This window comes from Diplotaxodon limnothrissa, linkage group LG11, assembly GCF_057381915.1.
Source record: "Diplotaxodon limnothrissa isolate DT_005_m linkage group LG11, D_limnothrissa_male_GT1.1, whole genome shotgun sequence".
Classification (NCBI taxonomy): domain Eukaryota; kingdom Metazoa; phylum Chordata; class Actinopteri; order Cichliformes; family Cichlidae; genus Diplotaxodon; species Diplotaxodon limnothrissa.
In genome coordinates, this window is record NC_140606.1 from 17,053,990 (window position 1) to 17,195,235 (window position 141,246).

General features: G+C 38.0%; 5 protein-coding genes across 5 annotated transcripts; 4 read left to right on the forward strand and 1 right to left on the reverse strand.

Annotated features, from left to right (window-relative positions):
- Window positions 1-7,080: 7,080 nt before the first annotated feature.
- On the forward strand, window positions 7,081-12,882 carry irx4a (iroquois homeobox 4a). Its single transcript, XM_085365222.1, has 5 exons — window positions 7,081-7,125; window positions 8,032-8,283; window positions 9,160-9,266; window positions 11,021-11,331; window positions 12,176-12,882. The coding sequence occupies exons 1-5, from the start codon at window positions 7,081-7,083 to the stop codon at window positions 12,880-12,882; spliced, it is 1,422 nt and encodes a 473-aa protein (XP_085221348.1).
- A 45,257-nt stretch (window positions 12,883-58,139) lies between these two features.
- Window positions 58,140-74,461, forward strand: LOC146622547 (lysophosphatidylcholine acyltransferase 1). Its single transcript, XM_085365223.1, has 14 exons — window positions 58,140-58,555; window positions 63,135-63,274; window positions 64,368-64,582; window positions 68,805-68,917; window positions 69,045-69,105; window positions 69,263-69,321; window positions 71,102-71,136; window positions 71,526-71,580; window positions 71,697-71,779; window positions 72,313-72,438; window positions 72,777-72,930; window positions 73,342-73,440; window positions 73,799-73,940; window positions 74,145-74,461. The coding sequence occupies exons 1-14, from the start codon at window positions 58,433-58,435 to the stop codon at window positions 74,369-74,371; spliced, it is 1,632 nt and encodes a 543-aa protein (XP_085221349.1). The 5' UTR covers window positions 58,140-58,432; the 3' UTR covers window positions 74,372-74,461.
- A 7,092-nt stretch (window positions 74,462-81,553) lies between these two features.
- On the forward strand, window positions 81,554-92,597 carry slc6a3 (solute carrier family 6 member 3). The gene is made up of 15 exons (XM_085365224.1): window positions 81,554-81,610; window positions 81,920-82,130; window positions 83,030-83,161; window positions 84,608-84,824; window positions 86,212-86,350; window positions 86,556-86,690; window positions 88,002-88,105; window positions 88,739-88,863; window positions 89,114-89,226; window positions 89,433-89,561; window positions 89,759-89,858; window positions 91,332-91,432; window positions 92,090-92,257; window positions 92,405-92,476; window positions 92,574-92,597. Exons 1-15 carry the CDS (start codon window positions 81,554-81,556, stop codon window positions 92,595-92,597), a joined length of 1,827 nt encoding a protein of 608 aa, XP_085221350.1.
- An 8,568-nt stretch (window positions 92,598-101,165) lies between these two features.
- Window positions 101,166-120,876, forward strand: LOC146622549 (doublecortin domain-containing protein 2-like). Its single transcript, XM_085365225.1, has 9 exons — window positions 101,166-101,452; window positions 102,317-102,371; window positions 106,134-106,210; window positions 106,451-106,585; window positions 107,216-107,365; window positions 108,358-108,412; window positions 108,835-109,012; window positions 118,752-118,822; window positions 120,172-120,876. The coding sequence occupies exons 1-9, from the start codon at window positions 101,166-101,168 to the stop codon at window positions 120,874-120,876; spliced, it is 1,713 nt and encodes a 570-aa protein (XP_085221351.1).
- A 5,691-nt stretch (window positions 120,877-126,567) lies between these two features.
- nrsn1 (neurensin 1) lies at window positions 126,568-127,877 on the reverse strand. Its single transcript, XM_085365226.1, has 5 exons — window positions 127,779-127,877; window positions 127,523-127,615; window positions 127,267-127,385; window positions 126,810-126,997; window positions 126,568-126,671 (listed from the first exon to the last, which is right to left on the reverse strand). Exons 1-5 carry the CDS (start codon window positions 127,875-127,877, stop codon window positions 126,568-126,570), a joined length of 603 nt encoding a protein of 200 aa, XP_085221352.1.
- Between the last annotated feature and the right edge of the window lie 13,369 nt (window positions 127,878-141,246).

The following is a 141,246-nucleotide window of genomic DNA, read 5'->3' on the forward strand; positions in this document are numbered from 1 at the left end:
TGCCACTTATCGCAAACACTGGATTGCAGTTTTCCTGCCAAGGGTGCCACAACCAGTATTAGGTTTAGGGGGGACATTTTTTTCACACAGGGCCAGGCAAGTTTGAATATCTTTTTTTCCTTAATAAATGAAGTCATCATTTAAAAACTACATTTCATATTTACTCGAGTTTTCACGGTCTAATATTAAAATTTGTTTGATGATTTAAAACACGTAAGCGTGAAAAAAATGCAAAAACCGAAGATATCAACAGGGGAGCAAATAGTTTTTCACTGAACAGTAAATGTAGATAGTGTATCTGGTACACATAGATTTGCCCTACCAAATAGATTAATTTTTAAAGGTAATATAGTTAAAGTCAAAACCATATGCTTATATAATAAGCATCCAAAGACTCCCCAAAATTAAAATGTTACAATAAACTACAAACTTTTGTTTTGGTGGATTTGGTCTCAGGGTAAAGTAAATTGTGTTTGTTGCTCCTATACTGCACAACGTAATGCATTTTTTTTTGCTACAGAAAATAAAATATGAGAGTAGATTTAACTTACGAAAAATGGGGAATTACATGTGTTCAATAAAGAGATTTATGCTACGTTCTTTTTTTCTTTTTTCTTTTTTTTATAGAATCAGAAGTAACCATATTTGAAAGTGTGGTTTCTGTGCTAAGTTAGAGCTAACACTAGCGAGCTTAGTGTTAGCGAGCTTAGTGTTAGCTCAGTTTATGGAGCTTAAGCAGCATCCATAAACTATATACTTGGGATGGGAATCGATTAGTCCAATTCCTTGGAATTGTTAGTCTGCTTCGGTATCAACCCTGCTTATTGCACTCCTACAGTTGTGTCCGAGCAGGAAAATAGTGGTGCAGTCTACAACATGAATATCAACATTACTTTAATCAATTGATTAATTAAGTATCGTACTGCATTACTTTTAAGAAAAGTGTTCCACGTAATATGTGTAATAATTGCTTTTGTTCAATGACCTCACCACTAATCACAAAAAAGAGGGAAATACCTCCACTATGCACAAACATTTGACCACACAGCATGTAATCCAATGGTTGTCACTCTTAAAGCAGAGCCGATGAAAACTCAATGAGAATCAATAAGAGAACTGATAGGGAATCAAATCGATAAGTGATATCAGTAATGGAATAAGAATAGCTAAATTTGTATAAGTACCGTATACGTTACATGGGCCCAAAAATCTGATAACTACCACTACAGCAAATGAAATAGAATTTCACTAAAAATTGACTCCTTGGTCATTTTGTGAGTAAATGAAACAAGAAGCCACATTGTTTTGTTTAAACATTTTCTTTTCAAATATTTGCATTAAAAATAATTCAAAAGACACCAGTGTGCTACACATCATCCATTGATAAAGTTAAGTAACTCAAAATTAGCTGTAGTCAGTTATTAGGGCACTGAAAGTGCCTAAAGTTTTCTTCTAATTTAAATTTACAAGCTTAATTAAAGAAAATTACTTACTGTATACTCTTGCTCCATTCACCCCAACCGGTCACAGCAGATGGCCACTCTTCCCTGAGCCTGGTTGTGCTGGAGGTTTCATACAGTTAAAAGGGAGTTCTTCCTTCCCACTTTTGCCAAAGCGCTTGCTCATATGATTGTTGGGTTTTTCTCTGTATGTATTATTGTAGGTTCTACCATCCAATATAAAGCGTCTTGAGGTGACTGTTCTTGTGAGTTGGCGCTATATAAATAAAATTGAATTGAATTGTATAGACACCGAGATGGTCTTGTGGAGACAGCCTCTACTGCAAGTTCAAGGTACATTAACTTTTTATCCCTGCAGTTTTCCACTAGATTGTAAAATGTTATATCAAGATTACTGTAGCAGTTGAGTAGCCACTTAAGCACAATAAATGTTTTCGAACTAGAAGCGGTCAAATAATTATGACAAGATCTTATCACTTAAGTGGTAGAGTAAATGACTAGTAATGAAATGTCTAAAGAATAATTAAATAAGTATAAACATAGAATGAGGTCAGATGTTGTACAAATGATCTCAAACATTTTTGTCTTTTTTTTGGGGGGGGGGGGGGGGGGGGGGGGGGGATTCCAGTACAGGGATAACAAAACAGCTGCCTGTTTTACAGGAGATTTGATTGTGTTCCCTCATATCCTTGTCTACGTAATGGGCATACATACAAAGTCTGTCCAAGAACACAACCTGTGAACATAGGACCAACACCAGGATTTACAAGACACATTGGGTTCTCATTTTGGGGACCTGGGAGTCTACATATAGTACTTCCGTGTTTCAGTGCCCGGCCAGTTGCTAAGGGAACACCTGCAGATAGCTAGTTAACTAAGTGCAGCGAAGATGCTGCCGTAGTGGTGATCAATTATGAATGACCTGAGAGAACTTTGACATGTTAAACCTCTTAGAGAGGCTGAAGAAGACTAACACCCGGAGAGATGGGAGCTAGAGGAAAACTGAGAAATAGAGGGTCGGGTACATTCATCTCAAGCATATTATCATGTTACTTTTATAAAGTGGAAGCTCCATTTCACTGGATTTTACCATCATTGCTTTGCACCCTACTTGGATACAAGGTGCTAATTCTGCATAATTTGCATAATTCATCACAGTCCATCTTCATAATATGCATAATGCAGTAAATATCAAATCTTTCCCACCACATCCTGAGTGACTAAAGTGTTGCTTCATGGAGTTGTGCAACATTAACAGAAATTACAATCTGTTCTTTCAGCTTTGTAATGCTTTTGATTACAGCCCATAAATTACATCTCACAAATATTGCCTTTTGTCTAACATTGTAGCCAGCTGTAAATACCCCCCAAAACGGGGACAAAGGATTGCTTTAATTAACAGCTTGTACAGTCCAGAAATTACACCGTTATAAGGCAGCATCGTCTCATATTTTTAATGAAATCTGGTCAAAACATTTTAATTAATAAAAAGCATGCTACACTTTTCTTTATACTATAATTCATTAAGTAAACATCTGTAGACTTTTTTTCACAGCAAACATTTTGACTTATCACAGTAGGGAAAACACAATGAATTCCACTTATGGGACACTTAATGGAACTGAGCCCTCATTACCTTTCCCCTCTGACAAGCAAAAATGCCTGCAGTAAAAGAAAATATTTAGTATTTTGTTTCTTATGAACAAAAATAATAAAGTAGGAAATCACAAAAGAAAGGAAGAAAGAAAAGAAATCTTTATAAAAATAGCTGTTTACCAGCTTATTCTCTATCTTGTCTCTTATAGACTTGCCCCATTACAGGTATCCATTACTAATTGACTGATATTTTTAGAATTAACTGGAAAAACAGTACTTTGAAGGAATCAACTTCAAAAACAACTCCAGTTTGAAAAGACTGCTGGTCACAGTGTACAAACCACCAAGACACTGCTAGCAACAACAAAGAATTCCTATTTTTTACACCAAGTTCTTGAAGAAGCCAAGCTTTCTGCTCCACTTATATAAAAAATAAATAAACTTAGGCTTTAGAACCCAATGATAACTGAGGAAAAACAGTTAATTTACTTTAAAAGAGAAATAAGCTATACTTTGAGAAGATCACTAGAGATCAATGTTCCAGTGGGACACCAAGACTAGACAGTATCTAGACTGATGTTGTGCTGGATAAGCATTCTGTTTGATTGCTAGTGTGTAAGAATGCTTAGACATATTTCCACGACTACAGAAGGAGAAACATGGACACTATTGGAAAGCCTGGGAGCTGCTCGGGGCTTCATGTCATAGAGAGAGTTTGTCTGTGCAGCTGTCTTCAACTATTGAGGTCACTGTTGGTTTTCTACACTGCTGACTGAAAAAACAGTTATTGAGACAGTCGACCAGAAGACATCAGAGCACTGGAGCATTGTCCACATAAGGTGAAACAGAATGTGACAAAATGCACTCTATACTGCAACAAAAAAGACCAATGCCTTTAAAAGAAATAACATGCCATTATGGATAACATTCCGTTTTCATTCATAGCTCCAGAAGAGAAGAGAAGAGACATAAAGACGATCCACTGAGTTTGTTCACCTGATCTTAACCCACGTCTGGGAGTTTGAACATGGCAGAGGTTAACATCAGAACTATCACTGAACCACACTTGATTCAGACAAGTTTCCTGTCTCAGTTCTAAGTCAGCTCTCATATTGTGAGCAGAACGCACACATTTTGCCTCTGCTGCTTCAGTCTGGGAGTATAAACTGCTCACACAAAGTTAAAAAAAATTCTTATCTGAAAAAAATCAACATGAAAAATGAATTACAAGTAAATTACATTTTTTTCCCAGCTCTTACAGATCCAGACCATGTAGATTTAAATATGGACAAACTACTTTCCTTTTTTTTAAAGATTTCCTCATATGACCTCAAACCAGAAGACTGACAGATGGCTTTAACAAACCCACAACATAGTTCGCTTAGTAAACTCAGCTCCCACTCCACTTTCCTGTGTGTATTTCTTTCGACGTAAACAGTCCCACACATATATCTCCCGCGCACTCTCCTCCTCCTCTTGGCTCATTAATCAACAGCAGATTATCAGGAAACTGACACTTTGTATTATGAGTTCCGTTGGAAAGTCAATGCAAGTTATCAGGCTCGATTCAAAGTGCAACTAAAGATTATTCAAATTGCAGTAATTTGGGCTGATCTGATGTGGATGAGCACAATTTCAAGCTCTCTGTGGGTATTCTTATGCAGAGTAATTTGCAATATAGTGATGTATAGTCTAATTTGAGTGAAGGGGTTGATTTATGTTGCTCTGTGAACATGATGGATGCTCCTACACCAGGTCTCTACTGAACACAGCTATCTATCCTAATCTGTACAGTAAAGCCACCTTCAAGTGGCTCATTAATCTAGATCATTAGTAACTGATATATTTTTCTGATTATCGTGTTTATCCTCAGTAAAAAAGGAAGGAACCACACAAGTGCAACCAGACCATAAGCATTACTCCTTTGCCCTAAAATGGAACAGCATCTCCCCCCTGCTTGCGCCACTTTAACCACAGAGCATCTCTGCTTCCTCACATCTGGAAGGAAGGGGAAAAAGAATCTCCTCTTTTAATCTTTAAACGCTAAACAAGCATGAACCTCCTTTATTTTCCGTCTAAAAGGCATACACTAATGCGCCTAAATATTTTATCAGGGGCGCATGATAAAACTGGGTAGCGCAGTGGATAATGAAAAGGTATACACCCAGGGGGAGGGGGAGGAGGTGTGAGCCGTAGCCTATAGTTCAGTGGATGTGTCTCTCCTTACCTCTGTACACCAACATGTGTAGAGGTGTATGCAAATAGAAACAGACAAAGCTGGACGCCCAGGTAAGTCTATAATGCGTGCGCGTGTGTATTTGTGTTTACCCCAATCCAAAATGAAGGTGTCATCACTTTCTCCTTCGTTTCGTCCCGTGTGTGATGTTGAAGATAAATTGGGTCCCGCCCTGCCTTTATGCACTACGTCGCACATAAACTCAATAAAGGAAAAAAGTCTAAATTTATAAGACAAAACGGAGCAGTAGGCCCTCCGTGTGTGTTCGTGTGTGTGTGAGAGCTGTGAGTGAGTGTATGCTTGAGCGGTTCAGACGGGTTGTTAATGTTGAGGTGGCATTAGAGTTAATGCAAATTAAAAAGGGCTGGCTGATCCCTTTTGACCCCCCCGTTCACTGTGTTAATGCGGCCATTTGCTTGGAGGTACTAACCCCCTATAATTCAATTTGTCAAAATGAATGAGAGAACAGACATCTTATAAAGCCCACCCTCCCACAGAAACCCAACTTCTTCACAAAAATTATTTAAAAAGAAAAAAAAGAGCGACACGAGGCAAAAGTTACTTAACCGAAGCACAAACGTCTTCGTCCTCAGAGCTCTTTATTACTTCTTTCATCTGTAAATGAAAGCAAGCAATTATTGCAAGGTGCCGGAATCATATTATTATGTTGGCCCGGGTCCCCTAGATAGTCATCAATCACTCTCAATCGACCTGTCACCGGCAGGCAGAGATCCAGCTGGAGAGGAGAGAGGAAGGAGGAGGGAGGGAGGAGAAGGAGGAGGAGTACATCATCATTAATTTGAGGAGTGACCCCTGGGGCTATCCACATGTCTCAACCCGGGATTCTCCAAGCAGGGCAACGCGCACCGGCAAGGTGGCGAGCCAGTTTTGGGGGTTTTTACAGCAGTTTGATGAGTCTTCCTAACAAATACACAAGTGATAGATAGATAGATAGATAGATAGATAGATAGATAGATAGATAGATAGATATTGCACCGAATGTTAGTATTATAAAATACATTCACTTTGTTAATTAATTAGTTTCATCTTTGGCTGCTATCTTTAGTATGAAAATATTCTTCACAAATTAATTTGAAACCAATTAGCTCCCAGTGTGATTAGAAGTTGTTCGGAGGAATGATAGGAATGTGCTTCATTAGGCCTAATTCATTTAAGCGGATACAGACGTGTGCATATTTAAGCCACTGATTGGCCTAATTGATTGATTGCTCGTGCAAATTAATCTCCAGGACATATTCGTGTTCATAAAGGTACTCCGTGCCTTTTACTCTATTAAACATTTCCTCTTTATATCGTGCTTTCAGTTTTTTTCTCGTCATCCTGAGAAAGAAAATGCATATTAAAGTTACAGTCTGGTCATTTTTAGAGTGGGAAACTTCTGACGTCACAGTCACCGGCGTTTAAAACAACCTGCCTCTGCTGCTGACGTCTTTTATACTACTTTTTATAGGCAAAAATATGTATCTGACAACAAAGTGATTATTCTTGGCAAAGAAGCTCGTGTTTCCCTAATGCGTTTATTTATTGTTAGTGGAGTTTTAAAAAAGGAAAAGGACAGGTTTGATTAGGTGGTTTAGTTAATGCAGTTTAAAGTCGTTTGAGTGGGGGCTTTTTACAAATTAAACATGCTACTCTGCTTCGCCCTATAAGCATCCTAGGAGCCTGTGCTTACCAATCAATTGGTACAGTCAAACAGAGCCGCAGCCTGCGTTAGAGTGGAGACCTTCAGTCTCGCTTTATTTCTGGATATTGGGGGACTTCTCTACCATGTCATATCCACAATTTGGATATCCCTATTCGTCTGCTCCACAAGTAAGTTCGTGTAACTACGTTTGTTTATAGGATGCTGTGGTATTCATGTCGCAACGGGTGATTGTCTCATCGATTTAAGCTTCATCCCTTTACGCACTTTAGCCAAGATTCCGGGAGACTTTTAATGTCTTTTCGGGCACCGGAAAGGTATTGCATTGCAGCCAGTGGTACCTGTGTAGCTAAAGCGAGAAAGAAAGGGGGTGAAAAGAAGGTATCCAGAAACCATCGAGACCCCCGACCTCCTGTTCACTGATTTCTGTAAGATAATAGCCGCTGTGTAATGTTAACCATATGTTTATCTGCTTTGGAACACACATGGCAACTTGTTCAGCACACGCCATGTGTGTTTTGCGCTATAACAGCAGCTGTTTTATTTTGGCTGTGAGCCATGAAAAATCGTTTGGCTCTTTACTTTAGGTATTACCGAGCAATCTCTGGGAAAAGCATGTATCTGTTTGCAAGGCATGGATTTTGATTTTGAATCAAGCCTGTTAGACGGCACATTTTGGACAGTTTTACGCGCATATTATCACGCGAACAGAGTTGTGGCGTTCGACTTTAGATCTGGTCTGCTCTGATCTATTTTAGTCGCCAATAGATCTGCCATTTTTAAATGGGCAATCCACAAAAAAAGGGCAGACAATGTAGATCATTTCAAAAGAAGTAAATTGTATAATTTTAAAAACGAACTTTTTTATAGCCAAGTTTAATTTCGCGATCTGTGAAAGTGAAACGTGTAGAACTTTTTTTAATCAAGACAATTTTTAAGACAAGTTTTAAACTAACTTCGTCACCTGTCATTCTGTTTCAGTGCAACATTAAATTAAGCAGCCTATGTTCTAATTTAAAAAAAAAAAAGAAAGAAAGAAAAAACAGCCGATGAATTTTCTCTTGATCTCCACCCAGTTCCTGATGACAACTAACTCTCTGACCACTTGCTGCGAGTCCACCGGCAGATCCATAGCCGACTCCGGAGTAGCGGCTTCCGGACAGACACCTGTCTACTGTCCCGTGTATGAGAGCCGGCTGCTGGCCACGGCGAGACACGAGCTGAGCTCAGCCGCTGCGCTGGGAGTGTACGGGAGCCCTTACACCAGTGGTCAAGGCTATGGGAATTACGTTACATATGGCACGGACGCATCCGCTTTCTACTCACTGGTAAGCCCTTCATCTGATCCCTCTTGGCATTGATTTATGGACCTGCAAGGTTCAGAAGCTGAAGCAGGCACACCTCTCTTCTCCCTCTCATTTTTAATGTTCTACGTAGCAAAACATTAGCCTTTAAATGCAGAAGATGCATTCTTATATTCAAGACAACCATTTCAAGGAAATTAAAAATTCACTCCAAAGAATAACACACTTCGTATCAGCTTGTGTTGATGCAGGTTAATTTTAAACGTATGTGATTTCCGTCGTTTTCAGTCTGTTTCATCTCTGCAAAAGTGAATTTGAAGACTCAGCCTGATAAAATTGTCAGAACATGAGTGCAAATAACTTCTTTATTTAATTAATTTTTTTATTTTAATTGAATGATTCTAAAAGGAAGACATGCTCATATAAAGTAAAGTATTGCTTGTTTCATTTTGGTTTCATATAAAATTCCATGTAGTGGAATCACTGTTGGCAGTAAAGGGGTGGTTGGAATCTTCTTAGACATTATTTTACCTACAACTGTGAATTCTAATTATTTATTTTGTCTGATTTGTTTTTAAAAATAATCAGAGTTCCAACTTTTCAGTCCTTAAAAAAAGTCTTGTCCCTGCAGTTGGTATACAATCATATTTATATGTACACAAAATATGAGATGGATTTTTTCTTCACTTTTAGCAGAACATTATTGTTGTATTGTATTATTGGGCTTTTGTTTTTGTGATAGTTTGGATTTCTTTGGGAATCATTATCCTTGTTGATGGCAACCTAAAAGTACAACCAATGCGCATCTCTTCTTGTCAAGTTGATTGTTTAAAATGCTGCAATACCTTCCCCTTTTTGTGTGTCACTCTTCTAAAAATGTGTCTTGCTGTATGATTGCAGGGTACATTTGATACTAAAGATGCCACAGCTTCTGCGCATGCGGGAATAACCCAGGCCACAGCTTACTACCCCTATGATCCTACCTTGGGGCAGTATCAGTATGACAGGTAGGTTTCTGTGACAGCTGATTTTTCTTTTTTGACATGTTAAAAAAGCTCATTATCAGTTCAAACAACAGACCACTTGATGTAGACCCAATATCCTGCTTGAGTAAAATGTGGTACAGGCAGAAAAACAGAGGGAAGTCAGTTACATCAGAAATAATTTTGAACTATGCGCTTTAAGTCTGCTATCCCAAAAAAGTGAAAACTTATCCCAGGTTTCTTAAGCAACAAACACAAGATGTAACTAAAATGAAAGCGAGAGGTAAATATTGAGCTGTAGTTTAGGGTCAGTTTCCTGGCATTAAATCAATCATTCCTGAGGGGTCAAGGCCATTCTCATCGCGTCAAGCAACACTGGGTGATCACCTTCATCTCATGACACATTTCTTTTCTGATGGGGTGAATTGCCTCAGAGGACCCATGCCCCTTTCATCAAAACATAAGGCCTGTACACTGTTGTGAAGAGCATGCCTGCCATATTGAAAGGTCTTCCCAATAATCAGCTGACATCCGCAATAAGTCTGTGATGTGGTGAAAAGGTAGCGTGTGAACGTGATTCATATGTGACTGTGCATTTACCTTAAAACAGAACCTAGCAGCGGTATCAGAACTGCATTGTGATACCACATGCTTGCTTTTATTATTATTGCACATTCGTTGATCACACTCGATATTGTATTGGCGGTACTCGATGTCTTATGCAGACTTCGAGCTTTTCAACATGTAGCCCAAAACCTAAGCGACAAGTGCTTTTGCCAATCACTTTTAATACCGCATAAAGGGCAAAAGATGCTCGAAAGTGCACACACTGCAAAAAGCTAAATAACCTGTGTCACCCAGATGAGCAAGCAGGCCAACAGCAGCACCATACTGTCTGCACTCATCTTTTACCTGAGGGCTCATCATTACACTCAATAAAGCAATTTTACAGTCTATTTTATCTGAGAACAACACAGGCTAAGGAAAGGTGCAGCACTTGTCTCCTTTTGATTCCCTTTTCAGTGCATGACCTGCTCTAAGCTATACGGAGCAATAAAGGCCTCATAAAAGCCTCCCAAGAGGACTTTTACAGCTCACTGCGGACTGAAAATCAACAGCATGCATTTTAAATGTAGGCTTATGGTTGATATTTGTGGGAGAGGTGAGGGTAGGGAAAGAGCTGTAGCCTGTGCTAAGAATGGTTTTAATAGGTGGCACAACAAAAATGACCAGAAAAAAAGAATGCTTACCATAACTTACACTCTTCATCTTTACTAAGCTTATATTTTTTTAAATGACAGTAATAGCATATTAACTTTGTGAGAGCTTTGCATTATCTGAGGGGGTTTTAGGGACGTTGTCAGAGTCTCTGTTGCTTTTGATGCCTTCAGTCTTATAAAGCATTTTCTGTGGACTTCACATGACTTTGCAGCTTTCTAAGAAATATTAGCGTGTACAGTATGTAACCTTTGACAGGGTAATGATCTTCTGCTTGCATGCCTTTCGCTACAGCTTCGGAATTATATCTCTTAAGTGAAACATGCTTCTGATATTCAGTTTTAAATTTTATTTGCGCTGACGAAGGCAGGAGTGTGACTCCAAGGCTTATAAAACATGATACGCATCAGCTCAGAAAAATTCCAAGATGCAGATGGCTCTGTCATGGCTGTAAGGAGAGAAACTGCCAGGACAGTGCTTTAAAAATTGTCAAGCAACAAGCGTTACATACTATATTTACTCTCTCATTAGTATTTTGCTTGCCTTCTTCTCATTAACAGATATGGCTCCATGGATGGGGGAACAAGACGAAAGAATGCTACACGAGAGACAACCAGCACGCTGAAGGCCTGGCTACAGGAGCACAGGAAGAACCCATATCCGACTAAAGGAGAGAAGATCATGCTGGCCATTATCACTAAAATGACCCTGACGCAGGTCTCCACCTGGTTCGCAAATGCTAGAAGGAGGCTCAAGAAGGAGAACAAGATGACATGGCCGCCGAGAAACAAGGGCTCAGAGGAGAAAAGATATGACGATGATGAGGATGGATCTCAAGAGGAGCAGATAAAAAGCGAGAACAATGACGATGGTTAGTGTCAGAGTGCTTTGCAAGGATAAAGTAAAGCTGTAAAACTCCAAAGCTGAACTCTTTCTAAGGGAAGTTTTTGACTTTTCATATAGTTCACAATAACAAAGATGAGATTTATGTTTTTTTTATTTAGTTTTTTTATAAAGACTAAATAAATAATTTGCTCCTTTACAGCTATAGACAGACACTTAATAAATAGACTTTTCCTTAAATTACAAATTGTAGCATTCTGCAGCATTTTGAATTCCATACCAGACTGTACAGATAGTCCTATAAAACCTGACCACACTCATATTTTAGTTTACTCTGACATCTCTTACAAAGAAATATATTTTTAATAGAAGGTTTTATACTGTAATTATAGATAGACACTACATCCTGATAATAAATAATTTGTTTGACTGAAAGGTTTACCAATGATCTGTGCCACATTATAGGCTTAATCACGTTTACTATATGACACGTGAAACCTGTCAGCAGCAACATTATTTTTGAACTATGCTGCACAGGCCTGCCATCAGACTGGGCCAACACTAAGAACTTACTAATGGAGGAACATGAGACAGGCCTCAGTCAGAGTTAAAAAAGAGTCAGATATATAAATAAGTTTAGACTCCTGGAGTTTTGATATCAGATTAAGCAGTTAATTGTGATAGAGTTTAATACATTGGAATTAAAACTCTGTTTGTTTTTTTTAGCTTAAGGGAACCTTTATTTTCCCCAAACATTATAATTTGCAGGTGTGAAACATTAATTTACACCTTTGTTTGGAAGCCTATTTTCTGTCCTGCTGTGTGACACTGACTGACACGCCCCTCGTTTCTTTTCTGTTCTTGTTCTCCAGAGACCAGAAGCCGGCCCGACAAGGACCTCCAGTTGAGCGACTTGGACGATTTCGACACGCTGGAGTCTGAAAGCTCTGAGTGTGAGCTGAAGCACCGATATCACATGAACACACATATGACCACAACGACAACCGACTGCCCAGGCGAACACCTCCTCAAGGACGCGTCTCTGAAACTCTCCATCCCCGTTTCTCTCGGTGAGGAGCAGGACTTGAGCAAGAGTTGTCTCAAAACGAATCATAACGACGGCTTCCAGTCGGACAGCAGACAGCAGGAAAAGGCGTGCTATAATCAGCAGCAAGGGCACCAGATATTAGACGGCAAACCTCGGATCTGGTCTTTGGCGCAGACCGCGACGTCTCTGAACCAAACAGAGTACCCATCCTGTATGCTGAGGTGCCAGCCCCCGCCCTCCTCCCTCACCCCGTCCCCCGCCGCTACCTCCCCCGTGACCGGCCTGGACAGGCAGGACTCGCCGGTCACAACCCTGAGAAACTGGGTGGACGGGGTTTTTCACGACCCCTTGTTCAGGCACAGCACTTTGAGCCAAGCCCTGACCAACACCACCGTCTCTTGGACCACGAACACCAAAGGCACAATTCTGGAGGCTGAGAGAAGCACGTCGGCCTTGCAGCAGCATCAAAACTCCTCCAAAGACAGTGCCATGAGTTTTCCAAAAACTATCAATAAACTTTTCTGCTCCTAACAAAACCAAATGATCCTTTCTTGCAAAGAGAGTGGAAGACTTTTTGTGACTAAAACTCGGATGGAAGAAAAAAGAAAAGAAAAGAGAGAGAGAACTATTGCGTGTCTATGATTCCCTTGTTATGTTTTATTCTTTATTAAAACAGTTGTAGCCATAAACTGTTACACTCGAGTTACAGAAGGGAAACATTTCGATTCAACGCACGCACAAAAATGTATAACAAAGTTTACATCTTGGGAAAAAAACAACAACAAAAAAATGTAGGCCTAAGCCTTTTCCTTTTAATTTTTTTTCTTTAATATATGCGCATGCTAATGTAATTGAATATTATTTAGGTCTCAGCAGCTGAGTATCACCAATAAAAGAAAAATAAGTCTCACTAATGCACTGCTCTCCTTGGGAGTGGATGAGAGCGTTTCAACTTTGTTCACTGAAAAATAAAAACAGTCGGTTTCTGAAGAGCGCTTGTGATGTCGGGTTAATGGTGAGAGTTGCTGTCTATGGTGCTGAACCAGGCCGTTCCCCCTTCTGCTCTACTTTTGCGTTTGCTTTTATCTAAAACAATGACTTAACCCTTCCCCCGCAATATGGGGCCTGCTGCAAGGCTGAGGGGAGAAAACCTTTTAAAAAGCATCCTGCAGTTTAAAACAGCACTCCCATCACTCCTAAACCATAAAATACTCTCACGATCTAACATCTCACACCCTCTTTTTCCCCCCCAGAAAACACTCACTCTTGTGCAATGACGGGAAGAAAATGAGGCAGCTCATCCCCACAAGACAGAACAATATCAGTATCTAAGATCTGCCTCATTAATTCCCTCTAAACAGGCTGTAATTGGGATGTTCACAGTCATATCTCATGTCGGGCTATTGATTTCCCCTCTCTGCTCTCTGATAATATTATCGAAATATTTCAACATCTTCCATGATGCGGCTGTCAGAAGGGTAAGTTATTCGCCATACGTCCTTTAATGGGTTCAAAACGGAGGCCCGTAAAATAATTTTGAAGTGAGGAGTTTTCGCTTTGACACTAACCCCTCGATTTTCCTGGAGACTGGGGTGGGGGATCCGGCAGAAAAACAGCGCGGATGCTGATTCCTCCGCTGAAAAGTGAAAGGGCTTTTACGAAAGAGGCACTCACGTCGTCTGGAAGTGAAAAGGGCAAAGGAACTCGAATTAGTTGTTGTAGATAAAAGGGCAAAAAGAAAGGAGTCAAGGGTACTTGACAGTAATGGCGAAAGAGGAGCTCTCCGGGGACTCTGTCCTGTGAGGAGGGAGTGGGGTGTGGTGGTGGTGTGGAGGGGCTTCGGTGATGAATTTTAATGGGAAAAGCACCAACGATCGAGATCACCCCGCCCTCCACGCGCCCCTTTAAAAGAAAGTGCAACGGCGGACAAAAGAAATTTTCTATATACCGCTTGTATTTTTTATTTATTTATTTTCTTTCTTGGGCCGAAAAAAAAAAACCTTGCCTGCAGCATTTCGAGTAGCAACGTTGACATAACCTCAGAATAAAAATCAAGGAAAGGCGTACATGTTGTGAGGGTGCTTATTTTTTACTTGGGAGGGAGGGGAGAAAAAAATGCTTTCCTATTTGACTTGACGTACACCTGTTTAACCTACATACAAAATGGTGCATTTAAATTTTCATGGCCTCTGATAGAAAATTAGCGCATAGTTAAAATCCCCGAAGATCAGATAGCCCCGACATTTAATTAATTTACCATGAAGACAGATTTTATTAGACCTCTGAACCAACTGGCTTTTTATTTGACAGAAAGAGACATGAAGTAAGACAGAAGAGAGGGAGAGAGAGAGAAGGGAGTGGGGGGGGTCCTGGGAGAGAGACCAGTGCGCACAGTGCACTCAAAGAGAGAGAGACAGAGAAAAAGAGAGTGAGAGAGAGGGGCCACCTATAACTAAATCATTCAGCCATGGCAAATACGAACGCACAGAGGGAGCGGGATGGTAAATTAACAGGAGCTTTTTACATAGAGACCAAATGAAACTGTAATCAGCGACGCGTTACTTTTCATTAAGCGGCTCTGACAGCAGCATATTCAGCCACTCCGACACAGGAGCAGGGCCCGGGCTGAAATAAACTGCTCTCAACCCGAGAGTCATAAGATAATTCCTTAAGCTCCATTAACAACTCTTAGCCGCAGGAAATGGGCTCCCCCTGAAAACATCTCCAAATCTAAAAAGCTTTATCGACCTGGCAAACCTCAGCTGATGGCTTCTCTTTTTTTTTTCCCAACTCCCCCCTCCCCCTCTCTCCTTTCCCTTTTTTTCAACTTAAGGGACAGAAACGTCCAACTGAGGTAATAGACTTTGACACAACACATTAAATGGGAAATGAGAAAAGAGGGAAGAAAGGGCACTCTTAAACGCCTTTTAAACGTTTCCAATTAGAGGTTTAAAACTTGAATAAGATGTAGGCCTTTGGCATATGCCTGGCTGATGGGACATTTTACTGAATGCCTTCTCCACTTGGTAAAAGCAGCACTTAACTGGGCACAGTATGTAGTCGTCCTGTGAGGCGGGCGAGTCAAGGGATAAGCTTTATCTCACTTTATGAGAAAAAAAAATGCCCACGAGTCTTAAACAAGTGGATAGTTGTAAGATATTGCCCCCCCTCCCCAAAGCTACGAATGAAAAACAGAACAAAATAAAAGTTGTGGAAGCATCTGTTGTTTATTTTATTTTCATTTTTTACTCATCTTTGTATGATCTTCCTTCCTGCATAGCTCAAAGGGGCTTCTTGCTCTGTCCACAGTGCTAGAAGGCCCACAAAAGCTGACAGAAACTCGGAACAATCAGCAGTTGTGGAGTTTCCCCAGAGAGAAAACCAGCCTGGGTCAGGTTAATACCACTGTGACCCTGAGCCATAAATATATTTACACATCATTACACATCAACATACACATTTAAACACACTCTCTCTCTTTCACTGTCGCTCTTTCTCTCTCTGTATCTCATACACACAAGCACACACACGCACATATACACACACAGTCAGTCTCAAAACCTCTGCCACACATGCCTGCATCAGGCTTAATTGAATATTTAATCTATTCATTGACTAACATTAATATGGTGAGAATAGCTTTAATGTGATCAAAGCTTAAATGAAAATGTGAAGCATGACCACACACAAAGGGTAGCGTGGAGAAATGGCACACGTGCACACACACACACACACACACACACACACACACACACACATACACACACACATACAAATATGAGCAGTATGGGACTTTGCCTTAGCAGCCCTTTTAAGAATCAATGCAATGGCCTTTAATTCCAATTATAATGAAGAATATTAAAGCGGTACTCTCAAAGCCACGATAAACAAAACAGCCTGTCGGTGTGTAATCATATGATTCCAAAAAACACATTTTTTATTAGGATTAAATTACATCTAAATGTCAGTTGGTGTGAACGCTTGGCATGGTTGATCTTAGCAAATTAATATATTGATAGAGAACAGAGCTATGCACTGAAGAAGTTTGTTGAGTCAGAGTAGTGCAGAAATTAGTTTGGATCCAGAAGCTCCATGTTTGGTGGTGAATGACAGGACTAAATCCAAGAGTTGTTTGTCTTGTCATCTCTCACTTGCCACAAGGGTGAGGTGCAGAATACCCCCCCCCCCCCCCCCCACACCCCAACACACACACGCTCCACTGTTTTAGGAGCTGAAGTGCCACCTACTATTCTTTCTTCACTGCTTGGAGATATGGTCTGTGTGTGATTGTTTGTGTATTTGTGGCAAGACCCCTACTGCCAAAACGACATGTCCAGGATGTGCCTTTAGGCCCCAGTGACTGCCCTTTATCAGCCCCTTGCTGCCATCACCTCCCTGCAGTCTTTCCACAGGTCAAGAGGTTCCAGCCTGAGGTGCATTGCTTTTCATCATCATCTCTGCTGTCTGTCTGTGACGACACGGGTGAACTGTCTTTCCCAAATTCATATTCACTACTTTTATGAATGAAAAAATACTAATCATGGTATATAATACTCTCTACTCTTCAATGTATTTTAGAATCACTATACAGTATATCTACATATAGAGATATATATTTATTTATAAGTATATAAATTGTACAGAGCTGATTTGGAGGTTTACCTGGTTGCATTACCATTCTTAGCAATGGTTGCAGCCGCCCACAGAAAAGTCCAGGGGTGTAATCTCACACTCGTTAAGGTCAGAGGAAAGGTTAAGAGGATCTAATCGTGGGTCACTGCAACACACTTTGACTCTGTCAGACAAGTGAGACTCAGTTAGGCTCACCACTAGATAACAGATATTTTACATGCAAGCACCTGAGTTCTTGAGGATGAATCACAATTTTTATTTATAACCCGGCATAAGCCTAACAGATCTCAGTTTCATGAGATGTCCAATATCTCTATAGTGGAAATCTTGTTCATAAAAGTCAAGCTACTAAGGCAGCTTTCTTAGTTTAATCGAGAAAGAGTCACCAGTCACCATGAACATGCATGTATATTTTATATTTTTACTAAGCACAAGTTAAAAAGTAATCAAACTTATATACACATAGGTTGGTTTTTTGTGTCACTGCATTGAAATAAGTCTTGCTCAAAGCCCCCAAGAATAGAAGTTACATTTTTACAAAATGTTCATGCAGCACTGTATTCTCTAAACTTCAAGCATTTTCTGTGCTTCATATTCACAACCACTTTGATATCACTTATAACTCGACATGCATGTCTCGAAACTGTGGGAGGAAGCTGAAGTGCATAGAGAACATAAAAACTTCACACATCGCTCCCCCAGCTGAGAACCAGGAATCCTGTTGCTGTGACAATGTTGTGGTGAGCAGTAAGTAGAGCTCTAATATTTAATCGACTTAAATGTAAATATCCTGCAACATCTCAATCATTTCTCATGTATAATGGAAGTAGCAGCTTCTGTGAAATTTACCACTCTGGTAAGGTGTAGGTGTAGTTGCACACAAAAACAAAAGAAAATGAGTTGGACATTGTTATTTTTTTCATCTACAGTACCACTAAAGCCATGTAGAAGTAATTGCTAAAGGTCAAAAGAGGCTGTGTTTTACCAAGACATTTGTGTTTATCATTCAGGACAGATCAATACAATATTGTTGTTTTAAAGAACAAAAGCCAGGGGAGACTTAACACTGACCTTTGGTTCCATTTTCCATCGTGTTCAGGAGGTCATACAAAACATATAAATGAGGCCCTCAGGTTTCTCTGGAAAGAAAAGTTTCTTTTTTTGTTGTTTTCTTTCTTTGTTTTTTAAGTAACGGGCCAGTGTTAGCTGTGGAAAGTGTGGGATATTTTTATATCTCATTATTTCTCCGCTCTGCTGGGCCGTTGTTGTTGTTACAGACTGACCAACATCTACTGCTTATTATCATCACCATGTTTACTATGCAGTTTGAGGTAACACACAGTAGTTAACTAAATACATTTAGCAAGTCACAATGATGTTCACTCTGAATATATGTTGTTAATTTTCTCTTTTTCATCTCAAACAATACAATCTTTCAGTATAATTTCACTAGTAATGTATAATGCATTATTATATCTACACCTGCAGGAGTCCAAAGCCATCTTAGTGTTTACACATTGTTTAAACAAATGGTGTGTAGACTGCAGCTGAAAATAAGTTAACCCAATGCATATCTGCTACAGTATTACTGGTGAACACACATATCTTAACTTGAATGTCTGGCTACAGTATGGGAATGTGCACACCTGACACCTGTATTTAAGTGCTACTATAAGTGCCCCATAAGTCAGACTGGCATGTTGGGAAATATACATTGTTATTACATATTATCCATTAAAGCATGGAGTTCATCAGCTGTCAGAGACCTCTGGATACTGCTTGCCTTATCAGCAATTCCAACTACAAACTTTCATTTGCCCAACCTTACCAATAATTTTTGTGCCTTAATCATGAGCTTTTCCCAAACAGAAGTAACTTAAGACCAGACTGTGAAGTACTGTTTTGCTGGTCTGTCTCTGTTTGAACATTTCAGAATTGTTTTCTCTTACGCTAACATTTGAAGAGTTTTCTGCAAGACCTACTGCACCCGGTATGTAACGTATACAGCTGTCTGCATGTATTGCAAAAAGAGAGTGTTGTCTGACACTCAGCAGAAGCTGTTGTTCTCAAGAAGAAGAAAGTTAAATGTTCTACAGAAGTTCAAGAAGAATCTTTCAAGGTCTGCCTCTACCTCAAGGCTAAGGTACAGGCAGGAAAGCATAAACAATTAATCGGCCCATTTACAGAGTAAGATTTCTTCAAATTCTCACTCCATTTCCATCACAAATCTCCAAACAATCCTTTAGTAGCTCCAGCTTTTTCTGTGTGTGAGCAATAAGTGTGTACATTAAGCAACAGCGTTTCACATGCAAACCACACGCATCTTATCATTGTAGATATCTGAGGGAGCCATTTCTGACGTACATGTTGAAGACAGCATAGGTCTGAGCTGTATGAACACCAATACAAAGTGTAACTTTGTGGCTATGAATGAAAACCAGTTGTTACTCTTGCACTTGCTGCTTTGAAAAAGCATTTAAATGTTTAACATTCAAATCCAATGTTTCTTTTTGCTTTTGACTGGAAACTAGGCTTGTATGAAGTACTGTGTGTGCTAAATCTCACAATGTGTTTCCAGCACTTAGAGTAAGGCAGGTGGATTCCAAAATAGCTCCTCTAACAAGTCCCACAGAGAGAGGAAAAGAGACACCTTTGCGGGCCCATTGCTCCTGGGCTACAACATGTAGTGTGACGACTCAGTAACTCCAACAGGTCGACTTTAGACTATTTGGAGAGTTTTGAGAGACAGCCCGGCCAACTGTGAGGATGTGCTCTGACGCGCTACGTGATTCTTTATCTGCCATGCGTCTCAATCAAGTGTAATGTCTGCTTCCTGGCTTCTCCATCTTTACCCTTTGCTCCTTCTTTCCTCTAAGCATTTCTTTTTTTTTATGATCTTTCCTCAAGTGCAAGAAGGGTAGATTCATTTTCTATCCAAATTGTGATGAGTCAGCCAAGCGATGTGTTTTCCACCTTCCTCTGAAATAACTGTTTGACTCAACTTACAAGATGTACTTTCTCCTGACAACCCAGAGGGAGAAGAGAGAGACAGTGTCTTTGTTCACAAGCTTGTAACTGCAGTGGACTGGTTGTGACTGTGTCCATAGGCTGCCCAGCTAACTGGGACTTCACAATGGACAAGAGTCCTAGTTTTCCTTTCAGTGGAATATTTTGCAAGTATTCCCAATTTCTGTTTTTGTACCCTGTTCTATAAATTTGACACTACTGACATCAAAATTTCCTCCGTACCAAAATGCATGGATAACCTTTGAAGATTAATATACATAAATATTTTTAAAGGAATACAGATGACATAAAATCTGTAAATAACATTTGTGACAGAAAGTAAGTGGAAGACTGGTTCAGTAAGAATTTTGTGTCTGTTATAGGACACAGAAGTACTGGGAATCTTTGGATCTTTGTGACTGTTTTAATGTGTACAACACATGGAGTGTACCTGATTGTACACATCAGCTGTAAACTTTTTGAACAACCAATCCAAACATTAGTTATTTAAATAGAGCAAAATTAGATAGAGCAATTAGCGCAAAACTAGAGATGGATCAGATTATCTAGGAGTGTTTTCTAAATCCCAAAATTGAATTTATTTGTTGAGCCACAGCTCCCATAAAGGTAGCAGCAAAGCAGCAGTTCTCTCAACTCCAACTCCCAAGCAGTGATGAGTACACTTCTTACAATATGGGCTATTGACTAATAAGAAGTATACTTATCAGTGAATGCTGGTATTTGTTTCCACAAAGTAGGCCTTTATCATCTCAAACTCGTCTCGAGTCAGAGAACTTTTTCTGGCCTCTAAGTGAGCAGTTTTAAAGAAACACACTGAAATGAGGAGGTTTTCAGATGGCAGAAGCTAAAGTCAGTTTTTCCTTGGGTCTGGTCAAGGGTGTTGAGGTCCGTCCCTGCATAAGCAGTGTGTTGGACTGGTACAGCGGCTGCGGCTGACTGATCTGTCTGCTCATTAAGGCACTGGCGAGCCCATTTGGCCTGGTCCTGTAATGGGAGCCTGTACTGTGTCAGAAACACTTATTTGCTCCACAGCCATCACAGAACATTAACATTCACGACAGCCCATCACATGAGGGCGGGTGAGGGGGGTCAGAAGGGTGTCTGAGAGGGTCTGCTCACTGCCCCAGCCCACTCACTCCCACACACACACACACATACGCACAAACGCACACACACATAAACGCATCAGGGTACACACATGCAAACAGACGGCTATACAAAGTAGCTGTACCTTTCAGACCTGCACAAACATGCAAACATGATGCACATTGCACATTACACTCACCTTAATACACCTGAAGTCATGCAATTGCAGCCTATGCTGGCTATTATGTATTAACATATGCATGCATATGCACACACATGCACTAGCACAATTTCATTCTCTTAACACATTTTTTCAAAGATCATACACACACACACTTCAAAAGCCTGCGTTCTCTTACACACTCAAGGAAACATGCAATCAGCCCTCTAAGTAAAGGTCACATTTGCAATGCAGGTGACTCAAGCAGAAGGCAGAAAGTAATTGGCTGACGGGACGGGGAGCGCTAATACCTTGTCTCTGAAAGATTATGTGATGGGTGGGAAATGCTTGGCATTGGCGTAATTAGATGTGTTTGGAAGAATCTAGACCAGGCCAAGGTCTCCACGTATGATAAGTGAAAGTAAAGACGGAGGAAGGGGGACAGTCAAAGAGGAGGGTGGTGTGACTGAGTAACAAGGATCACACAAGGCTGCTGCTAAATTTAGGAGCTCTGGCAAAAAAGAGAAGCAGAAATAGATCAAGGAAGAAAGTAATTTAATTTTAAATATTGTTTTACTTCTAAGGTACATAGGACTAATGAACTTGAGTGAAACACATACCAGCACGGTCAGGCACGTGCTTCGGTCAGGTCATTAACATCATTTATAACACTTTATAACATTAGAAAATTAATGTTACTGTAACAATGCTCTCAACTGTAAATATTATTACATGTATGACCCCCACAACATAGAATTAAAACAGATACTGTACAATGGAGAACTCATATAGAGAAAATCAATTATACTGTACAAACTGAAGAAAAACAAATATACTGGAATGAGCAAGGAACGCAGAGGAAAGGACACATAAGACAGGAGGAGGGGGAGATGAGTGCAAAGCATTCTAATTGAAGTGGGCCAGCTGTGGTGGGGTGAAACCCTTTAAGACACATGCATTATTTACATAGTGTGTGTGTGTGTGTGTGTGTGTGTGTGTGTGTGTGTGTGTGTGTGTGTGTGTGTGTGTGTGTGTGTGTGAGAGAGAGAGAGACAGAGAGACACCCTGTCTGTAATGCACCTCCTTTGGAGAAGGAATATATTCTATCACAAAGCATTCAAGTGGAAACAAAGACTCATCCATTCTCCATATAGAACGGTCGAAATGGAAATATTGTCATTGACACTATACTTAACTAGGACTGGAAAGAAAGGAATTACAAGTACTCTGGTACTTTAGCTGTGCATTGCTAAGCTACCAATAGCAGACAGAGTGCAGTTAAGTTCACTTTAATTCATAATATTGTTAAAAGTAATTAGCGTACCTTACAGAATTTAGGTAAAGAGGCAAGGACAAGTTTTTTTGTAAATAAAGAAGAGATACTCAATCATATTTTATGTCTGACATGGGCAGGAGAAATTTACTTTACTTACTTTTAACCAGTAACATGCAACTTAATTAGTGGACATCAACAGTGTTTTTGTACTGCGTGCATACTAATGCACACTTGCAGTCAAACAGAAATCAAGTCTTAGGAACAAGGGTCAAAACAGTTGATAGCATTTAAGATGAAAGTATAGAGAAAACTGTGCAGATATTTTATATTTACAGTGTTTCAGATTAAAGGGAGAGATGTATGGAGATATGAGATCAAAAAATATATATATAAATGTCCATCTTGAAGCCTGTCACCTAAGACCTGTTCCCCTTTCTCTTATGCTAGATTTGATGTTGTATGTAGCCCTCTAGTGTTTATAACTAAACTATGTTGAAATAGAAATAAAAACATAACATATTGACAAAGTGCTGCAGAATTTATGATCTTGTAAGATCCTCCGAAATGCCAAATTGCTGTTCAAAAGGTTAACAAGAAAAGATGGGAAATAATTAGAAAATATACATATACAGTTTAAATTCCAAAATTCATGGTTTAATCGTTACTGTTCCAATCCGACTATAATGACATAAACTCAGTAATCAATCATCGCCATTCCTCTCCTCTCCTCTCCCAGCAGGTTATTGCCGCTATGTGCAAATAAGATTAGCAGGTTGTATTTTCTCAGGTCTCTGCATTAAAACAGTAAGCCTGGCTGTGTATATAATTAGAGAGAGATTATGGCAACGCCACTGCCAACAACCATGGCCAACTGACATTTTGTGTGTGCATGTTAGTGGGTCAGTGTGAGCTGGCCATGGTTCTTGTGCAGTGGCCTCCCTATAATCTCTGCATGTATCCGTATGTGTGTACAGGTCCACAGGTGATGTTTGAAGTGTAACAGAGCCAGGATACCAAGTAATGAAAATATGGAGTCTCTGAAAAAAATGAATACAATTAGCCAATATAGTTTTGTTTGTCATAATTTAACACCTAATAAGAATACAATTACTGATGTAAACACACGCGTGAAAGAAAAATGGCAGATTTCCATGATTAGGAGTGCATTAATTTGCTTGCCAGTGGTAGCCCTTTGTTACTCCAGACTTTAAACTCAGTCATAGTGTAAACACGCAGCCCTGTGAACTTGGCAGATGTCTGTAGCTAGTATCTATCCTCCTGATGGCCCGAGTGTTTGACTGTGACTACATCGATATCCTGTTTATTCAGTCTGCATAGGAATAATCACTTCAGTAAATGTCTGATATTCTGCAGGATTTGTAGGTTTGTAGGTCGGAAGAGTTTTCCAACACTTTGTTGGTGTGTAATTCTATATAATTTTAACACGCTCACTTTCAAAAACACTACAAGAAGTTTGCGCATGCATACAAAGAATGTGCAAAGGATGCAATGGATGTAAAGGGTTCTTCTCCAATCTGTTTGTTTTACTAATGAACTAAACAAAAAGGCTTCTAATCTGATGATGCAAATCTCTTACTGCAGGATAACGATTTTTAAAATCACCTTTAGCTGACATTCCTATAATAGCAATGCCTCCTACTTTTTATTTTAAAAACAGAGTTCAAGTTTAAATAATTTCCTGTTCGACATCACTTCTTTTTCAGCACTAACTGCAGAAATTCAGATACAATGACTTTTGCTTCACATTATTTTTCCATCTGCTTCCCATCACTCCACGTCGCCTGAAAGTTACTAAATAATAGAAGAATTATGTGTATTTTATTCAGCCATTTTTTACGCACAGTTTCACCCCAATTTTTGCTCAGAGCGCTTTTCTAACCAACTGACGAATCACAGTGGTGTGCTGCTGCCTGTCCTAATAGACGCCTCATAGCTCGCCACTCTCTCCTCTTGCAATTAGTTTTCATTGAATACTATTGATTTTTAACCCCTTTCAATTACATACACAAAAGTCAACCACCTAGATGTTTGTAGTCATTAGGAGCTCCTCTTTGTGTCCTCTCCAATACTAATTATGTCTGGCTACTGGTGGTTGTTATCTTCCCTGCTTGGAAGAAAGAAAGAAAAACTCCAAAAGGAAAAAAATAGAATCACTACATGCACCAGTGGAGATCTGGGGTCTTGTTGTGTGCGTCTGTGTATGTGTGTGCATGTGAGTGAGTGTCTGAGTGCATGGCTATCCTTCCACCATGAAGCCTATGGAGAATACACCTAATAAAATAAATATGACTTGGATGAAGAAAAAAGTAGTAAGTGTTTGTCCCTTGGCACATCGCTTTCAGAGAACGTAATGTATTGTATTTCTGTGTGGCTTGGCATTTCTCCTGCATTGTTAAAGGGATGTTCCCAGAAAAGTCTTTGTTGTATTTAATTCTAAATAAATCCTGACATTAAATGGCTATTTCCTCTAAACAGAATTTGAGGATTTATCTGTTTGAGGATAAAACAGGAAAGGAAGGGAAAGGAAAGGAAACTGCACTGAAGGAATTCTCTTAAAATACATTTTATTTATATGGAGCCAATTCATAAAGGAAGCAATCTCTGTTTACATTATAAGGTAAAGGTAAAAATATTTGGCTGTACAAGTTCCAGTTATGGGCTCTTGTGGAGCAACATATTACAACCCAGGCTGATTTGTATTAACTGAACTGAATTGTCAACGCTCTCGCTCGCTCAGTGAAAATGTTGCAGATCAGAGCAAAAGGTTGCACAGGGTCTGTGTTTGCACTAACCTCTGTCCTATATTTACTCATCCTCTAAACAGGAATGCCATGCATATGTACAGAACAGATTTGGCTGGCATCTCTGAGTTGAATCATTATGCCCTTTCCTCTGCATGGCAGCAATTCAATGATAGCACCACAACAGGAAGTAAGGGGCATATAACAATGCAGAGATGCTGATTGAGTTGAAATATGTGTGCAGGGAACCAACAGTGTTGAAATATTGTTGCTTGTAAAAGAAGGGTGACTAAAGCATTGAAAACTAACATTGCTATATCAGTTCATTGCTAGTGATTTGCCTTGATCATGGTTATGCTTGAAAAGACACCAACTTCAAATTTGATGGAAATTTTTACTGAAGAGCATTTCATTTGACAGCACATAAGATATCACGTATTCTTGGAAACAATATTAATGTAATGCCAGAACAGCACCCTAGCTTCTATGCTAGTTTTTTGTGTTTTTAGTATTAATAGCATTACTTAAACTAGCTCATGAAACATGCTGTGCTTCAATAGAAGAGAGAAATTCGTGACAAGCAAAAATTAGTCCAAAACAGACCATCTGCCAAGCTGCTGTTATAGATGACAAAGAGCTCAAAAACACAAAACAACACTCTGAAAAAGGCTGTCAGCTGGAACTGTAACTTGGATTGAAGAGTCTAACAGGAATAAAGCAGACTTTCTGTATATGTCTGATTGACAATCAACTAAAGTGTGGGTTTTATAATATCAGTGCAATGCGCAGTCAGGGAGAATGTATCCCGTATTTTTGGTAGCTGCAATTTACAGATGGCTCAAAAGTGTGTTACATGCAGAAATGCAGTGATTCACTTGTAGTAGAAACAAGGGCTAAAGATTTAGAATTTCTTTGACTGTGAAAAAAACTTTCCCTGAAAGATTATTGTGAAATCTTGTCATGTGTTCAAACTGTTTTATTTTACTATGTTATCGTGATTTATCTGGAGCCAAAACTGTATTTAAGAGCTACACAAAAGTGAGTAGTTTCTTGGCACTTATGAGACAGATAATGTCTTTTCAAAAAGTTGGAACTTTATTCCTTAAACTGACTTAATTGACAGGCAAATCTATGTCACTGATCTTCTAGAACTACATTTATCAAAGAGACACAAATGAACTTTACTTTCGCTCTAAAGTTTTCAACCTTCTCAGTAAGAAATCATGGAATTTTAGAAATCATGAATTTTGAGTAAACACATGCTGAAAATATGATTTTTACATGTAGCACTTGTTGGAATTGCTCAACTTTACACTTTGGGTAAATAACTCATTGCGGCATAGTAAAGGATTACCGCTATTACAAGCTTTATTTGTGCCTTTTCCGTGCACACTGACATAAGCACGCCATCATTTGTCATCACCAAAGGTTAGCGTTCAGTTTTTCCTTTGACATCTCATTAGAATTGTTTATTTGACAGGTGCGCATATGTGTCCAAGTTACAGTTAGAATATATCATTTCGGAAAGGCTAAGAAAACCCTTTTCCTTTGGATCAAAGTCAGAGAAATCCTCTAATTGTGATGAGGTTCAGACTAGGTGTCTCAAGCTTACTTTTCCTCCTGCTCCCTTGATCTCTCTGTCGCAGACTCTGCCATCTATCACAAAGTGTTCCTTTGATAATTACATGCCAAAATGACTTAAAACTCCCCTGCTAGGTGTAAGGCATTGCAGCCTGAATGACATGCCAACTAACCCTAAGGATTTTTAACAAGGTAAGTCAGGAGTGTGCCATGCAGTCACTCACTCCTTTGCACAACTGCTCTGCAACTTCTAATTACAGACTTTTATAATCCTCCGACTCGTTATTTTGACTAAACAAGTTCACAATGAAAGCCACTGTGGCAGTCTGCCATCTCTTTTGCTTTCCTCCCTTTCTATGACACTGTTTCTGTGTGTGTCTGTGTGTGTTCTATGGGTCTGTGCATGAGCAAGGAAACGTGCAGACATAAAGTAAGGTAGAGACAGTCTGCCACTCAGTGAAACAGATAATTAATTGATGTACAGCAGACTGGAGATTTATTTATTTATATAAACAGATTCACTGGGCAGGGAGGATACTGCCTTTGTGTTTGTCAGGCGATGGAAATGAGACTTCAGGATAAAGGGGCAGAAAGGAAATAGAATGTTGATAGGCCGAATGCCAAGCCACAGAGTCTCTAGTGAGTTTCTCCATGAGACACTGTGTGTGTACACTTGTATGTGTGTGTGTGTGTGTGCGCGCCCATGTGGGCGCAAACCCCCAGAACAAGCCAGCAGAGCCTGAACATTTGGCACTAGCAGTTCATGTGTTAAATGTGGGCATGGTTGTCAGCGTGTATAGAGGTGTGTTGAACTTGCTTAGCATGTCCCATGGACACTTGCACACTTTGTATACTTTTAAACAGCATGTCTGAGTTATGGAGGCCTCGCACACAGACACACACACACACACTTGTGTGTCCCATTGCTTCAGTCTAAGCAAAGCATACTGGGAAGTGGTTTTGTGTTTATGTCTTTCAAAGGTTGTGTTTGATCTCACTGGATCAGCTCTTTTTTTCTTTTTGTTCAGCTAAGCAGTAGCAAAAAAAAAAAAAAACTTACAGTAAAAAACATATTTGTGAGCATGTTATATTTGTCAGCTAGATAGGAAAATATTTTATAATACCATGGTCCCTTTTATTTGATATCATTAAAGCAGCTTATGCATTTTTTGTACACATGATCTGATAATAGTTAATTGCAAGGGCTTCAGCAGTCTTTACTGAGTGTAAGCTACTCGCCATTTGCTAAAGTAGCTGCTACTGTAATATTTTTATTAAATCTATTTGCTTTGCCTGCTGTTTTGCAGTTTTTGTAATTTGGACTTCTTGCATTTAGCTGCAAAAGAAAATTAATGTTAAAACTTATATTTTTCTTTTTGATTGGTATTCCTGGAAAACAGCAGTATTCCTAGTAGTAGGTTGAACCACACAAAGTCAGTATAAAGTGGTTGGGTTTAGTTTAAAGTTAGGCTTTGTGTACTAATGCCACCTTGCAATTCAGTCTCTTTCCAGAGTGAATTTGAAACCTAAAATACCTCAGATACCTCTAATGGGATGGGAAGAGGTTTACATTGACCCTATCAAATCTAAGTAGTATATAAAGCAACAGTGACCTCTGTGGTTTGAAAATAGAATTACATAATTGGAAGTTGGACAATCTGAATTAAAACCTGGCATTAGGTGTCCAAGCTGGTCAAAGTGCCATAATTGTAGCGTAAACTTTTTAACATCTACTATTATTTTTTGGAATATCCAAACCATTTGACAAATGTATATGCAAACTGGTTTAATAGCACCCAGATTTTTATATTGAAGTCTGTGCCTTAAAGGATAAAAAGTAGGAGGAAGCTTAATTCTTGTGTTTCCCTGTTTGTGCATGTGCATGTGTGTGTCTCAAGGAAATCTGTGTCTTCGTGTCCATCTCCCATCCGACATTCAATCTATAGAATCTGCCTCTTTGTCTGTCAGTTTGACCATCTCTCTGTCAATCACCGTGCTTTATTTGTGCATGTTTCTGTGTGTGTATGAGGCACAGAGAGAGAAAGAAACTGCCTGTCAGACTGTCTATCTGTCACCAGTGATACTAGCAGTTTGCTGGAGGGGAAACATCTAGATATTTCTGCTTGACCGTACAGCTGCCCAGCCAGAGATGGCCTCTTTTCCGGCTTGGCCCCTGTGCGGACAGCTGTGTGTGTGTGTTTGTGTGAGTGTGTGTGTATAAGTTAGACAAAGCAAGACAATGTGTGTTGGGTTGGACAGTGATTTCAGAATCTGTTTCACCCTCAGGTGACTGTCAAGCTGTCAGAAAAGCAGGTTTGTTCCAGCTCAAGATGTACCTCAGCATGTTTATATTTGCAGTTATTTTCCCCTTTGAGTGCTAACATCTTGTTGACAACGCTGTACACAGAGAGGCTGAACAGGTAAATAAGTCACACAACTCTTCAGATCAGTTGGAGTGTTTCCAAAAAATGTAGGATTAACAAGACGAGAGGAAATATGTTTTATTGTTTGGGGGATTTTTCTGTGTGCCTGAAAGAATGTGTGCCCATTATTTGTGGTATTTTTTAAAAAATAGGCAAAGTTTTAATAAGTGAAACACCATTATAGGTGTTAAAATAAAACATTGTAGGCCCCATAGGGTAAAAGGAAGACAAAAATCAAGCACAAGTCATAGGGGTGGGATATTTTTTTACTTTTACCTTAAAAGGAATAAAAGACAAAAATGTTGTAAAGCTATATTAAAAGTCCTTTTTCTGCTTGTTATGTGCATACAATGAAAATTATTATAGTTATTTCAGAAGAAAAGTTCATGTTTAATCCACCGGAATATGTTCCGACTGAAGGATGAGACCAAACCGCACTGCAGATGTATAAGCATTATATCTGAACTATCCATGTGGTTTATCACTCTGCAGATAATAATGAGCCTCTTAGTTTATCGTTGTACACAAGACAATCTACTCTGTTCATTGTCTCCTCTCCCTGGGTGAGTGCGTCCTACAGATCATTTTACTGATCCCTCCAAGGACAAAGTGAGAAAAGGCCCCTTTCTCACAACACCTATTACCTACTGTGCAGTGATAACCATACAGCAAACAGCAAAGAATGAACACCAAATTTTCTGGCACGAGAAAAGCACGAGTTCAGTCGAATAACAATGCAAAAATGTCCATTTTTATGATCCAGGATTGTAATGAATGAGAGCATGTGAGATTAGCGTGGGGTTTTGTTCAAGCCTGTTATCAAAGAAGAACAACAATGGTGGCGAAAGATGGGACAGGCTTGCATGAAACACAAGTTTTTGTTTTTTGGGGATTTTTCAAAGCCTTCCCTGAGTTGTTTTTTTTTTTTTTGGGGGGGGGGGGGTGAACAATCGCCCCGACGCAGGTCCTTTGTTTCTGGATGGGTATAAATTCAAGTGGCCGAATGTGTCTGTTGTTTGAGATTTCTGGCTCTCAGCACTCATCATTTCCCACAAGATAGGTGATCAAAGATAGAGACAACAGGATGCCAAAGACATATCACAGAGAATGTGAGGATTTACATCTGCACTCCTCAAAAAACAGAAGCATTTACAATGGAGCTCCAATGGGCCCCTTGTGGACTGAGCAGAAATACGTGAGTGTGTATGTGTGCGCGATGGATTTCCAGCTCCAAATCACTCTCCTGTTATTATTTGCTATGTGAGAAAAACCTATGGGAACATCAACAGAAAAGGCAATATCAACAATTTCACACAAAGGACCAAATAAAAGAATTACGTGCTCAAAAACCTCTGTGTTGGATGAAAACAAATGCGTATGCACAGCACCACATCAGTAAAGCTACACAAACTTGCACAAACAGACAGCAGGCACATGCACATCACATGCAATCACAGAGCATGGAAGGGATTACAATATTTTTCCCCCTCAGCCAGATTAGACAAGATCAAATTATTTCCCTTCTGTGATGCCAGTTTTCTGCTGTCTAATGCCGGCTTTTCAAACAACACAAGGTTTATTGTGGGCAGTGCATAATACAGCAGATTTCAAATTCCTGTCAAATGCGGTGTGACAGAATACACTAGCTCTTCCTCGTATTCAGCAGGAGGAGGCCTGCGCAGGCCACTTACACTGGCTGCAGCTAAGCTGTTTATGTCCCCCATTCAGCAGTTACACAGGGCGGCGAGTGTAAACACAGCAGTATCTTTTTAATTGTGCTGTTTCAAGCCTTGCTTCTCTGTTGAATTAGAGAGCAGACCACTCTGTTTCTCCCCGAGTCTAGCAGATTAGAGCCCTCGCTGTAAGGAAATGCCGGGGTGGCTCAGTTTGGGTTGTCACCGAATCAGCTTAAACTTCCCTCAGCGAGCATGGCGAAGAGCGATAACAACCATACGCTTGTTTGCGGTGCAGATGCGGCAGTAAGGGTGACTGGGTGAAGGCACTGTGCGCATATGTTTGTATGTCCTGCAGACTTTTCTGCTTGTTGTATATTTGCTAGAAAGCCAGAGATAAGGAGTGAGAAAAGGAAAGTGAGATACATAGGTAAGTGAGTATACCTGTGTATGCACAAGTGTGTGATACAAAGGGACTGAAAGACTATGAGAATGACAATGCCTATAGAAAACAGAGCAACATGTAGTATTATGGCAAGCCCTAGAAAACCGAATCTGATGGCCTTGAGGAAATTTCTCTTTATTATTTCGTGGTCAACTACAACTAGCCAGAACTAGCCAGGCACATGCAGTTACATGTAAAATTAGTGAGCATACAGGATACTACACTACATGTTCAATAACTTCCACATGCAGACAAATGTATGGAATATGGCACACTGCCAGACATAAACAGTAATTGAATGCATTTCACGTTTAAGTTCAAGTTTAAACACATGCAACTATTTGACCATTTTACTATTGGATTTAGAAACATTTCTAATGCAAAGATGCGTTAAGCAGGAAAAGAAATAACATCAATTACACCACCTTTATATTTGATTCCATTTATAATAGTCAAAAAGTTAGACAGGTTTCCGTCGGTCTCAAAATAAGAGAATGAGTTTCTGCTTCCTCTCCTCCCACTCTCTTGGCTCTTCTGATTCTTTCATTCATTCTCTGGAAATTTAAAGAGATGATTGGCAGATTCTCACTGCGAATATCCAGTTTTCCTTTGTTAGGTTAATTGGTGATTCAGGGTGGATAAAACACTGCACAGCACATAGAATATAGTGCTGTATGATGACGTAAAAATAAATAAATACAGTTGGCAAAATTTAATGTGTACGTCCATATGATAGTCTAACTCTTCCCAAACTGTCACAAACTTGTCTGGAGGCAACCACGTGAAACTCACGAATCCCCTCTTTCTAACAATATGTTTTGATTATTTCTCATGAACAACTGTGGAATTAAAGCACTGTGAAACCAGATGGTTTTTTTAGATACACCCTATCCTTAATTTTATATGTGTATAACTTGAGTCTACAACTACAGCCAAAACACAGCAAATGTCCCATAAACGATTTGTACATTTAATTGGCAAAACCCTTGTTGTCAAAGCAAATTTGACAAGTGTTACCAGTGGTAATTATTCATTATGTTAATTTAGCACCCAATTCTTACCTAAAAACCTAACTGGATGTGTTTAAGGTGTTTAATGGAGCAATACTGTCAATACTGGCATCAGATAAAAGTCTCAAAGGCACTAACTCAACTGAAGGAGTGGAGACCCCACAAACAACTGATAGAGAATGCCTAGCTGAAAATGATCTGTCACAAAGAAAAGGCAATTTTGAGTGGAGGGTAAATGATTAGCACACTGCTTTGCAAGTTCACAAAGACAGCCTGGATATGTTACTTGACACAATTTTAACAAAATCTCAGAAGTTTTCTTAGACCCCAAATTTGTAAGTTCTCCTCATTACACATCTGCTCATCCAGCATCTGTTTCTCCCAACCATTAAAAACTTGGTTGCAATGCATTTTTCATTGCACCATGTGCTTTTGTAGAATGATCAGCTGGATTTAAATTGGTTAGGACGTGTAGGTTTTAAAAAATTTAAATGTTGTCTTTAACGATGGGGGCAGGGATATAACCCTGGCAGTTGAAATGAGGTCTATACACACTGAAGAAATTAACCTTTTCTCTATTTAAGACCTGTAAAGAAGTGAAACGTAAGTTGTTATCTGGCATTCAAGAAAGAAGAGGGGAAGAGAGAAGCTGAGGGGATCGAATAAAGGGCAGAAGAGCATTATGGAGCAAGTGCTTTTATGTTTTATTCACAATTTAGGTTTTAGGGGAGGTTTGTGTATATAACACTATGACACTGTGTGAGCCATTAACATTTTGATTACCATTTATGTTACTCTCACTTGGGATCCAAACTAGAGGGCCTGAATTTTAGTATTTATTTATTTATTGTCATTGTCAAGAACAATGAAATTGCGTTTGGGGCACACTATGGCTGGCATTACAAGGAGTTTGATCTTGACTGGTCTACAACACAGTCAAGATCAAACAGAGCAAATAGAGTTAGTAAAGTAGGTTGCCACCGTTTCTGTCTAGCTATTGGTAGAATTTTTACAGCTTTAATCTGGGGTTTTTGAGAAGCAAATAATTATGTTATCCTCTTCAACTGACCCTTTCTATGAACGTTCTAGAGAGGCGAGACTGATAACATTTGCTGCCCATCTCCAAATTTAACGTTATTGTTTTATAACACTGGTCTTCAAAACATAATTTTTGTGTGCTACTGAGAACATATGAGCTCTTTATCTACTGCTTTACTGATTTCAGATAATGGAATCCAGTTTAAGCTATATGTTTGAGTTATATATCACTGATGTCTTGACATTTTTGAAAATAAATATAATATATAAACACAATGTCTGAAATTGTAACTGTTTTCTACTAAAATGTTTATTCTGAAAACAAACCTAAGATGATGCCATAGATAGATTAAAGCACATTTCTGTCAATTTAGCTCAAAATAAAACAATTTTTTGAGGAATGTACTTTTACACTTGTGCTCCTCATCCATCTCTCTTTGTAAGAACCAACAAAATTAAGTTGGTTTTCTGTCACTTTTATATCGTGATGAAATATCTTTAAATGTTCATCGCTGACATCGCAAAGATTTGGTGGAAAAAAAGTCAAGATGAGAATGTAAAAAGTGCTTCCTCAGTGACATTACTGTAATTATTACCTGATAAAATGTTGCTTTTAGCATGTTATCCACACGTTCAGCATAATTCTCTGTTCTTTCATTGCTAATACAATTTTGGAGAACCCACAGTAATGGTTCCCATGCTGATGATTCAGCTGACTTCAGTTTTCCTTTTGAACTCACCGTCAAGCATGTATTGATGGATTCAGGGACAAACATGAACACCTTTTTTCTTAAATGATAAAACACATTGCCATTTCTGTCACATGATCCAATACTTAAAACTTCATAACTAAAAAATGAGACATGCTAGATGAAAAGGTTTTTTAGATTTGGAGTCAGCAAGTGAAATTTATTAGTACAGATGAAAGAATAGAAGAATGCCAGTAGCAAAATGGTTGTTGAATTGAATCAAATTAACTATAGCTAGTCACTACCCTAACGATAGCTAAACAGACAGCTAACATAGCTATCTGGTTACCGCTAATAGCTAAAAGGCTTATGTTGACTTGTCCACCAGTCAGGCTGAGATATATGATAAATGATTAATACTGACCTCTCAAATTGACACTGAACGCTCAGTGTTGAGTGAACTCTTGTTCATGTGTTCATTTGCTGGTGAGGCAACAGGCTGTGATTCTACCTGTGTGACAGCTGGAGGAGGCCAAGACGGCGCTGTTAATACTGATACTGCTGCAAATGAGTATCTATAGTAATTTTGGAATCTGCATTTTAAACTACATTATATAAGCAATTTTTATAGACACCCCCACCCTGTTTTCATATTCTGACTATCGCAGAACATGTATTCTACTGAAACATTAGCAGTATATGGAAATAGTTATGGATATTTAGATTTTCAGCTTGTCTGATTGCTGCTCTATTTTACATCAGTTGCGCCATAGTTGCGCTGGGGAGAAAAAAGTTGTTGTAGATGAAAAGCAAAAACATTTGTGTCAAGCTCACATGTGTAGTAAAAAGGAAAAAAAACCTTAGTTGCCTTGATTTTTAAATGTCATAGATAAGATATCCTGTCAGTTAGAAAATATGTTTTAAAATACATGTATTCCACAGAAAATTGAATTTTCTTTTAATAATTTCAAAGGCAAGGCAAAAATCCACTCTGAGGAGCACTGAGGTGATGCCTATTAATCCCCGTCTATTCGACAGCAGCGTTGGAAAAGGTAGAATTGTGAAATGACAAGCCTTAAAAAACGCGAATGAGCACACTTGAACGATTTCAACTACAGCTCCCCTCAACCATGCCTGTGGTTTTGAAAAGGAGGCGAGTATGGTGAATTCTGTCTGCAGAGTGATGCAAAGTCAAGTGGACAGGCAGGTAATAGGAGGGAGAGGTGGGGAAAAGGAGACAGGCATGGAGCAATCATGAAAATGAATGCAAATGGAGGCAAAGGCAGCCATGGGAGGTCCAGGAGCATGGAGAAGGATGTAGTTTAAAAAGATCTGTTCAAAGAGCAAAGAGGCCTAACCTTTACTTGAATCGAATGAATAATTGGAATAAGCATACCAACTTACTCTGTCATTTTCATGAACATCAAATTTCTAAATACAAGGCGTGGTCACATCTTAATATGTTCTCCTTTATTTAAGCAGATAATACACATCAAATTTCCAGCAGAAGCTGAGTGCTACAATTAATTTACCCTGGAATTTATCACACAGATCAGATGATGCAGTGGAATCACTTCTGCAGTGAGTGGGCACATACATTTTCAATGCTCTATTAACAGTAGAGGCCTTTGAGAGATGAATCCAAAGTAATATCATATTATTATCATTATTATTAGCCATTATGTTTTTACCAAGCATGCAGTCTTTTTAAAACTTTTTCTTCACTTCCGTGGAAAAACGTGCTCCACCCTTCACTCCATCTTTGCTCCCTTCACATTGCTTTCTGTAGCCCACTTCTCCTCCTGCTCTCAATCCATGCCCACAGTTTCTTCCAATTTCTTTCCTCTCTATCATCCCACTGACGTTTCCCCTTGGCTTTCTCACTTGTATGCCTGCCCATTCCCCTCCCTACACTCCCTCTTCCACACAGTGTGGATGTAGGGTAGCAGCTTTTCTGCTCAGTCGTCCCAGACTGACAAGTACCTTAAAAAACACTGTCAGTTTAAAAACATGACGTCCCGTGACCTTCCCGGCATCCCACACCCCTGCCCGATAAATTAATGGAAATATACATCAAAGCTGTGAGTGTGTCTATATACGTGCATGGATGGGTTGTTTTCATTCCTCAACGTGTGGGTGTGAAAAATGACGCTGATGAATATATATTACTCTTGGGCCATTCAATTGTGAAGAGTCTAAAACAGCACAAGGTGTGTCATTTGCATTAGATGTGCGTGTTATGCATGTACCTAAAGTATGTGTTACCTTTTATAGATCTTTCATTTACTACATTTTTAAATTAAAAAAATATGATTATTATTATATCTGATGCACAACTTTAAGTATTTTACTGTTTATGAACATTTCCAGTCCAGGTTGTATGTATTGTATACACTTCTTTAGAGTTTGATGACTTTCCTAATAACTTTGAAGACTACGATGGTAGGAGCCAATGTGCTGGCAAACATCATTTCTCTCCCTCTCTCTTATTTGCCCTCTTCCTCTGAACCACAGGTCCTGGATTTCCTGCAGCTTTGAACATCTCAGCTTGTGGTTTCAGATTAATAAAACAGGGAATTAATTAATTTTGGATGAAACCTTCACAGTTGGGGACAGGTTGTGCCTCATCAAGGCCTGTATTATTGACAAGACTAAAAAGCTGCAGTTCCCCAGGAACCAAACTGTTATAGCCAGACACCCTGAACATTTCTTCCATAAAGAATGATAACTGTACAAAGTCAAGAATTGATAGTTAACTGAACATACTTTCAGTGGCTTAACATGAAAGGAAATATCTTTAATATCAGTAGGGCCTGTCATACACTGTTAGCCTTGTACTGTGGACGAGGTCAAGAAAGTTGTGATGAAATACTTATAAGATATGAAGATTCACCTGGGAGGAAGTATACACTCACTAACTATTTTCAGAATATATTCTTTTAAAAATAAAATTAAGGTTTTTTTCATGAACTACTTGAATTCTTATCTACAGAATTTTCCACAATATGGCTTCCATAAGTAGCAGTCAGCAGTAATGGAAAAAAGATGACAGCAGCAGTTTTTCATAAAAGTTCCCAAGGAGAGAAATCTTAAATTTACTCTCCCCAAAGCTACTATATATTTCCTGTTTTAGTCCAATACAGAACATGAATGAATAGAAATTGTGCCAAAGCACTGAATTCTTTCACGTTACTACCAGTACAGTTGTCCTCCTCGATGTGTGACATCTGTATGTAGAAGCATCATGTGGTTCCATTTAGTTGTTTTCTCTTTGGTGACTATATTTTGTCCTTCCAAGCAGCTTGCCATGAAACATTAAATGGATGCTAAGTGACTAATGGACTTTTTCAGTTGTGTGTTGAGACAATAAAAAATTAACAACAGAAATAATTAATTTTGATTGGTGCCAACAGTACTGAGAAACTTATGTTGTGCCCTGATAAGTAATTTATACCTCATGCAAATTCTCCTCTTCACTTACATCCAAAGTAATGTCACTTCTATGTTATATAAATTCTGAAAGACTTTTAACTTATGTTCCACCATGTTGTGATTACAATATGCCCCTGTGCACCTCAGCGTGGCTTTGAAATTTTATTTGCTTTTATTTTAAAGTTCTACCCAGTCATCTAATATGCATTTAACCAGAGGTAAACATGCATCCTAAGCAGGATTTCATTTTGTTGCTATTAATTCTTACCTTTCTCCCCGGCATGGCTCATTGTCACACCACTGTAAACATCTCTCCTTTTGTTTTGCTGTCTGCTCCGTAGCATATCGCTACCAGCACTGCATGCCTGTCATTTATCCTAATGCGGCATCCAGTTCCTCTTGTTTACATGATGTTTGCCTACAACTACCACTGTTTGTCTGTTTCCTAAAGTGATTCAACAAATAGAGCCAATGTTACAACAGTACCTACAGTACTTCTGTGTCTTTACAAGAAGAACAACACTGTATCCCATCTAACTGTGGCTTTTGTTTTTAAAGGTTAATATGATCATGATTTCAGGCTATACACAAACTTTTTGCTGTGTTTCCCACAAGTTGCTTCACTTGTGTGCTGCAGTCTACAAAGCTTTCACATAAGATTACAATAAATAAATGACATGCTAAAGACACATCAAAATGATATCCAGTTTGGATTTTAGGTATTAACTTTCATACTTTCCAGCAGCATGGTGGCACGGTGGTTACCACTGCAAGAAGGTCCAAAGACATGCACTTAGGTTAATTGGAAACTCTAAATCGCCCATAGGTGTGAATTTAAGTTCAATTGGTTCTCTTTGTCTATGTGTAAGCCCTGCGACAGACTGGCAACCTGTCCAGGATGTACCCTGCCTCTCGCCCTAAGATAGCTGGGATAGGCTCCAGCGCCCCCCGCAATCTTGAAAAGGGTCCTGCAAATGGATGGACGTTCATGCTTTCCACTGCTTTTCACTACTGGGCAAAAAGATACAAAGTAAATACAAAGTAAATAGAATGAAAAAAAGAAGCAAACAATGTTATTGCAACACAGTAACTTATATTTCAGTTTAGTCTCCAACAAACACATTCACTCACACATTCAAATATAAAAACTAAGTCAACCCATTTGAATTACTGAGTGTACTCATGCACACACAAACAGCCACAGATTCTTCTCTGCCCCTCGTGATCCTCTTGTTATCCCCGTATGGCATCTCGCTCAGTGAGTGAATCCATCCTGACAACAAATGGGATATGAGACAAAGAATATGTTTCCCTTCACTACACCCATATTACTAATAGATAGACTGTTGGGTTGCATAACATAAATACTTTAACCACGTCGCCTCCATTTGTAACACTGTGGCCCAAACAGATTCAAACAGGAACATATTAAATATAAATTGGCATTTTATAATGGCCTTTTGTGTGTGAGTATGTGTGTGTGTGTGTGTGTGTGTGTGTGTGTGTGTGTGTGTGTGTGTGTGTGTGTGTGTGTGTGTGTGTGTGTGTTGTTTGGACTCTGGTTATGTTCTGCAGGGACACTCCAGTCCTTGCAGACTAACTAAATTGAGAAGGTAGACAGACAATGTTTTTCTGTGGGGGTTTAAGTTGTGATGACAATAAGCTGAATCGGGTCAGTACAAGAGAGATGTCTGTTATCCAGACACATTTCTCCCTAGTAAAACACTACTCATCCACATAAAGGCATCCATCCACCCACATATGCACAAATGTGGTAATTTTATGGGGAAGTAGACATCAAAAAGTGCCACATCAGTTTAAATTAAAGGTCAATTAAAAGGCTTCATAATGAGAAGATTTCAAATCTTTATGAGATTATATTAGCACTGCACCAAGTCAGCGAAGACAGATTGTGATAGAAGCAAAAACAAATAGTTGCATGTCTTTTAAAATAAAACAAATCAATGAAGAGTAAGCACCAAAGAAAAACTTAGGAAGCATGCTAGGGAAATAAACAAAACCTGCATAATGGTAGGAAGTAATGCTTACCACGAGAGAAGCACTAGTTAGCTTTGCAAATGCACAGAGCATGTAGACCAGAAGCAACGTGGTTTGTTGGAGCTTGTACTACACTCCTGTTGGACATCATGTCAACCCAGAGCTGATCCATCACGCTCAGACATGCACACACTCTAGCTGTGAAGCTCTGACCACAGATCTGTCATTGTAAAGGCTGTAGAACATCTTGTCTGTCTAACACACACACTACAGCTAAACTGCTGTACGACATCTTAAATCACAGGTCCATCATTGTACTGGGGGAAGAACATCTAGTCTGTCTTGTTACAAACCTAAGACAGCAAATTGAGGCAATTATGGCTTTGTGGATTACAACACGCAAGTATAGAGGCTTAGGAATTTTTTCTTTGGCTTGATTATATTGGCTTAATTTGTGTCACACACCGATGCTTAGTGACCTAATTACACAGATAAAAGTATGAAAGATGAAAGTATGTATATTGTAACACGGCTCCCCACTCTTATTTTCAGAAAACAGGTTTTTATACAGTACAGAAATACACATTCACTGATAGCACAATAATAGATGCATAAAAACTAACAAAGAAGCTGCTAGTGTTTTTTTTTTTTTTTAAATCGATGTGTACTCTTAGACATTTACTATTAATGCAGTTACTGTTCGATTGTTAAGATATAAAAAAAAAAAGAGGAAAAGAACACTGATTGATTTTCTAAAGACACAAACCTTTGCTTACAGTGTCAACATCAAACAAATTTTGCTCACACCTTCCTGTGTTGGCACTGAATCATATACTGTTGAAAACTTGTAAATCCTATTTTTAATCTTGATAAGTTCTGTTTAACCCTATTGTTTAACCTAGGTTGCCTTTTTTAGTTATTTTTGAGTAGATACATTTATCATCAGAAAAACATCATACCACACAGTCATAAAGTCCTAATCTCAACATTTCACTAAGTCCCACATTGAGCAAGCATTAACTTGATCCATTAAAACAAAGTTTCAGCTCATCATGAAGAATTCATATTTCTGAACATGATTATTATTTTAAAAACATCAAAACACTCGGAGGGAAAGAGACAAAAGTCAGGATGAGTGAAGAGACCAACAACAGACCTTAGGAGCATTAAAAATAAAAAGACTGACAGAAGGAAAAGCTGCCAGTCCATCTCACTTCACCAGTTCAGATACTGTCAGCCTTTGATTTTCAGATAATCTTCTTATCCTCTTCTTTGTGATAAGTGGACATTGACTTGCTGTTGCTCTCTATTTGTGAGGTGCCTTGTGTGACACACACACACACTCACTCACTCACTCACACTTGCACACACACTCATTTAGTGGGGTACACAAAGTTTGACCAAAAGCATATGTACATATGCGCATACATAGCTGTCAAGATCTCAAATTCATCTTTGGGTTTTCACCATCGATGGACAATGTTCTACTTTCTCTTGCTTACAGACACAAACATTCTAACATGCATGTACACACATATATTCTGGAGGATAGCTGAGCACCCAGGGGATGGATAGCATCACATGTGAACAATTTACACACCAACTGACTGTTGTAATGTATCTCAGATGCTTTCTCTCCATCCTAGAGCAGCTGTGAGAGATAGAAAGATATTCAAGACGGTTCTGCTAATGGATCAAGAGACAAATGGGGCTTTAAGGGGGATAGTGCACAGGAGTGTGCACAGAGGAGATAATTATATGACATATTCTTTGTCTAGCGATATTTATCCATTGCCTTTTTTATTAGCTCCTTTGAAAATTTATTCTGAAACTGTAGGAGTGCAATGTATCACAGTGTATAGCACATGTTTTATGACATTTTCTTTACCGAGTGATTTTGTCATAGTTGGCTGTCATCGTAAACAGCCATAAAAAGAGTGCATCCACTCTGTAACTTATGTTAGCAATGCACATTCATTATTATACTTTAGTGACTTGCTAAATTTGAAAACTCTTCTTTCTCTCGGTAGGAAAACCATAAACCTGAAACTACAGTGACTCTCTCCCACATCACAGTCACAGAGTCTGAAAACATTATTTTATAAACATTAAAGTTTGGAATTTTCAGAGTCCAAAAATCTTGGATTCTGAAAATTGGTTCAAATTCAGTCCATTACCATTTATATAGGTTGTGTGTCACACATCACATGAACAAAAAACAAAAAACAAATGAAAAAAACTCTTACATCTACATAATATACATGTCAGAAAAAGGCTATTTTGTCTATTTGTATAGCAATTGAATGTATATTCATTCAATATAATACAGACATTGTGAGCTTATTTGTCTTTAAGCTGTGTCTGTGAGAGAGTGAAAAAGAATGGGCGAGAGAATTAAACCATTAATCAAATGTTATTAATGACTCACCCATATGCATGTGCTGGACAATTAACCATTCACAGGTGAATGCAGCTGATAGGCGCTTTGCTTTCTGTGGGACAAATTGAAAGAACTTTGATAACATCAGTGGCATCCCTCTTTTTTCTATACTCATTCATTCTCATCGGTTTTTGTTTTTTTGTTTTTGTTTTTTTCCCTGTTGTCCACTGGGTGCTCTTGTTGCTTTGGTTATCAAACTATCACCAAAATTTGCTTCCCCATCTACCAAAGCAGAAAACGGGAAAGCGGGCAGACCAGAAAGAGAGAGGGAAGAGCCTAATTACTTTAGACTCTTCCAGTGTCAGGTCATTAATAAATCCTAGTTATCTTCCCATGATGTCCAGCCAGGAGCCTCCCCAAGCCATATCTTCTTCTTATCTAGCATAAAATATTTGGGAATTTTTCCTCTAAAAATAATTCAAGATTTTTGTCTTGGCTGGATAATAAGAAAAGGGAAAAAAATCCCAAATTCCATGTGCATGTCTACATGCACGTGTGTGTTCCAGGTGGATAAATGTGCTAGAATTACACTTGCCTTAGCTTCATAAACATTGATGGATCTGGGCAACCTGCAAATGCAGATAAGGACTGTGGAAAAATCACTGGGGCAGTATTTTTCGTTCTTGGCCAATGTATATTTAAAAAAGTGTATATATGTGTGGGTTACATATGCATTACTTACTCTTTTGCCAACATACATCAATGACAACCAAAGAAAAATGAATAGTCAATAATAGCATGGTGGGGTTGTCCCACGGAGTCCAGCCATGCATATTTTACACCTGCCTCTATTAAATAGAAATAGTAACGTGATATGCAGTTCATTTCCTGTAGTGTAACCTCTCTGGCCTGTTTGCTTGGGAGTCTGGTAGATGGAAAACAGAGCGGAGAATTTGTAAATCAGGTTGGGTACATGGAGCAACAATGTTTTTTACCAGCTATCATCTGTCTAGCTACAAGGCTGAAACTACGTTTACATTTTTATCCATGGCCAACTATATCAGTGCCGACAACTGCTCTCTGTTCTTGCAAGGGTAAGAGAGGGCAGTTGCTTCATAGTGGTTATTCATGGCTGTCATGCAGAGTTAACATGATTATTGTATTTTTTGGTTTGTCTTAATGAAGTAATATTATACCAGTTCAGCCATCTGGCTCGTTTCCAAGCCATGGTCTTCAAGTATCACGGTTAAGCACACAGAATGTGCATGTGTTGAGCGTGTATGATGTCCCTAAGCTTTCAGATACATCCCATAATACCCAGTTATTATCTTCATCTCTCCCTTCTGATGACAGATCATTTCCAGCTGCTTTGAAACAGTAGCACCCTCTGCTGTGTACAGACCTCTGATCACACAAGAGCTGTATTCAGTGGGAAATTGAGAAACTGAAATACTGGATCACGAAAGACACAGTTCACTCAAAATGTCTCATGTCTGATCAAATACATACCATTAATGCACTTAGCAGAGGAAGTATTTTTTCAGGTTTTTACAAGTAACCTGTTTTATTGTGAAGAGCTGATTGTAAGAGGAAGTGAATGTGGTTGTGTTCAATAGCAGGATTAAAAAGGTTGTGTAAGTCTGTATCTTCTGGGCTATCTACTCGGCAGTCTTTGTTGGTGCGCACATTTTGCAAGCTACCTGTGAGAAACTGGGGACATTTCTGCTCGAAATCCACCGTGCAGCTGCTCATTTTTGTTTTAGCGTCAAGAGCCTGCGCCATCTTGGAGATGTCCACTGATCACCCTGCATTCCTTCATGTTTTCTGTACATAAAACATGCCCTCCACCCTCTGGAGACATGGGACTACAGAGCCTATTGAAGCAGTATAAAAATGATGTCTAAAATTAGTCGTTTGTTTGACGTTGAAAAGCCACCCACAACGACCATTTGGATCTGCATTTGGACTATAAAGACCCTGTACACGGAGGTCCTACAGACGACAACATGTCAGCAGAAAAAAAGACCAAGACCTATTAATTTATCACTATTGATCATGTTTGACTAGGTCAGTAGTGTCTCTTTGACATCATAAAAGGGATTTGTTTGACAGTACTTGCTGGATTATACATTACTCCAAAGAATTTGGAGAGTCCAAGAAATTCAGTGAAGATCTAAGAAGGAGATTTAGATTTACACAATTTGGGTCTCTTGGATGTGTCATCAATTTCCCAAAGTCAGGAAGAAGACCCAAACTATCACCCTCAAATGAGAGGAAAATGATTAGAAAGTTTAGGAACAGTGTCACTGTCCTGCGAAGCAAGTTTTACATGGCCATGGACTGAGAGGGTGCCAGACAAGAAAGAAGCCCCTGCCCCAAAATCCAAAACATTAAAAACTCTACTGAAATTTGTAGTTCCCCATATGAACAAGCCAAATCCTATACATAGTTAGATGAGACACAGAATGAAGAATTTAGCCATAATTACAAGAGGTATGTTTGGAATAAAGGTTAGGATTTCAAACCTAACAACATTGTTTCAGCTGTCAATTATGGTGGCGGTAGCATCATGCTCTAGGACTGTTTTGCTGCCACTTGTATTGGTACATTGCACAAAGTTGATGGAATAACGTAAAAAGATGGCTAGCTCCGAATTCTTAAACTTTATCATAATAGCTGGAGACTTGAAACACAGTTGGGTGTTCCAACAGGACAGTGATCCCAAACACACATCAAAATTGGTTTTGGAATGGATAAAGCAGGATAACATTAAACTTCGGGAAAGCCCCAACTCCAACAATATCGAAAATTTGTGAACCACACTTAAAAGCTGGTTCAGAAACCAATCATTTTAAATGAACTCTACCAATTCTGCCAAGAAGAGTTTGCTTACCATGACAATCCACCCTCACCTCCTCCTCCTCCTTATGGGTACTTTGTGGCTCTGTAACTTCACTTTACTGCCTCATTTGTTCAAGGAAAGCTATAATCATTAGACAATAATGATAATGGTCTCGAATGACATTAAACATAATAAACTCAATAAACAAGTGGTAATAATTTAGTCTCCATCTTTTGCAGGTTGTTAAATAAAATTTGCAATTTGCTAAACAAAGGTTTACTGAATTTTACTGAATTTTAGCACAAATGTTTGAATTCTCACTGTGTAAAGAGCAATTTGCAGTTTATCCTAAACAAAGCCAGAGACAAAACTCCATCCTCACCCATCCCTACTCCATATGTGTTCGTACAAGAGGAAAGAAACATTTTTATTAATAACAATTGGGTATCCTTTTTGTTTCTTTTAAATGGCTATGTAGATGAAGTCAATATCGCATCTAAAATGCTACATCCAGATGAAGAGAATCAACTTTTGGCGAATATCACAGCTACTCACTAAGTTTGTTTCAACAAGACTGCTTTTATCTAATATCCCCTACTACACACAAGGAATTGTAACCCAACCCATGGCTTAGGGTCTGCCATGGCCATCTAATTTGCTCTGCATTTAGGACTCATGAATAAGTAATGACATCTCTCAGTACTGACAGTAAGGCCAAGAGCTTTCACCTGCTCCAGCCCATGTTCAGCGTTAATGTTTTCCTTCCTTCTTGATCATGTGACAGACAAGCAGCTGACCTGAAACCATCATAAACAGTGGCATCCTGTAAGTGCAAGACAGTGAGGAAATAGGAAGCTAGAATATTTGATTTGGATCCAAAATCATTATCTAGGTAGAGTCAGTGCACAAGTTATCAAACTTAAGTGTACTTAAGTGTACACTTACTTAAGTGTAATAGATCAATTTCTGAAATAGCCAGGCATTAATATGAAATGGTTGATATTTTATTGAATTATATTTGAACTTTGTTGTATACATCAGTTAGTTAATTTGTGGGACCACTACATAACACTGGCACAAATTTTAGAAAGTATACAAAAGTATTAATTAAAATACATCCCTATGTAAACGTTAAAAAATAGAGAGATACAAAACTGCCCAAAGGCTTATCATCACAGGACACAATACATTAAACATCCAGAAAAGCTAGGATTTCATTATATAGATTAGTTCTGAGCTCCAATTTTGACCACTTTCTGTATTTATTCTTTTTTTTCTCTCACTTTTTTCAGTATGCACCTACAGTACTGTTCACAAGTCACTTGTCTTTCTTATATTTTGCTAGGAAAATGGCAAATCAGTGCACCAAATTATTGAAACATGCAAACATAGAGTTTGTACAGTTCTCATGAGCTTGAAAATCACTATTTATTATGACCACTTTTATTCAGCACATCTTGAATTATCTTAGGCAAACTTTCTCATAATTTCTTTAAGTGGCCTTCATAAACAGTTCTACAGGTTTCCACCCTCTGTCAAGATGATCCCACACTTCAGTAATGTTGAGGTTTGTGGTCTGCGGAGGCCATGACTGAGACAATGTTAAGCACTGTGTGTTTTTCTATCCTGCTTTTACCCCATTGCTTTTACTACATTGGTAGTGTGTTTGAGATCATTTGGACCTTATTTACTAACAGTGCATACACACAAATCTGAGCATAAGGATTTGCCATCATGTCATTGTTGACGATCAGTTGTACCATGTTGTCCACTGCCATGTCGACAGTGGACAAAAACTCCAGATGGCGCTTTGTGAGTGCAAGACTTCAATCTGCTACTGAACCTGCAAAGCTTCTTATGATTAGTATATCTGCTGATAGCTTGTAAGGTAGCCAACTCCGCAATGCTATTGACATGCTTTCTAATTTGATAGAAATTGATAAATTCTTATCTGATAGATCTGATAGTTATATCCTAAGCGTCTTGCAAGAAAAAAGCTATGGTTGGCACTACAAAGTAATATAAAATCTAATAATATCATCATCAGTATAAAAAGTATGATAGGTTTTCCGACTTTTACCAGGAGAAAAGGACCCAACTACTTTGCAAGAAGAAGTGTGTTTCCTTTTTATTCATACAGTAGAGGTGAACACCGGCACCACAACCTGGCGATAATATGCCGCCCCCCTCCTCTTATAGTTTTAGTCACTTTTTAAATTATGTTCCAGTGGTCATTTTTATCAGTACGCTAGATTTATTGATATGTTTAACAATACATTGTGATTTTGGCTCTAGTACCTCTCCCTTGCTGATGGATTTGCTATGAAGATGAAAATATGGGTTCTAAAGGTGATAATAATACCAGAAAATTTCAATCCTTTATCCCCTTGCTCTCTTTCGCTCCCTTTCTCTCTGTCTCTCCTCTTCTTTTGTTATTGTTGAAAAGGTTGCCTAATGTCCCCACATCCTTACTTGGGCATATTCATTTCATGTTAAATTGATGAATTAAGTTATCCCTGGCTCAAAATCAATTGCAGCTTGCTTTTTTACACTGGCGAGAGAGAGAGAGAATGCATAGAGACACTGATAAGGCTCAGTCCCGTTATATGTCATTTTAAACAAAGAAGCAAAGCAGCCTGTGGAGACTCCCTATCAGCTATTAAACAGAGACGTAGCACGCAGCCTGAGATTGATGATTAGCATTTTCTACTGGTAGAATAAAGATGCTGGCCTGGACCAGCGATAACAAGAGTGACTACAAAGAAAGGCATCCCTTTTCTCGCCTTTTTTTTCCTCCTTTTTTTTTTAAGTATTTTTTTTTTATTGTATATTTGACTTTATTAACACCCATAATCATAAATAATCATTTCTTCCTGTTTGTGTTCCACTCTTTTCCATTTTCTGTCTCTTTTTCTCTCTCCGTCCCATCACTCTTTGAATTTCTGTCCTTCTTTCCGTCTCACTTTACAGAGGCAAATAAATGTGCAGGCCACTTTGCTGTCCTTTTGTCTTGCATCTTTGTGTAATCGGTTAGGACTGGACGACGCAGAATCCCTTATGTCACAGTCAGAGACTTGTAAGTCTAGGCCAGCTACAAGGCAGAATGACACAGAATGAAAGCGGGTTAAAAGAGGGGATTTAAGTAAGAATTTGATAGGACCATGTAGGGGCATTGTTTTCTTTGCTGCAAGGCCAATATCAACCACTGTGCTGAGACCGTTTCAACAGCATGTAAGAGCTACAAGACAGCTGAGCTTTAGATGTACAAAGAGACATATTTCTCTTGCAAAATACTAACTGAGAGATTTGGTAGTGATAATCTGTTTTTGTAATCTTAAATACACGCTGACTGTCAGATGTACCCTTTCCTTCATTTAAACACTAATACCATTTTTAAAATGTATTTCATGTAATACTTTATAAAACTTAGCTTTCATTACATTTATGCCTGGCACACTTTTTTTCACCCAAAAAATTAATTAAGTAAAACAAAATTAAAAATGTAAAAAAAAAATGCATAAAAGTAAGTGTCAGTTCAGTCATGGTTTTATTCAGTCTCCTGGATTAAATTGCCTCACAGGCTGTTGTATTCTACTGTATGTTGTTTGTTTTGGAGGTCAATTCTGATGTAAAAAAAATGTTAGTGGCAGGTCATTGAGGTTCCTGCAGCATTCAGTTTTTGGCATATGCTTTTGATTGTGCAGCATCTTCAATTTATAGCTTTGTATTTTGTGTACATTATTAGTTTTTAGAACATGTTATTTTTTGTTCTTGTTATCAAGAAAGACACTTTCTTTTCTTTTTCCGTTTCTGATTCTGTTTTTTTTTCTGTTTCAAAGATAATTTACATGAAATTTATGTTTAATGTGAATCACTTTTTTGTCTTTTTACTCTGGTTTAAGTTCTGTAACACAACTGATATTATCCAGGTTTAATATGTGTTTACTTCAAATTTGATATCTGAGAATTTTATAGGACCTTTTTTTTTAATTATCATATTTATTTACTTAGAATAGACTTGTTAGATGTCAGGTCAGGGTCACTGTGACCTCACATCATTTCTATTATCACATCTATCATTTCTAGAATACAATACATGACACACAAAGGAAATTGAATTCAATATGGCATAAAAGTTCACTTAACTGAAGTATGAGCTGATGAACCGATGCTCAAAGGTTACGATCATATGACCTCACAAAAAACAAACTTTTTCCATAACTTAAGAATTTTTTTTATCACATTTACAACAACATTTAATAAGTGTAGCTATGCAAATTGGTTAAAGTGGTTAAACTAGACGAGTTAAGAAAATAGTCAATAAAGCAAATGGAGTCAAAGTTCACTTATAATCAAAGCACAAATAAGTGTTGTTTATTTTCATTGCTGTACTTGAATTTACACACGTTTGTTACCCATATGACACACATGGCTCTGTGTATACAAAAAATATGTATAAGGCTGTGCACATTGAACACATGCACTAACATAACTTTAATCCACAAATGCATGCATCGTCAGCACAGCAGCAGAAGTAACAAACATACAAAAATAGGTACACAGTCAAGGTTTGCATGCACATGTATACAGATGCAGATTTGGTCCTTCCAGTGGTCTTTCCGAGTGATCAAAACAATATCACTAGAGCTCCTCCAATTGCTCACAGTTAGTACTGCAGCAAAAGAAAAAAAGTCCACATTGTACATACTGTAGTCCTATAAGTGCATAGACATATGGATATAAATAACCTTGAAACAAGTTGCTTATTTTATCCAAATAAATTAAGTATTTCAACCTCTAGCATAGTTTAGATTTGCAAGTCTTAGGATAAAATACTAAACTTTAAGCAGAAACTCTAACCTTTATATCTTTGCCACCTACATAAAGATCTTAACTGGATGGTTTGAAAAAGATGAGGAACTGACAAAATGAAAAAGCAGGCATGTCTCAAAAGGAAAAATCAAAATCACTTTGCTTTGATACCTTTGTCATCACCATAGTTGGTCAATTAGACTAAACACTATCCCTCTTGCAGAAGAGAACATAGAAAGTAATCAGAGAGAGGACGAGAGAGAGAAAATGGGGTACATTTGTTGAAGTGTTGGCAGATTTGGAGACAGGGAAGAACCAAGAAAAAAAAAGAAGGAAAAAAAAACCTAACAAGGACATTTGACACATGAAATGTGACATCTGCCTTTCATCAGCAAGCCACCCACACTTCCATTCCCACTTTGCCTGGACACTTGTACCAATCCAAGTAGAGTAATTTTGTTTCTGTCTAATCTTTCCAACCTGCTTGTCAAGAGAAGAATTAACCCTCTGTTTCTTCCACTCTCCTCTCCCAAGCATTATCTTTTTGAATCTGTCTCAACTGTTTTAATTTTGTTTGTGGTGCCCTCTAATGTAATACATTTTAAGAGTCTGGGTTTGTGTTGTTGCTTTTGAATGAGTGGTGATGAACTTTAAATTACTGAAGATTTAATGTTAAACTGTCAGCCACAGCATTAAAATGATCTGGCTAACATTTTCTTGTTCAACCTCATCAACCCTTTGGAAGAAAGTAATATTAGCATATTTAATTCAAACAAACATAATGCTCAAGCTTATTCTACCTGATAATGTAAGTGATTTACAGTAAACTGTCCTTGAAACCACAAACCTGTCTTCCACAGATAAAACGACATGTTAGGCTATAGAACAAAACCATCATCTGTCCCCACTCAACATGTAGACTGAATATTAATTTAATATTCAGGAATTTTTTGGAATTTAATTCCACGAGTTTCGACTTCCCTTTGTTATCAGTGGTCAGTGTGAAACAAAATCATATTTGGCACACACACACCAAATGCAGGGTAAATTGGGTTGATACAAAGCAAGGACTGTCTTATGGGCTTCATCTGAAAGTAACGTGTATGTATCAAGAAATGTGCACCACTGCACAGATAGACGTGTCTTTTAGCAAGTGTCACTTGAACCATATCATATACATAATCAATTATGCCATAATTTAGCAGGTATCCAAAACCATAAAGCTGTATAGTTCAGAAAGCAGAGATACACTTGTTGATCTTGTTCTTGAAAATAATTGTAACAATCTGAAGACCCTGCTTTGGCTAATAAAGTAAAGACTAATTTTAGAAGTACATTTCTTTCTCATTCCTATTCAGAGACACAAATGCACACACACACACACTCGTGGTTTTACCACTGAGGTTGATCCGTGTTTTCTGTCACCTGACACTTCCCCTCTGATGATAGCACCACAAGATATGTGTATTGTGTGTGTATGTGTCTGTGCGAAAGAGCAGCATTCAGGTTTTATCTGTTTCCCCTTCCTGCTTAGTATGATGCAGTCACATTCCAAATCACTGACACCCATTTGATTTCCATACTGGCTTGTGTCTCTATTTTTTCTTCTTTCTTTGATTATTCAAGTGTATGGGGGGGTTTTTTCTTATTTTAGTGGGGGTTTTTTTTATCTCTTTGTTCCTTTGACTTCATTCTACACGGCTTGAGAAAATTATTTAATATGAAGATTACAACAAAAAGATCAAAGCATAACCAAAGTCCAAAAAATGATCAGTGATTCAGTCACGCCATGGTCACACTCGTTGTGCCTTTCAAGGTCAAATACTGTCTCTGAAATATCCCAGCAACATTTTTTTGAGTGTTAAAAATGTACTCTCACTTCCTGAGAGATCCTTTTGAGACAAAGGGAGGTTGTTTCCCCATCAAACAGGAGTGGGCACTCAGCACCATTTAGTGATATATTACAAAGTAAACACATGCACAAGCACTGTCTGTATAATCTCCCCTTATAACTCCCCACTCTCCCTTTTGTTTTTGCATGTGTAATATTACAGTTGTACAGGTGTCCAGTCGGCAAAGCAACGCTGACAGACAGGCATGCCAGAGGACAGCCAAGCACTTGTGTTCACCACAAAGATCTTTCTTGTCCTACAACTGGCTGTCTTGCCCAACATGTGGCTTTGGTTACAAAACCCGCTCTTCTCTCAGGAACTCCCTTCATCTCAGCGAGGAACACAGAGGACGATGGAAGGTGCTTTCCAAGATGAGCGGCAAAGTGGCTTCCTTTTTCAAAGGGCCGTCGATGTACACGGCTCATGGATTCCTGTGTTAGCTCTGAGATAGCACAGCACCTGGAGAGGCCAGACAGGAAGAAAGGACACGAGATGAGAGGAAAGAGATGAGGAAAAAAAAAAAGAAAACAGCGAGAAGCCGCTTAGATGCAATGCCAGAGAAGGCACCGGCAGCTTTCTCAGATTTCAAACATTCGTTGTGTGAAATTGCGGTTTCAAACTGTAGCGATCAGACCGCCTTCCCCTCCCTACCCGCTTCATCCTGCACTCATCATCAGCATATCATGCAATGTGTAGATTAGTGGTTTCACAAAAGCCTGCTGCACAGAAATGGACGGTTGTGAATTCCTCTCTTACCTGTAGGTTCTGATAAAATCCTCTCTCTGGGATAAACCTACAGCATTACACTTTTGTTTGAGGTTCTTTTCTTTACCACTTTTTGTCTTAGAACCAAATGTAAAACAAACCAACAACAAACAAAGAAAAGTCATATGAATGCGTATTACTCATGCAAAGACGAATGAAAGTAAAAAGACAGGTCTTTGTCATAGAAGCAATAGAAGAGGGATAAAACAAAGGGCCTTTGGTGATTGACACTTGCAGAGTCCCCTGCCAATCTCGGGCACAATCCATTTCCTCAAGCCAAAGTGTTCTCTTTGTGTGTTGAGTATGTTTTGGAACATGCCGGCCATTGATTGACATGGGCGCAAGGGCTGGTAAAACATTTCTGTGGTGTGAAGCAAACAACGGTCCATCTGTCACTCTGCCTCAGATGTTTGGCCTGGGGGGTGGGGGGGATACTATATAACAGTGCTATAGAAATCTGGATTTTCTTCTTTTGTTCTTATTCTTATTCCCTCTATTTAATTTCCACCTCATTCATTCATCATAGCTGTTCATTTGTATTTTTGTTCTCTAAATTTTCTGCTAACTGGTATTCGAACTTATCCACCGTTGGACTTCATCAGCACAGACTCAACCTTCTTTCATTTCACATTTGACAGAGTTTGCCTTCAGAAACTGATAGTCAGCTTTACTGCACTTTAATTCACAAATGCATGAAGCTGCCTCCGTTTTGAATCTGGGTTGAAATGTGATGGTGGTGATGACAACTAAAGCCACTGAAACGCCTGTTTAGAAATGGAAGAATTTAAGATCCCATCAGAATCCTGTTGGAGACAAAAAAAAAAATAGTAAACTTAACTGGTTCCAAATTATGTTGATTGTTCACAAAACAGCAGAAACAGAGTGATAATTGTCCTGTTACAGGTTTCACTGTGCATACCTTACACGTGGCTTTTGAGTAAACACCATATGCAATTATAGTGACATATTTATACTTGTTTAAGATGTTGAAACTTCATTTTTTCTCTCCCCTTCAAACAGTTGCAAGGCAGAGTTCTGACACCCAGTGCAAGTCACCACCTTGCACCTTTCTGTTTCCAAATGAAAACAATAGAAAAAATGCTGTATATATAAAATGTCCTGATAGCTGTGTATTTTTAAAATGTCATATGGATTGATTCAACACCGGCATTACAATTTTAATCAGTGGTGTAGAACCAGTTGTTAAAACGCATGCGGCAGCCCTCCAGGCCATAAGAAATTGGACAAGGCACCGGGAAATTGTCTCTCTTCTAGAAACAAGTGTTTTGTGATTGTTTACCCCATGTCTTTAAATTGGATTTCTTCCTTTTTAATTTAAGCACCTCAGCTATGGGATTGAAGGATGGAAAGAGAGGGAATGAGCTGTCGCAGAAATGGGGGAAACCTTTTCCCCTATTTCTTTCCCCCTTCTTCTATCTCTCCATCCTATCCAGTATTAACCCTGTCTTATATGATTCCTGTCAAATGCAAATGTCACGACCTGATACGGTCAGCCCACAGGGCACTTTGGCTACATGCTAGTCCATACCCAAATTACAATATGAAGTTTAATGGTGTGTGCTAGTCTGTCTGTGCCTGCAAAATGAGCGTTGTGTGTATGTGTTTGTGTGTACGTGTTTGACTGGTTGTCCTTGACATATCTGCAATTGGAAAAGCCATAAGCAAAAAAAAAAGGAAAAAAAAGAAAACAGAGAAACATGACTGCTATGAGAATGAGGAGAAATCAAGTGTCACAATAAAAGTAAAGCCTCCAACATGCATCATCATTTTTCACACTATGCTTGAGTACCTATACAAGCATGTACTTGAATCAATAGGCTTGCAAAAGGGAAACTTTAAAAACTGCTGTGCACACACAATGCAATGCAGTTCAACACTCTGGCAAATATAAATGCGATTACTTTGAGTTTTCTGCACAGCGTAGTCTATTTGTGTCGCATCTTTTATTATGAAAAATAAATAACTAAATAAAAGGTATTTCTAAATAAAAGTTATTTCCAAATAAATGTGTCTTAAACGTGTCAACTGCCCTGTTCACACCTTTTATCTGAAATGAATGTGTTGAAATGAAATGAACATATTTTCATGTAGGTACTTAAGACGTACATATACACACCCTCTCACATTCTGCTCTCACTAGTGGCCTTTTACATCATTTGACATGGGATGGAAAGGAGTTAGTGAAGCAACTGGTGTTATAACTCAAACTTTTATTCATTTTTAACCAATAAAGCAAGCAATAAAAACTGAATTAAATAACATGTATTTATATTTTTTCTTCTTTTTTTCTGCTGACTGATTTCAGTTTAATGGTTTAATGTCATTTGTCAAATCTTTGTCTAAAATATCTTTGGCAATTAATCAGGAGAGCATGATGACTGTTGAGAATCAAAGGAAATATAATCTTCCACTAAAATTAGCTCTTTATGTTGAAAGTGACGTGTATTATGAACTACATGGGCATCAACAGCTGTGTGTATACGTAAGCATCTTTACACATATCATTGAGTGTAAGTCAGAATTACTGTACTTCTGATGGCACTGTGAGGTTTTCACCACTAGAGGGAAGCATATAATCGGTTATAAACTGGCATTAAGGCAAGCCATTAAATAGGGTAAACAGTGTAAATATATATCACCATAAAAGTACTCCAGATGATACAAACATTAGGACCAATAATTCCTATATTATAACGTTTCTCAAACTTGATATTTACATATGCACATGAAAGAATATGCATCTAAACATGTCTGATTTAGATACTTTCTGGAACAGAACTCTTTAAAGCCATAACAAAAAGCGGCTCAGTAGATAACGTTTTCTGCACATCTCTTTTTATTCTGACAAAAATGAGAAGGGAAATAATAAATAAATAGGAATTAATTCATTAATGACAATTCTGTGAAACTTCCCCTGTGGGATTCTTAAATTAGCCATTTAAACACAAAATACAAAAAGAAACATAAATAGCAAAACACCTCAATGCAGATTTTGGACAAGTTATGGAAACAAACAAATGAATCTCCAAATGAACTAAAGCCTAAAAAAATGGATGGAAAATACTTATTTTGTTTGTTTATTTGAGAATAGTCACAATGCAAACCATTAGTCCTAGATTTCGTTGTTTCATACTTGGTTAGTTGACTAACAAAGAGCCACTGTGTGATGAACTACGTTTGGGACAAATGAAATGTGTGTTTGTTTGGGGGTTTTTTTGTTGGGTTGTTTTTTTTTGTTTTTGTTTTTTGCCTGTTATTGATTACTGATTGCTTATTGAACTGATAGGATATGTTGTCTGTATGTTCAGGCCTATGTCACCTTATTCATTTAAATTCAAATCTGTTTAAGCTACATATTTACAGTTCTGCAATTGGTCTCTTTGCAAAGCAGAAAAGACTGCTATCTCATACTTTAGAGTTTATCGTTTAGTTAAGTTAAGTTAAGTTAAGCTCTGTTCAAATTCACTCTCTTATTCTTCTTCTGGCTCCTCCTTTTAGGGTTTGCCACAACGCACCATCTGCCACAATCTCACCCTATCCCTAGCATCTTCCTCTGTCACGCAAACCCTTTGCATGTCCTATTTTACTACTGTAATGTTGGCCCCAAGAAACATAAGCCGGAGCGAATATTACGACAGCAGAACTTTTATTTAATACTGTGGTTTTGTACTGGGACACAGACACTCCCGCTCTCTCTCACTGCTGTCACGTCCGCTCTCCTCCTCCGACTGTCACTGCCAACATATAAAGAGAGACAATCACTGACAGATCCCCAGCACACCTGTTCACCCCGCCCCTGCGCCGCCTCGGGAGCTCACTGAGTCACCCCTCCTCTGCAGCTGGCCAGAGACCACACCCACGCCACAACTACATCCATGAATCTTCATTGTATACTGTCCTCGCCATTGTCTGACTCTCTTTATACATACCCTGCACCACCCCTTACGTACTTTTGACTTCCTTATGCAGTACCACAGTTCTTCTCTTGGTACTTTGTCATATGCTTTCTCTAGATCCACAAAGACACAGTGCAACTCCTCCTGACCTTTACAACAATTCTTCTCGGTCCTCAGGCATTTTTAGACAGGTCCACACCGACACAGGTCTGTCATTCACCCTTCATATTCACCCTACATAATTTCCCCTAGGGATCAATAAAGTATTCTGATTCTGATATTCTTCATAGCTGGCCTCCCTCACTCTTAGTAATCTTCTGCATTTAATGATTCAATAGCTGTCCTTCATCCATCCTCCCTCTTCATTCATCAGCTCCTGAAAGTACTCCTTCCAAATTCTCAACACGCTCTTCAGTACTCTGTCCTTAATCACCCTGACCTGTTGCACATCCTTTCCAGATCGATCTTTCTGCCTAGCCAATTGATACAAGACCCTTTATCCTTCCTTAGAGTCAAGCCCTTTTCCCTTGCCACATCCCTCTTTGCTGTACACCTACATTCCCAGTATTCGTGTCTATTTCCTTCATCTCCCCACTTTTTCTTTGTTGACCTCTTGCTTTGAATACTTTCCTGTACTTCCTCGTTCCGCCACCAAGTGTCCCTTTTCCTCTGCCCAGAGGATACATCGAATTCCTTCTTGGTAGTTTCCCTTTCCACTTCTGCTGTACTTTTGCAGTCACGGGAAACTCTACATGCACGCTACTCTACCATTCTACAGAACACTGAGGACGTTTCGAAAACATTCACATCATGAACAGTGTTGGGATTATATATATATATATATATATATATATATATATATATATATATATATATATATATATATATACACACACACACACACATAGACGTCATTAGACTATAGAGAGGAAGTTCTGAAGCTGGCAGCCTGGTGTTCAGAAAACAACCTGGCACTGAACACTAAGAAAACCAAAGAGCTCATTGTTGACTTCAGGAGACACAGCACTGACTTGGCCCCCCTTTACATCAACGGGGAGTGTGTGGAGAGGGTCCACACCTTCCGGTTCCTTGGTGTCCTCATCTCTGCTGACATCTCCTGGACAGACAACATCTCAGCAGTCGTCAAGAAGGCCCAACAGCGGCTGCACTTCCTGAGAGTCCTCAAGAAGTATAAGCTGAACTCCAACCTGCTGCTGACCTTCTACCGCTCATCCATTGAGAGCCTGCTAACCTACTGCATCACGGTATGGTACGGCAGCTGCACCATGGCGGATAGAGTGAGGCTTCAGAGTGTGGTCAAGACAGCACAAAAGATCATCGGCTGCCCTCTCCCCTCCCTGATGGACATTTATTCCTCCCGCTGCCTCAGCAGAGCAGCAAACATTATCAAGGACAGCTCCCACCCTGGGGTTTCAACATGTTCAGCCTGCTACAGGTGCATCAACACAAAAACCCACAGACTCAAAAACAGTTTCTTCCCCAAAGCCATAACCACCCTGAACTCACACATGCACCGATAACACAGCCGCCCCCCACAGCCGCTGCAGAACTGTGCCCCCCCAGCATGTTTGCACTGAGTAGGAGATGCTCTGTATCTCATAGTACAACTGTATAGTGACAATAAAGGTATTCTATTCTATTCTATTCTATAAATTTTAACCCACAAGCACACCGTATTTATGTGTGCTTGTGTTATAAATATTCATTTTTTAAAAAGTGAAACTAAATTAATAAATATCCTCCCAAATACAAATATACAAACAAAACGTAGAGCAAATTGATCAAATTATTAAAATTACGACATTTTTGTTAAATGTGAACGCAGCATCACACCATGCTGGGCACAGGGGATCGACATGGGTAAGAAAGATTGTCTTGCGCATGCGTGATGCATGACGAGTGGAACAGCGGCTCCGTTAGCATCCAAAGCTAGCGGACTGGTTTGATTGGGGAGCACGGTGTGGAGGAAGGACTCCTGCGATATCGGCGACTTCAGACATCCCCAGCTAATCCTCGAGCCAGTCATCATCCCTCCATGCTGTCCAAGAAAGGGAGATAGCGTTAATAGCCCTGCACTGCCAGCTCAATTAGCCACTGTCCAAGACAGATAAGGGACGCTACGTTTTGCGTGAAGAGCCTTCCTTTCAAGCAGAATCAGTTTTCTGACTGAAGTATTAAGAAATACAGCTGCAGCCACGACTAATATTACCTCTATAAAAAATGAGGTTGCCGAGTAACAGACAATGTGTGATGGAAGGAGATGGAAAGAAAATGGATCAAGCTCCACCGGTCAGAAACCCTTTTGTGCACGTCTTGAAATTCACCCCACTGGAAAAAGCAAAGGTAATTTTGTGTATGTGTTTGCACGCATTTTTTAACCTATTCATGCAGTTTTAGCTGCCCGTGGAACACTATCACTTTAGTGCGACACAGAGTCATACTGGCAGTTATTTAACTGATTCCCTTGATTGCATGCATTCAGTTGAGCTAGTATTAGCTAGTCAGCTAACATTAGCTACATACATGTTGCTTTTTCTCCGCTATCTTGTCGGTTCTACTGCCTTACTTGAATCCCCATTGAAAGCGCGGGGGGTCTTTAAAACAATCGCCTTAACTGTAGAAAGAATGTCCCATTTTACACACGACTACCTGATGTAAAGCTTGTAAATCACCCTGTCTCTATAATAGGAGAACGAAAGTCAGTTATTTGAGCATGGCTGCGTGTCCAAGAGGGGCCTAGCTTGTTGCTGTTTAATTGTTACTCCGGCTATTAGAAAGGTTTTTTGGTGGGTTTCACTATATTGGATGACAACATTTGTGTACGTCGTTTATTTAAACATGCTTCTCTTCTTTTTTGCTCTGGCTTCGTTGGTTATCGCGGTTCAATTAACACGTGAGGATTTGGAGAAGGGGGGTTGTAAACCGGCAGACACGTTTTTTCCAACCCTCCTCCTGTCTACAAATAAAATGGATTTCCCCACAGCTCTTAATGTTCAAACAATTTGCCTTTCTCGTTGAAGATGGAGCAAAACTTTATAGCAGCTATTCGTCACTGCTGCTGCACGTAATCAGATTTTGGGGCTTTCGGGCTTCTCTGCAAAAGGAGTTAATTGGAGAGCAAGTCAGGTTTGCAGCCACTAGGCTTACACTGATCAGTTTCACTTTAAAGTCATGAAACTGTTTAAGTGAGAAGTACAGACATCGTTCAGCGGAAATTTGAACCCTGCACAGATTTACCTCCTTCAGTATTGTCTTGTCCACTTTTGCTACGTGTTGCATTAGGCACAGATAATGAGAACCTGCAGTCATCATCTGTAAGCTTGAGTATTAGACTGTCATGTTCTTGAAAACTGGGACTGCATGCGAATTAAAGGCACACATGGCCCATGTGTAGTTAACCTCATATGATCTCTCGAAATAGCTGACACAGAGATGTGTGTGCACCTGTGCGTTCATTCTAAACAATTACTTGCAATTGACTGCTTATTCTTAACATAGATAATGTAATATGTGCTGTGTTAGTAAACAATGTGGAATTGCAGCACAGCTATGTGTTAGGTATTTTCAGTAACACAGCACAGTAGAATGGGAAGGCCAGAGTTTATGAATGAGGCAGCTCTGCCATTCTGTAATAGAGTATGGTGTTACAGATACACATAGTGACTAGGTGAAGGTCAAGCACATCTCTTTATTTGTTGCTTTTTTCCCCATAGAGACTGGAGGGAGAATTGAGAATGTGTGGTAGATAGGTGGATCAAAGCCAAGAGAATAGGCTTACATTTATTAGCCGTTCCTCAAGACTAAAACAAAAGTGTGGTTTCTCCAGCAAGTTTAATATATAAACAAAAGGGGAAGAAATAAAAACTTGTTCATGAGACTTTGAGTCTAACAACTGGACAACTGATAAGTGACACTCAAAGAGGCTACAGAGAGCATCGTGCTCAGGTCTTGCTTTCACATCCAAATGATCAACCCACAGAGTCTGTTTTCACTTCAGAGAGAAAGGGAACTGCAGTATGTTCTGTTTATTGTAAAACCAGACATTGTCACAGTCTTTCTAGTGAAACGCACAAACTGAAGAAGTTTGTGTTGCATTGGTGTTTCACAAATGCGAAAGACTGCCTCAGTTGTGTGGTGATAATTTAATTAAGTAATGGACAATAATAGCAGGATCAGAGGAGTTGCTGTCAAACCATAAAGCTTTAACTTTATATAGTTTTGCAGGCTAACGGCTTGGGAACTGATAGGCTGTTAATGAATTGAGAATTATTCTGCTTTTGCATATTTTTAAAAGGAATAAATTCTTTTCACTGCTTTGCTGATGCTCAAAGTGGATTTCTATAAAAAGAGGCAATCGTAATAAGGTAGATAATTCTTACTAATGGGGCAAATGACTAATGTGGCTAAATCTTGGATCAACTTTAGAGGCTTTGTAATTCAATACTTACCCATTCAATCCACATAAAGTTGCTCATGCAATGTCTGTAAACTTTAGTCAAGTTAATTGACTGAGAGCTGATCAGTAGGGTGACTTTATGGCAATATTTTGTGATGTTCTTGATTAGATTGTGGTCAGCCAATATTCTATTTCAAAGAACTGTTCCTGAGAAGCTTCAAAAGCTGGTGAGGTGTCACAATGCATTCTGCTAATCTTAGGAGTCTGATTTTGACAAGCCTAACCTAAAGGCCCAAATCTGTCTTTGTGTAGTGAAAGTGGAAACATTTACAACTTCTCATAATTGCACAAAACCACACCATTAAATAATATTTCCTACATGAATGCCAGAACACAGGGTTCGCTAGCAAAATGCTGTCCTGTATATGATAATCGCTGTGATTCACTACTCGATGAGCGATGATATTGTGGTAACTTTTTAGTATAATTAGAAGTTTTATGTGGTCTGACATCAAGAGTGGGCACATCAGTTGTGTATAGTGCTTTGGAAAACAATACCTCCTGCCCCTTCATAACTAAATGGCCTTCAGCATTTGCTCTATAGTATCCAGCATCTACATCCACACTGAATAATAGTATGAGGGGTATGATCCTGCTCATGTAAAAGTTGTAGTTTATAAATGTTGAACATGAAATGACACAGAAAAGATTGCAGACTGCAGGTCTGATAGAGCATAGATTGATTGGCAGACCACTGCGTACTGTATTACTGTTGGCATTAGCATTGTGAAGAACCATCACTGTTCTCTAAACTAAATCTCAGCTTCATTTTTTTTTTTTTTTTCGTTTGAAAGTCCACTCCCAGAAGCACTGTCTTTTTCTTATACTTTTGCACGTTAATATTTCCAAATCAAGTGAACATTAAGGGTTTTCTTTCTTTTCTAACTCATCAGCGCTAAAACGAGAGGGAGTGGTTAAACAAAAACCCTCTGGGCATATGCAATTCGCTTGGATTTTTATTTGTCAATGCTGCTAATTCAGAGAAGTGTTTTACTATTAATTTGTTGGCATCTCCTTAAACACAGGCTAAAATCACTCTATTGTTTTTGTATTTTTGCTGATATTTAAAAATGGAAGGAAAAAAAAACCCCAAATGCACAAAAAATCATCTTTGAGGTTAGTGTGGAACTGCGTGTATAGCTGATGTTTAACACAGAGCTCACTTTCTAACTTAGCCTTCTGTTACATATGTATGATTATGTGGTTTAACAGTGCACATTGTTTTCAGCCTCTTGGGACTTTAATTAGGACAGAAAAAAGATTTATACAGTCTGTTAGATAACATTTTTATATTTGATTACATTATAAGCCCTAAAATAAAGTTTTTGTAGCATATTGCTATACCTCTTAAATTCCAAAGAGTCCCTTTACTAGCATTGCCTGTTAACATTCATGTATTCCTGTGCTTTGAATTGATCTTTCAACATTGCACAGGTTAAGACAGCGGTCCCCAACCCCTGGGCCTCGGACCGGTACCGGTCCGTGAGTCGTTTGGTACCGGGCCGCGAGAGTTGAGGCTCAGGTGTGAAATGTATAGTTTTCAGGGTTTTTATCGGTTTTCAGCGTTCTTTTGTTATTGTTTTTATCGTTAACTCTGTTTTCCTGGGTCTTTTCACGTGTGTTATGAATAAATCTTCTTTTTTTCGGTACCGGTACTAGTTTTATTTTGTTGTATTTATCCGCGACACCTTAAAGGCCGGTACGTGAAAATATTGTCGGGCATAAACCAGTCCGTGGCGCAAAACAGGTTGGGGACCGCTGGGTTAAGACATTCTTAACAACAGGAACCCCCAGCCCCCTTTTTTGAGAATGTGTTTGGCATTTTAAAATGCAGTTTAAACTGAATTTGCTGTTAGATAAGAACTCTCTCCTGATAAGGTAGGCCACTTAGACTTGATGTTTAACAGCAGTGCTTGCTATCAGGACAAATATTGACAAAAGATAAGGTGTGCTATCAGGGTCATGAATAGCTTTTAAATAAACAGTCATAACTGAATCTTTAGAGTGAGGTGCAAGGATTATCAGAGCCTCTAAGAATGCACAACTTGGTATATAACATGTCAGCTTTAAAGGATATTGCTTGTGAGTATAGGAAGTAAACCCATAAGACAAATTTGTATTGCGTAGTCTTAAATTATAGGAGCTATGTTTAGAGGCCATGCTGCAAACTCGCTGCCATTTATACTGTGTAGGACACACATATTAGGCACTTGTTTGTGTGTGTTGCTTATTTTACAAACACACAGTCATTTTACTTGTTTGAACTGCAGCCTGAGACCATTGTTGTTCGACCATTAAAGCTCCAGTTTGGCAACCTGAACAGCTATGAAGTTGCTGACATACCCATCCTGTAAGAGATCACTTCAGTCATGGATTCATTCTGTAGGCTGAAGTCATCCTTTTACAAATAAGAACTGTAGCAGTATAGAAAATAACTGATCTTTTTGCTTTTTCTCTATTTCACAGATTGCGTTAATGACAGTCACGCTATTCCCCATCCGTCTACTCATAGCTGCATTCATGATGTTGCTGGCCTGGCCTTTTGCCTTCATTGCCTCAGTGGGGCGCTCCGAGACCACCGTTGAACCCCAGTGCCTCTGGAGAAGGTGGGTGTTTTTTAATGTATAGCTTTCGATAATTAAAAAAAAAAAAACAACTGGTAGAACTGGCTCAAAGTTCAGTAATTAAGCTCGAGTGGCTCCATAGTGTAATGATTTGCACATCGGCCTAAGAAATGAAAGATCCCTGGTTTCCCTTTGGAGTTGTGGGCATTCAAACATGGAGCTATGGCGACCCCTCTTGAATGAGGGAGTTTAGAATGCAGAGTCTAGTACTGTTAAACTAATGTGCATTGTTATGGTAGATTTGTGATGTGCTTCCCTTGCATTACTCATTTTATGTTTTCGAAGGAACTGCACAATGAAATTTGTCAAAGTATGTGACTTCCTATGTTTGTTGAGTTTGTACGATAGCATCCATGTTCAAACATGTTTTTGCCAATCCAGCACAGTCTTTCTATAATTTAGTTGTGGAGGTGGTGCCTACTTCCTCCTGACAGTAGCCAGTATAAATTGAGGAATTTATTGATTTTTAAGACAAGAAACAGTTGCATAATCATGAGCATCGTTAATATCAAGTTTAGTTTGGCTGTTGACAGCAGGCCCTGTAGGGTTAAAGCACACAGTTCTCCAGCTAGTCTTTGCTGTCTTACTCACTTTATGATGATACCAACCAAGCACTTTTTGTTGAATTTAAAGCTCTGATGTACTTAAAGTGCTGTGTGTCAAATAGAAATTTTGTGATACTTCTGGTAAAAGGTGTTTTTTAGTGAAACTTAAATTATAGCTAGTTTCTTGATTGGCCTTGACTGGAAAGATGACGGATATAATTCTGTCTTAAGTTGTGAGATCTCACCGGTAATGTTAGTGAAGAAACAGCGTGAGAAGTAATACATTTGAAGAACTAGACCCCACACTGTGCATTACAGGTGGTTATGGTGTCAGTTCGCTTCTGGTCACCAATTATTGACGCAGTTTATTTTCCATAGCAACTTACAACACTAATCCTGTGTCCCTTATGACTCTATTGTGAATATTGGTACTGCTGTTTTAATAAATTATGCTATATCATTTAAAGTGTTTTCTTTTATTTGCAAGAAGTGAAAAGTGCTTCTCACACATGGATGATCTTGTTTTCCAGACTGGTGGACATCATTCTGAGAATAATCATGCGAGTCATGTGGTTTGCGGGAGGGTTCCATTGGATGACTGTGAAAGGGCGAAGGGCATTGCCTACAGAAGCACCTATCCTTACCCTGGCACCCCACTCTTCTTACTTTGATGCCATCCCAGTCACCATGACAATGTCCTCAATTGTCATGAAGGCTGAGAGCAAGGATATACCTCTCTGGGGAAGTAAGTAACCCCACCACCACACACACGAACACACAGGCACACACAAAAACAAAATCTCATTGCTCATGACAGTGAGTTACTAGATGCATTTCAGCAGCACGTGAGGGAAAGATGATATTTGTGGTATGTGGCTTGTACAAAGGGGAAGATTATCAGTACAGCATCAGTAAGACAGTTCCCATGACTTTGCTGCCGTTACAGTCAACAGGGGATTGCCCACTCTGATTTGCATTTAATTTTGATAAGTTAAAAGCAAGTGTAGCTTGGTTTTTGTTCAGCCTTGTGTAGCTTGGTATAGCAGTGCTATACCTCAAAAAAAAAGACAAAGAAAATACAGATGCTATGCTGTAATGAAAGCAGATATTATACTCCAGAACAACACGTTTGAGTTTTCAACTGTGACTAAACAAGGTAATTTTGTTAAAAAGAAAAAAAAGTCAAACTTGAATGCTCAGTGTTACACTGTACTCACAACATTCTTTAACCCACAAACATGTCAAAAGGAGCCAAGTCAAAATACAAAATATAAGTGTCTGGATAAAAGACACTCAGACTAATGATTTTTTTTTAATTTTATTCATAGCCAGACATAGATCCCACAAAGCCAAATGCTTATTTAGCTAGCTGTGTGGCCTTGTCTTTGCACAACTCAGAGTAACATCCAGAGGACAGGCAGGACTTGCTTAGACGCACTCAGTACAATAATATAAGTCAAATCCTATCAACTAGGCTGCAAGTTCAACAGTCTTCTCAATTGCCAGTTCAGTCACCGGTTCTTATGTCCCCGTAAGCAGAACATGCTGTGAAGGTGTTTATGTGTTATTTTTGCCTTCCTTTCTCCTCCTGCTCTGCCTGCTGAGTCAGTAATTAGCCACATTGTTAGTTCCAGGCTGAGTGAAGCTCGGCCAAGTTAAAGCAGCTTTACTTGTGTTGCAGGATTACGACCATATTTCAGCATATTTGTTTATTGGCAAATTGTCTGTTTAAACAATATGCAGTCAGCTATTATGATTTGGATTAGCTGGGCTAAAGTGTAAAAAATGCAAATGAATACATTTGAAATTGTAAAAATATATTGAATTTTATGCTGCTGTTCTATTGTTTCTACTATCTCAATATTGGCTTTCCCTAAAATGTTAAAGGGCCTCTAATGTTCTTTAGGGTGACAAGTCCTTTTGGACTTGCAGTAGGAACCAAGCACAAGGGCATGGCCACGTGGAATCCAGAATAAGCATTAAGACCTGATCAGCCAGAATGACGTGTGCAGAGCGACTTGTAGGGTTCTTGCGAGAGATGTAATCCCTTCCTGTCAGCAGACAGCTCACAGTTGAAATCATTTCTTCTTCTTCTTGTCATGGTCTCACCTTCTTCTTTCTTCATTTTGTTCCCTTACTACTCTCAAACTGCTCTCTTTCTGTTGACTTTCTGTATGAGCAAAGAGAGGCTTTTTTTTTTTTTTTGGTCTCGGTAAAACGAAAGATGCTTCTGCTCTACAAAGTCTTTAACCCTAGTCTTTGCCTACTCAGTTTCCTGTTTGTCATTGCACATGTCCCTTTGCACGTCTACTAGTGCACAGATTGCACATATATTGGACTGTTCAAAGTCAGAGAGAGTCAGTATGACTTAAGGGGAACAGATTTCTTTAAAAAAAAACAAGATGAGGACAAATATAAAGCAGAGATGTGTTTCTGTTAGAGGAGTTAACCTGTGGAATAGTTATGACAGTGATTTAAAAAGGTGTAGTTCATTTTCCTTGTTTAAAAATAGAGTATTAGAAAAATATATAAATCAAGAATGAAAAGAGCAAAAAAAAAAAAACCCCCCCAAAAAAACAAAACCTCTTGATTCTTTTGCTTTGATGTAGTTACTTATCTAAGGTGGAAAGTTTTTTTTTTTTTGTTTTTTTTCTTGTTTGTTTGGTTTTTGCTTTGTTTTATTATTTGCTTCGAGCTGCATGCAAAAAGATATTTTGTGAAAAGGGTTGGCGTAATAAGCAAATGCTTCAGCCAATACCTTTTGATTAGCCTTGTCTCATGCTTTCTTGCTTTGTGGTAGATCTTTGTTCTGTTTTCACTGAGATATTTGAATGCTAATCAATAAAAATCAAATCAAAATCAAAATATTTAAATTTGTTCTTTCAGTTATTATGCACCAACAATAATTTCACTGCATTACTCAAGAGTACTTTTTTGGCTGTGAAATGAGCAGTTTTGTTGTTACGGCACAAAGAGCGCTGTAGATGCAGTAGAGAAGGTCAGAAGGAGCTGCATTGTGTCTTTGTGGAACTGGAGAAAGCATATAAGGTGCCAAGAGAGGAACTGTAGTAGTATATGAGGATGGTGCAGAAAGTGTATGAGGACAGCAAAACAGTGGTGAAGTGTGTAGTAGACGTGGCAGACGGGTTCAAAGTGGGGGGGTGGGATTACATCGGGGATCGGCTCTGAGCCCCTTTTTGTTTGCAGTTATGATGGACAGGTTGACAGATGTCATCAGATAGGAGTCTCCATGGACTATGGTGTTCACAGGTGACATTGTGATCTATAGTGAGTTGAGGAGAGCAGGTGGTAAAGAGCCTGGAGAGAAGAGGAATGAAATTCAGTGAATGAGAGGGAGATGGGTGTAACAGTGAAGCTATGAGGGTAGATAAATTTACACTCCAGGGGTTAACCAGCCAAAGCAATAGACAGTGCTCTATAGATGTGAAGAAGAGAGTGCAGGCAAGGTGGAGTGGGTGGCAACAAGTGTTAATGTTCTCATTACACCTTACATTTTAGTGATAGGGCTTAGAAAAACAAACAAATAAATAAATGGTCTAGCATTACATTGGGCAGTTGCTCTGTACCTGATAATATGCACACAGTTAACTGGTTCAGCACTGTTGTTGTAGATTGTGTCAGTATGTAAAGGTTAAAGTTTGTTTCAAATGCAGGTGATTATCATCAACCAAGCCAGCAGCAGTGGACTGACAAAAGCTCCAGCGTGTAACTACTGCCAGCACAAAAACTGTATCACTGTCAACAAAATAAAAAGAATCATATCATATAGACGGACATAACAAATAGTCATACAGCCACCATTACCCCTGTTGTCCCTGGTTGTTTTTCACAGATCGATAGTTGCACTGACCATTACTGTTGTTTTGTTGTGCTCTGAATTGAAATCGCAGCCGGAGGTGTTTCAAATCAGTTATCCCATCATCTGACGATGGTCTCATGGTCATGAAAACAATGATGATTAGAGGGCTGTATGTTATGTCCTGTGTGTTTTAGTGCCACCTTCTGCCTGCTCAGAGTTCCTACAATGGAAACGTGGCTTATATTTAAACATTAGATGATATGACAATATACTACAAAATGGTTCTTATAAATACAAATAGCTCTAATATATAGATATCCCAATATATCAAACAAAATTGAATATGGATAAAGTTTTAATTGAGGTCCCTCTCTTATCATACTTATTTTGTTATTGTCTCTGTACAGTATGTGCAGATCTTAAAGGTGTGCAACTACTGCATTGTGTATGTGTGCTTTAGATGGAGGAACTGTACATAAAGATGACCACAGGCAGCAATGATTTCTTGTGTCATTCAGTGGTGGATTTGGGTAATCTCAGTCTGTCACCGACTGTGTTCCCGTGACTGGCCAGCATGTCACTGAGTGGGTGGGGGTTATTGTACAGAATTGGTTTCCTAATCTGTCATCAAAAGAGGAAGTTGACATCAAATGTGTGACAGTTTTTGTTCCTTAATAGCTGTGTTCCTTGTATTTGTGTATCTCCTTCTGTATATTTATGAGTTATACTCACTGAATAAAGTACACCATTAATTTTTTTTTTTTTTACAGCAAAAGGAAATGCAAGTACAATGTAAGATATATTTAACAATGATTTAATCCTGCAAACTTTTTGTGGATCTTACAGATTTTCATAAAATTATGCGTTTTTGCTTGAAATGTATCTAATCCCAGTCATTATTGGATACGGTTTTTCCTTTGTGTTAAAAACTTTAGACTTTTGATTGAGTTTTGTGCCTGCAAAAGATTATATCTCTGCCCAATTAAATTATTCTGTGTAGTGAAGCGTTTGTGCTTTTGATGTTTGACAGTTCTACATTTACGATTGGGATATTTATTGCAGAAATAGAAGTATTTGTTGTTTGCAGCAATGGCTTCTCAAGTAATTTCTATCTGAATTTCCTCCACTGTCTTCCTTCTGCTTCAAGCTTTGATTAAGTACATCAGGCCGGTGTTCGTTTCCCGGTCAGACCAGGACTCCAGGAAGAAGACTGTGGAGGAGATCAAACGCAGAGCCCGCTCTGGAGGAGAATGGCCTCAGGTAAGTTGGTGAAGTTATGCAAGAGTCACCATGTTGCACCAATTAAATGCATGAATGCCATGATCTGTTTTTACCAGACATTGCAGTAAACATCAACCACTAACTAGTTTCCCTCTCATACATACAGATCATGATTTTTCCAGAGGGAACGTGCACCAATAGATCCTGCCTAATCACCTTTAAGCCAGGTAAGTACCCATGTTTTTTTTTTTGTTTTGTTTTGTTTTTTTAACTGTGTAATTGCTATTCTAATTTTTTCTTAGACCAGCATGTTTCCTTTACAAATATAACAGATGAAAACTAGTCTCCTGTCTTGTTTTTGTTGTTGTTTTTAAATCCTCGTAGGGGCCTTCATCCCAGCTGTACCAGTGCAGCCTGTGGTCATTCGTTACCCTAATAAACTGGTAAGTAAATTGGCAAAAAGTTGTTTTTTTTTTTTCCCCCTTAGCCTTTTTGTCATTAGGTGATAGATTAGAAATAGGAGCTGTGAAATGTAGAAAAAAACAAAACAAATCTAGAATCGTGTCCTGTGGCATTAATTCATTTTATTTGGAAAAGCACTCATCGCCCTTTTTGTTCCTCAAACCAATTGACTGGTTAACCATGATGCTTTTTTTTTTTTTGTTGTTTTTTTTTTTTTTCTTAAATGACATCAGAAACAGCAGTATGCGACATTACGTGATGGCAGAGCTTCAGTTCATCCTTTGTCATTTTTTTTTTATTTTTTTTTTTTAAATAAATAGGACAGGGGGAATGAATGAGAGAAAGAGGGGGAGAGAAAGAAAGAAAACCAAAGGGGAGAAGAGACGGTGAGAAGGGGGGGGAAGAGAGAGGAAAAAAAAAAAAAAAAGAACTCCTGGGTCACCTGTATGGAGAAAAAAAAAAAACAAAAAAACAAAAAAAACAAACAGAGGAGACAGCAAACAACAAAGAGCAACATAATAATAGAGAAAACAAAGCACCATCACAATAAACTAGCTAGCCATAGATATCAATATTTACTAAATAATAAACGATATTGTGCAGCACGCAAGATAGACAGCGCACAGTGTACCATGATGCTTTTGTTATGGAATTTTCAAATACCCAAAATGTTTTGTTGATTGATGCCAATTTGTTTTGCCATTTTTTTTTTTATGATGCCGAAATTCATGCACAATGATAATAACTGTGCAATGATGCACAGCAAGGCTGTTATCTGCTGATATCACAGCAAATTATCTTACTATGACTGCAGAATTTAGTCATTCAAAAGCATAACAGCTTTCTGAGACATAATTTTACATATGAAAATTATGTCTGATGAAAATGAAGTCGGTGTCCACAGCTAGAGGAAAGAAAGGGGGTGGGTTCCACAGCTTTAAAGAGTTAAAAGCGATTCCAGAAGAACTTAGTTTTTCAGCCATATGAAATCACTCTAGCTGAGAAAAAACGCTAGTGATGCCCATTTTGCCCATCTGTATTCAGCCGCAAAGCATTAGAACGAAGTACAGAAACCAATTTTTAATAACTTCTAGCTAGTCTGTGTGAATATTAATTCCTGGGCTGCCTCATTTGCATTTAATAGGTGTCATTGCGTGAGAACAGTAGACTTTTTAATATAATGGTAATAAAAAAAAAAATTCAGTCTGCCATGAAGCATAATGGATTTTGAATTTTATTGACACACATTATCTTACTGTGTTTACATTTAAGGGATTAAACATAGCATTTCCATTTTTTTGGAGCAACCTTATTTTGGAAATGTCCATAAAAGGATAGAAGCCTTCCAAAATTTAAAAGAATAAATAATCATTAGCACAATGAATCTCTTAGCTTTGGAAACCTAAGCACGTATCCAGGTGAAGTCTAAAGCTAATACATGTTTTCGCTCTGAGTAAACGCATCAAAACTGTAACATATTGAAACCTGTATGAAATGCTTGTTGGGGGTGTCTGAAAAATGTTTGTCCAAACTGAATTTTAATGTGCTAGAGTTGAGTATTTAATTGCACACTTAACTTACCATAAACTAATTACACTGTAATCATTTTTAAACTGATTGAAAATAAGCTGCCTGTGAGAAAGAAAGCTGGAGCAAAGTTATCACTTGAACCAAGAAATAAAAAGTAAAAGTGTGTTTGAGAGACTAATAATTTGTCTCTTCTTCATGTGGTTTGTTTGTTTATTTATTTATTTTTAACAGGACTCAATCACATGGACATGGCAAGGCCCAGGAGCGTAAGTACAGAATTTCACACTTTCTTAATTTAACACTTTGTGCATTCTTTACATACTGTAACTAACATTGTTTTAAGTCAAAATCAGACATAAATAAAGAACTAAACTCAAAATGACAAATATGGAAATTGCATAGTATTTACACACAATCTCACATGACTTGATAATTTGACAGTGTTTTAATTAATTTATTCTCGCACATTACCTTAAGCTTTCCCAGCTGGAACTTAAATATTAAAGGGTTTGAAAATTTGTGCATTAAGAAAATTAAATAAACAACAAGAAAAATGTAAGAGGTTTTCAGTTGACGTGTTGTCTGTGCAGGGCTCTCCTTTTTTGTTTGTTTGTTTGTAATTTGTTGTTGTTGTTGATGTCCTGTTATTATCCAGATTCCAAATTTTATGGCTGACACTCTGCCAGTTACACAATGAGTTTGTGATAGAGGTAAGTGTGCATTACTGTCAATACAGATAATTGCATATCTACCCGTATGAAAAATATGACTCTGAGAGAGATGCTAATGATTTTAAAAAAGATATTTTTGGGGGGGCTTTCTACAGTTTCTTCCCATCTATACACCCTCAGAGGAGGAGAAGAAGAATCCTGCACTCTTTGCCATCAATGTGAGACGTATCATGGCTAAGTATGTTGAAATAATTGATCATATTATATACATTTCAACAATTTATGTACACAACACAAAGTTGACTGAGGTTATTATTCCAATTCCAATTTTGCCTCTTCATTTAAAAACGGTGAATGCAGTGAATGTCTCTAGCTGTAAAGTTGTATTAATCCACATCTTTTAGATTTCCATTGTCATCTAATTATTAAATAAAGTATACACTGTTTAGAAACTTTGCATTTTTCTTTAGAAGTATAATAATTATATATAAAATACAATCCTAAATGAATGTGAACCACCTAGTTATCATTGTCTTATGCTGTGTAAGGGCTATACTTGCCTATTAGATTACTACATTTTGTGCATTATTGCTTTGAGCTACACATGGGGAAACTTCAGCTCTGCAGATTCATGGAGAAAACTTGGAACATTGTTCCCAACTTCAAAGTAGATGTATCAGATACTTTCTCTGCGTTATTGGCCTTAAGCAAAGTTCATATTGATTTGCACAAACTGATGTCCCATCATTATCTCTCCTGTGTGGTGCACAGAGCCCTGGGGGTACCCATCACAGATTATTCATTTGAAGACTGCCAGCTGGCCATGGCAGAAGGCCAGCTGAGGCTGCCAGTCGACACCTGTCTGCTGGAGTTTGCCAAGCTTGTCAGGAGACTGGGGTGAGTCATTCAAACTTTCCAAGGCAATAAACCTATCAAAGATGACTAAGTAAGGGGCACAAGGGTGAGGAAGGCAAAATATTCTCCCAACACTGCAGGGATTTAGCGTTTTGCCTAGCAGAGAATGAAAGAGTCGAAACAATGAAAAACATGTAGCTTGTTGGGGGGGAAAATGCAAATGAGTAGAACGGAGCACATAAATATTATACAGTATAACTGTAAAGTCTATAGAGTTGTCATAGCTTGCTCATTCTCAGGAGCACAAGTCTTCTCATTTTTTTCCCCTCTCTCTTTGCTTACACTGTTATTCTTATGTTATTATGTCATCGCTGTCCCAGATTGAAACCACAGAACTCCGAGAAGGTTTTGCAGGAGTATGGGAACAGAGCCAGGAAGCTTGAGGGGCAGAAGCTGGGACTGGAAGGCTTTGCACACTTCCTTGATGTGTCAGTTTCAGATATGCTGCGAGACATGTTTGGTCTTTTTGACGAGGTAAAAACTGCAGCGACCTTTTACTGATAACCATGATTGCTCTGCAGTCTTTCACAGTGGTTACTGCTGCTACTTGAGTGCATTTTGTTTTATTATTTTCACGTTTAGTTTTTATTATGCAGATACAGAACAGCAGTTTTAGAAAAATGCACAACTGAAGCAATATTCGTTCTAGTTTGGGGCGTGATTGAAGTAGTCTGATGAGAAAGTGCTTCTAGAAAACTGGATTGTATGCGCTTTCTTTAAACTAAACTCAGTGTGCATATTTGCATAATGGAACCTAAACAAGAAAAGATTTGTTGCTGCAATGTGTTTTTGACCTAAATGGCTATCGGCCAGATGCTTCTGTGAAACATAGCAGTCTTGCTCACAGTCTGATTTTATTTTTATTGTGGTCTCTTGTCTTTTCAGCATGAAGATAACAGAATGGATATTAGAGAATATGTGATAGCCTTATCTGTTGTATGCAGGCCTGCCAAAACTCTGGAAACAATGAAATTGGCCTTTAAGGTAAGATTTATGCTTATCTGACCAACTGGCAGAATAGTTTTGTGCTTCATAAGCACCAGCATAACATTTGCTCCATTAACGCATCTTCTGGGTAGTACATTTATATTTGTCCCATATTTCAAAACCTTTCAAAATGCTTGATGAAGTGTGCATTTAGGGTTTCACTGAAGCCGATCAGTTACTCTGGGTATCTATAAATCAGCTTGATGAAGTAAGGTGAGAAGAGCATGATAATCTTCTCTTCTTACTTGCTTGATATTTGAGTTGAGCAAGGGCTGTCACCTTATATGCTGTTCAAGTGGCCCTAAAGCAAAGCCAAGGAGAATGTTTTAATCTTATCATATTTCCTCTTCCCCAGATGTTTGAGGCAGAGGAGGATGGTGCCATCACAGAAAGCGAGTTAGCAGTTATACTTAAGACAGCTTTAGGCGTGAGTCACATCAGCGTGTCACATCTGTTTACCGCCATTGACGTGGACAACACAGGGAAGATCACATTTGGTAAGAGATCGAATAAAACGGCCATAAAAATATTTCACTGAATTCTTTTGAGCTATAATTAGTTATCAAAGTGAGTTTTTTTCCCCTCATGCATTGGATTAGATTTGACAACCAGGACACTTTATTTTAAGATGCCCTCAGTCTCTTGGCAGTTTTTCCTAATGCTGCCTTTGTGTCTGGCACCCCCATGTGGTCTTTTCGCAGACAAGTTCAGAAACTTTGTGGAGCACCACCAAGACTTTGCTGACGACTACCTGTACACAGAAAACACAGACCTCCACAGTGCTCCCTACAATGATCACCAAACCCAACCCAGCCTGTCGACACTGAAAGTGAAAGGAGCCGCCGCCACCAGCAAAACGGCTAATGGTATCTGTCCCGAATTCAGCGACCACGATGGCACAATAGATGGACTCAAGAAACACAACTAAAAGAGTTTAGAGAAATTGGATGGGGAAAGCAAACCCCTCTCCTGGTGAGAGGAGTGTTGTGTAAGGAGAGCTGTAAATTGCTGAATAAGAAGGGACTATCTTTCATTAATCACAAATACAAAAATCAAGTTTACCATAACCTTTTATTACCATTGTATCCGTGAAATTTATGAGATTTTCAGCCTCTAAAAGGTTTATTTTGTTACTTTTTTTTTCCTCTTCCATAGTAAGATTTGTCAGAATGCCAAACAATGGCTGTTAGGGTTACAATACTTGAATACTTGAAGCGCAGGCACATATTAAAATTTCTAGGGCAAATTCTTTTCCCTCTAACAGAGTATGGACTGTCCTTTTGTTTGATATTTTTTTTTATTATTTTTTAAATATATAAATGAGGGGAAACTGAACAAAATGAGCCCCCAGTCATCTGTATTTGGTTATCATTGATTTGTAACTTTTATCCATTTCCTCTCTTTATGATAGCTGCCTTTTGAGTAGAAAGTGCAGAAAGGATGGGCTCAAGTTAATTTAAGCAGGATTGAGGATTAAGTGCTGAAAAAGGAAGGCCTGAGGGTACCAGTGACAACTGTTGGACTACTTGAAGCATTTAGCTTCAATAGCCACATTTGAGGTTAACTAGGGTTTCTGCAAGTTTGTGGTCGTACTTGCTATGAGCCTGGTGTGTGTGGATGTATTTGTACATAAATATAATATTTGATTTCGCTCAGGGTTCAGAGACAAAATTGAAAAACTTGTATGATGTCACAATTTTTGGCGTTCAATGGATCACATGCATGTACATTCCACAGTTTGGTCATTTCTCACCCGCATAAGTTTTTTTTTTTTTTTTTTATGTTTTAAAAGAAATTACACTTGGACCAAAAATGCATTTGATGATTTCACGTCACCTTCTAGGTTTGTTACTGTCCTTTTGAGCTAGTTGTGTAATGTTGAAAAGAGTGGAAAAACATCACTGTACGTGACCACTGAAAGCACATTCAGTTAAGTAGCTTAGTTGGATATTTTAAAGGCAAAAGTGTATTTTCTGCATTACACTGTTATCCTTGTAGGACCATATTATTGTCAATTAATCTTCCCTAATGACTTCCAGGATGGAGTTTGCTCCTTAGTCATCTGTAACATTGTGCTTCATACACCCCATTTGAGGGACCAGTCTGTTGTTTGAAATGTCCGCCTGTAATTTTACTTTTGGATTCCCCCCCCTTCCCTCCAGGGGGTCTGATTTAGTCACTCAGTAAGGGGGTGAGGTTGTGATTTCAATTTTAATGACAGTGAAGGGATTTAATAAAAAATTAAGGTTAAGTAGTTCCTCATTTAGTTCTTTGGTCAGATTTTTATTTTATTTTTATTTTATTTATTTTTTTTATTTTGGAAACAAATAAAATGAGGGATTTTGGGAGATTATTTTAAATCACATTTCCATCTCATCTGTGATCATTCATAGTGTATATGTGTATCCCATTATGGCTTTCAGTGAAGCAATATTTCACATCTCTTAAGCCTTCTCAAGATGTATGCTTTTGAAGAGTTCTTATATGCATTTTGAATATTCCAAATGCAGGACATTTTGTGAATTTTTGATATACGTATATGACTGATTTTTATTTTCACTGCCATGACAAAGATCTGTGATCTTCTCTGCAGATTTTATTGTTGATAAATGAGCCACATTTTATTTTTCTTTGTGTAATAATGCAGTTGTTTTTGTGCTGTATTCCTCTTACACTATGAAAGGTTTATTGCTATATTATTACTACTCGTGATGATAGCCTTGAATCTGTAGAATTTTTATGCGAAAATCAAGAATGTATAGACAATCTTGTCACAATTGGAAGCCACTCGGCACTGATCTCCAGTGGACATTTTCCTAAGGAATTAAGGTTTCAAAAGTTTTGTTTTCTGTCTTTTTCACACACACACACACACACACACACACACACCCCCCCCCCCCCCCCCCCCTTCCTCCTTGTTTTACTAATGTGTGATGTGTGCAGGTTGAACTAAGTAAAGTGTGAGTGTTTACATATGTCGAGCCCTGAGGTGAAGAACCGCCACATGACGGGCCACATCATACAGACACTCCAGACTGCACACATGTCATGACAATCTTTTGGTATTGTCTCCATACTTTGTCATTGAAGTTTTATCGATTTGTGCTTGCACTTTAGTAGCTTTTCCTTCTTAAATATTTCACATTGCTCTAAAGCATGTTGCATTTGTAGACAACAGTATTGTAGGTCATTTTAATGTGATTCTTTTTTTCTCATGTATTTGTTACAGTAAAGGGAGCACAGAGAAAAGTATAGATCACAAAGAAAGCTGCCCCCCCCCCCTTCCCTTTTTAGCCCTACTTTTCTGCAACATCTCAGGATTGTGGAAATTTTGTAGCCTGAAATTGAATTTGTGAACTTCTGGGACTTGGCATCAGTGTAAAGATTTGAATGACTTAAACCAGTTTGCACCGTGAAATGGATAAGTATTAAATGTACTTCTTAGTGATGTGATTTTTCTAATGCATAGTTAACAGTTCACTCTGTATGTTTGAAACCATACTGTTTTTGTATATAAATGGGGAATCTTATTTTGAATTACGGCTGAAACAGGAAGTCAATATTTCAGCACCTGACAGAATGCGATTTATTGAGCCACAGTAACCCCTCCTGCAGTTTTATTTTAAATGGAAAGCTCCACTGGACGGTCAGAGGATGATGATGTACTATGATATGTATTCAAGTCAAAGATCTGCTTTTTATATAGTCAGTATTTATATTCAGAACAATTCTGCATTGGGGCTATATGAAAATACTATTTAAATTTCCTTTCATGACTTTTTTGTCTCCCTCCACTCACATATTTTCATTTCAGGTACCTCAGTAGAGGCAGTGTTTTTCCTGACTTTGTATCAGTCTGAGAAAATGTAAACCTATGAGAGAACTTGTATGCTATTACTGCCTGCTTAAACAGTTTATCTAACAGTGAGCCTAAGACGAAAGACTTGTGTACTCTGAAAGAGCGATATTAACTTTCTGATGGCTCACTGTATATGGACCATGAAACTGAACTACTTTTCTCCTGTAGCTTTACTTCAAACTTTTTTCTGAATAAGTTTTTGTTTTTATTTTGTTAATGCATTTTGATGATTGAGAGTTTTGAATTTGTTCAGGACTGCTATGATATAACTTGTTAATGTGACTCGCCGATGGAATTAAAGAAGCATCAACACTCCTGTCTGTCACAGTGTTATTGGGTCATTCTGTAACAGAGGTTTTATTATGTGAGGTTGGGGTGCAATGACTTCTACATCAGTACAAGAAAGCCTTTGCAGTGAAAAAAATTCTATTTGTAATTATGAATTTAGCTTTACTGTATAACGCATGTTAAAGATATTGAGGAAAGTGTAATTGCAGTATCAATTCTTAAATTGTTTTAATCTTCCATATATGCCTTACATCTATAACCATGAATTATAAGGTTGATAGAAACGTAGTCAGGCCACATGTTCATACAGTCATCTATTTTCTTGACCTGTTATTGCAGAAATGCCTCCCTCTTGAGGAAACACAGAGAAAATGCAGTGTTTTTTTTTTTTGTTTTTTTTTTCTTTTAAGTCCAGTATGTTGAGCTGCAGTACGCTGCATGACGGAGACTGGGGTAGGAGAAATCCATAATGGTACAATTTAAGTTAAATATCTAGCAAATTATGTGACTCACAATACGTTGAGGTCATGTTTATGAAATGATTTGCACAAGTATATTCAGCCATTTAATTTCCTTCCAGCTCTGTTTTTTGTCAGATATACTTTGGTCACCTCTCTATAAATAGGTTAGTCTGTGGAGGGGAGGAATGTTCTTATTGTCTGAAATGAGTGCTTATGCTCATGACTCAATGGGTTAAGAATTTGTCCTCATTCCTTCTCCTGTGTTTCTTTTTCCCTCCTTTCATGATCAAGCAGACGGCGCTCACAAGGAGAAAACGGGCTTGTGCATCTACTAACCCTCTCAAATCATCATCTAGATGTAACTGCTTATTCAAAGGAGAAAACTCATTAGAACGAAAAGGAAAGTTTCAGGTTGTAGTAGTTACCAGCCAGTAATACTGTATTACTGGCTGGTACTGTACTGTACTTCTTCCCATTTTAACATTTTTCTCATTTTCTTTTCCTTTTGCATTGCCTTTCACTTCCTCCTCTGCCATTCTTTCCTCACCCTTGCCTATCTTCTGCTCCTGCTTGCTCCCCTCCTCCTCCTCGTGACCCTTCTCCTCTGGGTCTCAGCTGTTGCATTTATGAAAACAAGACACTCGATTATGTTCAACTCATCGTTGTCCAAGCTCTGTCGGAAACCTCATAATTCCAGCACGGCTTACATCGACCCAACAACTTCTGATACGAGGCTTGAAGGATGATTGCACTTTAAAGGTGTGTGCGTTGTGTATTGTGTCAGTTGAGCTGGGGTTGGTGGACAATTGATCACCACGATTGGCTTGCAAACAACAAGTTGCCATTCTAAACATGAGTTATACGTCCGTCCAAGGGGAGCAGGCTGATTGGGTTATTCAATGCCCTGGTCCTGCTGTGGTTAAATCTGAAATGGAAGGGGTCTAAGTGTCAGTGCTGATTCTGTTTTGCCTGCTGAACATTACAGGTAATGACATTTTTGCTTGGACACGGTGTGTCACTTGGTCACTGAGATCGTTTTAAAGGTAGAAGGGGGGGGTATCAACTAAGAAAGACCTTTGATGTTAACCTTGGGTTTTACACATAAGAGGCAAAATTATTAAAATCTCCCAGAACACCTTACTTCTACTTCTTACTATTAAACCCCAAAGCAAAGTTTCATTTAGTTCAATTAGTATTTTGTTTGTGTGTGTGTTGTTCTTTGTGCGACTGACACTGATTTCAAGTGGGATAGGGTTCGATGCATATTATTATTAGATACGGTTGTCTTTTCTTGCTGCTGCTCACAATGTTTCATTTCTTTTGAGGGTTTTCGCTAATGCTAGCTGCTCCAGGAGACAGGTATTGTTATAAGCTAGTTTGAATCTCAGGTGAAACCAAGTTAGAGATTTGATTTTGAGAGACTGAATCATTGCAGTTTGTTGCTTAATGGTATTCTGTGTTCATGCTGATTCGGCCAAGCCAACCCTTTTGCGTATTTATTTTGGTTTTTTAGACATTTTTTAAGACAAATTAAAATACATTTTTTCTAATTATATATTAAAATTGTTCTTGTTATGGCAGCTTATGCAAATCATATATTGGTGATAATGCCTCAGACCCACTGCAAATTAATTTACTGAATAGTTTTATTTTGGAGGTTGAAGGAGCTGTATGGTTTTCTCTTTTTTCTACCACCGTCTTTCTTCTATCACCTTATTACTTTGGGTATTGAGATTGCAATGAATTGCTGCCAACTGTATTGCTGTTAAAGGTGAGTTCCCTGAACATAAAACCAAGAAAGTCTATGAACAGCTTTAACCACAACCACTCTACCTTATATAAAGGGTGGCTGTAGCTCAGGAGATAGAGCAGGTCATCTACTGATTGGAAGGTTGGTGGTTTGATCCCTGTTTCCTTCAGTCTGCATGCCAAATATCCTTGGGCAAGATACTAACTATGCATCCATTGGAGTATGAAGGTGTGAATAGTGGATAGAAAGAATAAAAGAAAGTGTGAAATGGTGAATGTGGCATGTCGTATAAAGTGCTTTGAGTTCTCTGGGAGAGTAGGAAAGCGCTATATAAGAATCAGTCCATTTACCAATACAGCTGTAGGTTAGATGCAAAATTAAGGCTTTTCAATGTAATTAATAAAATTATTATTTAAATTTATTTATGTTTTTTAAAAATTTTATTGCACTTTATTTTAGAAATCTTTAAGCTTTAAGCTCTCACTGCTGTCTTATCCGTGGGCCAGAAAAGATTAGGTGCTTATGTTATACAGCTATAATGTATCTGAATCAAGAGGATGATAACGATGCTGAAACTGCATGCATCTGGGAATAAGTGTTGCAATATTGTATTTGCTTTTTATCCCCTCACACTTACATGGATATATGATGGGTGAGAGAGGAGGAGGAAGACATGAAGCTTGATCGAGGAGGGAGGGAGGAGAGTGACGGTGATGGGGGGGTGTTGTTGATTGTTTCTCATATTTCAAGAGTGGTCCCGCAGACAGATCTCCATACAAACCCACAGGGTGCTCGGGGCTCTGTGTGTCTGTCAGTGGAGCCAAGGAGGGTGGGAGGGCTTTCTATAACTCATAGATTGCCAGTTCCTCATCTTTTTCTCTCTTAATTATCATCTTTTTTCCCCCTTCTGTTTGTGCTTAACATCTCTTGCTTTGAGTCTAACTTATCAAGGAAGGTTTGCGTAAATATGATCAGCATCAGTTTACAGCACACTAGAGAACATCAGCACTGGAATTGAATCCAAACTGACATCGGAGTTCAGCTATTATTTCTAAAAGGTAAGAATATCATTTTGTAGTTTAAAATGTTTTGTGCTTTGTAACTCTGTATTTCCCTGTATTAATAGCATTATATATCCATTATATCCTGTGTTGTTAGTAAAAAAGAAAAATTAATTAATTGCAATTTAATTACAATAATTTGATGTGATCCTTTTGAAAAGATTTAGAGAAAAACAAAAACAAAAAAACACATACACTTTCACATAAAAAGTATTTTTGTGACATAATTTTAAACCAAAATTAAATCTGGAGTACAACATGTTGGTAGATAGTGTGCATCATCAACATACTAGGCCATTCTGCAAGTAAAATGGTTATCAGCACTTGTGAAATAAAACGAGCATGCTGTGATGACCTTGTAGACATGCTCCCCCATCCCTTCTTGTTACCCTCAGTCTGAATCAAATGACTCTGTTGTGTTTTCTCTTTCTCTCTCTTATGCCACATTTAATTTTTTTAAAAATATGTATATCTTTGCTACAGTTTCAGTGTTTAAAAGCATCTCATATTGTTCTTAATCCTTAATTTTCATCCCAGTGATCCTTTTGATGATTTTTATACTTGAATCAAAAACCTTATTCTTCACAAACGGAATAAAAAAAAACAAACTCATTTTTTTCTGTCTCATTTTGTGCTCAAGACTTGTCAGCTTTACCTACCGAGATTTCAACTATTACCATTTTGCACCGTGATGTCCTCAGTTGTAGCCCCAGAAAAACCCACCTCCAACACGATGGGTCCAAAAGAGGTCGGTACAGATCTAAGACACACAAGGCTGTTACTGTGCAAAGGTCTCAATTTATGAAATGACTGCATTTGCTCTCTCATCTGTGTGACTCATTATATTGTACTAAACTATAAAGTGCTAAAGATCAGCATTATACAAATATGATGCTTTTTTTAAAGAATGACAAAAATGGTAAAAATAGTACAAATAATAGTATTTTACAGTACATTTTTAATACATCACCATGAATAACATTTCTTAAGGTGAATGTGTTTGTAATATTCCATTCTGCATTATGCATGATTGATTTTAAACTTGGTGACCCTTCAGGTGGAGCTGATACTTGTAAAGGAACAGAATGGGGTTCAGTTCACATCGACCACCTTAGTGACTCCAACTCCGACTCAGACTAACCCCAGTGGGGAGGAAGAGAGGGAGACCTGGGGAAAGAAAATTGACTTCCTCCTGTCCGTGATTGGATTTGCTGTGGACCTGGCAAATGTCTGGAGGTTCCCTTATCTCTGCTACAAAAATGGAGGAGGTGAGATTGATGAAGAGACTGATGTGAGGAAACTGTGTTTTTCTTTCTTTCTTTCTTTCTTTCTTTCTTTCTTTCTTTCTTTTTTTTGCCCCAGTCCAGGGGATTAGTCTGCCACATTGAGAGGGGTAGGAGGGCATAAACATGGTGACTGTGCTGAGCAAAGGCAAATAAGAAAAATAATGAAACGGAGAGAGAAGAAGGCAGAGAAAAGGAGGAATTAGTTACAGGCTAGAGTACTTTATGCATGCATGTACTACATGCACATGTTTGTGTGTGCTTCAGATCTGTGTGTATGATGGCCGTTGTTTTCGTCTTATTTCAACCCTTTACAGAGATCAAAATAGGGGAAAAACCACCACAGCTGTTCTGAATAGATTAGCTCTAACAATCAGTGTCACTAATTATGGCTGTTTAACATAGAGCTCTCATTATGTTTAAGAGCTGTAAATGATGCTGCAGCTATGGTCAAGGCTAACACACAGCCTTTCACGTCGCTAAGTCTAATATGTATGTAAGGAAATATGACAAAAGTTCTGTCAGAGGCATAAACTTTATCTTCAAAGACAAACTACACTTTTATATATGAGCCCCCTCTTTTGAAAATTGTGTTTTCATTTTATTAGAATAGTCAATTATTGGAGTAAAGAGGGCTGTCTATCGTACAGTGGCAGTTTGACATAGAAAGAAAAATGTAAAAATACTAAATACTACATTTTCATAATCTGCGTTGACACTGCATATGATCCTGTAAACTGGCACTAAACTGATGCTGTTCTTTGAATTTACATGTGTGAACATGTCTGCAAGACATAAGTAAATAAATGTATTTATTTTTAAAATTGTGTGTGTGTGTGTGTGTGTGTGTGTGTGTGTGTGTGTGTGTGTGTGTGTGTGTGTAGGTGCATTTCTGGTGCCGTACCTGTTTTTCATGGTGATAGCAGGCATGCCACTCTTCTACATGGAGCTGGCTCTGGGTCAGTATAACAGAGAGGGGGCAGCAGGAGTCTGGAAGATATGTCCCATATTTAAAGGTAGGAAAGTAAAATGTATGAAGGTAAAATCAAATGTGACAGACCCTTGCTCACATATGCAAACACTCGAGGATATACGCACACCCTCTTAGGAATATAATAAATGTATCATGGGACGAGTTACATTTTTCTGTATGTCCATCTGCCTACATGGCTGTCTGTCTGCTAACATTCTCCCTTTAATCCCTACGTGTCTTTCTGTCTGCTTGCCTGCCCACATGCCTGCCTGTCCACATGCCAGTCTCTTTTGTCTGCTTGTCTCTGAGCTGAGCAGCGACAGGCATTGTTTATCCCTCCCGGAACATCAGGTTCTGCTGGCACTCACATGGAAAGCAAATGAAAATTGGGCTTTTAGACTTTTATTCTGATTGTCCGCATCCTTTTGTGTCACCCAGTGGCAGGTAACACTGGCTGATGCTTGTTCTGGGTACTTTTCAACACACCGTTAAGCAAAGCGCAGTTCAGGAGAAATGCCATCCAAACATACACTAATGGAGAAACAAACATGAAGTCCGACTCACGTTTCTAAGCAAAGTCATGAGTTGAAAATATAATGATACACTTTACTTGGCTCTGTTTTTTACGCTTTTTAAACAAGCTTTAATTTGTGTGCATTCATCCGTCGCTTTCTCTGAATTCCCTTTGATTTTTTAGAAGAAGTTACCTCTGATAACAGCAGACCATCTGTTGCTCCACAGTGAGAAGCCATAAGGCTGTCTTGTGTGGCATCGTGCCCTTGTTGGTCTGAAGGTGGCCCGCAGTGTGTACGTGTTGCTTCGTGTTTTTCGTCTATGTGTGTTCCTTGGAGCATGTGCCGTCTGTCAGGGACCACACAGAGTACGTTGACGTTCTAATCACACGCTTCACTCTCTCTCTGTCTCTCAGCAGGGGGATAACAGTAATTATTCAAATACACGTACACATGCCCATATTGACAGTAATTATTCTGATCAAAAAGCTGGTTTCCTCCCAGGATCAATCCATTTGAAGAAAAAAGGACTTGGAAAGGGTTGGTGAAGGGAGATTGAGAGATAGCACGGCCGCATGTGGCGCTAATAAGAGATGGCTCCCTGGACAAATATCACATCCACATTACAAAGAAATCAATAAGGCACAGTTGCAGTTATGCTTCCTAGCAAAGGTTAACATTTAAATACAGCCTTAGAAGAGTGGACATTGTTTCTGATTTACAGAAAGGGTAGAGGGATTGATAATTAAGGCATAAAGAGGCAGCGTTTGAAGGTTGTTTCTTTTTTTGTGAGACTGCAGGCATGTAGCACTGGCTACTCTGGCTACTGTATACTCACAGTGTGCTTTATGGTGTGCACTAACAATATGTTATGTCTGGTCACGAGAAAGACAGTAATATTATTAGTATTAGTAGTAATATTCTTCAGTATTGTATCCTTAGTGTCTATGATACATAACTTATGTTTCCCTCAACAGGCGTAGGCTTTACAGTGATCCTCATCTCCCTCTATGTTGGTTTCTACTATAACGTCATCATCTCATGGGCAATGTTCTACCTCTTCTCCTCTTTCACCGGCGAGCTACCGTGGGTTCATTGCAACAACACGTGGAACAGTCCAAACTGCTCCGACTGGGCTGACAACGGCTCAGTCAGTGACATTTACAAAGCCACCCCGGCTCAGGAGTATTTTGAGTAAGTTGGCCTGATCTTCAGCTTTAGCACACTATTTGTAAGGAGTAAAAAAGGTTGCTTAGATAGTCCTGCACATGTCTACTGCATGAGGTATGATGTGTTTGGTTGGAGTGCAGTAATGGAATGCCTTTGCAGCCTAAATAGCTGAGATATATTATAACAGAGAATCAGAAATGCACAGTTTGGCTGCATTTAGCCAATATTGCCTTCCTTTATGAAGCTGACCAGGTGTCTCCTATTTCAGCAAGTGAAAGGGGTTGTTCTGCTGTGACAGATGCAGTATTTCATCCACGTTAGATAAAATGGCAGTGGGCTATTTATGCACAACCACCTGCAGACAATTTGACTATATCAGCTGAAAATTGGCTGATCTTATTTAGTCTCATCTGTTAGGCTGCCTCTAAATTTATGGATCAAGGCAAAAACAATGTCCACTGAATTTAGTCTTTAACGTGACACATGCTTGGTAACTATCTAGAATAAAGTAGACTTTGAACGTTGTCACCTTTAGGCAGTTTTCCCATCTTAGCTGCCATTTGTGATAATGTAATTCATTATAATGCATTATTTTCAGCACTTGCAACAGATGTAGCGACACTTGGTGCAGCATCTGGTCAGACAGCCTGAGGTCTCAAATCTCCCTTTAGGTGAAGCTCAAGTATCATCTTTCAGAAACAGGGACTGGATGTAAAGCCAATCTTATGAAGGGTATCTGGAGCCTAGTTTATACTTCAGTTTCTGATATGAATAATAATATTATAATGAACTTTAGTCATTTTTATCTTGATTGCAGCAGTTATTATGATTACATCTGGAATCAGTGAACCCTGAATATCCTACTCAGTACATACAGTACTGTATGTACTTTAGATGTGTGTGTTTTAGTAATGGTATTTTACGTCCTGTAGTTCATATGGAACATATTTAAACATATATTTAATTGGTGTTGATACATTTTCATGACAGAAATAATAAAATAGGTTATTTTTTTTCTTTTTAAATGTCTGGAGAGAAGTCAACAGAGGTGTTGCTTTACCTTCTGTTGCATATGTTCTTTTTATTCTTTTTTTTAAGACGCTAAGCTCTCGTCAGAAAAAAAGGGAACCCTTTGGATTTAGTGCAGTAACTATGGTAACTAAAAAACTCAGAAATTAGCTACAATGTTAAGCCCAGTGCAGACGATGGATTGGTGTCAACAATGTGTGACATGAAATTCTGGTGACAGCTTTTTAGGCCAGTATTCTTGAGCTCATCCTGTCTCTTCACACCTCTGTTAAGCGAAGTCTTTCTAAATTTGAATGTGCTCATACATACAAGACAGTCAGTGTACACTAAATGGTGATTTAGGAGTCACCATGCCTCTTGCTTGAATGTTCTCCTTTCTCAGAAGGGCAGTACTCCATATCCAGGACAGTAACGGCATTGATAACCTGGGTCGTCCACGTTGGCAGCTGACTTCCTGTCTAGCTGTGGTTATTGTTCTGCTCTACTTCAGTCTCTGGAAGGGAGTCAAGACTTCTGGCAAGGTAACATATAAGATAGCAGACATTAATTACTGTTATATTTGCAAAACTAAAAATCTAAGTGAGTCATGGTGCACAGTGACTTTAACAGCATAGCAGTCAAATGCAGCACCATCTTTAAATGCATGATTGTTCTGCATGCATGTATCTTTTTCTTGTGTGTATCATGTGAGTGTGTGTGTGTGTGTACCTTGTGTGACTCTTTCAGGTTGTGTGGATCACAGCCACAATGCCCTATGTGGTCTTAACTGTGCTGCTGCTCCGCGGAGTCACCCTGCCTGGAGCCATTGATGGCATTAAGGCCTACCTCTCCGTGGACTTCCTAAGACTCTGTGACGCCAAGGTGAGCGCCAAAAGAAGAAAGAGGAGACACAAGTGAAGTGAGAGTGACAGTGTTCCACAAGAAGAAGATATAGTATGAGGGGAAATACTGTGGCTTTATTTACATTTTCACTTGTATTTCCTGTATTTAACTTTTACACTTGCATGTAAAGAGACTCCAATACTAAAAAATGAAGAATGCACAACTACAAAATTTTTTTTTAACATATCATACTACTGTGCTTAACAGGAGTTCTCATGGCAGGGAATTGTAACTTGTACCTGTTGCTTGACATCCAATGCAAAGCCAGTGTATAGGTCAAAACCAACACATACTGCAACAACTAACGCTGATAAATTTAGCATTTAAAGTCCTAGATCTTGATGAATGATATTCTTATCAACCCAAAATGTGATATAACATAATCCAAGAAAGTATTTTATAGCTGTAGATTTGTTGGCATAGTTATGGATTTTCTGAGATAAATAACCAAAACAGAAAAAAACAAAACAACAACTCAGAAAAAAGGGTAGAAAATACAGGCTGTATATAAAAGATGGAAGTGGCCATCAATAAAAGAAAGTCTAAATCTGTGTTTTATCTTAGTTTATTTTATTTTAGTCTAGTTTAGTTTAATTATGGTTCCACAAAGAGTGATTTAGACAACAGACCTGCTCACACACAAAAAATGTTGACACATAAAATTCTGAGCTCAAGTCCACAGATTAAGAGAACCTGAAACAGCGATAACAGAAAAAAAGCATAATGAAGTTTTATTTGCTTAACAAACAAGAAGCATAACAAGAGCATTGGGCTCTACTATTGCTATCCTCTATGTCTACTGTTAAATTAACCCTTTAATTTTATTGTGCCAAAAGCCTGAATGTGGAATTATTTTAGTGCAAGTAAACACAGCATTGTTTTAATTGCTACCTTCCCTGGAGGCAATAAAGAAATTTGAGAAAACTACTTGTGTCACTCATTTCAAATATTTTTCTTATCCATGAAACCTCCTATCACAATATAAATATCTAATTTAACTTAACACTAGGTGTTGAGGGTCCCAATAAATCCACATGCGTGACTAAAGGATTCATTTATGATAGCGAAAGCAAGGACAGAGATTGAGAGATGCACGGGAGCAATTGGAGAATTAGATTAGATAGATGCATGGAGCAGTAATTTGCAAAATTACCCCCCATATTCACAAGCGTCTTTCATCTGCTGCTGTTGAATGAGTTTCCTGCAATTATCTCTAATAATGGCTTTTTTCCTCTCCTGTGCCTTTTGTTTGCCGCTTCACACAAGTGCGCTTGTTCTTTCTCTCCCCAGGTCTGGATTGAGGCAGCAACGCAGATCTGTTTCTCGCTGGGAGTGGGGTTTGGTGTGCTAATTGCCTTTTCCAGCTACAACAAATTCAGCAACAACTGTTACAGGTACGGATACACGGGGAGAGGCAGGTGGGAATTCACGGAGGCACACGGAGGTGGGGAAGCTGATTCTGCAAGCACACATGCAACATAAGCAGGTGAATTACAATAACCTTTGAAGCTCCTTGAAACCCTCTATGTCTTTGACACCAAGCTGCGCAGCAGACTACTTTAGATGTTACACCAATCAAAACTGTTGCACTCTTTGAAAATCATCTGCGACCCACAGGTGGCTTTTATCTCCCCCGTTTTGCCCTTTAAAAAAATGCTTCTGATAACTAACACTTCGAGGATTCCATAAAAGCATAAACTCGCTTTTAACGTACCATTTAACCTTAAAAAGGTTATTGCTGTTTTGTTCTTTTTTTTTTTTTAATGAAAAGAACAACTCACTAGTTTGTCACATGATGCAAGATACTGAAAATCTGACAGAGCAATCTATCTAGATCTAGATCAGTCAAAGGTTTCCTAAGCTGATGTCAAGCCTGTACATAATTTTTTTTTAAGTGCATCCCTGATTCACAGCTGGTCTGGTCAGTTATGTGGATATTGACTGTTTGCTGGCTGATGATATATTGACAAAGTGTTTTACATTCTTATTATGGACTATTGTGTTTCTGCCTTCTTTTATTGATCCAGGGACGCCATCATTACCAGCTCCATCAACTCTTTAACAAGTTTCTTCTCTGGCTTTGTGGTTTTCTCCTTCCTTGGGTACATGTCCCAAAAGCACAACGTGGCTCTAGACAAAGTTGCAAGAGACGGTATGATTGTTTATTGTTGATTATGCAAAGCTTTTTAAACTGTTTAATTTTGAGTTTAAAATGTCATAAAACTGACGGGAAGGCTATAAGGCTGTTGATTTTGGCTAATCTACAACATCCATTTTTGTTCTACCTCCTCTTTTACTTTTATTTTATATTTGCTAGAAGGGGAAATAGTTTGAGCACTACATTTTGTTTTGCGCTGCTGTTCACCTTTGCTCTTTTTTTCATGGTTTTTGTGCTCTTTTAGGCGCTGGATTAGTGTTTGTCATTTACCCCGAAGCCATTGCAACACTACCCGGGTCATCAATTTGGGCAGTTATCTTCTTCATCATGCTGTTGACTCTGGGCATTGACAGTGCAGTGAGTATCCACACAGACACTCACAGTTACATCCCTTTGGTCAGCCAAATAGCATACCTTTTCTGTGCCAAATTACTGTTTTTCATTACTCTCAAATATATAGTCTAGGAGCAGTAACTATCCAAGCATCGACGGGCCTCTTCAGTGACTTAACAGCTCAGGACTGACTTTTTCTTTCTTTCTAACTGCTGTGTTTTTTGTTGTAGATGGGTGGCATGGAATCAGTGATCACGGGACTAATTGATGAATTCAAATTCCTCCACAAGCACAGAGAGCTGTTCACCCTCTTTATTGTTGTTTCCACTTTTCTCATCTCCCTCTTCTGTGTTACAAATGTAAGTCTCTTATTGAGGAGTCTGTGTTTAATGGCATGCACATCACGTTAGTGTGCTAGTTAGAATTTATCTTTGCGCTGTGGTTAAACTCTAGTGTTTGCATACGTACAGACATAATATCTGCAAAACTGTCTAAAAACAAGGTAACAGTAGAAAACTTACAGGCATTATTTTCTTTCTCTCCTCTTCCTCTCCAGGGAGGGATGTATGTGTTTACTCTGCTGGACCACTTTGCAGCAGGAACATCGATTCTGTTTGGAGTGCTTATTGAAGCCATCGGTATAGCGTGGTTCTATGGTGAGAAAGATGGACTAAAGAAAAGAGGCAGGGGGATGATTTTTTTTCATGGCCAACAAAGCTGATGCTTTATTAAGGGTTTGATGAGAAATCTTTTCGCATAAGTCATCTGTGCCTCAATGCAACATATTTCTATTAGATGTAAGAATATTGCTGCCAGACAATCCATTCCTACTGGCCACTTCACTCTCTGACCAAATCTCTACCCAAGTCACAAGCATATACAGTACCTGTGGTGCTTGCAAGATGAAGACGAATTCTAATCATTGCCCGTGTGAATCTTTGTGCTCAATCAGCAGTGATGAAGAACTATGTAAAGAAAATTGTATCTTGGGAACCGGCAGGAATCAGCTGCCTCATATCTAGATCGCAGGCTCTTGTGTGCAAGTCAAACTCTCTCCATGTGGCCAGATTCTTATGATACTCCATTTAACATATTTTTTGTCAATAACAAATTAAATTATTTGTGAATGACATCAGACAGAGGAAGAAAATAAAAAAAAAAATTATTATATTTACAGGGTAAGAGGCACTGTATAGAAAGACACCTCTAGTTTTGGTAGGAGCTCATGAAGACAAATATTAGACCCCTGTGTGCTCTTTAGTGACCTCTTGTGGTTCTGTAGATAATTGCAGTAATGATAGCCATCATGGATTTTCACCGACAGCAATAACAGCTTAAAAGAAAAACAAGCAAATTTAAAAAAACAAAAAACAATAATTGAGTGGAAATTCTAGACCCTATTCGGAAACACCAGCAGACAGAAAAACAATTTAAAGGTCAGAGACTGAGTTTCTTGTCTAATGTCTAATAAGTATGACTATGAAGAGGTGCATAAAGGACTAAATACTAAGCAGGCCCCAGGCAATGAGGTCAACATATTGCCCCACTTTGGTGGGTCCTGACCTTGGCAAGTCAGATAAATCAAGCCTAAGGCTTTAGGGGGCCTTTTTCTGGCCACTGTGGTCTTTTGATCTGCACTCCACTGCATAAGTACATCTAGCAGTGCGGAATACCTGGCAGTCGTTCCGGATCTATTCCTCTGCGGTGAGAGATGCCTTCAGGACAGGAAGGCAAAAAGGCAAAATACAGCCAAGGAATAAGAGAAGCAAAATCATGACAAAGGTGAAAAATGGTGCAGCAGCTCATAATGGTTAGCTTTGCAGAATGACGTTGGTTAATGCAAATAGTTTAATGGTATGCTGTATTTTTGCTATTTTTACTGATACCTGATAACCTCTGGTATTACAGTTTTTTTTGTATTAGACTTAACTTTCAATTTAAATGTATACACATGGAGCATGAACACACACCCTGCGTTGATAATGCTCATACCAAAATTTCTCTTGGAATTGTGCAGAGAGAAAGACAGAGAGATTGTTCTTCTTATGCTCCAAGCTAATATACAGTACTGTAACTCTGCTTTTCTTTAACCATGTCATGGTAATATTGAGTATTTCTGTGTGTTTTAGGAGTGGACCGTTTCAGCGATGACATTGAGGAGATGATTGGCCACCGACCAGGCAGGTACTGGAGGCTATGCTGGAAGTTTGTCAGTCCCTGCTTCCTCCTGGTGAGTTATACAAACCCCAGCAAGTGAAAGTTAAAAAATGTGAAATCAAAAGATGCATAAAACTTAGACTGTAGTTTGATCTGATTCTCCTCTCATCAGTGTTTTTTTTTTATCATGATAACCAAACAAAGTTTGACTTTTAAACAGAGAATTTAGTTTTCCACAGACAACATGTGACCTCAATACCAGAAATAAAAAAGCATGTTTAATTTTGCATCTAAAAAAATCAACAGACCTGCTGAATGAATAAAGTAGCTTTTCAACCCCCATACATTAACCCTATCATTATCTCACTGCTTAGCTTTTGATTCACATTCACACTGAGTATAAATCAGATTGTTCATATCCTCTGCTTATGTCTTGCAGTACACTCACACAACTATATGTCAGCAGCAAAACACTGTTACTACAGCATCTTCTTCCAAATACGTACACAAAGGAAACAACTTTACTGGATATTATTATTCCCTAGTCTCTCATCTTTCCTGGGGTGGCTAAGGCATGTGATTCACTCATCATGAGAATGAATGATTGAGTTCATTTCTTACTATGCTTTCCATTTTAACATCAGCCACAAGTGTTGTCTTGCAATAATCTTACCTCCTTTTAATCAGTGGTTTTTCAGGTCATGTGTGTTCATAAATCTCTTTCCCATAGTTCATGGTTGTGGTGAGCTTTGCCACATTTAACCCCCCAAACTATGGCTCCTACATGTTTCCTGCATGGGCTAACATGCTTGGGTGGTGTCTGGCCATGTCATCAATGACCATGGTGCCTCTCTATGCCATCTACAAACTGTGCACACTGCCTGGAAAGTTTTGCGACGTAAGTCTATAAGCTCCAAAATCTTTTCAGATGATTCTTATCCATACTAATCTTCCATCTTTAGCTGCCTTTGTCATGATGGAGCTCTTTCTTGATTAATTAAGTGGAGTGTATGACAAGAGTTAATTACTCTTTTCCCTTGAACAGAGATTGGCTTATGCCATCACCCCAGAGACAGAGCATCATCTGGTAGACAACGGGGAGGTCCGGCAGTTCACTGTAAGAGTTAATTCAATCATACTTTATGGTAATTTGTACGGGAGCACAGTACTGTAATTTATTTCTTTGACGCATTGCACTTTTCCCCCCCCCACAGTTGCATCACTGGTTGGTGGTCTGAGGGCTACAGAGAGAGTGGGAAAGAAAGAAAGAGAGAGAGTGCGAGAGAGAAAAAGAGAGAGGATGACTGCATGGACACTGAGTGAATGCATGCACAGTAAATGTCCAAGGAACAAAGAAGAGGAGAGCAGTTTATTTAAAAACAATGATAATGGTGGTGGGAAGTTTAAAAGTGCCAAGAAAAAAAACCACACACACACACACACACACACAATGAAATCGTAGTGTTCTTTAATTTTGTGTGAAGCTGTGCATTGGACATCTCCACCATTTAATTACTGCTAGTGAATGGGATTCAGTTAAACAGTTCATGTGGTGTTCAGCCTGTTCTTTTCCATAAATGCAAAGGTCCCTGAATGCAGCTTGCGAAGTAGCAGTGTGAGAAATGTTCTTGGATATTTTTGCATTAGCCATTCCCAATAACGACCAATGAAAGCTCCAAGAAAATGAATGCTGTATGTTTAGATGCCCATGGACATTTGTCAACATGACAACTGTGGAAGATGTTGAGGTGCTACACACAAACAATGTCACGTTTTATTTATGTTGGTTTGTTTCATTTTCAGTTAGCTGATAAAGTTCAAACAGCATGTGGCCTTTATTTTCATTACCTTTATGTTTTTATTGTTGTTATTGTTCTGGGTGAAAAATCTTCAAATATTCAGCGCTCAGAAATAATTGAAATGCTGAGCGCTCAAAGTTTTACTGAATCCCAGTCCATATTATGTTAATGTCGCTATATATCTGTTTGCTGTTTCTGTTAAAAGACTGTTATGAAGTTAGGATTCCTGCAGAGCATATTTCACCAGGTTTTTACTTTATTTCCAATTCCAATATTGCATTAAACTAAAATGACATGAGAGTAAAAAGGAGCTTTTACTCTGAGCTCATTCACTTCGCATCACAACGTAATTCTTTAGGTTAAAAATCACAAAATACGCTGAAGATAAAACTGTCATTTATTACAGCTGCCCTGGAGTCACATGAGCTCAATGCCAATTCTAAAGTTTAAAAGAACGTACTGATAGACAAAAAAAAAAAAAAGCATTAGCCACGCTGCTGATTTAATCGACCAAAGAGCACAGTGAGTTAAAAAAAAAAATTCAGATATCTCGTCATCTAATGAGAATATTTTGCCAAGGGATGTACTTTCTTTTAAACTGTACACAGCTCATCTTAGAAGATCATTAACTCTTTACACATTGTAACAAATCGTGTCCCCACCCCTTCCTCAAAAGTTTCAGGTTGTGATTTGGCGACAATGACTGTCACATTTCCTCCAGAAAGCATAAAGCTTTAATTTCACAGTTTACACAGTCTTAACCAGTATTTCAAGACTGTTTGAAAGCTGCTTTTTATTGAACTGCAAATAAATAGTGTGTAATGTAACAAACTGGTATATCTGTGTAAGTAAATGTAATGTAGAGAGCCTTGTATTGTACTGTATGATATTAAATAACTGCAAACACACAAACGCACATATATTCATATAAGATTTACATACATTTTCTTCCTCTTGCAAACTCTTTCTGTTTAATCAGAAAACAAGTAATCCTTCCCAAACAGGTCAATAATGACTTGTTATCACTCCTTATGGTACATGTAACACTATGTCCCAAATTGTATGCCTGTGCTGCTGTACTGTGCCTTGTGGTGTTTACAACTGTATAATTTTGTTTTGTACTGTCAAATAAAGTATAATTAATTCAATTTAAATATACCTCATTGTTTTCTCTTTTAACCAACAGCAACAACAATAACGATAATACTTTCTTTTCCTTTCTTTATGGCACTGTGATGGCTTTATAGAAGTTAGCACCTAAATAATTTTTTTAAGTAACTGCTGATCAGTGAAGCTATTACTTTAATATTAAATAAAAATGATGTAATCTGGTATGATCATTAGGAGCACAAATGTCAGGGTTCCACTCGAACAATTTTGTGTACAAAAACCAGAAGGTTTATTGATCCCTCATAACGTTGTCTTCGGTATTCCAAAAGAGACATTTTAGCCATCTACCCTCCAGGCATGTCTGTATTCAAGTGATTTATTCTAACTAAACAGATAACCACTAAACTGAAAAACATAAACACAGCCCGCATGTTGTGAAAAGCACCGATAATTGAGCTCTTTCAAGATTGGTCAGCGTGACCCAGACTCTGTGGTGTTCATTACTGTAACAAGTGCGTTAGACAAATGGTTTCAGAGGCAGTCCACAGAAACATAATATTCCTTATCCACCAAGACAAACATTTGGGTACAATTGATGATTAAAAAGCACGATCTCTCAAAAGAAATCAAAAGTTTAACTTCCTGGTTATTAAATGACACTGTAAGGGTTGATTTGTCATTCAGAATGAAAAGATGATTAATTCACTGCAATTTCATTGTTTATTAGACTTTACTTAGTTACTTACAGTTTGCTAATTGATGTGTACTAATGATGGGAAGCACTAATGTAACATTCTACATTCTGCATTTGTTAAAGATTCCCAAATGTTGTTGTTTTAAAATAAATGTTTCATTAGTGTTCAGTGCATCTGTCCTCATTTCTAAGGCATCATATATCATAGTTTTATCAAAGCTTAGCATGTTTTAAAATTATTCAATTCATTTAAATGAGGAAATAGATCACGAGAGTACATGACATTTTACAATGTGTCATTATTTATTTAAAAAATCTAAGTCAAAATGCAAAAACAGCATGTGAAAGCTAAGCACCTCAGTTTTTCATGCAATAATTTTGCATTTTAGCTTAGTTTTTGTTAAATAAATGATGCCGTTGTTATGTATTGTTATTATGCAATTTTAGACCCTGCTAAAGGACAGATGATCTTTTTATGATTCCAGATATGTAAAATCTTAGAATCGACAATGGGTACACTTTATTCTTACCCTGAGTGTATATATAAATATGTATGGGACACTGAGCATAATGAAGAAGTTCTGGGAATCAGAATATGTATCTTTAAATATTTAAATTTGGCTAGTTTGCCTTCAAGGTTATTTTCTCAGGCATGTAGAGAAGTCCTGTTCATTAAGCAATTTCACCACAGACCTGAAACTTGCACCAAACAGCTTTTGCTCATGAAGAAACTAGATCATCATCCATTGCTGTCCATAAGAAAGTAGTGATCAATAGCACTATCACTGGTATTAATTAACTTCTACACATTATAGCTGGATAAACTGAAAACTACTACTACTAATAATGATAATAATAAAATATAAAATACTAGCAGGTACTATATATTCATGACATTGCCATCTATCCATGGGAACACAAGGCGGTAAATGACAACTAGCAGGTATGACAGCAAAATTGAGGTAAGAACTGGTCCTCAAATCCACAGTGGTAATTTGAAGATGGGAAACAGGTGTAGTAACTGAACCCAGGTGGCAAATGATTCAGCCACACCTCCAGCCAGAGCAGATATTTAGGTTCTTGAGAGCCCTAGTGCACCATCTGTATGGGCAGGGCAATATGGACCTGTAGAGCAAAAGGAGGTCTGCACAGACCCTCATGCTAACCATCTCATAAAAGGAGGACGTTTACATTGTTCTTGATTCTTCCTCAGTTTCAAGAGTATTTAAGACATGCTGAAGTGCTGTCAGTGGCTGAGTAGTAGACAGAAGTGGCAAAAGTACAGATGTTCTTTATTTGAGTAGAACTAAGTAAAGAATATCTGTACTTTTGATACCAGTGTCAAAAAACACTACAATAAAAGCTGAAGTGCTGATTCAAGTAATTGGTAATTTGGGTAATTTGGTAATTTATTCCAACATGTGAACAATATACAAGTACATTTAGAAAAGAAAATAAGAAAGAAAAAAATACTATACAAATTACATAAAAAAAAGTTCTGAAGAAGTAAACACTTATTTAATCCCACCCCTTTGCCATAAATGATCAGTTAATATTTAGTCAGCTTCCTTACTGATATAATTTGTAATAAAAATAGTGAACAGATTTCTGATATACTATATACTATAATATCACATCATGAGTTTTTTTGTCTGTTTGTTTGTTTGTTTTTTAAATAGCAACATTCACTTAATTTAAATATTTTCCTTTTCTTTATAGTTCGAGAAGATCATATTTTTATAACTCTTTTTGAACAGTTTTATGTTTGGACATTGCTTTAATTCCATATTCAGACTGTTCCATAGTGTCACTCCATGAACAGAAACACAAAAGCCTTTTCTTGTAGTACGTACCTTCATTGTTTTGAAGTTACAAAAACCCCTTAAATTACAACTTCCTTCTTTCAAAAAAAACATACTCTGAATATTACCTGGCAGGTCTTTATTTTTTGCTTTGAATAGAATTTGTGCTGTTTGGAATTTCACTAGATCATCAATTTTCAATATTTCAGACTGCAAAAATAGTGAGTTTGTATGTTCCCTATAACCTGCATTGTGGATGATTCGAATTGCTTTTTATTTGAAGAGTAAAAAGTGAATGTAATGTGGTTTTATAGTTATTGCCCCAGACCTCTGCACAATAGCTTAAGTATGGTGAAACCAGTGAACAGTAGAGAATATGAAGTGATGTTCTGTCGAATACCTGTTTTGCCTTGTTTAGTATTGCAATGCTTCGTGATACTTTGGAATGAATGTATCTTACGTGAGCTCTGCAGTTAAGTTTTTCATCTATTATTACCCCCAGAAATTTATTTTCACTGACTCTTTCAATATCAACACCATTTATTTGAATCTTTGCATTAGTATTTAAACTACTATTTCCAAATAACATAAGTTTAGATTTATTCAAATTTAATGATAATTTATTTTTAGCAAGCCAGGACTTCACTTTACTTATTTCATTAGTCATATCCTCCAATAAATTCTGCAGATCATCACCAGAGCAAAAAATGTTTGTCGTCAGCAAAGACAACCATTTTTAATACTTTGGACACTTTACAGATGTCGTTAATGTACAAGTTGGAGAATTTTGGACCCAAAACTGACCCTTGGGGTACACCACAAGCAATGTCCATACATAAGGAACAACCATTTATTTTCACAAACTGCTTTCTGTCACTTAAATAACTCCGGACCCAATCTGAAACTACCCCTCTGACACCATAACGTTCCAGTTTTCTTATTAATATATCATGATCTATAGTGTCAAATGCCTTTGTCAAGTCTATGAATAACTCAGCCACATATTGCTTTTTGTCTATGGAATTTGTGATGTATTCTATTGAATCTAATAGTGCCAATGATGTTGATCTGCTTGATCTGAATCCGTACTGACTCTCAGTGAGTAGTTTTTGTTTATCTATAAATTTTTACTGTCGGTTTTTAAACAGTTTTTCAAGAACTTTTGAGAATTGAGGTAGTAAAGAGACAGGCCTGTAGTTGGTGAAATGGTGTTTGTTTCCAGATTTGTATAGAAGTATAACTTTTGCTATTTTCATTCTGTCTGGAAATCGACCAGTTTGAAATGATAAATTACAGATGTATGGTTTTATAATAGCCTCAATGACTCTTTTAACCACTATCATATCAATATCATTACAATCCAAAGATTTCAGATTTTTACAGCAAGTGAAGTGAAAAAGTACAGGCTCTGAAACATACTTAAAATAAGAAAGTAGAAATAGCTCCTTGAAGAATATTTCTACCACCTATTTTTATGCAAAGTTAGCTGAACCTTTTGCTACATTAATGTAATAGTAATGTAATATTATTAGATAGAGTAAAATAAAGTTTGTATTCCTATCTGTAGTACACAGTTTTGCCTCTTTCGTCTCTTTCTATGTGACATACCCTGGTGATTAATACAAGAACAGGACTGTCTTTCATACGTTACTGGATCTTATCCCAGCTGTTAAAACTCCCATTAACTTAAAAAAAATTTAATGTTATCCTCAGAAATTGTTCAGATTTTCAAAAATAAAAGCCTTCACTTATTTATCATTTTATTATGATTCCTTAATGTGCCAGGTTTACAAAATAAAAGCACACATTTTTCTTAGTTACAGCACTTAACTGTTTTTGTATCAACTGCTATCTCTACTGATCCTTTTTAGCCAAACAAGCACTTTTGTACATTTACATTTTATTTGATATGGACGTAGATCCTTAATATACCTGAATTTCTACGTTTTCATGATGCCACCCGACTTCAGTTTCTCGCTAGTGTTATCAGGCAATGACAGATATTTGCCATCAAGTTTTTTCCAAATGTTGTCAAGCAAGGGCAATTGCAAAGCAATTTTGGCTGTGCAGGGATAGGGTTTAAAAGGTGCCATTATCACATCCGATAAACAACAGCAATTATGTATAATTTCATGTCTTGCCACTGATGTTGAGATTGAAAAAAGACATACATATACACAAGGAAAGGTGGAAGAAAATGGAATTTTGTTGTTTTGATGTGCACTGTGCTTATATTATTTGGGCTTATTCTTGATATTGTGTCTAATGGGATATACACATTCTGCAACTTTCCAGTCACTTTAACTGAAACTGTGTAAACCTTGTGCACTGAAAGTATTAAATAAACATGTCTTTTGAAAAAAAAAATGCTAGGAACATAATCATTTTTCCAAATTAAAAAAGAGGTACTTTTAGCTGCTCCCTTATTTCCAAAGGTTTGTCATTTCCTGATGCAGCCCTCTCATTTGGAACCAGCATTAGGAGTATACTAGCTTGTGACCACCTGAGGCTGGGTTTGCATCTCCTCCCAGTCTCAAACTGGAGGTCTTTTATGTTCAAAGAATAAACGAATCAATTTAATTTCATAGCATACAGAAAACAAATAAACAAAGCGGTCACTGCCTGTAGTTAATTGTACATTTGAGACAATACTCTATAACTTCTTATGTCATGAGAGTATTGCTAAATGCATCACGTTTTCATGCACCATACTATTGTACTACTATGACATCACGGAACCAACAGAGGCAACCCTCTGTGAATGGATAAGTACACAAATTACTTTTTATTGCATAAAAATACTTTCTTTTGGCTTCTTATCTTGCAGGTGTGTGTTTATGATCCGTTATTTGGTGTCCACTGCCCTCTACTGGTTGGAAAAGGGCACTATATGCCACTATAAGCAGCCCATCAATGCAAGGTTACTTGTATATACAGTTCGGTTGCCAAAAAAAAAAAAAAAAAAAGAGAGAGAGAGCACAGAGCTTACTCATTATGAAGAGTTCAAATAAAGAACCTAACCCATTTTAATATAACTGACCTCATATCCTGTCTACTATGGTGTGTTTAAAAATATGATGCAAAACTTGGTGGTTTTTTGTTCCACTTCAAATTTCAGTATTCGGATAATAATCATACTAGTGTAAGCTATTATTGGCCCAGGCGTGAATTCTCTTTGTAAATGAATTACACTTTATGCATCATCTTCTAGGTAATTCACGCACTTACAGACGCTCATAATGTCACCGAAATGGCTCCAAAAAAGTACACCACAGTGGCTATATTTATTACATTTAGTTATATTTATTATAATTACTTGTGTAGAACTTTTGCTCTGAATTATCTGACGGACCTCTAACAAGCGGATTGCTCAGCAAAATTATAAAAATAAGGTGGAAAGCTTAGAACTTCACAGAAATCAACCACAGACAGTGCATTAGTAGTAATAGTTGTTGTTCGTCGTCGTCTTCTTCTTCTTGTTATTAGTAGTATCAGTATTGGTTCTAATGGAAACATTGCATTCATTAATTAAAATGAATCAGGGTCTTTTGACTTGTATGAATACATTTGGCGTTTCACTTTTGAGCAAAAGTACATAAGGTACACATATCTAGAAGCTGCGTTTCCAGAATAATTACAGTTCACAAGACAAACATGTTTTTCGCCCCGCTTTCAGGATGTCACCAGCAACCCGGCTTCGACCTGGTCTCATGGTGCCTCATTAACGTTCTCACCTGCCCACCAGGAGTATTTGGTTACAATTTTTTTTTTTATTATTATTATTTTTCTCTGATCACGGACTTCTTTGGGCCTATGCTGTTATCTTACCCCACACACTGACGGGGCGCATTTGAACACTTAGGTCTCCATCTCATCAGCTAATGATTGACTACCTGGTGATTATGGCTGTGCAAGGTCCCTTCTAATCGGCCAGGGGACGACGGCTTGTTCCCATAGATACATCCCAACAGTTGAGCTCCCATGATACCCAGTCTACATAGAGTAGGGAACTACTTAGACTCGCTGGGCTTTTTACCATCACCTGCGGTTTATAGCGGTGCACACGCTGTAGCGGTTACTCCACACACTCCTGTGCAGAGGAGCGGGAATTCTGCAGACAGCTGACATTTGTAACGCAGGGAAACGTCAGCACTTTTATACGCTCCATCATACTTTTAATCAGCAACTTTCTTAAGTGCAGAAAGCAGTTTTTTCCTCCTCTGGATTTTTCTCTGTCCAGTCTGCTGGTTGAAGATTTGCCTCCATTACCCATTTTTACTCAACCCAGAACATTTGACGAGAATGGAACAGCTCTAATGACGTTATAATGGCCCGTACCTCTGAACCGTGAGTTTGTTGTAACGTGTTTTTTTTCCTCTCCGCCCGCTTTTACGCACAAAGATGAGTTCGGAGAGGCCAAACTTTCTCTCTCAACCCGTGGTGAAGAACGTTTTCATGTTTCGAAACGGCGATCCATACTACGATGCTCGGCGGATAGTGATAAACCAAAAGAGGATGTGCAACTTTGAAACCTTGCTAAGAGAGGTGACGGGCGGCATACAAGCCCCGTTTGGAGCCGTGAGAAACATTTACACACCGAGAGGAGGTCATAAAGTTGACTGCTTGGAGAGCCTGAGGAGCGGGGAGCAGTACGTCGCTGCTGGGAGGGAAAAATTCAAAAAGCTAGAGTAAGCATAAATTGTGGTTTAGGCAAATAAGCTAGCCTACTTTTATAAGGCTTTCACGCTGTGTCATTATACAGACGTCAATAAGCATTAGATGCATACAGCTGTAGATGACCAGGAATAAACCATCTACCAGTTGCGGATGCATTCAAGAGGGAAAGCTGGCCCTTAGCAATCATTGTTAATCGAGACTCATGCAAATTTCTTTTGAAATATCCCTACTGTTTCATAATCATTGTAGCTGACATTAGCAAATATATATGTACGCAAATCGAGCCAATTGTCAGACACGGAGCTGAGTCGTGGCTTTAAAGTTTTGCACCAGTGCTGACTCACGGCAGTGATAAATGAGATCAGCACTGTAGAGAAGTGTACTCTGCCCTAGCCTAAAAATAAGTGGCCTCATGCAGCAGATAATGAGATTTGAGCAGCCACTTATTCATAGAATGCAATGGAGAAGCAGCAGAGGGGAAGTTAATGTATCCCAGATGCAAAAAGATTGCATACTGTCTCCATCCTCCTTTATTTTTACAGTAAAAACCAGAGAAAGTGCATGCAGATTTATTTTCTTTAAATATTCAGATAAAAATGTTTGGAATATCAGCTGTGATGATGCAGGAACAATTGAAATTAACACTCTCTGTATAACAACTTATTAAATTTTGTGCAGTAAAAAGCTGCACATTTGGTAATTGACTTTATGCGACAAGTGGCTAAATTCTAGTTGTTTAACTCTTGGTACAGCTTTCAGCAGTTAGGGATGAGAATTTGCTAACTGCTGAAAACGTTATTCTGCATGTGTGGGGTGCAGAATACCTTACAGAACAGGAAACCTAACCTTTACGTCACGTTATCTCTTGTTTTTAGTTATCTACAGATTGGCTCCAGGAAGAAGAAAATGATGCAGACCGTTCCAATGCAGGTATGGCAAAGCGGCTTCAAAAGTCAGTAAGATCCACGCTGTTATAGGGTAACAGTGTTAACAGCCTGGAATTCCCAGGATTTTTTTTTATAGCTGGCTTTAAACTAGCAATTAGAAGAGATGGTTTATATAATTTACAGTTCCAATAATCCAGCTAGACTCCTCAAATGCTCTCTTACTACATCAAGTCCACAGGTTGCATTAGATTTAGTTTCAGACACTTTAGTGTGTTGAAGTGGCTACATTTCAACTACAAAGTTGTTATGTCCAGTTTTTAACATCCAAAACTGCTTCAAAATGAAAAATATATTTGGGAACACTCACAGCATAAAGATTTTATGAAGATCCTTGAAGAAAGGTGTTATGTTTAGCATTCCCCCTAATTGTTCTCTGTGAGGAATCACTGTGTTGTCGTCTCAGTTTCCATGCATTATTGATTTATGGATCATAATCATCCCTCCTTTTAATACATCTTTAATGCATCAATGAAGTCAGAGCCAAAGGAGCTTAAAGTCAGGTAGCCCACAGGTTCATGACCTCCTTATTTTTTTTTTAAACTAATATAAAATGTATCCTGGCGAAAGCACAGAATGGTCTAGTAGAACCCAAAATAACAAATTTTGCTGACTTCATTTGCATTATGGACAAGATGTCAGAAAATAAAGAGGTGCAGAATTTGACATGCTAATTGCTGTCAGAGCAAATAATGGGGCACTCCAAATTTTGTCAGGGTATTCTAAAAAGTGTGCAGCCCATTTTTAAAATTATTGTAATTTATTTTTTTTAACTTATGACCACAACTTTAAAGACACTAGCTGTCATCATCTGCTCCTCTTGACTGTAACGTGTTTATCGTTCAAAGAGAACGTGCTCTTGATTATGTCTCATCACCCGCTGCAAGAACTTTCATTATAGATGACCTTGTTAATTGTTGTTTACTTCACTGGTATCTAGCGAGTGCACACTCAAGATATAACTGAGTAGGTGTGTGATGTGGCAGAGGTTCCATTTAAATGATGCACTGAAAGAACAAGGAGTTTCCTTTGTTTTGTTTTTTTTTTTCTGCCAAGTGGACTATGTACAAGGACGCTAAAACGAGCCGTGGGGACTTTTTGCCCACTATAGAATGAAAGATCAGATACTGATAAACAAATCGATAGATAATAAAAACTTGTGCGATGTCCCTAGAGACTGATGCATGCCTTGCCTTGCTTGGTTTCTTCCTGATTTGGATTGGTTAGCTAGGTCTAACAAAAAACATAAAATAAATAAAAATAATTCTATTCTCTAGCAAACAGCAGATTTCAGGATTTTTGATTGTGGTGTTTTATCATCTTCTGTGGTTTCCAAAGCCTCTCTCTGTAGTATGTTGTAGCATTTTCTCCTGGTGTGCAGTGTGCAGTTGGCTTGTTGTTGAAAACTGGTGTACCACTGAACATGCACCGCCCTTTATTTATCTAAGATTTTTTAATTTTACTTCTGACCTTCACACCTCAGTTGCCAGGTTGCACTCACACACACCAGAAGACTTTTAATACAACTCCTCCCTCATCCCATTCTCCCCTAGGATGCAAGTCTCACAGTAGGTTACAGGTGTTGTGGGACAAAACCTGCAGAGCTTACTCTCTGCAGCCTCACATCACAGGGGAGCTCATTCTTTTGCTGTCATGGACATCACGGATGATTTTAGTGTGGACAATAGCGGATTTTCTTTATAAGTAAAAGCTTTGATGTTGCTCTTTCTTTATTTTGTACTTTCGTGTACTAAAAATACAGGGAGTGCATAATTATTAGGCAAGTTGTATTTTTGAGGAATAATTTTATTATTGAACAACAACCATGTTCTCAATGAACCCAAAAAACTCATTAATATCAAAGCTGAATGTTTTTGGAAGTAGTTTTTAGTTTGTTTTTAGTTTTAGCTATTTTAGGGGGATATCTGTGTGTGCAGGTGACTATTACTGTGCATAATTATTAGGCAACTTAAAAAACAAATGTATACCCATTTCAATTATTTATTTTTACCAGTGACACCAATATAACATCTCCACATTCACAAATATACATTTCTGACATTCAAAAACAAAACAAAAACAAATCAGCGACCAATATAGCCACCTTTCTTTGCAAGGACACTCAAAAGCCTGCCATCCATGGATTCTGTCAGTGTTTTGATCTGTTCACCATCAACATTGCGTGCAGCAGCAACCACAGCCTCCCAGACACTGTTCAGAGAGGTGTACTGTTTTCCCTCCTTGTAAATCTCACATTTGATGATGGACCACAGGTTCTCAATGGGGTTCAGATCAGGTGAACAAGGTGGCCATGTCATTAGTTTTTCTTCTTTTATACCCTTTCTTGCCAGCCACGCTGTGGAGTACTTGGACGCGTGTGATGGAGCATTGTCCTGCATGAAAATCATGTTTTTCTTGAAGGATGCAGACTTCTTCCTGTACCACTGCTTGAAGAAGGTGTCTTCCAGAAACTGGCAGTAGGACTGGGAGTTGAGCTTGACTCCATCCTCAACCCGAAAAGGCCCCACAAGCTCATCTTTGATGATACCAGCCCAAACCAGTACTCCACCTCCACCTTGCTGGCGTCTGAGTCGGACTGGAGCTCTCTGCCCTTTACCAATCCAACCACGGGCCCATCCATCTGGCCCATCAAGACTCACTCTCATTTCATCAGTCCATAAAACCTTAGAAAAACCAGTCTTGAGATATTTCTTGGCCCAGTCTTGACGTTTCAGCTTGTGTGTCTTGTTCAGTGGTGGTCGTCTTTCAGCCTTTCTTACCTTGGCCATGTCTCTGAGTATTGCACACCTTGTGCTTTTGGGCACTCCAGTGATGTTGCAGCTCTGAAATATGGCCAAACTGGTGGCAAGTGGCATCTTGGCAGCTGCACGCTTGACTTTTCTCAGTTCATGGGCAGTTATTTTGCGCCTTGGTTTTTCCACACGTTTCTTGCGACCCTGTTGACTATTTTGAATGAAACGCTCGATTGTTCGATGATCACGCTTCAGAAGCTTTGCAATTTTGAGACTGCTGCATCCCTCTGCAAGATATCTCACTATTTTTGACTTTTCTGAGCCTGTCAAGTCCTTCTTTTGACCCATTTTGCCAAAGGAAAGGACGTTGCCTAATAATTATGCACACCTGATATACGGTGTTGATGTCATTAGACCACACCCCTTCTCATTACAGAGATGCACATCACCTAATATGCTTAATTGGTAGTAGGCTTTCGAGCCTATACAGCTTGGAGTAAGACAACATGCATAAAGAGGATGGTGTGGACAAAATACTCATTTGCCTAATAATTCTGCACTCCCTGTATGGTTAAAATGATTTTACAAAGCCATTTAATTACTGTCAAACTGTTGTTGCTAGTTTTGACTCTAGAGCTTGCATGCTATTATTAACCCTGATGAGTCTTTTGTATCCAGTATTTAGGATGAAGGGTTAGTAAAGTGCCCATTCTGTTTGGACTACAGTATGAGCATTGGTCTGCAAAGTCCCTAAAGTTTATACAGGTCTGTTGTTTTGAGCCTCCAGATCCCATGTGGACAAGGTGATTCACCAACAAGCTTTTAACTTAGTCCTGTTATCACAAAACATCAACATTACTCATTCAGCTTAATGCATTATTAAAAACTGCACTAATAGGTTTTTTTTCTTCCAGATAAATTTAATTAACAGCTGTATGTTTGATATAGACTTATTGACACTTTTTGACTGTTTCTTTTTTCTCTTTTTTTTTTAGATTAAACCATTTCCACCAAATAGATTCATTGTGTCAGCTCGATTCCTGAAACCCATCAAGGAGCCATGCACCATATTGTAAGCTGAATTTTCATTTTTCAAGTTTTTAACTTCACTTTGGGAAAAAATCTTCTTAAATTGTCCCATTATTTTGGATTAAATACACAATATAAATATATGACCAATTTGGACATAGAAAAGAAGTAGATGTAGTAGATAGGTAGTGTAAGAAAAACTGGACTTGACAATGGAAACTGAAGCAGTTTGCACCAAAGTTCTGCCTTTTTTTTTTTTTAACTGTGCATTTCCCTTCCATAGTGTGGTGGCAAATGGTGATATATTGAACTCCGCAGTGAGGCTGTTGGTCCACCAGAGGATACTGGGCCAGTTTGACAAGATACTAGAAATGATTACAGAGAAGATGGGTTTAAGAGTCCTCGGGGGAGTTAGAAGGTAGGTGGACAATTTCAAAAAACAAAAAACTGCATAAATGTACTGCATTTCTTTGCAAACTTTATTATATAAACTAATTTGCATCAGACTTTCAACACATGCACTTCCGTTACAGCACATTATTCCCAATTTCATATATTTGCATTATTGAATTTTGATTTGATTTTTGATCTCAAAATGTATTTACTACCGATGCTAAAATGGATTTTCTTTTGTTAAGTAAAAATATACACTACCAGTCAAAAATTTGGACACACCTTCTCATTCAGTTATATTGTAGGCATATGCTAAAGACACCAAATATAAGAATTTAAAATATAAAACATGTTTTGAGTTATTTAACTTTTTTGTTTACTATACAATTCCATATGTGTTCATTCATAGTGTTGATGCCTTCAGTGTGAATCTATAATGTAAATAGTCAGAAAAATAAAGAAAAACCATTAAATGTGAAGCTGTGTCTAAACTTTTAACTGGTAGTCTATCTGCTCTGACACTATATGAAACATACATTCTACTGGCACAACAAAAGTCGGTATGCTTCATTTTTCAACCAGCTCAATAAACGATCACATGGAGCCAGCACATGATGTAAACAATAAGGCTTTTGATTCTCTTTGTGTGTTCTAGTCTCTTTACCTATGAAGGCCAACAGGTGACTGAGGGGAATCAGCTAGAGAGTGGTCAGCTTTATGTGGCTGTGGGAAGAGAAAAGTTTAAGAAGCTTCCTTACAGTGATCTGCTCTTCACCAAACCCAGAGGGACGAGGCGAGTCAGAGGGTAAAGAAAGTAACACTTTATCTTAACACTGAGTGCTTGATTTAAAAACAAAAATGAAGACTTGACATTTACCAAACTGTCACACATCTAAGATCTGCAAAATGATGTCATTAGGTTTGAAATTTTGCATTTGATTTAGCCTGCATTAAAAATAAACACAAGCATTTCTACAATAGAATTGCACACGAATAGCAGTGAGTCATGAACACCGTTAATATCCATCACTATGTGTAGTCTTGAGTCATTCATGAAGAGCTGTGGAACTTTAAAAATCGAATACTATGGTGACCAGGGATGCTTCTTGGAAACCGTACAGTTTGTGTTTAGATCTTTTCCACTGGGGCAACTAATTACTCCTTTAGGGCTACAAAGCTGCTTTTAATTCCCTTGAAAACTACAATCCTCACGCATGTTCCATCTGTATGAAGGTGTTCTGTTTGAAATGATTATGATTACAGATAGATATTATAGGCACGTACACACAACTATGAAGAGCTTAATTATAGACAGACTAAAAAACAAACATAGATATTAGGAAGTTTGTGAACAGATGTTATTTACGATAAGATAAGACAAGACTTTATTGATTCCACGATGGGGAGATTTTTGCGTTACCTCAGCTCAAGTACAGATATCAGAAGGAAAATACAAAAAATACAAATAAAATACAAACAAATAAAAAAGAAGTAAGATAATGCACTATATACAATGGTAGCATACACAGTATGTGATTATGGATATGGTTGTGGAAATATGCAAGACATAAACTATATAGCTTAAAATAACTTTTCTACCACTACTATTCCTATGCATAGACATGTACATGCACACACACGTACACACTAAATATACCTGCACATGTCATGTTCAAATGTATTACACTTCAATCCTTTATGTATGGGTTTCATGTATGTAAGTCAATATTTGTTAATCATTTTTGCAGTATCAAATATATATGTCAACACTTTTTGTCTGTTTTCTTTTTTTCACAGAATGAAATCTTATTCTTTGCCGCCCATCTACAGGTTCTCAAAACAGAGTGAAAATGTCAGTAGTCCAATATTTTGTGAGCTGTTATTTATTTATATTTTATAATCCAAAACTTTTCCAGGATTCTTTAACATGCAAAGCACAGAGAAAAGATTTTCTCTGAAAAATTCTGCTGGTTTAATTATTTAGGGATGGCTAGCAAATAATGATGTAAAAACATGGTGGTCTAGACTCCCCAGTCCTAAATTTTAAGCCTGAATTAAATTTAGGATCAAGTGGACTTGCAGAATTGTATTTCATTGTGAATATAAAATATTTAGTCATGTTTCTAAAAAAAACAAAACGTTATGGTTCATTTCAAAATCCCACCTTTGGATAAACTGATGCAGCAAACCCAAGATGTAAGTCTTTTTTTACTCTCCATCATCATGATTATGAGAAGTTTCTTACTAACTAAATCTGACTGCTACTTTCTGCAGGGTAAGTCGATGGTCCAGAGCAGTGACAGTGGAGATGGAGAGTCTCCTAAGGCCTCGCCTCCAAGCCACAACAAGGAACACCTGTCCTCCATTGTAAGAGAGATTTCTCAGGCCAGACTGCTCTCCTTAAAGAAGATTAAGAGCAGACAGAGCTTGACTCCTGGTGCATCTGACAATGGTAATGCAAAAACACGAAAAAGATCACCGTGAATAGAAGTGAAATTTTAATATCTACACCTGTTTGTTTTCATGGTGGCTATTAAGCTCAGCGGGGCTGTATTCATCCCGAAGTCAAAGAAAGGAAAGCATTGCTACTGTATATAGTATAGGTTTATATTTAAGGGTTACTTTGACTACACTGGATAAACAATATAGCAGTGACATGCTCTTGCTCATATTATTCTGGGGCTTGCATTTGTAATTATATCCTTAAGTAGTTTGTTTGTAATATATATTTAAACATAGAGTTATAATCAGTAGTATTTACTTGTTTCAACACCGTCAAAAAAGTCACATTTTAATAAAAATGAGCTAGTGAAGGAAAATCATACAAAAGGAATCTAATCAAAGTTTGTTTGACATATTATTACCCAAGAACTAAAATAGTTTAGTTCATGGATAATAATATACCCAATAACCAATAGTTAGCAACACTCATGCTCCTGTGATTCTGTCATCATCATCACCACTTTCTGTATTCATTTTTCATCTATAGAGTATGGTAGATGTGTGCAAGTGGAAGGTATCAGAATAATCTACTTCTTTAAGAATTTGCCATCCCATGTTTCACAAGTGGTGTTTATGTGCTGCTGAGAGTTTAACATACACAAAAATATGATGTAATGCTTTGTCACTGGAATCTTATGTAACCTGCTGCATTCATAAATGTCCACACAGTGGCACTGTTGCTCTGCAAAATATTTGCCATGAAATATTAAAAGTAGGTCTAACATGATGACATTAACCTTTATTACAACAAACACATTACGTCATCTTCTTGTGATACGTATATAATAATGTCCTACAGAAAGTTTGGCACCTGCCATCCTTTTTTTTTTTTTTTTTTTTTTTTTTTTTTTTTTGGAAATTAGGAGGTTTTGCTGCTCTGGGACTCTTAATCTCATTATTATTATTATTCATCCATCTATCCATTCATCCATTGTCTTTATGATTATCAGTTTTAAAGTCAAAGGGAAGCAAATCTTCTGCAGACTGCTGCTGACCTTGTTATAACTGATTCTGTGGTATGAACCACATTACGTCATGTTGTGGCTCTTAATAGATTTTGCCTGTTGGCTCTCTGGCAGGGGATTTGACAGCAGAACCCCCAAAAGAGCATGGAGAATTTGTGACTGTGGTTCAGAGGAGGTGGCTTTTTGCATCAAACGAGAGAACTGAGGAACGTGTGTGTGTGTGTGTGTGTGTGTGTGTGTTCTCTGTGTTGGTATGTTCATGTCTGCATTTGCAGCCTGTAATGTCACCCTCAAAATTGCCTGTATCAGATTGTGTGGCACGTCATATTACAGGCACAGAAAAGCATACTGCATTGTTGGTCCCCTTGGATGACATTGAGCAAAAATTACATTAACAGACAGACATCTCAGAAAACAAAATCTGACATAAGACATCTTTAAATGGCTTTGAGGACATTTCACTTTCTCATGCAGTCCTCACCGTTTGACCTGTACAATGCTTTCTTAGTCCTTTCATGTTAGTGAGACACAATATTTTCCTTATTTGTTTGGTTTCATAGAAAGACGGAGTGTTTTTCTCTGTCCATGGTCCTGATTTCACTCTAAGCAGTATATTTAATTCCCAAAGACATCTTTATTCTTTTTATTTATTGCTTTTTTTTTTGTTTTGTTTTGTTTTTTTGGTTCTTAAATGAAACATGAACAAATACTGGCTTACACAACAACGACAACAACAATAAAAATGTCCCTTTAGCCTACCATCTTAGGTAGGTTAAATTCAGTGTTGTGTTAGTATTTGGCTTTGCAACAGGAACACAGTGTTCATATCACCTTTTATGGTGATTGTAAGCAGCACAGCGGTGTTTGGTGTTATTTTCCCTTTGGGAAATCCTGCCCTGGCCGGGCATGAGGTAAATACACCCCGCTCTGGTGCCAAAAGGAACACAGCCAAAAGGTTGCCAGACTGGCAGAGGCTGTGGAAAGTACAAAGCATGAAACCCACACTTCAGATCTCTGATGTGTTGGAACATTGGAACCAAGACAAAAGATATTATATGATTTATAAAAGCATCAATTCATTATAAATGTATTTGTCAAAGATGGCTTTGGAATGAGGGATGAGACTGTAAGGACAAGCAAGCCGATGACAGCGGGAAAAAAAGACAAACGAGACCGAGTGACCCTGTAACCGGAGATTCTCCCTCTGCAGTGCACTCACTGTGTTTACAACATGGAGTTTAGTTTTTGAGTGCGTGTGTCTATGTGTGTGTGTTCACCAGTCCCCGTTACTCACCGTCTATTGTAAAGCCTTTACCTTTGCTGTTTCATTAGGGAACACAATGCTGAGTGAGAGCAGAGAGAAGGGAGAGGAGGTGTGACATCTCATGCAGCAAACTTGGAATGAATGACATGAATTTGACCTTAATATAACAAAGAGACCCAGCTTAACCCTTGCATCCTGTTCAGGTCAAATGTAGCCTTTTTTGACATTTGACAGCAGAAAACGTACCCTAAATGTCATGCTTTTGACCTGGATTTTAAGACTTTTTATAAAGTGACCCAAAATACACAAGATGTATTTAAAAATTGTATTGTATAATATAAATTGTTGTACCCTGAGGCTGTTCAGGGTCAAATTTGACCCATACAATTGCAATTGATTTTGGATATATATCAATATTCACCAAAGTATTCCCAGCCAGCCAAGAGACTTAAGGTCAAATTTGCTAATGTCTTATGCCAGTGCCATCTGGGTTTTGGCATTAAAAAAGTACTCTTGGCATTGAGAGTGCAGTGATAAGATTGTTTGGAAGAGGTGGGAGCTCAAAGATTTTTGCACCAGAACCTGTTGTGTCGTATTTCTGGGATTTCCTTTCTCAAGTCATAAAATATAAAGAGGAGGATATTTAAATCAAGCATCATGCAGTTATGTAGTATGTGGGAAGCATATGTGAAAATGCCACATACGTAAGGTTTTAGTGGTTAGGCATAACAACTCCCAACAGTTCCAGAATGTTCTCGTGATTTCCGCTTTTGATAAAATATGTTTAAATTCATTATATTTGTTATGTTTTCATGTGTTGAGTAAAACAGGGCATGCTACTGTGTGATGGTAGATACCATCCAGTAGCCTAAACGATACATTCTTCCTGCTCTCTGAAACATTAATTAAGGATTATTAACATTATTGTTAATTTCAGAGATGCTATTTAGACATTCTAAATTGACCTGTAGTTCAAAACACACTTAATATGAGGGGAATTAACCCAGACTATACTGTGAAGGCATGAAACATAACCAGTATCTGTGGGTTAAAAGACTTAACCAGAAAGACACATGGCTTGTTGGTTTGGTCTTTATTATTCTTTTAAACTTATTGGTCCAATTTAGTCAGTGTTAGCCTTTTCTTTCAAAAACAGCTTGAATGGAAGCAATTAGCAGTTGTTGCTAGCCTCAAAATAGAAATGGGATGTTTATCAGTGTTCTCTTTCTTAAATGGCCTCTGTGGCCAATTCAGTTAATGGCTCTCCTGGGAAAAGAAGGGGAATGCAGCAGAACCAAAAGGGGAGACAAAGAAAAGCGTAACCGAAAAAGGAGAAAAGGATGTGTTTAGACAGGTGATTGGGGATAAAGAAGGAGAGAAGAGGGAATAAAAAGCTGAGATGATGAAGTGAGTAGAACATTATGGAGGTGGAGAAGGGAGGAAAAGGGAAAACAGGTGGAATCAAACAGTGAATTTGATGAATAACCAAGGGATGATGAAGCATGAGTACTGGATGGAATAAAAAAAAACGCTCAGAGAGATATTAACGGGTAGAGGGATGGGTGGGGTTTGGATAATTGCCTTTCATTTGGATAATCTCTCCATTTAGAGTCATCAAAGCAGATTTTTAGTTGTCTGGGCCCCTCGCTGGCGCCAAATTGCTGCTCTGAAAATCAACAAAAGAGCCTTGTACTTCAAGAAGAAATTACTGATAAAAAGGTATGCACAAGAGGAGAGAGAGGAAAGGTAAAGGCAGAGCAGGGTTCTACTGATTATCTGAACTTTTACAGGCTGTGTACATGCCTACTTATTACATTAACACTGTTGGTGGGGGGTGGATGAGACACTAATTAAAGGGTCAGGTTTATTTTGTTCCCTAAAGAACTTTTTGTGTGATTAAATTTGTGGAATACTTTTAATCCAGGATGCTTTTTCTTGTAGGAAGAAATAATAGCACACAATGCAATAAATAGTGGATGTAATGCAAGCTACAGTACAAATAATGATTAGAAGTGGAAGCCAAACATTGTTTTCCACTTTGTAGTTAGTTACTATAGGAAGTTACTATAGGAAAATTTGTGGAAAATCTGGATTCTTTGCAGCTTGAAACCCTCAGAAATAGGGTAAAAAAAAAAATGCATCAGCTTAGCTAAAAATGGGCTTTCTATTTCTACTTCTATTTACTTACAGAGCAGCCAATATTCCAACATGGTTCATCATGCCTTTTATTTAAAAATATAAATCTAGAGATGTTGAATTTCACACACATGATTTCTGCACTTGCATTAATACTTCAAGGGCATTCACTTTACACAGAACCTTCATGTCTGAATAGCATGGCTCCCTTCTTTTCTTGTACTTTATCTTTTTGAAGGTAGCAGAAGCCAGTTGAATTTCTGTTGTATTTAAGTATGTTTTATGAAGGATGTACAGCATACATTTTCTCAAAAGGGCTTTGATTTGAAGTCAGTTTTAAATAAGAAAGGGAACAAAAACCATTCTTTGTATTATTTGAAAGTTGAATGTGAGAGAAATAAAAATTGCTGGACATGAGTGAGTGAGCTTGTGTGCCTGTGTGTTTGTGTGATTATGCTTGTCTCTGCATGCCTTTGCGTATGCACAAGCCAACCAACCAGATCAAACCTCAGCCTCTGGTGTCATAAAATGTGATTCTGCTGGGGGGAATTAGCCCTGTTAGCATATGTATCTATAATGCTTGTCAGAGTGAAATAGGGTTCAACCCAGTGTTAGGAGGCAGGAGACATGTACACAAAGAGAGTGTGCATCTCAAATCGTGTGCCTGTGTCAAAAAAGAGGCTAAGCAGTGAGGGATGAATGATGGCACCACTTTTTTTTTTTTTTTTCATTTGCTAAGTTCTGACAACGTGTGCTGTGTGTGTGTGTGCGCACACATGTCTGTTTTTATGTGCATTTGTGCACACGCTCATATGTCAAATTTCCGACATCACCGCCATGCTTGTCTGTTCTTCGTGGATTCTTCTATTCCTTTCATCTCCTTCCTTTTCACTACAGCAGAAAAGGGTTCTTCATGACCCATTGATGCAGGATTACTGGATTAAAGAGCAGGGAAGCTGTACTAATCTGCCACATTCATCTGTTAACAAGTGTTTTGGCTGTGACATACAACAGCACCGGCTGTGATGGTGATGTGTTAAGGTGATGTGTGACACTCTTATTGACACAAATATTCCTCATGTCTATCAGGTTCAATCTCTACTTTTCAGGCTTGTCTTTTTTTTAGCATTTCTCTTCATTTGGCCATCTAAAGTTTATATTATTTGTTAAAGAGAGGTTTAGGAATGCAAGCAAATGGCATCAACGATGCATTTTAAAATGTGTTTTTCTTTCTTCTAGTTTTAGTCCATATAATGTAGTTTAGAGGATAAAGAGAACATGAACAACTATCAGAAAAGATATAAATCAATTAGTAATTAAATAAATATACAGAAGACTATCAGTGCTTGAATTATTAGAGAAAGGAATTGCGTTCAGTGTTTTCTTAGATTTGATGATTACAACTCAACAGCATAAGTACTTGAACTTGGAATAAAATGGTCATGCTCTCATGTTTTTTTCAGTTATGTAGAAAGGAAAAGAAATCAGATTTTAATATGTGTTCATATTGCACTTAGACATTCATTCAGATTAAAACCTTTGTTTAATGAAAACGGTCAATGGCAAGATTTCAGGCAACTTTGAGAACAGTGCAGGGGAAAAAGCTCCATGAATTATTTAAACATTTAACAGAAGCTGTGACCTTTATAAATATTACTTTGGCTGTCTGGTTGCAACATTGTTAAGCAAAGGTTTTCTTTGATTTAATGTCAAAGCTATCTAAGCACAGAGCATATGAGGAATTTTCTACACAAAAGTGCATGGCATTTTTTTTTTCCAGATGTATCTTGGAAACAAATCTCAAAGATAAAGGCTATACATAAGAAATACTTAATGCCACAGTGTAGACAGCTTGTGTCTATTCTTAATGCTAGACATTTCAATATACCATATCTTTTAAAAGGACATGGCAAGGTTTTGCACTTCCATTATATAACAATAATATTTAGCGATGGCAACAAATGCCAAGATAGTGATCCATTGTACTGAGTTAAGCTCCGAAACTGGTGGATCTTACCATTCTAATAATACAAATACAAATAATTTACAAATCATTAGCATTATAAGTATCAAGTCATGTTATTGTGGTATCACAGAATGAAAGAGTTAGACCAGTCAACCATTTTTATTCTCAGCTGTTCAGCTTTTCTGTGTTTCAGATTTATGTAAAGCCAGCAGCAGCTGGGTCTCCCATGTAGCCATACAGTCATTGCATGTTTTAACAGGACCCTGGTCAGTGACCGGAGCGCACATGCAGAGTGGCAGCATTCCAAATCACTGTGCATGTTGTTTTACACCCAACTATAACTCAGGTACAGGCTGAGTGGATTAAATCATCTGGGTGTAAATATGCAATTTACTGTACTGTCCAGTGAAATACAAGGAGTGATGTGTGAAGTGATTCAGGTCCATTAAGTAGTATTTCAAGACTTGAGAATTTATTAGCTGCAGTACAGTTAATGCTAAAGTAGACCAGGCTTGTGGAGGCCAAGCAAATAAATAAATAAAAGCACACATGTGTGTGATGTAGTGTGGTGCATCCACAGTGTAGTAGTTTACACACTCGCTTAACAAAAGCGCTCCAGCTTGATCCTGAGAGGAGACACGAGTCCCTCGAGGGTTGTGTCAGGAAGGGCATCTTGCTAAATCAAACATGCAGAGTGACCCCCTTGTGAATAAGGGATCAGCAGAAACTGGCTTTACTGTGTAAAGCAGTGATTTGTTTTGCTCTGAGTTACAACCTACTGCAAGTGTCACCCTGTCAGAGGTTATTATGCCTGGTGATCATCAGCACTGAAAATGTTGCAATAACAAATGTCTATCCTACCTAGTATCCACAGATACTAGACAGAGCACAGTAGTTATTTTTTCTGTAAGGAAGATTTGGTTAAAAAAAACAAGGTAAAGAAGAGTTTTACCTGGGTTAATGGTTTTCTAAAAAGTCCCAACACAAATTAGAGAATAATTTGCAAATTTGCAGAACAACAAAAAGAACAGTGTAGATTATACCACTCACTCACAGATTCCTTTGCAATAGTGGTTAAAAATGTCCTGTGGAGAAGTTTATTGGACTTTAAAGTGCTTCCTGAAGGAGTGGAAAATCTTTGAAACATTCTTGTAGAATGCATCTCTTTGCTCATGTTTGATTATTAAGTTCTGTATTAACCTCTTCACTACACCTTCTAAGAACATCACATGATTTCAGCAATCCTTTACATCTGGTAGGCAAAATGATAAAATACCTGCTTTGCTACTGTGCTAAGACTTGAATTTGGTGAAATGTCCTTTGGCAACTTTTTAACAATGCATTTCAGGATTTAGATCAGCAAAAAAACCCTGCATCGCTAAAAGCAGACTGTATTTGTGTGTGCACGTGTGCAATCTATCCAGCCTATCACTTCATCTTGAGTTGTGTTTTATTGCATTTCTCTGGAGCGACAATCATCTGTAACTTTACCTTCCAAGATAATGCCAGCAAGAGTCGTTTATATGAGTAATTATATCTGCTTGCAGTTGCATACAATTTTACTTCTTACTATTGGATGCAGCACATCATCTGAAATGTGGGTGTGCTCTGTCTGCTTATGCCTTGTGGAGGAGGGAGTGTGTGTGTGTGTGTTTGCCTGATTATGAAAGGAAAAGTCAGACACATTTTACACTCAGTTGCACACACATACATAAAGCAGTCCAACCATTTGCAAAGCCAGACTCTCCGGATATACTGGAATGAGAAAGAAGGGGGAGATTCTAAATATCATATTTAATTTGATTTAGCATTTTCATGAGCCTGTTCCTCATCCTTAAATCATGTTAAGATGTTTAGAGTCATAGCAGCTCCTCCTCTGCTTACTGCTTACACTGAATCGCTTGGCCCTCACTCCTAATGAATGCGGGGTGATTTCCATAAAATATTCTTAAAGAGGTCTGTTATTATTACCATAACGTTTCATCTCCCACCATGGCTAAACTTCAATCAGTTTTGCATTTGAAATGCATTAAATGTCTCCATAAACTCTTCTAATCTCTACCGGAGTCATTTTTCTTCCTTAACCGGTATGTGTAGAAAGGAAAACTAATATTAAAGATATTAATTGCACTGTTCTTTTTTTCATTCCTGATTAGAAATTTCAGTCTCATCCAATGTTTCAAAACAAGTGTGTAATTATGTTGTTTATCAGAGCGTATACTTGTCTTCCTCTTATGTTTAGGGTTAATTACTCCAAGGTCTTTGATGCACATGCTCACATGAAAATAGAAAAGCCCCGTATCCATTTTCACACTCCAACAGAACTGCCTTGCTGAGCTGAGCTTGTTTGGAGTTGTAGTACGATGTCTTCATTTAAATTCCTGGACTCCCAGTCTCACTTTACAGTTGTTTGTGTTTCCTCGGGGGGAACTGGAGGATTTCTTCTACAGGCCTCTAGTCTGTTGGATGATTATCATGGGTCATCATATTTGTTTTGTGATATCATACAAAAGCAATGGTTAAAGGAGAAAACCATCTACTTTGCATGCCTGTGGTGATGATTAGGATGATTACTGCAGTGGTGATAATAAAGATGAAGACAATGTTAAACATTCAGTGTAAAATTTAGATCACTAAATGAGCTTATAAAATGTTTACTGGCTCTCTCCTGCACACTTCCCATTGTCTAGGGAAAGTTGTTTACTTGCAACAAATTATCTTGGGTGCTTTTCCTTTAGACCAGCAGGTGTCACTCTTGTGCTGCATGTATTCAAATTTGGCAACATCTGCTGAATAAAAGCTGAATAATTTCAACAAGACTTCGACTGAAGGACGAATAAAAGCACCCATATTTATGGGACAGATTTTTTGGGTTTGTAAAATTAATTAATTTGCAGTGAGTGCGAAAATTTTGGTTTCAGGGTCTTGAAAAGATGAGCAGTGGGCACATAAAGGAACACTTTGGCTCTTTTATGCCCAAAGAATGACAAGATTTGAGGGCAAGTTTTTACAGGTGTGACATCTGCTTTTTTTTTTTTTTTTTTTTTTTTTTAAACATGTATTCATTAACATTGTCAATTATTATTATTTTACTGTATTTTACATGTTTTTTTCTGAATGAGTCCAGTTAAGTCTACTGCATCTATACCAGGATAGTAGGACACTCTTTATTTACCTTTCCTTTATGTTGTACTGGCCACAACAAGCCTTTTCAGTATTCAATATTGCACATTAGGATGGAACACAACTGGAAAACATGCTTTAACTTGTTTTTTTCGGTACTTTAAGGAATCAAATACCTCTCTGTAAAATGAGCTTCTGATTTTGCATGCAGAGCTAATATTGTCTGTTTTTCTAGATGAACTGGAACAGAAGTTTGATGAAGGAAATGCTGATTGCCAAAAACTAGAAGACAATGGACCTGAAGCGGTATAAACATGCACTACTCACTCGCTCTTTTTATTTTACATATATATTTACAGTCATTTTTATACATAATCCCTCATTTTCAGACTCACAAGTTATTAAACAAAGCATTTTTAAATAGGATTGTTCTTAATACTAATAATGAAAGTCAGTGGTGGTAGTCTAGTCTACCTGACTGACAGCCTGAAGTCTAGAACCCATGGACATCACCAAATGCTGTTCTTCCTCCTTCTTGAGGTGGCAGGTTTTTACTCCAGCCACATTCAGTAGTTGCTTGTTTGTGGGTCTCTCTGCTTTTTCTTCAGTTAACTGAAAAACATGCTTTATTTGATTGGGGTCAGGTGACTCACTTGGCCATTGAAAAATATCAGAATTTTTTTTTGTCTTGACATATTCTTGGGTTGCTTTTGCAGTTTGCACTGTGAAGCACTGTCTGATCAGTTTTGCAGCATTTGGCTGAATCGGAGCAGAGAGTACAACCCTGTACACTTCACAGTTTATCCTGCTACTTTGTCATTCACATCATAAATAAACACTAGTGACCTGGTTTCAGTAGCCATACATTCCCATATGTCCATCATGTCTGACAGATGATGTGGTATGCTTCGGAACATGGGCTATTCCTTTTCTTCTCCATGCTCCTTTCCATGATTCTTGATTTCATCTGACCAAAGAACAGATGAAAACGTTGTTCCAGAACTGTGTAGGCTCTTTTAGATATTTGCTATGTTCTTCCCATTCTTCAGTGGAACCACTGATTTGCACCTTCTCTTTCCATTTATGAAAGCATCTCTTCATTTTAGACTAAGCTCCTTGATAGTTTTCTTGACTGGTCTAGAAGTCGTGAAGGCTTTTTTCGTAACCAACAAACGATGGTGTTCCAGTCCTTTTGGTTTTGCTGAGCTGGCCAGTGCATAGGTCTCATAGGTTTTTGTTTTTTTCATGTCTTTGGGACATCACATTGAGAATTCGGGGGAAAAGATACCAAATACTTGGATTCATCTCCAGATCTTTTTCTGCTTAATTTTTTGATAAGATTATGAGGGGACGGACTGGTTTCACCTGGGCATGAAACCGCTTGTCAGTTAACTGTTCAATTACTTCAGGCGTCTAAAAACTATGTATAAAAATGACTGTAATTCCTAAACAGTTACAGTATGGCAATAATTGATTGCTGTTTATCGTTTCTTGATGTTTGATTTAAAATCTACTGTGCGGGTGTACAGAGGCAGATAGCACCAACGAACCATAGCATCAACAGAACAGTGTAAATCACAGAAAGAATTCAACATACTGCATCTGTTAAAATATTTAGAGATATTAATTGCTTCTGTGGTTATACTGCATTACAGAAACTTGATGCTACTGATACAAATGAAACAGAGGAGAATGTTGAAAAGCCAGAAGAAAAAGAGGAGGTTGCCACTGAAAATGGCAGAGAAGAAGGTGATTTACCTAGCAGTGAAAACAAGATGAATAACCAGGAGACAAACGGTGAAAAAGAGGGGGGAGGTGGAGGAAAAACAGAAATCGATGGACAAAAAGATGGAAAAGGAGAAGATATAGCAGAAAATGAGAAGAAAGTGGAGGAAAAGAAGGAGGATCCAGAAAAGAATAAGAAGGTGTTTAATGGTGAAGAGTATGGATCTAGCAGTGATAAGGCTCTAGACAGTAAGGAGACTGAGGATGGAAACAATATGTCTTCTCAAGGTGAAAGGAGGAAAATTGTGGAAGATGAGAAGGAAGATAAAGACCACACTGAGGTGGAAAAAAGCACTACGGATCACACTAATGATGTAGACACAGTGGAGGAACAGAAAAAGACGGGAAACGGCAACGATCCAGAGACGACTCAGTCAGATAACGAGACTAAAGAGAACGATAGCAGTAGAAGTAGCAGAGGCAACAGTAATCAAGAAGAGGATGAAAACGAAACAAAAGAGGGCACTACCAAAGAGTCAGGTGAAGAAGAAGAGAGCAAGGTGAATGCTGAGGTCAGTGGAGAAGATAATGAGGTAGAAGGTGAAGCAGAGCTCAACACAGATGAGAAAAAATGAACCAGCAAAGATGCCGAGTGCACACACAGGGGAAGATGGTGATCAAGAGAGGCAAGACGAAAGTGAAAAATTTAAAGGATAGGAAAAAACACCAAGTTCTTTATACTGAAAATATGAAATTACAAAATCTATTTATATAATGAAAGTGACAGATGAAAATTTATAGAAATTTATAGAAAACAAAGCAATATAAAAGCAGTTTTGCAATGCTGAGCATGTAACCTAAATCTTTAAATGGTTGTCTGCTAAACTACAGAAACACCATATGGATCAAAACTTTATAACTTTCATGTTTGAAACAGAATACACATATAAAATCCATATATATTCTTATTTTTGCATTAAAAATGTTCTTAACTAATAGGTTGCTTTATTGTTTCTTTACACACTGTCTGTGAGCACTGTTGTGAGTGATGCAGAGAAATGATAATATAATAATATCCTTTGAAATTTTTCGAAAGAATGGTTATGCCTCTCATAGAAACTCATACAAATGTATTTAACGAGACATATATTATTGTTTGTTTTTGAATGGTAAGCTAATTTATAAAAAATTCAGATCTTCTTCCTAAATGAGTGCTTCCATCTGTAGGGCTAAAGTTGTCACTGAATGATTCAGTTAGCATCAAAGTGATGTGCATCATATAAATTTAACATACCCAGAACACTCGTGCAAGATTTTTGTCCATTATATTTTTAGTCCCCTCTAACGGCAGGATCAACACATCACAATAGTCAATATCTTTTATAACAATGATGTTTCATCCCTGTAATGCAGTTCCAGAGACTTACAGAATTATTCCCAGTCTACAAGTGCAAGTGGAGGCCCAGAACCTTACTGTTACGCCTAATGTTGATTTCTGTCACTGAACCATATTTTCAATGTCTAATTTTTAAAGGCAGTTTCATGTCATATTATTTTGTAATGTTGCTGCTATGCCAATGTCCATCTGCTTCCAGAAAAATTAAACTGAGGGAAAAAAAGACAGTTTTTTTGGTCTTCTGTAACTGATACTTCAGTGATGAAATGCATTAGTCAATGGAATAGTAAAAATAAAATCATTTAAAAAAGTGATGATGATGTATGATATTGGAAATTAATTTCACAGCAGGCATAAAGCTTTTTTTAAAAGTTCACTGAGATGGAACTACACTCTCCATTCCACAAGAGTTGAGATGTACGTGTAAAATGTAAATACAAGAGATTTAAACGTTTTAATGTCCCATAAGCCCGTTTTTCATTCACTTTAGAACATAGAATGATATCAAATATTTAAACTGAGAAAACTATTTTGCAAAAGAAGAAGAAAAAAAAAGGTCAGGATTCTAACTGCTCAGTAGTTTTCAGTCCTACTTTCCTCACTTTTCTTTTCATGATGGGCCAAATGTTTAGCACCTGGACTTTTCTATTAGAAGGCCTTGTTGTAGTAGATGCAGTATGCAGTTTAGTGTCTTATACAATCTGAAAAAGATTCCATCTGCATAGAAGCATGGGCACTAATGCACCTCCACACCATCAGTGATACAGGCTTTGTAACTAAGTATCAGTAACAACCTGGATGGTCCCTCTCCTCTATACTCTGGAGGATGTGATGTCCATGCTTTTCAAAAAGAATCTCAAATTTCAATTCTTTTCATGGTGGAACAGCTTTCCACTTTGACTCAGTGTATTTGGATCATGTTCACAGATGTAGATTTTTCTGTGGATCACCAACACGTTCTGGAAGTTTTCCTGAGCCCATGCAGAATCCATCCTGTTTTTAATGCAGTGCTGCCTGAGGTCTCAAATATCACATTCCTGTCCCTTCCGCACAGAGATTTCACCAGACTCTGTGTAGTAGATGTGATATTTAAAGTCTTTGCAATTTTACATTCAGGGACATTATTCAGATGTTTTTTTTTACAAATTGGACAATTTGTCACTGCCTCTGTAAAATGCTCAGTCATTTTACTGACCTGTTGCCAGTTAACCTACTTAGTTGCAAAATGTTCCTCCTGCTGTTTCTTTTTCAGTAGCATTTATATTTCCAACCCCATCACAACTTTTTGAGATGTGTTGCTGCCAAACTCAAAATACAATTTTTCCTGAAATAGTAAAACAACTATGTTTTCTTTTCTCTTTGGTGAATAAAATATCGGTTTATGAGATTTTCAAGTCATCAGATTCTGTTTTTATTTACAGCGTCCCAACTTTTTGTGGGACGCTCTTGGTTGAATTTTCCAAACAGAACATTCTTAAAACCCTTAAAACTCTAGGCATAGGTCATTATGTTGTTGTTATGAAGACTTAGATGGACTAATATGGACTTAGAGACCTACTATAACTAATGTCTCATGATGCATTAGATCTAGATCTTCAGTCTGTCTTAGTGAAACTGCACTTTGGTCTTTAGCTGCTTTCATCCTGACAGGAAGAAAAGTGATATTTTTGGAGAGCCACTCTTCTCACTCTCATTCAGTGATTTTAATTTGTCATTTTTTTCCTGAAACAAAGTTCCATAAATCCACTATAAACCACCAGCTGCAGGCAGGAAATATGAACTCTGATCTAATTCAGTATGTATGATGGCCCCACTGCCCGCTCATCCCCGCAGCTGTTCAAATTGGGATTCATGCAGTCGATGTGTTTGTGAGTCACCATCCCAAGAGAGATAAGGAACCTGGCTGAGAGGGAGGAGGAAGAACGAGAGAGCAAAGAGCAGGAGACGCAGAAAGCAAAGGAGGTGGGGGCAGAAGTGTGTGAGTCATAAGGCCTGCCTGGTTGAGGTGATGATCCTCAAGATGCTATTTCTGGCGTCACCATTAATTCTGTGTTATCTCCTCCACCAGCTACTCTGTTTTCTGAGTGTGTATGCATGTGGGCGTGTTCAGTAAGGCCCTAAATAACACACCCTCCAGACTGATTACAAGGGGGGCTTCTACAATGTAAAAATGAACATTATTAACATATTGTTTGAATTAATTTAAATCTATAATTATTTAAACATTGGTTTGAATCAATAATCAAAAATTATAATTTTTTCTTGATTAAGAAAAAAGGGGAAGGCACCAGATTTTAAAGAACACAAAGTCCTGCTTAGCTAGTATTGTACAGTATATTTAAATAACCCTGCAGGGAATTTAGGAAGTAAAAGTGTCAGTTGTTTGGCACACATAGATGGCAACTGTGAGATATTAAAGGAAAACAGCAGGGAAGATTAAAGATTAAAATAAGATCAAAAACATTTGACCCTTGTGACAACAGTGAAGTATTTTTTATTTCTGTAGGGAGACATAAACTAAGCCACTTTATACTCCCACTTTATACCACTTTATACCTCTCACTTCTGTTGGGAGGTATAAAGTTTTATCAACAGTTAAGCCACCAGGCTGTCAGTTTACTGCACAGTGTGCTGCAATACAGTTTTCACACATTTCCGATCCACCGATATGTCAGTTTTATTGTGCTGTTCGAAAAATAGACATACTGCATGTAGACACTGATTTATATGTGTTCTTTATCCGATCTGTTCGCAAATAAGGGTAGCATCGTTTTTTATTTAGTGGGATGATCCACTGTTACATCAGGAAAGACTTCAAGTTTGATATATAGCAGAAAAAAAATATCCATTATGGATTAGAGTTTGTAATGCAGCAGGAAACAGCATAACATTACAAACCAGCACTGCCTGTTAAAGTCCTGGCCGCACTAGAAGGTTTGTCCGTAATGGCTTGTTTAACAGCTTGGCTTTTCTTCATGTACTGAAGGCCCGCAGCTCAGTGGCTGTGTATCTTGAAAATGAAATGCCTTGCTTATTACTAGGTTGGTTTTTTTTGTAGTTACAGCTATGCTTCTGTGTTGCATCTGAGAGTAAATGTGTTAAAATGACACCAGGACTTAGTAGAAAGAAGATTGGAGGTAATTAGAATAATATTGAAAAGGTCAACTTACATTGACAATAGTAGTCAGCATAGCAAATCAACATCTTATAGAGTAAATATACAAGCTGTGCTGCAAGAATTTGATGATGAGATATGGTTTAAAAAAAACTGAAGCTTGTATCTTGGACAGTAGAATTGTTCTAACCAAGTACAGATTTTTTTTACAGTACAGGTTTGTTTATAATGATGAAACAAAAGATACATGTTAAGAAAAACAAACAAAAACAAGCTTTTAAAGTGGTAGGGTAGGATTACAGTAATTGTAATAAATATATGTACAACACATGAGGACACAGTGTGTTAAAAAGCAGAAAAACATGGCCGTTACCAGCTTATTGTGCTTCTAAGTTACAGTTACAGTGTGAATTCTTGTATAGCATAAAGGAATGAATAAAACAGGAACCGTCTTAATAATCACTCCTTCAGTTTCACATCCAGTACATAAGCAAATTCTCTATAGTGTAAAAAATGTGGTCCTGGAATTTAACAGCTCTCCGGTGTTAAACATTGCTGACTGTGATATAAATTATTGAGTTTCAAATTTTGTGTGTGATAGTAGGAAGGCATTTATTGAATCTCTTTAATTCATCCATTAGTGCTGTCAGATACAATGTTGCTGCGATCCCATTGGAGAGCTGAACGTGCTCTCATCTTCCCTCCGTTATGTAACCTGTGTGTCACATTGTCTCTCTCGATGCACCCATCTTCATTTTCATGAGTAGCACTGACTCATGTCTGGTAGCTATTAGCATTTTGATTCAAAACAGCGTCTGCTCTGATGGATCTGTGTGTGTCTATAAGCCTTTTGTCACAGGGTGAAAAGGAAACAATGGAAAGGAAAAGGTGGGTAAGCCAGTGTTTAGGTATTAAAAACTTAAAAATAAAGATAGAAGACATGATGAATGTCTTATTTGCTGTATGTTGGAAGTAATCTGACATATCATTGCTGTTCTGCATGCTCTGTCTGGTTCAATGTAACTTTCATCAGCCTGTCTGCTCTTGTGTATTGATTCTGTCTGAAGATTTACTGAAGGAAACAAGGTCACTGGCCTAATAAGACAGAAGATAGACACAGAATCTCCCCATACTGTCTCTTCTAATCTGCATTTATGTCTAATCTGTTAGGACACTGTGAACCTTTAGAAAGGTTAAGATCTTTGAGTTACTACTTTATCAGAAAGGGAAAAAAAAGGTATTATAAAACGATGTCGTGCTTTGTCAGCCTGGATGAATGTTTCAGGTAAATATAGTACATTTACACTTTTAACAGCTAATAATTCCAAACATGCACTCATCCTGATGGTCACTAGTCAGAGGTAATGAGTGTTAAGCGGTACATTTGATCATTTCTGGGAATGGGGGACAAAAATTTCAAATATGCCACTTGCTGCCCATCGCCCTCCAGCAGTAACATCATTGCCTTTTACAAAAGTAAGAATTCTCTCAACAGTAAACAAACAGAAAACACGCTCTGTGGAAATTACTGCACTGTGTCACTATTCTGCAGATGTCTTTTCCAGTGAAATTTAAAAAAAAAAATGTTTTCTTAATATTAAAGTTTCATAACATCTGATAAATAAATCCCCTATATTTTGTTCATCCTTTCTAAGTTTTTAAAATCTCATTTTAATGTCAAACAAAATAAGATGAGGAAGCAATACTATTTGTTATGTAAGCTGACCTTTTAAAAAGATAAACTGCACACATGGATCGACATACACACACCGGTCCTCTTACAACTTTCACTTTATGCCTTGATCTTAGCCTTGATCAGGGCTCTGACTTTGTGGTCACTGGCTGGATGTTCTGAACTTTGGTAAGTGTGACTGGCACCTTTCCTTCTCCGGGAGTTGGTGCTCTCATTATTGGAGTACCTGTGGCATAAGCAGTTACTGTGATTTAGATATTCATATTCATATACAAACGCAGAGCCATTTCAACAACCTTTACATTTATTCTGCTTACATTAATTTGAACGTGTTATACTGGGAAAGAAGAGAATGAAAACTTACCAACTGTTGCTTGCAGATCTGCCAACCTCTCCTTAAACTTCTGTTGCAGAAACAATTCTTCTTTGGAGTAGCTTTTGGCAAAGGCAGACAGCAGGAGACCCACAGCCATGGAGGTGCCTCCCACACAGAACAGCACTGCACCAGTCAGCTTACAAACATCCAGTGCACGGTTGAAACTGACGGCATGGCTGTTACAAGAACAGTTCAAAGCAATCATTTATTTGCCACCAAGTCTTTTTGTTCAATATTTATACAACTATTTAGAGTTATTTCTAAATTTAAACATATGCATGTCCTACTAGAACACTGTTCTTGGACATTATTGTCAAGACTAAGAAGTAACACTTCAAATAAAGTTCATGATCTGTTAATTGTAAGTCTATGTAACCTTTACTATTTCAGAATAGCAAAGGTTACCTAAATTCTTTCCCACTCGTACGTTGTACTGTTTCTATACCTGTCAACAAAGAGTAGATCATCTTCACCAAATGCTTCAATCTTGGCTGGAGTGGCATAACCTACCAAAACAACAATGAGGCCCGCAAACAAGATCAAGGTACCGAACGCGAGACAGACCTGTGAAAAGAAAAAGTCAAAAAACAACGAAAGTCAAAAACATATATTGTTATAGTTGTAAATAATTTGGTTAATTTGGTTTATTTTCAGTTCCATTATATTGGTGTCGTTTTGAACAAGCTAAGGGTTAATCTGACCTTCCAGAGTAAAGAGCTCCACCTGCTAGGCAATCTCTGAATCTGAAAATCTTCATCACGTTCCCAGATAGAAGCTGTGCAGTCCTCATAAAACTGGATAAGGAATCAAAGAAAAGTACAGGCATTCTTAAAATTCACATCTTGAACCTAAACCTACAAGAAATGAAGGTTTGGTGATTTTGTGCTTTTATCCGTTTGTGAGTTTCATAGGAGACGTCTTACTTTGTGTGGGTGCTGAGTCTGGTTACACTGTTACCTGGTGTAGGTAGGAGCGGACGCCATACTGCTGGTAGTTCCCACCGGTTTGAACTTGCTCACTATATTCTGACCCACAGATCTCTGAGCAAGAAGTCATCCTTCACATCTGTCTACCTGAGAACACACATAAAAAACACACATCTCCAATAACCTTTAAGCCTGATTTAATTCAAGAGATCTGGGAGGAAACTAAACTCTTGCACCTCTTCTTAATTATATAATGTACATATCTCCCAATATTGGAAACCTCATTTCAATGGGGGAAAATCTAGCTCAAAAACTTCTCGATTCAGCAAGGCAAGAAAAAAAAATGACAGTCAAAAGGAAAGTGTGGGTTTAAATATAATGGGATGTATCTTCATATTCAAAGATTTAGACTTACCGTGAAAGCAGCCTGATATCAGTGGCATTACTAAAGCCTAATAGTACAGCCTTCTGCTCACCACAGCCAAAGCCGCATGGGTGAGGCTATTTCTGTTTTTATACATCATACTTGCAGTAGGAGTTAAAAAAGGCAGTTTGTTTATTTTATTTTTTGTTGTTGTTTGCATACACAGTTTCTGGACAAACTGTTTAAACGCATAATTGCATACACATGTGCAGTACATTTATGCTTTTGTACACATAAGCATGTAGTCACTGTTGTTATGTAACAATGTACTGAAGGAATGGGTGCCATAGGGCATTGAGTTTAATGATGCATTCTGCTTGTCTGCTGTTATAAAATAAAGCGTGACATATTACTCTTTGGATCCAATAATGTTTCAGCTAAATGCAGAGGGTGCTGACATACATAGAAAAATCTTTTTTGTAATGTTTAAAGAAAAACTATTAACAAACATAACTGCATATTGGACTTTGCCTCAACAGTGAAATATGTGAAATATGTAACTATTAGGTGTTAGTTAAAGACTAATAATATCTGTGACCATATGTGAATAGATTTTATGAACATTAATCCCCTACTGACTGAGAGCTAACTGCATTGCACAGTTCTGCTCTGTACAAACCAATTATGCTTCATGTTTTTGTTAGCTAATACTAAATCGACTATTTCTGCTGGACTGAATTACAATAAGAAAAGGGTTTAATTGTGGGAAGGAAATATTGAGTCCATATATGTTAAAATGTGATCATGCTCTTTCCAGTAAGACACTGGTATACAATGCATTGTGGTTGGAATAATGAAAAAAAAAAACTAAGTGTCTAACCTCATAAGAAAACCACTGGCCTGATATTGTAAAACTCATCAGTTAGATGTCAGACATAATAGTACATGAAATTACATACCTCTTGTAGCTGGAACCACATTATACCAAACTAGAGAGTAAATTATTTACAATATTATTATTAAAAAAAAACATTATTTTTTTTAATTAAATTCAATTTCTTTATTGTCCCACAAGGGGAAATTCGTTTAGTTTAGCAGCAGGATATAAATAAACAGAACAATACTATAAAATAATAATGACAATAATAATAGTATATAATAATATATAATAATCATCTATATAAATTCATAGTTAATTACACATTACTAAATAACTAAATTACTAAATAACTTCACTTTTAACTAATTAGTAATCTTATATAATATGTTTTTTTCCATCAGTTTCTATGATATCAAATTTAAAAAATCATTAATAATATAGTATTGTGCATTACATCATAGTCAATGTCAGACGATAACACCTCACACACATCAGCACACATTGCATTTTATAAAACATATTGGTTGTTTGTTTGTTAGTTTGGTTTTAATCATTCCTAGACACTATCATTCTTAGGTAATAATGGTTTATTTGCTGATCAGTGATCCAAACCTCTTGTGAAGGACCTCTTGCTCACATTTGCATGCACTGGACATTTATAATATGCAGGGTTAATGGTGTAAACCACAACATTAAGCTGCCCAAACCTAACCATCTAGCGAAGAAAACGTTAACAGTAATTGAAACAGATTGTGATCTTAATGTTCAAACTCCTGTTACACTTCACATATATTATAAACCTGATGTTCACCTTTGTAATAGTCATTCAAATAATGTTAATAGAGGCAGTAAACAATATTATCAGTCATAATCTGAAGCTTTACAGTTAATATCTAAACAACATTTTTAAATGAAAGTTCTACAGCCAAATTATATGTGGATGAGTTGTAGAGTAAATCATATTAAATCAATTTACTAATGCAAAGTGTACAGTGATAGTGCAATATGAAAGAGTCCTACAGGAGGAAATTTGAGTGGACATGTCAAGTATTTTTTAACCTCCAACCCACAGTGCTATTAATATGGTTACACAACTCTAGTTTAAACTGTCGGTTTGCTTATTTTTACTTAGCTTTTATAGTTACCATTACATAATCAGTGGACCTGATGATGTTTATACTTTTGTCTGTTTTATTTATGTACTCCATAGTCACAAAATAGTTCAAAAAGTTTTTAATTGGCGTAAACTAACCATATGACAAATACCAACAAAGGGTTAGTTCACTTTGTCTTCATTGTTGTAATTATAAGTAAGTAGATAAAGGACACATTCTCTCTCTGTGCAAACAACAGCTCTCATGTTGCTACTCTACCCAGCCAGTGCCTCTTATCTGAAATGCTGCATACAGATGAGGCACACTCTTCCCTAGTACGTTTACCTTTGTCACACACAGCTTAATTGTACAAAGTACAGAAGAATATTTATATTGTACTCATATATCATGTACCTGAAAAATGAACAATGAAAGCTTGAGTTTGCTGACTGACTGTTAGTTTTAATTTTCTGTTTTTTTAGTTGTTGAGTCAACAACAAGGTGTAATTCAAATTTAATTCAGTCTGTTAACTTTAATGGGAACTTGTTATAATAGCTTTTAAGAAAACAAACATTTTTAATTAGAATGGCTTGAATAACTTTAAACAACATCCAATCTTTAACTAATCTTCAATCAGCTGTTGTGTGTTTCCTTTCTACAACAGATAAAACAAGACATAAAAATAAAAGTAAATCAAACACAAACATTTTAACCCATCTCGGTTAAAAATCAGAGCTGTTAGGACAAATCAAACCGGAATGTCTTGATATAACGGTCCAAACATATCAGCACCACTGACCGTGGTGCTGAAAATCATTCAGCCTTAACCCAGCAGGAAAACACACAGACGTAATATGTGACGCCAGTCTGAAAATAGACTTCATCCACTCGCCCTCCCAACCCCCTATGAGATTGAGACCCACTGCACCGTTGAAGCTTAACCTTGCAAATGTGGACTTCACGTAAAAAAACAACACAAAAAACGTCCAAATCAAGTTGGCTGATATTGTAACCACTTGAGAAAAAGTAGCTAATCCTTTAGCATGAAATGACATACGCCGAAGAAACGTATTGGAGAAACGTTGTTCCATGTCATTAAGACAGCAACGCCCGAAACGAGTTTAAAGTAAGACAGAAATACTCGACATAGAAAAAATGAGATACAAATGAATGCACGGTGATTAAAACAAACATTACTTTGACATTGTCAACACGGAAGCTTCTTCCAGATGTGCAGCGGTGCATGGAGGACACGACTGAAGGAGTCTTCTTAGAAAATGTGAGTTCTCGGTGTGCTACTAACAAAAACAACAACCCGCACCGATGCTACAGCACTATCCCCATATTTCCAAATAATAATAATAATGATGATGATAAATCGCCATTTACCTGTCATTACCAGCTCGGAGAGTGATCATTCGCTGCTCTTCCCTTAGCCGGGTCCCATCACTCTACAGTCACCCCTCTCTCTCTGTCGATGATTCACATTTTCACGCTGTCTACTGCGCAGGCGTTCCATCCATGACAGTATATGATTCAGTAACGATTATAAATAACCAGGCAGGAGGGATGGAAGGATTAGAAAAAAAGAATTTCATTCATAATTTTACAGATAGATAGATAGATAGATAGATAGATAGATTTCAAGGGGAACAAGTCAGAACAAAGTCAGAGAACATGCAATGGTACAGAGTGACGTAAAACATATATTTTTTTTCTGGTCACATTCCAGAGCTCTCTATTTTTAGCTCACTTGGTGACATAAATGGCTGAAGGAAGTGTTAGTCACCATATCAGCAATCATCATGAAGGAGGTGGAATCTAAAAGAGCAAACTATATTGCGCCTCAGAAATAAAGTCCATGCGGAATAAAGAAAGAATAAGAATGGCAGACTTAGTTCCCCATTTGCCTTGCTCATGCCTTGCTTTAATAATGTAATTGACATTTTTATTTCAGCTTTTAGAAAAATGTTAGTTTTTTTTGATACAGGCTTTGGAATTTAAGTTGTATAAAGAAAACCTGTCACTGTTTGTTTTGTTGACTTGGTTGTGGAGAAAGACAGAACAGGTTTAATAAAATTTGTCTTTTATTGGTCAAAAGGCGTAATTGTAAGTGACTGGAGCAGAAAAACAACAGGAGAACAAACAAGGGCTGGACCATTCAAATTTTAAAGAGTGATTTGGCAGAAAGGTAACTGAGAAAGTTCATCTCTTTATTTTGAATGACTGATAGTGCACGCTGAAAAGTCTCTGTGCCGCAGTCAAATCACAGTAAAGGAATTCTTAAGTTTTTCTAGTGGAAAGGTAGTGAAATATCCACTATGAAAGTCATTGGATATATATGAAGTGATGCTGTAATGTCTTGAAAAAGAGGTCAAGTTACCTTATGCTTCAAATCAACATGTTTTCTTTTACCTGTATTAGGAAAGTAAAGTTGCCTTCATGCTTTTGTTGCACTGGAAATGTAATAATGTAAGATCAAAGTATTACATGTACAACCAGCATCGCAAAAATGTTGCTGTGCACAGCATTATTAAAATAGAATCCAGTGACTTGGAACCGCATCAGTTTTTTAAACTGAAAAAAACCCCTAGAATTTGCTGGCAGCAATACATCAAAAAAGTTTGGATAGAGACAGCAAAAACTGGAAAAGTAGATGGTAGCAAAAAGAAACACCTGGAGGAACATTTTGAAACTAATAAGGTTAACTGGCAAAAGGTCAGTTAAATGACTGTGTATAAAAAGAGCATCTTAGAGAAGCTGAGTTCCTCTGAAGTAAAGATAGGCAGATGTTCACAAATCTCAAAGAAATGCATGGAAATTGTGGAATAGTTTCAGCATAATGTTCCTCAACATAAAGTTCCAAAGACTCTGGGTCAGTCATGCAAATGAATGCACAGGCTCTGTTCATTGTGCAATCCACATGTGGAGGTAAAAGCTCTATTATGAACAAAAAGAAGCCATGATATGTGAACATGAACCAGAAACACTTCTGGATTATTTGGGTTAAAGCTCATTTATCATTGACTGAGGCAAAGTGGAAAACTGTTCTGTGGTCAGATTAATTGAAATTTGAAATTCTTTTTGGGAAAACATGGAGGCCACATCCTCCAGACTAAAAAAAAGGAAAGGGACCATCTGTCTTTTTTCTGCGCTCTGTTCAAAAGCCTGCATCTCTGATGGAATGGGGTTGCATTAGTGCCTATGAAACTGGCAGCTTGCACATTTGAAAAAGATATCATCAGTGCTCAAAAGTATATTAACAGCAACCTGTATTTAAAGCAACACACAGCTCCTTTGCACATGTGATCTTTTTCAGGGAAGGCCTTTCACATTTTAGCAAGACAATGTTAAACCATCTTTTGCATCAGGTTCATAGTCCAAGGGTCTGGGTGCTGAACTGGCCTGTGTGCAGTTCAAACCCTTCATCAAATCAAAGCTTTTGGCACATCATGAAACAAATAATATGACAAAGAAGACAAGCTTAAGTTATATATCAGTCAAGAATGGCAACAACATCTCCCCAGACTCCAGCAGCTGTTTTGTTTTTCAGTTCTATGGTGCAGCTCATTGATAAACATGGTGTATAGGTGTACACGTCACCCCCAAAAACACAAAAAGGAAAAAAAAACACCTTCTAACCTGATGACAAATAATGAACCTTCACAGTAACATTTTTAAGGTAATGAATGCAATAAATAAAGTAAATGGAAGGCTGTTGAATAATGATAGGGGATTTTTTTTTTTATCTGTTTACCACTGGTTAACAAGACAACTCTACTGCCAGATGATGTGCCTGTGCAATGACACCACAGCATACTAATGCTTTTTTATTTGGACAAAATGTTCTGTTATTGTTCTCTGTATTGCTCTGTCTCTGTCCCTCGCTCTCTTTGCCTCTCTCTCACTCTCTCTCTCTATCTCACTGAGAGAGAGGTTTCTATGGCAACCTGAGAAGGTCACCTTCAGGAAGTTCTCTGTGAGCTGTGCAGAATGCCAGTTGGATAATCAGGCTTCCTGTAATGACTGATGGCAAACCATAGCTCATTAGAGAGAGACAGCACTGAGCTGCAGAGAGCAGGGCCGAGTATTGGTCACAGTAGAATAAAATAATAAAATGTTTATATTAAAGGTATGCTACTTAACTACTGTGTGTCTGGTGTTTGTTTGGCTAACAGGTTGTTCACCTACAACACACTTAGTGTGAAATACAGCACAATAATTACTAAATGGATGCAGGTTGTGTAGCTATAGAAGGCACATAGCTTTTAACACTACAGTAAATAGGATAAGAAATATATATAAGAAAGAAAGCCTCTCATATTGCTCATGTTTGCTTCTTGGCATATCACTTAAGTTAACTGATATATAGGGTGATGGTACCTGGCAACCCGCAGGACATTGTGACCTACATTAGCAGTGATGCTGCAGCCGGAGTACATTATGACTCAAGATGCCTTTTGTGTATAAGTGTATGACAGCTGATTATGAAGGAAACTCCAATTTTACCACAAGCTATCCTGCAGCCCTGAAATGGTTTGACAGTAATGATAACAGGTTTGCTAAATCAACCTCTTTACTTTTGGGGACTTCCAGAGTTTGCCTTCACCTCAAGGTTAACTGCCTCATCCCCTGTAATTATACAGTATTTTAAAAAGTACAACTTTGTGTTTATTTAAATAAAAAGGGGTTTGCATGCAGATTTAAGTACTACTGAGGTGGACATTTCTCATGCAGAGTAAAACTGAGGTTATGTTTTGTAAAGTTTGTATTGTGCATTTTATTAGATGCTCAAATTTATCCGTAAAATTTTCATGACACAGATATAAGATACAATGAAATGCTGTATTAAAAAACTAAGCTGCATGGAAGCATAATGGCATATACATTAGCATTAAATTTCAAAAGCAGACAGTGCTTTTTTCTTGTGCTTTCTGCTGGTTATAGAAGAATGCTTTCTAAGATATGCATTACCACTTACTGTGTGTTGCCTGAAAAGCTGCAAACTGGTTACACCCTTGTCTACTTCACACTGTGCATCCAAGCATCACACCCATTTCTTGAAAGAATCAAACAAGGATGTATGGACTTTTTCCTGTGTATTATGTTAATAGCAACACGGTACACTTAATTATTTTTTTTCTTTTATCTGAGATAGTAGCAGGATAGGAAGGAACACAAGCTGTGGAGATGGAGCGTGATACTCTGTGTATTATTCTGTTTGGAAGTCTTACAGTATGTCCAGGCATTCATGATGATATTACTCTGAGAAAACCCACCATCCATGTAAATTTTGCTGCACATCACAAACCCATGGCAATAATATTATCTGTTGGCAGCTTTATAAACTGAATTGAACTAAACTGAACGGAACACCATGATAGGCATGGTGAGGGACCAGTACAATATTGGGCAAGTAGTTTTAATGTTGTGGCTGACGGGTGTAATTTTTCAATGAAATGTAAAAAAATAAATAAATAAATAATAAAGTTTGGAAAGTTCTCATTATCTAGTTACAGAGTAAAACAGCAACATAGCTATAATATTGTGCTGTTAGCAGGGTGTCATTGTTACCATGTTAAAAATCAAATGTTTCAAGATAAACTTTCACTTGTTAATAAGCTGGTGTATTGTTTCTCATGGGAAAGTGGAACAATAACATTTTAACAAGATTTTACTGAAGTGTCCCTTCACTTGGCAAGCTACAGTTCCTCTGTTTTAAATGTTTACAGGCATTTGTTTATGCACCTCTCTTAAGGTTTTATTCTAGGCATTTTAATAAGGTTGAGGTCTGGACTTTGGGCCTCTGCATCACCTTGATTCTTTTCCTTTTTGGCCATTCTGTTGTAGATTTTCTGCTGTGCTTGGCATCATTGTCCTGTTGCATGACTCAGTTTTTACCAAGCTTCAGCTGTTGGACAGATGGCCTCACATTTGATTCTAGAGTACTTTGGTATACAGAGATGTTCATGGCTGATTCAGTGTTGTGGCTGCAACAGAAGCCATTTTATTCTCCTTTGCTCTATGATTTCCCCTGTTCTCGTCTGTGGTCTTGTGTTCTTCCGCTGCAAATTTATTTCATTATACTCTGATTTATATGGTGAACCTTCTCTGGAAGTTACTGGTCATGTATAGGAAAATGTTGTCCAATTAGCCTTTTTTTCTACCAACCATTCATTTCATGATGCAGTGTTCAAGTGGCACTAATCTTAAATAAATATTTTTCACATATTTAAAATAAATATCTATATTGAATTGGTAGAAAAGTACACCTTATTAAGCTATTTTGCCTCGAGAGTTGTGTATTTGATTATGTCACCATAATTTATATACACTATATCTTAAAAGCTATATTAAGCACCCATATAACTGAGTCTTATTTAGAGGTAGGGAGGGGGGGGGGGGGGGGGGGGGGACACTTTAAGCTATTCTGTACACTTTAAGCTATTCTGTTAGTGTGCTCTAAATTATACTACACAGTAAGGCTCATTATGATTGGATAATTCTGGATAATTTGACCTAATAGACATAATATAAGCAAATCAAGTCAGTTATATTTCTATAACCCAGTCTCAAAAATCACAATTTCAATCAATTGGCTTTGCTATCTGTACAACATACAAATCTATCTTCCATTAGCCACTAAATCTTAACAAGAAAAAAATCCCATGGTGACAGAGATGTTATAAATGAAAATATCAGATAAATAATTTAAGCATCTCATGGCAATACATTATTTGCCATCAATCTACCGACGTCAACACCCACACTGCAGTCAATATTAACTTTCTGCTAACAAGCCTGACATCTACTGGACTTCGTGGGAACTGCAATAACAGTAAACAAATTCAGCCTAGCCTCAGCACCATTACATACTATCTAGACACTGACCTACATTCGTCAAACATTTACTGATATTATTATGTGTACTGTTTGACAGTCATTTTAAGGTAGACTATGATTTTAATACTTAAATTAAGTTTTAAAAAAGTTTTACAGCATTTGATGTCGGTGCAGCCAATGAAAACTTGAAACATTCTGCTCATGAAATAAAATAATCTGCAACTGGAGCTTTTCCTCGATGCCAAGGCTTGTGCAATAGCTCTTTGATATAATGTGATTTATTTATTTCCTGTTATATTATATTATGATGAGAATTGGAGGCACAGAGGAAATGAAAGCTGATTCTTTGCAAAAGCTATTACAATTGTGAAATGTGCATCCATAATTCAACATTTCTGAACTGAAGTTTCAAGATTTCTTACACAGAAACTAATTAATGTTTTCTTGTTATTTTTTTTTTCAAGTGAGACAAAAGATAAGAAAGATTTTGTAGTAGTGATCGTAGCTGCATTGCATTTGCTCTCCCTACCTCTCTTATATTGTATGATAGATGGAGAGAAGGAAGACCAGATTTATCCATCTTGAATCCTTAGCCTTGGTGTTGTGGCCTATTTGTCATCTTATTGATTCCTCAGTCAATCTGCCATTCCAGGGCTGGAAGCTTGGACTTTCCACTTGGACTTGGACCATGCTGTATTTCATAAACCACTGACTGGAGGGGGCAAAAGTGCCATTGTGATGGAGGTGATCTTTCTCTTTGGAGAGAAAGCTGTCAAAGTTATAGCTGTACAGACATTAAACCAAGGCAGCATTTATTCAGTTGGAAAGAATTGTGGTGAGAAAAAAAAGTAAGATAGAGCAGTAATCTTTGGTTAAATTAATTGGTTTATCTTTAGCTTCATTCTTATATGGGCCATGAGCCCTGTAAGCCAGTAATATGGGAAGAAGTAATTGAGAGAAATCCCATATCTATAAATGCTAATGTAATTCTGACACAGGCCCTTCAGTAATGGCATCCATGTAATGTATTGTGACCAAAAAAGGATCAGTTTCACATCATTTTCAGTAAACTAATAATGATGTTTATCCTTAATTATAATTATCCTTATGCTCCCATCATGCTTTAATAAACAGAGAAGACTGGGATTTTCAAAGTTATGGATTTGAAGGCAAATAGAGAGGAAATATGATCTGAAAGGAGCTGTCAGGTATAAATCCTATACATCGTCCAACACAAAATTATTAATAGCCAGTAACACTTAATGCACATGCCCTGCCACGCACACATTATGAACACAGATTGCTGGGTCAATAGCCTGATGTCCCTGTAGTTACCTACCCCCACATTTTTAGCTGTTTTAATTGTACCATTTGTGCACATGTGCGCTGATGGTGGTCGTCTTTCACTGGTCTATCAGGCTTGATGTATGGGTCTCAGCTGTAATAGTCTCTTTCCTCTGCAGGCACAACATCTCTTATAAGAAGCGCACTTAACAACAATTAATCACGCTGAATCACACCCCACAGGGTCACACTCTCTCTCACACACTTGTTTCAAGCCATTTAACTGAGAACTGCCAAAAAAGTATAATAAATATAAGATTTTTTTTTTAAAAGGATAGAGCAGTTCCCCAGAAAGGTTTGGTTTATTAAGTTTCTTAATTTAGGAAGAACACGTAGCATGTAGCAAAACGAGCACTGCAAGCAAACATGAAAAGATCAACCCATAGCTGAAATACAGCGGAGGGAAAAACATGATTTCAAATCTGCAGCTATTTATTCAGGGGTAAAGGAGGACCTGTTATTAATTAATAAGTGTGTGGTTGTGTGTTATTACCTTAAGCACTTTGAGTTTATCTTCCATTCCCAATTAAATGAAGATCAAAATGCAAAAAAAAACAGGAAAAATCACACGAGCCACGCTATGCTGAAGACTTTATTTCATGAGCTACCGTAAATGTGAAGATCGAAACTTCTTTTGCTTTTATGATAAGCAAATGTATGAAAAAAAGCTACTACTTTACTTTTTGTTTGAATGTTCAGACGAAATTCAAGTGCCTCACACACACACACACACACACACACCTACACACACACGCACACACACTTATTTGCTAAACACAAATGCAAGAGTTTTTTTGGAGTGCAACTTGAGTGTAGAATGTAACCTTGCACCTGCCTCACAGCTGGCAGGGTAAGGTTGGGTTCCTCTGGGTTTTAATATGACACACCAACACACAACCCACCCATCCACCCACCCACACACACATGCACACACAGACACACACAACCACACTACAGTATGCTTGCCTATCTTCAGCTCTTTTTGTACTTTTCCATCTGCCCTTCAGTTTACTCCCCTCCTCAAACCCCCTCTACTTTGTTGCGCTTCCCCCTTTACTCTGCATCTCTGTAATTGGTCATTTAAATGAAAAAAGCCTCAAATTGGAGGATTAAAGGTGATAGAGAGAGAGAGAAGAGAGAGCGAGGGAGAGGGTGAGTGAGAGAGAGAGAGGGCTAGAGTCCCATGGTAATATGGCAGACAGTCTCCAAGGGTTGTCCTTAAGAACAAAAGCATCTGGAAGAGGCCTCCTTTGCTCTCTCTGTTACCCTGGTTACAAGCTGGCAGCTTGTGCATGTTTGCAAAGTCTGTGAGTCTGCAATGTAAGTATTTGCTAGGTTGGCCAGGTTCCTGATTGCATGATTGTTGGATTTACAATTAATAATAAAAAGATTGTTTTTCATTTTAGAGATGATGCAGAAATGATCTGATTCTCATGATGAACATAACAATTTTTGTGGGGAAAATCTAAACAGATTAGAGCAACTGTTAGTCAGTGGAAGGCATTCAAAAGTTTAAACGTCCAAGTGTGCATTTGTCTCTCTGTGTGTATGAAAGTGTGCTTGTATATGTGTATAGACAGGATGGCTGGCAAGCAACTGTCACCACGTGGCAACAGCCAACCACGCTTCACTTCTGGCCACGCCAGGATCTCCAATTACAGGAGCCAGCTTTGCCAAAAGCCCCTTCTTTTCCTCTCAATAGATAGGATGACTGGGCTGCATCCTCTGACACACAAACGCACATGCATACACGCACTTCTTTCCCGTTCCCTCTTCTCATGGTGCACCTGCCTCCCCGGCTCTCCAGGCCAGCTCAACTCCTATGAAAGGAGCTGAGCTCTTTTCTTCCAGAAAGCTAATCCAACACCTGTCTTCAGGCTTTATACTGTGAGAAGAGGACTGTGTGCTGCGCGAGTGTAAATGCAAGAGTACAGTGTGTGTATAGGCCAGTCAAAGAGAGAGTGTTTGTTTTTGAAAGAAAGAGAGGGAGGGAGAGAGACAGTTTGTGTTTCTGAGAGATCAAGAACAAAAATGGCGTGTATGTGGCTCTTTTGTGGAAGGATTTGAGAACTGACATATGGAGACTACAAGGCAGACTGTATTCTTTTCAGTGGTGATGGCGTATCAAAGGACATTCGGGCAATAGTTTGGGTCTTATTTTGCATGGGGTCGGATCAGCTATGAAATAAGGCCAGGAGAGCTTTAATTTGTCTTTTAATGCCACCTACTGTAACTGTTGAATGTATCACTGTGGCACTGACTGCAAGTACATAGCATTTTCCCAACACGATATTTAATATAGTGGCATGAAAGTCATTTATGTAGCTGAAATGCTTCTTGTTATGTTAACTGTCCTGTTGAAGGGATTTACTATTTACATGAAAAGTTCTGATTACAGTTCAACTTATGTTTTTCTATTATTATTATTCACTTTTGGCACATTTCTGTCTCATGTTCACTTTAAGTCATGTTCCTTGCCAGGGATTGTATCCCTAGAAACTATTCAGGGAGGTAATACATGCTGTTCTGTGTACAGAGTGTAGATGATGTTCTGGTTCTTGTTGCTCTATTTAGGAACATGGGGGGGTTGAAATATTTTTGCCATTTTTTACAGACTTTAATTTAACAGTACGACTCACATCAGGCCCTTTGAAGATTCGCCTCGAGCAGCAGGGGTCTCTCAAATTGGAAATTGGAGGTAAAATAAATCTAAGATTGCTTCCCTCCCTGTAGGGTCCCAAAAATGGCTGCAGGGGAGATATTAGAGAGAGGGCTCAGAAGGAGAGTTAGATGGATAGAAGGGAGTGGTAAGAAAGAAAAGAGGGTTAAGGGACAAAGAAAGAACTAAGAAATAAACAGAAGAGATGGGAGAAAATCTGAGAGAACTGTAGAGGGAAGAAAAAGGTAAAGTTAATGGAGGTTTATTCACTTTAGCCATCAGGGCCTGCAAAAAGTCATTTTGCCAGCAAAGGG

Bases quoted from the DNA above. Each gene is read 5' to 3' on its own strand.
- irx4a (XM_085365222.1), top strand. From the start codon at position 7,081: ATGTCATATCCACAATTTGGATATCCCTATTCGTCTGCTCCACAA. The intron at 9,267-11,020 runs GTAGGTTTCTGT...TCTCATTAACAG, and splicing joins GGGCAGTATCAGTATGACAG to ATATGGCTCCATGGATGGGG. The intron at 11,332-12,175 runs GTTAGTGTCAGA...CTTGTTCTCCAG, and splicing joins AAGCGAGAACAATGACGATG to AGACCAGAAGCCGGCCCGAC.
- LOC146622547 (XM_085365223.1), top strand. From the start codon at position 58,433: ATGAGGTTGCCGAGTAACAGACAATGTGTGATGGAAGGAGATGGAAAG. The intron at 71,780-72,312 runs GTATGTTGAAAT...TGTGGTGCACAG, and splicing joins GTGAGACGTATCATGGCTAA to AGCCCTGGGGGTACCCATCA. The intron at 72,931-73,341 runs GTAAAAACTGCA...TTGTCTTTTCAG, and splicing joins TGTTTGGTCTTTTTGACGAG to CATGAAGATAACAGAATGGA.
- slc6a3 (XM_085365224.1), top strand. From the start codon at position 81,554: ATGTCCTCAGTTGTAGCCCCAGAAAAACCCACCTCCAACACGATGGGT. The intron at 82,131-83,029 runs GTGAGATTGATG...GTGTGTGTGTAG, and splicing joins CTGCTACAAAAATGGAGGAG to GTGCATTTCTGGTGCCGTAC. The intron at 86,691-88,001 runs GTGAGCGCCAAA...TTCTCTCCCCAG, and splicing joins TAAGACTCTGTGACGCCAAG to GTCTGGATTGAGGCAGCAAC.
- LOC146622549 (XM_085365225.1), top strand. From the start codon at position 101,166: ATGAGTTCGGAGAGGCCAAACTTTCTCTCTCAACCCGTGGTGAAGAAC. The intron at 107,366-108,357 runs GTAAAGAAAGTA...TTTTTTTCACAG, and splicing joins GGGACGAGGCGAGTCAGAGG to AATGAAATCTTATTCTTTGC. The intron at 118,823-120,171 runs GTATAAACATGC...ACTGCATTACAG, and splicing joins AAGACAATGGACCTGAAGCG to AAACTTGATGCTACTGATAC.
- nrsn1 (XM_085365226.1), bottom strand. From the start codon at position 127,877: ATGACTTCTTGCTCAGAGATCTGTGGGTCAGAATATAGTGAGCAAGTT. The intron at 127,616-127,778 runs GTAACAGTGTAA...TTCCTTATCCAG, and splicing joins TCCGCTCCTACCTACACCAG to TTTTATGAGGACTGCACAGC. The intron at 127,386-127,522 runs GTCAGATTAACC...TTCTTTTCACAG, and splicing joins GGAGCTCTTTACTCTGGAAG to GTCTGTCTCGCGTTCGGTAC.